Source organism: Siphateles boraxobius, unplaced genomic scaffold (assembly GCF_051911475.1).
Source record: "Siphateles boraxobius isolate OS27281-9 unplaced genomic scaffold, OSU_SipBor_1 9, whole genome shotgun sequence".
NCBI classification, from domain to species: domain Eukaryota; kingdom Metazoa; phylum Chordata; class Actinopteri; order Cypriniformes; family Leuciscidae; genus Siphateles; species Siphateles boraxobius.
The window spans coordinates 20,973,760-21,117,938 of NW_027509219.1; the positions used below are offsets into that span (position 1 = coordinate 20,973,760).

General features: G+C 40.0%; 8 protein-coding genes across 17 annotated transcripts in view; 1 reads left to right on the top strand and 7 right to left on the bottom strand.

Moving 5' to 3' along the window:
- Window positions 1–32,565: 32,565 nt before the first annotated feature.
- Window positions 32,566–50,932, bottom strand: LOC143732655 (acylamino-acid-releasing enzyme). 7 transcript variants are annotated; one of them, XR_013201151.1, is made up of 26 exons: window positions 50,859–50,932; window positions 50,172–50,343; window positions 49,704–50,011; window positions 49,119–49,185; window positions 47,512–47,924; window positions 43,088–43,220; window positions 42,856–42,982; window positions 42,592–42,667; window positions 42,188–42,263; window positions 41,312–41,451; window positions 41,049–41,183; window positions 40,801–40,892; window positions 40,555–40,592; window positions 40,341–40,462; window positions 38,252–38,312; window positions 38,064–38,158; window positions 37,790–37,859; window positions 37,587–37,672; window positions 37,354–37,492; window positions 37,174–37,257; window positions 35,873–35,953; window positions 35,692–35,780; window positions 35,363–35,506; window positions 33,982–34,084; window positions 33,413–33,519; window positions 32,566–32,933 (listed from the first exon to the last, which is right to left on the bottom strand). XR_013201151.1 is itself a non-coding variant. In XM_077223933.1 (26 exons), exons 1-26 carry the CDS (start codon window positions 50,886–50,888, stop codon window positions 32,831–32,833), a joined length of 3,141 nt encoding a protein of 1,046 aa, XP_077080048.1. In that variant the 5' UTR covers window positions 50,889–50,932; the 3' UTR covers window positions 32,566–32,830. The 7 variants fall into 7 exon arrangements, 4 of the variants coding, with proteins under 4 accessions (XP_077080048.1, XP_077080050.1, XP_077080049.1 ...); XR_013201153.1 differs by having other exon boundaries at window positions 50,748–50,905; XM_077223933.1 differs by having other exon boundaries at window positions 35,363–35,556.
- A 190-nt stretch (window positions 50,933–51,122) lies between these two features.
- On the bottom strand, window positions 51,123–65,539 carry ifrd2 (interferon-related developmental regulator 2). 2 transcript variants are annotated; one of them, XM_077224083.1, is made up of 13 exons: window positions 65,116–65,509; window positions 63,677–63,736; window positions 59,189–59,302; window positions 59,017–59,098; window positions 58,811–58,935; window positions 57,802–57,959; window positions 57,650–57,703; window positions 57,379–57,557; window positions 54,631–54,739; window positions 54,421–54,555; window positions 54,112–54,240; window positions 52,227–52,319; window positions 51,123–52,075 (listed from the first exon to the last, which is right to left on the bottom strand). In XM_077224083.1, the coding sequence occupies exons 1-13, from the start codon at window positions 65,162–65,164 to the stop codon at window positions 51,995–51,997; spliced, it is 1,368 nt and encodes a 455-aa protein (XP_077080198.1). In that variant the 5' UTR covers window positions 65,165–65,509; the 3' UTR covers window positions 51,123–51,994. The 2 variants fall into 2 exon arrangements, with proteins under 2 accessions (XP_077080198.1, XP_077080199.1); XM_077224084.1 differs by lacking the exon at window positions 63,677–63,736 and having other exon boundaries at window positions 65,116–65,539.
- Window positions 65,540–66,656: 1,117 nt separating this feature from the next.
- Window positions 66,657–72,702, bottom strand: amt (aminomethyltransferase). Its single transcript, XM_077222783.1, has 9 exons — window positions 72,457–72,702; window positions 71,168–71,335; window positions 70,886–70,966; window positions 69,349–69,480; window positions 68,960–69,038; window positions 68,651–68,796; window positions 67,944–68,124; window positions 67,718–67,873; window positions 66,657–66,965 (listed from the first exon to the last, which is right to left on the bottom strand). The coding sequence occupies exons 1-9, from the start codon at window positions 72,565–72,567 to the stop codon at window positions 66,787–66,789; spliced, it is 1,233 nt and encodes a 410-aa protein (XP_077078898.1). The 5' UTR covers window positions 72,568–72,702; the 3' UTR covers window positions 66,657–66,786.
- A 343-nt stretch (window positions 72,703–73,045) lies between these two features.
- On the top strand, window positions 73,046–77,783 carry LOC143732974 (uncharacterized). 2 transcript variants are annotated; one of them, XM_077224463.1, is made up of 4 exons: window positions 73,046–73,356; window positions 75,157–75,297; window positions 75,383–75,463; window positions 77,110–77,783. In XM_077224463.1, the coding sequence occupies exons 1-4, from the start codon at window positions 73,233–73,235 to the stop codon at window positions 77,259–77,261; spliced, it is 498 nt and encodes a 165-aa protein (XP_077080578.1). In that variant the 5' UTR covers window positions 73,046–73,232; the 3' UTR covers window positions 77,262–77,783. The 2 variants fall into 2 exon arrangements, with proteins under 2 accessions (XP_077080578.1, XP_077080577.1); XM_077224462.1 differs by having other exon boundaries at window positions 73,056–73,356; window positions 75,383–75,586.
- On the bottom strand, window positions 77,108–85,916 carry hyal3 (hyaluronidase 3). The gene is made up of 4 exons (XM_077224460.1): window positions 85,036–85,916; window positions 80,569–81,503; window positions 79,388–79,477; window positions 77,108–79,192 (listed from the first exon to the last, which is right to left on the bottom strand). The coding sequence occupies exons 1-4, from the start codon at window positions 85,076–85,078 to the stop codon at window positions 78,932–78,934; spliced, it is 1,329 nt and encodes a 442-aa protein (XP_077080575.1). The 5' UTR covers window positions 85,079–85,916; the 3' UTR covers window positions 77,108–78,931.
- Window positions 82,348–86,022, bottom strand: naa80 (N-alpha-acetyltransferase 80, NatH catalytic subunit). Its single transcript, XM_077224461.1, has 2 exons — window positions 85,924–86,022; window positions 82,348–83,382 (listed from the first exon to the last, which is right to left on the bottom strand). Coding segments are annotated over exons 1-2 (753 nt in total). The 5' UTR covers window positions 85,926–86,022; the 3' UTR covers window positions 82,348–82,631.
- Window positions 86,023–105,381: 19,359 nt separating this feature from the next.
- Window positions 105,382–128,473, bottom strand: prkar2aa (protein kinase, cAMP-dependent, regulatory, type II, alpha A). Its single transcript, XM_077223955.1, has 10 exons — window positions 126,935–128,473; window positions 112,237–112,272; window positions 111,063–111,199; window positions 110,072–110,178; window positions 108,470–108,623; window positions 108,175–108,276; window positions 107,915–107,989; window positions 107,064–107,129; window positions 106,609–106,747; window positions 105,382–106,507 (listed from the first exon to the last, which is right to left on the bottom strand). Exons 1-10 carry the CDS (start codon window positions 127,188–127,190, stop codon window positions 106,383–106,385), a joined length of 1,197 nt encoding a protein of 398 aa, XP_077080070.1. The 5' UTR covers window positions 127,191–128,473; the 3' UTR covers window positions 105,382–106,382.
- Window positions 128,474–130,321: 1,848 nt separating this feature from the next.
- Window positions 130,322–144,179, bottom strand: part of mgll (monoglyceride lipase) — a 17,227-nt gene continuing 3,369 nt past the window's right edge. For both annotated transcript variants that reach the window (XM_077223962.1, XM_077223961.1), the window contains 6 exons: window positions 138,086–138,192; window positions 137,090–137,226; window positions 134,098–134,208; window positions 133,344–133,433; window positions 132,687–132,902; window positions 130,322–132,201 (listed from right to left, as the gene is read on the bottom strand). In XM_077223962.1, coding sequence (XP_077080077.1) covers window positions 132,085–132,201; window positions 132,687–132,902; window positions 133,344–133,433; window positions 134,098–134,208; window positions 137,090–137,226; window positions 138,086–138,192 — 778 coding nt within the window. In that variant the 3' untranslated portion in view covers window positions 130,322–132,084. The remainder of the gene's footprint in view (window positions 132,202–132,686; window positions 132,903–133,343; window positions 133,434–134,097; window positions 134,209–137,089; window positions 137,227–138,085; window positions 138,193–144,179) is intronic.

Consider the following 144,179-nt stretch of genomic DNA (forward strand, 5'->3'; position numbering starts at 1 on the left):
CAGTCTATCTACAGTAGCAAAAAGAGTGCGTGTGTTGTTTATATTGCTGTTTATAATATTCGAGAAGAAAGTCTGTCTAGCTTTGCCTAGTTCCTTATTGAAAGCATGGATGCTGTCTGTGTAGATGTTATAATGGACTACAAGTTTTGTCTTCCGCCACATGCGCTCTGCTTTTCTCCATTGTCTTTTCATATTTTGTACTGCTGTTCAGTTTCTCCAAGGTGTTTTTTGTCTGCCATTCTTCTTCCTGACTTTCACAGGTGCAATATCATCAATAGGAGGATCTTTGTTGACATCTTTGTACGCATGCGCGAGTGGTTGTGTGGCAACAAAACAAACAGCATGGCGGGCTGTAAAGACGAACAAAGATTCGCATCTCCCGTGGGTGCGAATGGCGAAATAATCACTGCTCACTGCGACTGCAAACCCGGGTAAGTCTTCATTGATCAGTGTTCCTATTTATTTATTTATTGAAAATGTAGTGACTGTTGTACCAATTCAATTGTGTTCAGTGTGAGACTTTCAATGGCGTGTCATTTCTCCTTCTTTCAAATCCAGTCTTGGAGAAACATACAGTCATGTAGCAGCTTTAATGTTTAAAGTAGAAGCAGCTGTCTGGATAGGCATTAAGGATGGAAGTTGATCCTCCGTTCGCATCGCTCCGTTCGATCCTCTTGATCCTCCGTTCGCATCGCTGAACAGCCTTTTCTTTTACTTTTAAGTTTTGCGATCCAGAATAGCCCATTTTGATGTCAGGAACATAGTCTGGGTGCTGTGGATCGCGGTTTGGGACACCTGAATCAGAACGCGAAAACATATGACTCGGTTGATTTGACTCAGTTTTTTTTTTTTTTTCAATCTTCTATAAATACATAGTCACTAAGACTTACCATGAACAAAATGAGCCTCACAAACTCGATCAGAAGCTGCAGGAATCCAGGCTTTCTTCGGAGCGTCCAGGTTCAATCGCCTAATTGCACGCAACCATTTCTTTCGCTTTTCGCGATCCTTTTCGGAGTGAATTCGGAAAAACTTTTTATTAGGCCCCCAACGAGCCGTACAATCGACCACACAGCAAGAGTGAACCATCCTCTTCTCTAAATCCTCCTCCAAACGTACAAAACAATCAAATTACAGGTATCTAGCGGTGTTTCCTGCCACACGATCCCCATGATGCAACGCGACAAACATAAACAATGACTTCACAAAAGATCCGCCTATTACACTCTTAACTTTTGAGTTAAAAGAATCAAGGAGAAAATCAACAGAGTCAGCAGATATGCTTTCTGTTGAAGATATAGCCTTCATAAATAGTACACTAGTGTTCTCATTTAAGCATCTCTTCTTGACAGACACAGATCTAGCTTCAATGGTAGGAGAGATCTATATATCAAAGAAAATACAGAAATGATCAGACAGTGCTACAAACTGAATAACAATCGATGAAATTTTTAGACCCTTACTGATAGGTAAATCTAGAGTGTGTCCACGATTATGTGTGGGTAGTTTTTAAAACAAAAAGTTTTTAAAACAGTTTTGATTTCTTTTGCCATATTGGTTTCTGCATTATCTATGTGAATGTTAAAATCTCCAGCAATGACAAAACAGAGGAAATTGTTGATAACAATTCTGTAAATTACTCAGCAAAGGCTGGAGATTATTTTGGAGGCCTGTGAACAATGATAAGTAAAATGCGTGGAGCACATTTTAACACAATACTCAGATATTCGAAAGACGGGTAATTCCCAAATGATATTTGCTTACATTGATAGACATTTTTAAAAAGAGCAGCTAAACCCCCACCTCTTCTAACAGCTCTGCAGACACTCATAAAAGTAAAGTTAGGAGGGGATGTTTCATTGAGGACTGTTGCACTGCAGCTGTCTTCTAGCCAAGTTTCATTTAGCAACATAAAATCCAGGTTGTAAGTGGTAATTAAGTCTTGACTAGAAGTGATTTATTTTTAAGTGAGCGGATGTTTAAGAGTGCTAAATTAACAGTCTTACTTTTTGTCCCCACAGCAATCTTAGTTTGTCGTGTAATAGGCACCAGATTAGATGGGTTTGCTGTGCGGCTTTTGAAGGCCTTAGACTTTCTATCATGTAATCGAACAGCAATAGAGACAGATACAGGCACACTGGGTTCCCGCTTGTTCTGTAAACATTTGAGAAAGTTATTGTTATCATAGCGAGGACCCGACACATATCACTGAGAGCTGGTATCAGTTGTTTTTGGATCACCTCGAGCCGCTGGAGGAGGGTGTGGGCCCTGGCGCTGTGGCAGAGGCCGAAGAGCTCTCACAGGGGGAGGGGGAGGGCGAGCTGGGCCCGTAGGCTTTGGACTAGTATGGAGGAGTGATCCAGCTCTCAGATTTCATCAAAAATATCTTAATTCGTGTTCCGAAGATGAATGAAGGTCTTACGGGGTTGGAACAACATGAGGGTGAGTAAATACTGACAGAATTTTCATTTTTGGGTGAACTAACCCCCTTTAACGTTACCGGATTCGCGTCCTCAGGAGTTGGGAGTCATTCTCGCGTAGGCTACTTGGAATTGAGAAACGCATGCATAATGTCGGCGCTTGGCTTCTTGTGACAAACAGCCGCATACCGAGAAGCAAGAACAAGATCTGCTGTATATGTAACCAGCGCGAAAATGACTTCGCTTCTTTCCAGCATATACACCGCGCCTATCTAGTATTGGTTGGTGGTGGAATCGCAAGCCGGATCAGGGTTTACTGTACCGAATCGTACTGTATTGTGCCATACCCTACCGCTCGGGGGAAACGAGCCATAAGACATTTGTTTGGGAGTCAACAACATGCTACACTTCCATCTACTCGCCAACATGGATTTAGAAGTGCTGTAAACAGCGACCTCGCTCCAACCAATGAAAATCGAAGCTAATAGACAGCATTCATGCTAAACATCCTACCTTTACGAATAAAACATGCTTGACCCATATGAAAATATCTTCTCTTTTCACTAGACATTTCTATCAGAATGTAAAAAAACAGATGTCATATTCACCTTATAATTATGGATGTGGAGATTACTGCATTTAATATGTGTGAAAATATAGAGAGAATAGAAGTGAGGTGAGAGAGAGAGAGAGAGAGAGAGAGAGAGAGAGAGAGAGAGAGAGAGAGAGAGAGAGAGAGAGAGAGAGAGAGAGAGAGAGAGAAGCAGGTGAAGTAAGGTCTTTGAGGTGAAAAGGGTCTGGCCTCTCTCAGGACCTCCCAAACACATCCCACAGGCCTGTCAGAAGCCTGGGGCTAGAGTAGAAGATGCCCCTGGGAGAGAGTCTGACCCTGGGCTGCCCTCTGGGCCTCAGCAGGAGGGAAAACAGGGCGCTTTTGTGTATATTGTCTCCACCCACTGTGTGCCCTCCAAACCTTTGCTTTATCACTCTCAAAACTTCCTTTATTCCCTTCCTTTATTCATTATACTCCCTCATGAGCATTTAGTTTAATCTTGCCTATACTACATTCATTTCTGCTCAGTCTGCAAATTCTGTTGGTTTAAAAAAAGGGGAAAGGAAGGAGGAAGTTCTCTTGCCTTCAGACTAACTCTACTTTCTCTAAACTAAACTCTACTTTCTATTCATAATCATTATGATTATGTCAATCTCAAACTCTAGGGTCCATCCATCAATAGATTAAACTCTTTTACAGAAACACCATGGTAATGTTTGCTATGTCATAGCCAAGTTTGCTATGAAAGAACTTCACGCAACCATCAGTAAACAACAGACCGTCCACCCGGAAGCTGCGTTTATTGTTGCGGGTGATTTTAATCATTCAAACTTGAAGTCAGTGCTACCGAAATTTCACCAGCATGTTTCCTGTCACACCAGAGGAAACAAAACTTTAGACCATGTTTACACAAGCATGGCTGGAGCTTACGTCGCGACACCCCTCCCCCACCTGGGACAGTCAGACCACCTTTCTTTGTTCCTCACGCCCAAGTATGCACCTCTCATCAATCGCGTGAAGCCATCAGTGAAGACCATCAAGGTGTGGCCTGCGGGGGCAGATTTCTCACTCCAGGAAAGGTTTCTACACACTGACTGGAGTATGTTTGCCTCTCAAGCCACCAGTGACTCTCACACGGACATTGACTGCTACACCTCCTCTGTACTGGATTATATTAATACCATCATTGACAGTGTTACAACCCAGAAGCAGATCACCACATACCCAAATCAGAAGCCATGGATGAACAGGGAAGTGCGAATCCTATTGAAGACACGCAACACTGCCTTCAGATCAGGAGATGCACAAGCCTATAGCACTTCCAGAGCAAATCTGAAAAGGGGCATCAAAGAGGCCAAGCACTGCTACAAGCTTAAGATAGAGGGACACTTTTCCAACGCTGACCCTCGACGCTTGTGGCAGGGCATTCAGGCCTTCAGTGACTACAAACCCACTCACTCCACCTCCGCACCCACTGATGTCAACTTCCTGAATGAGCTAAATGACTTTTATGCTCGCTTTGAAAGAGACAACAGTGAAACTGCCACCAAGCTCAAATCCCCAGCAGACCACCCGCCAATCACACTCTCCTCCACAGATGTCTGCAAGGCATTGAGCAGGATCAGCGGGCACAAGGCTGCTGGACCAGACAACATCCCTGGACGCGTACTCAGGGCATGTGCGGAGCAGCTCGCTGGGGTTTTTACAGACATTTTCAACATGTCTCTTGCCCAAGCAGCAGTACCAACATGCTTTAAATGCACTTCCATTGTGCCAGTGCCAAAACACTCCAGCCCGAAGTGCCTTAACGACTACCGCCCTGTAGCACTCACACCCATCGTAATGAAGTGCTTTGAGCGGCTGGTCCTGGCACACCTAAAACTAAGCTAATAGCCAAACTTGGAGACCTGGGCATCAACACCTCCATGTGCAACTGGATTTTGGACTTTTTGACCAACAGACCCCAGAATGTTCGATCTGGCTCCACCTGCTCCACGTCCATTACACTCAACACTGGTGTACCACAGGGCTGTGTGCTAAGCCCGTTTCTCTACTCCCTCTTCACCTCCGACTGCAAGTCTGTGTACGGATCTAATTCCATCGTCAAGTTTGTGGACGACACTACGGTGATTGGTCTCATCAGCAACAACGATGAGACTGCCTATAGGGAGGAGATCAAGCACCTGGCCACATGGTGCACTGAAAATAACCAGCTCCTCAACACCACCAAAACGAAGGAGCTCATCGTGGACTTCAGAAAAGAGTCAAGAGGCACACATGACACCATCCACATCAATGGAATGGCTGTTGAGCGTGTCTCCAGTTTCAAGTTCTTGAGAATCCACATCTCGGCGGACATGTCCTGGACAACCAACACCTCCTGCCTGGTCAGGAAGGCTCACCAGCGCCTTTTCTTCCTGAGGACACTGAGGAAGAATCAGCTTTCCTCGACTATCCTGGTGAACTTCTATCGCTGTGCAATAGAAAGCATCCTGACCAACTGTGCTACAGTGTGGTATGGGAGCTGTTCTGTTGCAGAGCGCAAGGCACTGCAGCGGGTGGTGAAAACCGCCCAGCGCATCACTGGGACTCAACTACCTGCCATCGAGCACATCCAGAGGAAACGCTGTCTGCAACGAGCTCGCAGCATCCTTAAGGACTCCTCTCACCCAGCCCACAGACTGTTTTCTCTACTGCCCTCCGGCAGGCGTTTCAGGTGCCTCTGGACCAGGACCAGCAGACTAAAGAACAGCTTTTTCCCCAGAGCTGTCTCTTTACTGAACTCTAACCCTCACTGATCCCACTCCCCTCATATACTTATAATCTCTCCTCTCCCTCCTCACACCTAACTCCATTTTGTTATTGGTTATTTGTTATTTGCAATGCTATAATGTTAATTTGCACTGCTGACTATTATCATAGTAACAACTGTTTACATATGCATCTTGCACTACTCACCTGACTAGAATATCAATTTGCACTGCCGACTGTTTATTTACAGTATCAATTGTTTACATATACATTGCAATACCGTACTTTAACTGTAATATGCAATTACTTCCCATTGCACTTTTACTCGGATAGCTTCTGTCCAACTTAATTTGCACTACTTTAAATCCATTGTTATAATGCTCATTTAGCCTTACTTATTACATATATCTATGTGAAAATCCTGTTTATAGTAATAACCATCTGTTTATTATACTCACATTCTGTATATTATCACATTCTATATATATCACATTAGTATACTAAGCTCACATTCTGTTTATAGTAATAGCCATCTGTATATATATTCATAGTACACATTCACCTGTAAACTCTGTTTATAGTAATAATCATCTGTATATTATGTTCATTGTACATATCTGTAAAAATTCTGTTTATAGTAATAGCCATCTGTATAGTATATTCAGTACATATCTAGCTATATTTATTCAGTACATATCCATGTACTGCACTTACGGAACCATTGTATATCCTGCACTTGCTGCTATTGCACTTCTGGTTAGACCCAAACTGCATTTCGTTGCCTTGTACCTGTACTTGTGTAATGACAATAAAGTTGAATCTAATCTAATCTAATCTAATCTAATCTAATCTAATCTAATCTAATCTAATGTCAGTGCAAGTGCAGTGCAGTTAAAATAGATTTTTAGTAACTGAAATAAAGCTGAAATAATATAAAATATAAATATTAGAAAAAAATATAAACTAAAAAATTGAAATGTTACCTTGGCACCAAACAAAAATAAACAAGTTTAATTACTAAAATATTAAGATACAAAAAAAATTAAATAAAATAAGTAAAGAAATATTTTAAAAAGTGGCACATAGAATTTAAACAAATTAAAATGAAAACTGAGAAATATAAAAAATAATTGTTGTATCATGTAAACAACAGTAGGCCTAAATAAATGTGATAACCATTCAGTACCATGGTATTAGCTGATGTTGTCCCAACTACACCATATGTCAGTGGGTTAAGTCACAAAACCAGTTGAAAACAACTGCAAAATACCGCCACAGTACTTTCTGTCCTTATTGTTCTCAAATATTTTTTTCTATTTGCTCATCTCTCTCTCTCTCTCGTGATTCTTCATATAAACAAACAAATTAGACAAGACTATATAAAATGATTGTGCCAGAGAAATCCATTCAGCAAAATATGAAACAGTTTTGGAAAACAGAAACTTATTGTTTCTTATTTGACACATACGAGGTCAGGAGAAGGATATTGTGTATGTCCTCAATTTAGAGCTGTGCAGTATCATGTTCTCACAGACATAAAGCGCACTTGTTATCTAACAGAACCAAACAAAATCAGAGCCAGACTGCACCCATGAGTGTATTTGGAGGATAAGAACGGGTAATTATATGCAATTTAAGACCTTCATTATATTATAATAAAATAATCCATGTATAATTGCACACTGAGAGAGCGAGAAAATGGGCTTCCTTAAAATTCTATGTGGCGTGAAATGTCTGTCAACACCCACACACACTTTCGAACAACACATTCCACAACACTGTATCAAATTATGGTGCAATAACATACTTATAATGAAATTGAACCCCCTTCACAGTCACATCAACCGTTCAGCACATTTTTTGCTCAATTCCAAAACTGAGCTGCCTAAGGAAGCAACATTTCAAGGAATCATAGTTGCACCCCTGACAAATTTTATCCCAATTCTAAAACAGCACCACATGTATCTTTTGATGGGGCTATAAGTAAACAATTTCATGTATTAATCACCTTTTTTATTGCCAATATGTAAAAAGCTTGCAATAAACTTAAAAAAAATGAGACCTTCCCAAACTTCCTAGGTTGTCTATGAAAGCCTATAGACTGATTTTCATGTGAAGGACTCTGGCCATTTTTGCCAGGAAAATCAAAAGGATGTGATGTTTACGCTCACTCCTGAAAACATCTCTTCCGTTCAATGATATCAAATGAATGCTTACAATGTTCAGGATAATGCCGAAAGAGTCATTCTGTACTACATTGTCAATGTGTTTATAATCAAACTATCATAACAATGTAATTTTAATTATCTCATCTGTCAACATGATCCCGGTGAATTACAGAGCTGGTCCAAAAATATCCAGATCACTACGATCAGATGCTTTCTGGACTGCTGTTTTCTCACCACTGTCATTTTTGTTGTGTTTATTTTGTTATTGAGAGGAAAGCAAGCAGAACATATTTACATATTCATCTAAATATCGCTCTCAGCAGCTTTGATTGCATCAGGATATTCATTAAAAGTATATTGTTGCAAAGGTATTTACAACTCCTAAGTGAAGAACGAAAAATAACTTCACCATGAGTATGGCTATAGAAAACGTGAAGCTGGCATCACACTGTATCGATTTCTGGGTAACTGTTTTGTTTAAATGCCATATTAGGAGGATCATGCTGCATTTCTGCTATTGAGTTTATGCCAGTGTTTTGATTTTTTTTCGTAATTGTGAAAATGTCCCCTTAAGTGCAACCAGCGCAAGCACGAGTAATGAGTTGAATTATAAATATGCTTCATTTGTTAAAAAAGTGTAAAATGAGTTCTGTGTAATTAAAAAAAAATTATTGTACCTAATATGTGTGCTACGTATTTGTATGCTTATTACAATGTATTGTTGTTAGCTTAGCTACCTGCTAACATTAATGTTGCGTCAAGTAAACGGCAGTAGCAACAGATTTTTTTTCTGCATTGTGACACATCCAAGTGAAACAGATTATTAAAAAAGTAAATATGTGGGGCGAGGACGTTGATGCATCGGTTGCTGATTGGATGTTAAGATGTGAGTGTTGGTCTCAAAAGTGAAGGCAGATGAAGGTGAGGGGCGGAGTTTAAGCAGATTAAATTATTATAGAAGTCCTGCAAACATCACCACCAGAGAAAAGTCTGTAGTTTTCACCAGAATGTCCAGTTACGACTTTTTAATTTTTTTTTTTTTAAAAGAAATGCTATTTGTGTGGTAAGTGTGGTTATTGCCTTTGTAAAGTGTTTTAAATTGGTTAATTCAGAGCTTTCATGAAGGTTAACGCTGCCTCAGAAGACAGCAGTTTATGTGAGAAGTAGGCAGCGCACTGGGTTTTGAAACAGAGCTTTTTGTACTTGCAGGAGCCATTGTGGTGAAGTGTGGAGTTATGTCGGTTTGGTTTGGCTTGGCAGCTCGCTTTCACCACAGTCAATCAGTCAGACAAACACTCACACTGGGACATGCTGAACACATGGTGGGCACATGCGGTTGAAAGAATTGCATTTCAGCTCACTTCATCTTGATGATGGAGAAACAAAGAGAATGAAAGAGTGAGCGGAAGAGGGCATAGGGACAGATGACATTGTTAAACGAAAGGTTTCATTTCCATGTAATTATTACTCGTCCTGTGTGACTGCGCTGGAGCCCTGCTGAGTCTGAACTGTGAATTATAGAGTGAGTTTGTGTATGCAAGTGTTGTAATTCAGTCTGGCATGAGTTTATCTCTGTGGTTTCCTTACATGGGGTGCCCCATTAGTCTGACCCCTCCAATCACAATCTTGCCCAGTATAATTATTGGGGTCTGGTGGTGGGGTTAACAGCACGCCATTGTCACGGTCGCAGGAGGACTGATGTTATCATGACATCATACAAAGAACAGAAATGAATTCTGGGAGAGGCACCTGCAATGACAATGCGGCGCATTCCACAGCCATCCTGTCTCCAATCTCATTCACACACATCACTCACTCGACAAAAACCAACCTAAAAAAATGAAAAAAGTCGAAAGTTTCATAGAAACACATTGGGGAACATTCCATCATACCTTACCCCTCTACCACTTCACATCGATCACACACACATATACAGAGTTTCAGTGATAAAGCCCCACTCTAATTTTTTTCATCTCCTTTGAAAAGCATTTCTATGATACTCAATAAAGCACATAAATGCTGACTACATCAGCAATCAACCAACAAATAAAGAAAATTACAAACATAAGCAATTTAAAATGTAATTTTTGCTGTACAACACTACCATTAAATATTACTGTTAGGGCTGCAAGTGTCACGGAATCAACAGAACCATCACTTCCACCCACTGCACCTGATCACTACAATCCGCCCACCTGATCACAGTCACCTGCAGCGGGTTTATTCTGCAGTGTAAGCTTCATTTTGAGATGCAACCACAACTCTACCCAACCGATCGAGCATGCATCGCGTTTGTGATATCTCTCCTTTCTGGACGCGCTCTTCAGTGGGCTGATTCACTATGGCAAGCCGATGTTCCTGTTACAAGATCGCTGTCAGCATTTCTCATTCACTTCAAGGAAGTTTTTGGTCAAACCACTTCAACGCTGTCTGTCCATGATCAACTGTTTCACCTAAAACAAGGTAATCCATCAGTGAGTGCATACTCCCTACATTTTCGTACACTTGCAGTAGCGAGTGGATGGAATGAATCAGCTCTACTCACAGCCTATCGTCAAGGTCTAGATCCAGAGATTCTTCAAATTATGATCATTCATGACGACAACATGGGGTTAGAGAACTTCATACAGAAATCTATCCGTGTCTCTCAACGATTTTCTGCTTGCTCTCTAATGAGACCCGCTGTGCATCCTCCGCCTCTGACTCCATCTGCCGCTCTTCCAACACCAGAACCAATGCAGGTAGACTCTTTTCATCTGACACCGGCGGAGCGTCAAAGAAGATGGACTCATCACCTCTGTTTGTACTGTGGGGGAGAAGGACATATCATTTCCAACTGTCCAGTTCGACCACCACGCCCAGCGGTGAGTACCATCCAACTTTTCCCCAATATTGCATCTCTGACCCGTACCAATGTATATCGGATTACTTCTCGTTCTACTGTTCCAGCCCAAGCCCTCATTGATTCCGGCTCAGCGAGCAATTTCATCTCCCACAAACTACTACAAAGACTCAATGCCAAGAGGAAACGCTGCCCCCAGAACCTAGAAATTCACACCATCCTAGGTAAGCCGCTGGGTCGTGGTCGAATCTGTCACTTCTCCCCCACCATGACACTGCGCATAGGCTGCCTGCATTCGGAGAAGATCACTTTCCTGGTGTTGGAAGGATCCACCGCGGACATCATCCTGGGACGCCCATGGTTACTCCAGCACCAACCCCAGATTAACTGGACTACGGGTGAGATTCTCCAGTGGGGGCAGACATGTCATCAAGGATGTCTGACTTCGGTGATCCAAGCTCCTTGTCCCCTCTCTCCATCCAATCCTGAGTCGTCATTCATCGCCTTGTATTCCACCACCATTGAGAGTCCAGAGCCCAATAAGAAGATGGAGATTCCTCCTGAGTATTGGGCGTCCCAGGATGTGTTCAGCAAGCGGTTGGTAACGCAATTACCACCACATCGGTCATGGGACTGCGCCATCGACCTGCTACCTGGGGCTACTCTCCCTAAGGGTCGAGTATATCCACTGTCCATCCCGGAACAGAAGGCCATGGAAGAGTACATCAAGGAGGCCCTCTGTCAGGAGTTCATCCGTCCGTCAACGTCCCCTGCCGCTTCCAGTCTCTTTTTTGTGGCAAAGAAGGACGGAGGCTTGCGGCCTTATATTGATTACCGGACCCTCAATTTACAGACCATCAAGTACAGTTATCCCCTTCCTCTGGTCCCTTCTGCCTTGGAACAGCTTCGTGGTGCCTGTGTCTTCTCCAAACTGGATCTTCGAAGTGCCTACAACCTCATTCGTATCCGCAAGGGCGATGAGTGGAAGACTTTGTAACACCTTCTGGGCACTACGAATATCAGGTTATGCCATATGGTTTTTTCAATGCTCCTTCAGTCTTCCAGAGTTACATGAACGAGATATTCCGGGACTTCCTTCATCGCTTTGTCATTGTCTACATCGACGATATCCTGATATTCTCCCAGAATCTAGATGACCACCATCGACACGTGGAACAAGTCCTACAGCGCCTCCGAAAACAACATCTCTACCTGAAGTTAGAGAAATGTGAGTTCCATACGTCCACAGTCCAATTCCTGCGTTACATCATAAACCAACGAGGCATCCAGATGGACCAGAGGAAGGTGGAAGCCATCCGGAGCTGCCGTCAACCCATCACCATCAAAGAACTACAGAGATTCCTTGGATTCGCAAACTTCTACCGTAGATTCATAAATAACTACAGTCTTCTCAGCTCCCCCTTGACTTCACTCCTCAAAACCCGGCCAAAGTCTCTGTCCTGGAACCCAGCAGCCACCACCGCATTTCTCACCATCAAGAAAGCCTTCGCTACCGCTCCCATTCTCATCCATCCCAATCCTGACCTCCCATTCACTGTGGAAGTGGATACCTCGTCCACCGGGGTGGGAGCGATTTTGTCTCTGCGGCAGGGGAACCCTCCTCGACTCCATCCATGTGCCTTCTACTCCAAAAAGCTGCCCCCAGCGGAGCAGAACTATGACATCGGCAACAGGGAACTCCTCGCCATCAAGCTAGCGTTAGAAGAATGGAAACATTGGCTGGAGGGAGCTAACCACAAGTTTGAAGTGATCACTGACCATAGAAACCTCCAGTATCTCCAAGAAGCTTGTCGTCTCAATCCCCGTCAAGCAAGATGGTCCCTCTTCTTTACCAGATTCAACTTCACTGTTATCTACCGACCTGGACATAAGAATTTCAAAGCCGATGCTCTCTCCCGTCTTCACCAATCTGACCTGGAATCCTCAACTCTTGAGACCATCCTCCCTCCAGCCATGATCGTCAGCCCCATTCTCTGGTCGCTAGACGAAGAAATCCGCCAAGCAACCCTTACCGAACCTGCTCTGCCGGGAGGTCCAGAGGGGCGTGTCTACGTTCCATCCGCCTGTCGCCTACCCCCTACCCCTTCTGGACTCAGTTCACACATCTCCGGGCTCTGGACACCCAGGTAGCCAGCGAACCCTCTCGCTCCTCAGTCAACGCTACTGGTGGCCTACTATGACCCAAGACGTCTCCCGATACCTCAAGGGCCGCTCAGTCTTTGCCATCACCAACACTCCCCGTAGACTGCCAGCAGGCAAACTGGTTCCTCTACCCATCCCTCAATGTCCCTGGTCCCACTTAGGAGTTTATTTCATGACCGATCTTCCACCCTCTGATTCAAATACCTGCATCTTCGTCATAGTCGATCGATTTTCCAAGGCCTGCAAGTTAATCCCTCTTAAGGGTTTACCCACAGCCTTTGAAGCAGCCGAAACTCTATTTCATAATGTGTTCCGTCATTTTGGCATTCCAGAAGACGTCGTGTCCGACCGAGGCCCTCAGTTTATCTCCCGCGTTTGGCAAGCTTTCTTCAAGCTCCTTGGAGTCTCCATCAGTTTATCCTCCAGTTACCATCCTCAGACCAACGGCCAGACTGAACGTAAGATCCAAGAGATCGGGAGGTACTTGAGGTTATACTGCCACCAGAACCAGAACAGCTGGAACCGGTTCCTTCCCTGGGCGGAGTACGCCCAGAACTCTCTGCGACAGTCTACCACTGGACTTACTCCATTCCAGTGCATCTTAGGATACCAACCAACCCTTCTTCCTTGGTCCGGCGAACCATCGGAGGTTCCAGCTGTTAACCACTGGTTCGAGCAGAGCGAGAGGGTATGGGACTCCGCTCATATCCATCTACAGCAGGCAGTGCGAAGACACACCGCTCAGGCCAACGTCCGAAGATCAGAAACGCCACAGTATCAACCTGGTCAGAAAGTATGGTTATCTACCCGTGACATCCGTCTTCGCCTGCCATGCCGTAAGCTGAGTCCCCGCTACATAGGTCCTTTAACCATCCAGAGGCAGCTCAACAATGTCACCTACCGGTCCCCGCACAGTACCGTATCTCACCATCCTTTCACGTTTCACTCCTAAAGCTTTATTCTGAACCCTTGTCTCCTCTCCTCACAGAACCCGGTGAAGCTGACGTACCTCCTCCTCCCGAAGTCGCCGAGGAAGAACTCATCTACAGAGTACAAACCATCATCAACTCGTGGCGACGAGGCAATCGACTTGAGTATCTGGTAGATTGGGAGGGGTACGGTCCAGAGGAACGTTCCTGGGTAGCCCGAGATGACATACTCGACCCCTCCCTTTTGACCCAATTCCACCAAAATCATCCGCATCGTCCTGCACCCAGAGGTTGTGGTCGTCCCCGTCGTCGCAGTCTCCGGTCGTCAGGAGCCGACCGTGGAGGAGGGGGTACTGTCACGGAGTCAACATAACCATCACTTCCACCCACTGCACCTGATCACTACAATCTGCCCACCCGATCAGTCACCTGAATTCTAATCATCTGCACATGCACATCATGATTACACGCCCTTTATCAACCACAGCTCCCTTCACTTCGGTGTCTGATCTCGTCTCTACCAGACCCGACAACCTACCAGTGTGACCGGTATCTTGAAGTCCTGTTGTTCCTCAGTTCCTGTTCATCGTCCTGGTATTCGTCTTTGTCCTGAGTCTCATGGTCTTCATCATCGTCTTCCTCAGTCATCTAAAGACATTAACCAAGTTCAAAGAAGCGTTCACCGACCTTCACCTTCCTGTCATCGATCTTCATCACTGCTTTCTCTGCACTATTAATAAAGTCTGTTCCTCACCTTCATCCATTGTCTTCCTCGTTATGAATGTGACACCAAGTAGATTAAAAAATTATTATTATATTCATCATTATGATTGTGATTAATCTCATAATTTTTCAGTGTTAAAGTCTTAACACGTTTACATTCAGAGATAAATAGTAAATTACACAAAAAGTGTAATAAAATATTGTGGCGAGCAGGACGAGGCCGAGGGACGTGGGAAGTAAAAATTTGATAAATGTAACAAAATTGAAAGAAGTAAAACATTTCATGACATGCCTCTCACTTGAAGTCAACACAAAATGTTATTTGCAACCCATTTTACTTCTGTAATGTGATGTAAATCAGAGTAAAACAGCATACTTAAACAGCATATTTAAACAATGTAATGCAGGGCTTGATTGTCTCCATGGGGAATTGATTGGATCATGAAAAGTGGTCTATTTATGACTGGTATTTGATGGGGTGGTGAAAAATAAGAGGGCTTAATTTCATCAGCTAAAAAGTCATTTCAGAGGTGGGGAAAGTTATTACATTTTGATGAAAGAATAATGATGCAATAATGAATCCTTCATAATAAGGATAATAATGGAGCGCGTATTAAGAAAGTAAATAGGGTCAGTTTAAATTTCAGGTTGATTTAAAACACACAAAAACAACACTTCTTTCACGTGAGGACTGTCGTCTGTATTTCTTCACACATGGCAAACATATGAGTGACCCCAAGCATCCCTTTCTCCTCTCCTTTTCAACCTTTCTCCATCTTTTTTGTCTCTAAATGAACTAGCTCTCACTCCCTGGAGCTTCAATGTTTCCACTGCAGGTTTCCGTCTCAAACAATGTGTGCTCAATAGCCAGTCAGGTTGACCCTGTGACCTGCTCCCTGTAAGCCCAAACCACCAATCACAGCTTTCTTGTTACATCTCTGTGAAGCTGTCATCGTATTCCCTGTTCTCCCTGTTGTCCCGATGATGACACCTTTAACTGAGGTGTGGTGACCTCTGCAGACCTTCAGCTTCCAGTGAGAGGCCTCCCTCCTTAAACACACACAAGTATACACAAGAAATACCATTTTTGCTCTGCATTTGAAGTACTTCAAGAAAACCTTCCAAATTTAAAATTAGATCTATGAATAAGAGCAAAAATGTTCATGCATGAAATTGCAAAAAAATAAAAATACACAAAAACATCAACAACAATAACACATGCATGAGCTAAAGCAGCGGTTTTCAAACCAAAATGTGCAGAGCGGAGGGTCCCCACGGGGAAAAGTATGCTAAAGTACGCTCGACTACACAGCAATTCACAATAAGACTGATTTACACATTACCGTTCAAAAGTTTGAGGTCAGTACGATTTTTTAAAGAAATTAATACTTTTATCAAGCAATTGGGATCCATTAAATTGATCAAGGGTGACACCTTGATCATAGGAAGAATACCGCTTGGGGTAGGTCACTTAGAACCTCCGCGTCCCGTCCAGGGACCAGACATGGAGTTTCCAGAGGTCTGGACATGGGTGCTATAGGGTGCCCAGTCTCTGAGAGAGCAGGTCCTCTCTCAGAGGAATGGACAAGGCAGGGGCTGTCGCGAGGAGCACTAGTTTTGGAAACCAGGTCCAGTTGGGCCAAAACGGCGCAACGAGCAAGACCTGCTCCTCGTCTTCCCTGACTTTGCAAAAGGTCTGTGCAAGAAGGCTGACTGGGGGAAATGCATACTTGGGGAGGTCCCGGGGCCAGGAGTGTGCCAGTGCATCCAAGCCAAGGGTCCCCTCGGTCAGGGAGTAAAACAGCTGGCAGTGCGACATGTCTGGGGTGGCAAACAGATCTACCTGTCTGACCTGACCAGATCTGACCTGAAGAGCCTCCAAATCAGCTGGACCACCTGGGGGTGGAGTCGCCATTCTCCCGGTAGCACCTGCTGCCATGAGCGCTCGTCGGCAGCACGGTTGAGCAGGCCAGGAACATAAATGGCACGAAGTGACCTCAGATGCTTCTGACTCCAAAGGAGGAGATGGCGGGCGAGTTGTGACATGCGGCGGGCGCGTAGATTGATGCGGTTGATGTACGCAACGGTCGCAGTGCTGTCCATCCTTGCCTAGTAGCAGCATTTTGAAGTGGCTCAGCGCAAGATGTACTGTTAACAACTCGAGGCAGTTGATGTGCCAATGGAGTTGAGGCCCTGTCCACAGGCCTGAAGCTGCATGTCAGTTGTAAGTGGCCCCCAGCTGGTAGCAGAGGCATCCGTGGTGACCACAGAGTGCATGGACACTTGTTCTAGGGGAACACCTGCCCGCAGGAACGAAGGGTCCGATCATAAGCTGAGAGTCTGGCGACAGTGCGGGGTAATTTGGACCCGGCACGAGCCGCTCTGCCATGCCCATCTCGGGACTCAATCGTGGAGACCAGTGTTGGAGCGGCCTCATATGAAGCAATCCGAGTAGCGTTACCGTGGCTGCTGATACCATATGCCCCAGGAGCCTATGAAAAAAAGGTGGTGCCACTTTTCTGCGTCTGAGCAAGCTCATGCAGTTCAACACTGACTGGACACGGGCCCCTCGGACGCAAAGCGAAGAAACGGTCTGTGTCGAGGGAGAGTCGAGACCTCCTGGTTTGGCAGCGGCCTGGATGGGCGGGGCCGACTTCCTACGGCTTACTCCACGCTGTGGCCTAGGTAAAGGCTACTGCTGAGGCTTAGGGGAGCAGAGGACGCCGCAGGAGGTCGGCCTCGGCGACGGGCGGACGGAGGGTCTGCAGCCGGCGGACAGGTGGGAGCGGCAGCGTTCAAGGGTCACTTGTAGAGTCTTTTCTTGCAGCACTCGTGAAGTCAAATAACCTCTCGGCTCCGAAGTGAAAGACAATGTGTGCGTGCGCCTGCTTCCTGTTTATACCCGCGCAGCGGGGTGGGGCGGGGCACGTGACGCGTTCATTGGCTCCTTCTGTAGACACTCGAAGATGATAGGGCTCCCTGAAGTGATCCCAATTACGTCGTCACGTTGATGTTACGTCAAACATGAGCGACTGATAGGGAACATGCAGTTGATGGCATACTTGCACATCAACTTCTACAGTGGACCCCAGTCTCCTAATGCATTACTTTACTCCTTACATCAAAAAGTAATATGATTATGTAACGCACGTTACTTGTAATGTGTTACTTTACTCCTTATATCAAAAAGTAATCTGATTACGTTATGCGTTACGCTATGTTACTGTAATGCCCCCAACATTGCTCATTTCAGATGAGATTGAAAACATCTGATTGCTAGGTTTTCTCAGAGGAGAGCTATGGTAGAAATGTGTCCATCTTGAACATTATCACAATTATCAGCTAATAAGGGTAAATAAACATACTCCGGTAGACTGGAGGGAACATGAGCGTTTTCTACATAATCTGAGTTGGGTTTCCACAGTTGTAGAGATCTTTGATGGAATCCCATCCTCATGTTATAAAGATATGCAAAGTTTAACTTCTATGAAGTTCAATTGCATTTTCAATATTTTGCGTTTATATTTTTTGTATATATTTTATAGTTTTCACATGATTTGATATCATTTTATACATTGGTTTGTTAAATACACACAGTATTGCTGTGTTATTACTGTATTATGTTTAATACAATATCTCCTCCGTTAAAACCATAAACGCATACTCTCCACTCAAGTGGGCATCTGGAAATCTATTTGAAAAATGTGTACAAAAAAAAATTCATTTCAAATCTTGTTTTTCGTGCCCTCAGAGCAAAAAAACCACAGGAAAAAAATTCTGACTGAGGTTATCATAATTCATGCATAAAAGGGTTAAAAAATAGAAAATTATTTTAATTTGTAATATTATTTCACTATATTGTTAAAAATTCTTACTGAACCCAAACTTTTGGATGGTAGTGTACATATTTGCACTGAAAAGAACAGCAATAATTGATTTTAAATACAATGAAACATTTAGTGTCTGGTTACACTGAATTGCAGGTGATTAGTGAATAGAATGCAGGCTTTTACAATGAAATACTACTCACAAAATGATTTAGTAAATTTGCCCCTCAGTTACCTGGAGAACAATTGTGTTAGTGATAGAAAGATGAGGTTTGTTTATTTCACCTGTTTCTTGGAAAGGTTTGACCTTCAGTTAAACACAATGAAACACAATGGGGGGAAAACTTCTGTAAAACATCAAAAGAGAAAGAACAACCCAGTACCAAACAGATTCGGCACTCTGTTTGTATTTCAAGGAAAATAACTTATTTGATAGGACTGAGGGAAAGAATGTGTTCATTATAAACAGAAAAAATAAATGGAAACTTTTATCAGCATTCAAAACACTTTCACATGTTTTCTGTAGCCGACTATTTTCAAATAAAGGCCAAATCTCATTCTCCTATAAGCAACTCTATTGAATGAACGGATATTGACACAATCTCTCTAATGCACAAAGCTGGTCTCAACTTTTGTGTGCCACACAGAGAGAGAAAGAGACAAAAAGACAACACAGAAAAAGACAAATGGATCAAACAGATAACAGGCAAAATCCAAACTATTAAATCCACAATAACCCAAAACCCCTCCACTGGATGTAAATATTAAAACACAAGCTATTACAAACAAGTGTTTAGCAGTCAGGAAGAATATGTGTGTGTGTGTGTGTGTGTGTGTGTGTGTGTGTGTGTGTGTGTGTGTGTGTGTGTGTGTGTGTGTGCGTGCGTGCGTGCGTGCGTGCGTGCGTGCGTGCGTGCGTGCGTGCGTGTGTGTGTGTGTGTCTTCATGCAAGAATGGGGGCCCCTAGAAAGCTCAGTGGACCCTGAAACACTCAGTGGCCCCAAAGCAATCATCATTGAGAAAAAAGACCTCCAACATTAGAAACTCATGAGCCCAGTAACCCTGAGGAAAGCCAAGGGCAGCCGGACCTCCATGAAGGAACTTGGCGTCTTCCTACAGCTCGCCAGAACAGAAACAGAGAGAGGGAGAGCAAGGATAAGTCAAGAAAAAACAGAATAGATCCAAAAATAATGGTGCGGGAAATAAGGAGATGAGAGATGGAGAGATGAAAGGAAAGACGGAAGGTGTGCTGAGTGATGCAGCGAGCCATGGGATGTGGTTTCAAGAGTCAGAATGAGTGAAGTAAGAGAAAGCAATATTAACAAAGAAGGAATGCCATCAACTAGAAACCAGTAATACAGTCCAGCTTTATCCATCTTCCTAACACCTTCCATCTGGCCAGATTTCAACTCTGTGTCGTAGTTTATCATGACAGTAAACACTGTCACAGAAAGTGTTCTTAAAGGAATAGTTCACCTAAAAATGAATCTTCTGTCATCATTTTCTCACCCTCATGTTCTTCCAAACCTGTATAATTTACTTTCTTCTATGGGGCACAGAAAATAGAAGCAACAATATCCAATTGGTAAGCAAATCATTCTTTTGAATGGGATCTTTTTGATGAATCAGCTAATAAAACGGGTCTTAATTGATTCAGACCGCAACCAGCTCAGTCTGGAAGAAAGTCAAACAGGTTTAGAGTGACAAAGTGGTGAGTAACTCGTGACATTATTCACATTTTCGTGTGTTAATAATAAAAGTAGAGCTCTATTTCTCTCTGAGACTTTGACTAGCACTAGAATTTGCTGTGTAGATCAGAGAGCACGCATGAGTTGTAAAGCAGCAGAGTTGTGGAGTGCTGCCAAGCGGCATGTCTGTGATGTGGTCATGCACTGCTTATCGAGAAAACCCTAATAAAAACAAGCACATAACTCATATTTCTGCAAAACGGGTGCTACGGTAACCTTCCTAATTAGCAGCATTCAAAGCTAATCTAGGGTAATGCTTTAAAACTAACATGCATAAAATGGAGAACCGTGCACATTCACCCATGAATTCCTCTCCCACATAAACACATTTCCAAATATGTTATCTTTTATTTTCCATTACCAGTCCAGCATTACCGTCAGTTGTTTCACCTCAAGGCTGTATATTTGAAAAGTTTATGTGAGAGCTTGAATTTCATAGAGATTTCGAGATTCTGTGACATTAAAAAAAGAAAAAACATCTTGGAAGAGAGCAAGATCTTGGTTTTCAGGGTCAGATAGGTGACAGAAAAATTCTAACATTTAAATCAGCCATATACACTTTCATAGCACTTTACCTGCAATGTCTATATCAAACTGGTTTTGCTGTATGTGTTTCTTTCAGAGCCACTGTCTGTTAGAAGCTCTGCAAAGTTGTTCCCTGTATATATGGCTGGTTTGTGCTCTGCATTTTGTGTCTGGGGAGGAGACGACAACTTGGATAACTCCAAAGTCAAGGGTCGTGACCCCCATCCCAAGTCAATGCATGAACTGCTGCCTGATTTTAAAGACTTTCTAGCCCTCGCATTCTCTGTGTGACAGTAGTGCATGAAACAAGTGTCTCTTTACACACACACACACACACACACACACACACACACACACAGACACACAATTAACCTGAACCACGCACTCACGTTTTCTGTGCTGACAGGAAGACAAACCAGAGATGCATGAATTATGAGGATGACATGGGTATGTATTGGAATGTGTGTGCATGTAAGTATGTGCAAAGGAATGATTGAGAAATGCTGTGATATCTGAAACTAATTTCACTACTAAAACATGCTCAAACTAACACTTTATCAGCACAAAATGATTGATGCAGAGTCTGTGTAAATCTTAAGATTCCTTAAAACTCAGGTTTAAAGATATAGTTCACCCAAAAGTGAACTTTCTGTCATCTACTCAACCTCAAGTCGTTCCAAAGCTGAATTTTTTTTAAAAACTATCACTAAAATATCAGTATGAATTCCGAAGCCTTTTCTCTAATGCCACAGCCCCTAGTGAATCTCTGCTATAGGTTAAAGACCACAAATAGATGCCTAAGAAATGTTTGCCCTCAGCTTTAATTCAAAAGGCAGAGAACACACACGCACAAAAGAGTTTCACTCCTTTTGAGCCCCACACCAAACAAACCGAATAGTGATGTGAGCGCAGAGGCATCTCTTTCAAAGCTGAATCCCATGGAGGTGTGCAGTGTGTGCGCTTGGGGCCGGCCATAATCTCAATGGCTTTTGGGGTCTGCTATGATGTGTATTCACAAGCAGGCAGCTTGTGTTTGTGCTAGCACATGTTTTAATGAGAACCCAGTGTGTGTCTATGTGTCCATGACCGTGCAATGTGGGATTTTGGTTTGAATGGAGCGATGAATGGTGGATTATGCTGAAAGAAGAAAAGTGAGAAAGAGAAAGAGGTAAAACAGCGGGTGAGAGTGACAGACAATATAGCCACCGGCCCATTTCCTGTTTTTAACCGATCAACCAAGCAGACAATTGCACAGCGAGAGACAGAGAGAGAGAGAGATCAGCTTGTCAGATGTCCCATCTCGCTTTCTCTAGCTGGGATGAGAATTTAGTTCCAGACGGTGTTTGTTAAGCTTCAGAAGCAGATCATTAAACCATTAACCATAAAACCATCTGGGGCAAAGCATCATGTCTCCATCCCCTAGTTCTGCCGCTCTCTTTTCAGGACGTCCCTTTTCTCACCCATCACCGTTTTCCTTCCCTCCGTCTTGCTCCTCAGGAGGCGGCTAATTGAGAACACATTGTTTTGTCTTTGCTGTGGTTGTTCATTCTGCCTACTGATTCATTAAAGCGAGGGGTCGCTTGACGGGGCGGGAAGTAAATTGACGGGTGTTATTGGGAAAACTGTTCTGGAATAGTGAAGGAAGGGATGTATCTTTTTATGATCAACCTTCTTTATGTTCTATTATGTTTTAATCCTCCCTCGCTTTCTCTTTCTCTCTGACATTCTCGTTTTGACGTTGTTTGGGTATCTGAACTGCTGAGAGAAAAGTGTTTTTGTGGGACAGCAGCGAGAAATGAGAAAGATGAGACCCTACTAAACAGGCACCAAGCCAAATCCAGAGCTTTGTATTTTCTTATAGTTTTATCATAGCTGACACCAGAATGTGATGCCTTAAAGGGGTCATAAACTTTTCATTAAATTTTTTTTTGGAGTGCCTTTATAATGTTAGTCATGTTTCTTGCATCTAAAGAAGTCGTAATTTACGTCATAACCATATTCCAACCTCTCTCCGAACCTTAGAATTAAACAGACTGATGCAATGTAAACACCCACTTTGAGAGAAAAAAAAATCAGGTTACACTTTATTTCGATAGTCCACATTAGACATTCTACTAACTATAAGTAACTCTGCAACTACATGTCAATAACTCTCATTAATTTGCAACTACGTGTCAACTCTCATTAGGTTAGGGTTAGCTTATGGCTTTGTAGAATAAGTTGACATGTACATGCAAAGTTACTTCTGTAGAATGTCTGATATTGTTCGCAGAGTTCACTTAAAAATGAAAATGTTGTTATCATTTACTCACCCTCAAGTTATTTCAAACCCGTATGAATTTCTTTCTTCTGCTGAACACAAAAGAAGATATTTTGAAGAATGTCGGTAACCAAACAGATTGAATAAGTGCACTCAATAACGTCCACAATTGCTTCGGACACCAAAATGGCTGTTCCCTCAAATAGTGCCCTATTTAAAGTCTCCATGAAAAGTTTTTTGGCTTTTAGTATGAATATGTTTGCCTTACTGTTATCTATAAGCTAGTGTGCTCCAAAACAATGACAAAATTTGCATTTAGAAGACCAAACCCAACGTTGAAAATGAAAATATGACGTCAACACGACTTTCTTTTCCAACCAAAATCCAAAGTCTGCAACCAAAATTATCCCCTGATGACGTTACTACTTTCTATAGGACCTTGACAGAAATTTAGTGGAGTAAAAAGTACAATATTTGTCTTTCAAATGTAGTAGAGTTAAAGTAAACAGTTTCCAGAAAAAATTATACACAAGTACAATACTCAAAAAGTGTACTTAAGTACAATACTCAAGTAAATGTTACTGTCCACCTCTGCACGTAGTTACAACGTTACTTATAGTTAGCAGATTGTCTAATTGAAAGTTCCTCTTTTTTCAAAGTGGGTGTTTATATAGAATTCTTAAATATACATCAGTCTGTTTAATTCTAAGGTGTCAGAGAGAAATAAAGGAATGGCAAGAAATAAAAACTATATGAGATATTATATGAAATTTAATATGATATGAAGATATGAACTCACAATTGCAAGGAAAAAAGTCAGGACTGTGAGATGAAAAGTTGCACATACATTTTAGATTTTTTATTCTGTGGTGGAAATAAAAAGAAGTAGAAGTAATGATTTCCATAAGTAGGGTATTTTTTTTACCCAATTGAATTGTGTTGCTCTTTTAAAGTGAACTTTAAATTAATTTTAAATGATGACAAATACAATCTAAATACAAAAATAGCAAAAATAAGCATAAAAAATGAAACACCCAATATTGTCTGATATCAATTTCTACAAATAAACGATATGGTAGCATATCATGCTTCCCTACAAGCAGAACACCATTTAACAATTACATACTTTACATGAAATCTTCCAATTTTCCAATTTCCAACTCAAACTCAAACTGCATGCATTATTTTTAGGCTAATACATGATATTCTCATGAGAGGAAGACCTGGGATTATAACGATTCTATTCAGATAGTAGCCTAACATTCCAGAACCCACTCCAAGATTCCGGTCTCCTGGGAAACAGAAGTCTAATGACACAACACCTCATCAGAGAAAGAGTGAGTGAGTGATGGGACCCTCACTGATCAGAGGAATGCAGCACTATAAGGAGAGAAGAGCTGATCCAATAGGAGTGATGGAGGAGTTGAGAGGGAAAAGTAATCTGTTGTTCAGTATAGAAAAACTGGTGGTTGAGAAAGGATGACGTGGATGCGAGAGAAAGGCTATAGTATGTACTGAATTCAGTGAAGGACCTCTTAACCGTTGATGAAGTGTTCACTTGGTGAGGTGTGCAGAATCAGGCTATAGAAACACAGCACATGTGCAGTCTGACACTGACCGATAGCATTGAGAGAAAAAACAACTTTGAAACCCTCTGAGAAACCTGTGACACAGTACTTTCTGAGCTCACTTCTGAATCGTCAAAAACATTCCAACACTGATATTTATACTCCCCCTGAAAAAACAACATAGCTGCTACTGAAAACTGTTCGAACAACCAATCATAAAACTCAGCCCAAAACTCCCAACTTCCTTTATCGCAAAGCTGTCCTGCAGAGAGAGAGCAGCAGCAGTTAAGTCTGGGTAATTTTACTGGGAAATATGTTTGCATGCATCATATTTTAAATAATGATAATATAAATTAAGTAAACATGCGAATCCATACGGTTTTCTTATATTGAGAAGTGTACAGTTTTTTCTCTCAGTTGCTGCAAAAAAAGTTAGCGTGTATATATAGGCTATACAGGTCCTTCTCAAAAAATTAGCATATTGTGATAAAGTTCATTATTTTCCATAATGTAATGATAAAAATTAAATTAAACTGTCATATATTTTAGATTCATTGCACACCAACTGAAATATTTCAGGTCTTTTATTGTTTTAATACTGATGATTTTGGCATACAGCTCATGAAAACCCAAAATTCCTATCTCAAAAAATTAGCATATTTCATCCGACCAATAAAAGAAGTGTTTTTAATACAAAAAAAGTCAACCTTCAAATAATTATGTTCAGTTATGCACTCAATACTTGGTCGGGAATCCTTTTGCAGAAATGACTGCTTCAATGCGGCGTGGCACTGAGGCAATCAGCCTGTGGCACTGCTGAGGTGTTATGGAGGCCCAGGATGCTTCGATAGCGGCCTTAAGCTCATCCAGAGTGTTGGGTCTTGCGTCTCTCAACTTTCTCTTCACAATATCCCACAGATTCTCTATGGCAGGCCAATTGAGCACAGTAATACCATGGGCAGTAAACCATTTACCAGTGGTTTTGGCACTGTGAACATGCTGATAAATCCTCATCTCCATAAAGCTTTTCAGCAGATGGAAGGATGAAGCGCTCCAAAATCTCCTGATAGCTAGCTGCATTGACCCTGCCCTTGATAAAACACAGTGGACCAACACCAGCAGCTGACATGGCACCCCAGACCATCACTGACTGTGGGTACTTGACACTGGACTTCAGGCATTTTGGCATTTCCTTCTCCCCAGTCTTCCTCCAGACTCTGGCACCTTGATTTCCGAAAGACATGCAAAATTTGCTTTCATCCGAAAAAAGTACTTTGGACCACTGAGCAACAGTCCAGGTCAGGCGCTTCTGCCGCTGTTTCTGGTTTAAAAGTAGCTTGACCTGGGGAATGCGGCACCTGTAGCCCATTTCCTGCACACACCTGTGCACGGTGGCTCTGGATGTTTCTACTCCAGACTCAGTCCACTGCTTCCGCAGGTCCCCAAGGTCTGGAATCGGTCCTTCTCCACAATCTTCCTCAGGGTCCGGTCACCTCTTCTCGTTGCGCAGCGTTTTTTGCCAAACTTTTTCCTTCCCACAGACTTCCCACTGAGGTGCCTTGCTACAGCACTCTGGGAACAGCCTATTTGTTCAGAAATTTGTTTCTGTGTCTTACCCTCTTGCTTGAGGGTGTCAATGATGGCCTTCTGGACAGCAGTCAGGTCGGCAGTCTAACCCATGATTGCGGTTTTGAGTAATGAAACAGGCTGGGAGTTTTTAAAAGCCTCAGGAATCTTTTGCAGGTGTTTAGAGTTAATTAGTTGATTCAGATGATTAGGTAAATAGCTCGTTTAGAGACCCTTTTCATGATATGCTAATTTTTTGAGATAGGAATTTTGGGTCTTCATGAGCTGTATGCCAAAATCATCAGTATTAAAACAATAAAAGACCTGAAATATTTCAGTTGGTGTGAAATGAATCTAAAATATATGAAACTTTAATTTTTATCATTACATTATGGAAAATAATGAACTTTATCACAATATGCAAATTTTTTGAGAAGGGCCTGTATATGGGACAACATACTGAATCTAATCTTGGTTTAGATGTTTTACAAATGCAATTCTTCAGGTACTAGTTTTTAACTTTCGGTAAATATATACCATACTCATCCGCAGTGAATATAACAAGAAGCTGGGATACATTAAGTACATAGAACATTACATATCTTGTATATTTATTGTTTAAATGTGTCTCAGGGCTGAAGTAAGTTTACAGTGATGTAAGAAGTGGGCTGACTTCACCCGTGTGAAACAGTAATTCTTCCCGAGAGCTTTATTAGGTTTTAAATTAGGATTATGGTATAACTTCTGCAGGTCTAGTGATCAGGAACATGTGGAAAATATTACAGCAGGTCCGTCTCTGTTTTTACTGAGGTCGGAATCAGGGAGATTACATTTGTACTCATTAGGACTGTTTATCAGCCTAAAACATTTAAAATTGAGCAAATGGTCTTCAACTTCAGCTGTCTTTAAATATATGCAAATCATGGTAGCCTACATTTGGAAACAATCTCTAAGAATCATGGGGGGTGGGGGGAATTCCCCCAAATTATGCTTTATTAGATTCAGGGAGTTTGCTAAATAAAGTCACTGTCTCAAATTGGTCTTTGTGGCAGACAAAATAATTATCCCCAAAACAACACAATATAATACAAATATGACAGGATTGGTGCCAGGGCAATGATTAGAAATCTGGGCTGGCAACCAAAATCTTTGGTTTGAACCCTAGAGTTGCTGAATTCCTCAATCTCCCTTGAGCATGCACTAAACACATAGAGAGACATATCGTACCTTCAGGCTGTGTAAATATTAAAAGAAACTGTCATGTAGAAGGAAAAACATCTAGTATTGGATAAGTGGATCCTCTGGGCATCCCACTACAATAAGCGCTTAAACGGCAGGGGCTCATGGTAAGAGTCTGAAGAAGACAAGGGCAGAAAAAAGTGATCTAATGACTCAATTAAAACTAACACCACCGAAGAACAGCTATTAATGTAATCATAATTACACAGTACACACACAATGGCGAGAGACAACTTATCTTTTTATTCCGTCTGAACTGTGCCCTGAATTACCCTGAGGATGTTTATAAATTTAAAAGATAATTATGAAAGTCAAGAAAGTCACAGTTTATCATAAAACAGAAGAGTGACATTTAGTTTTATGTGAAAATCGCTCAATGAACTACATCTCTCATCTCGCACTATGATGTACATAGTGCGAGATGAGAGATGTAGTTCATTGAGCGATTTTCACATAAAACTAAATGCTCGTACCAAGCTCGTATGTGTGCAGTCTGTTACAAAACACACAGTTATGACGGCATAACGTTACGACTGTAACGTTAGACTATAGAAAAAATGACAGACGTTAGCTTCATTCATTGAGAGAAAAGGTATGACGTCACATGCGCGCCTTTTGGGTTTGTAGTCTTTGTAATTACGGATTTTCACAGTCTTATACCTCAACAGTTTTACAAGTCAAGAAACTGTGACTTTCTTGACTTTAAAAACATATCTTTTAAATTGACAAACATCATATGTGTAATTCAGGGCACAATTCAAACGGGATCCAAATATTTGTTGTCTCTCGCCATTGACTATGGTGGTCATAGTGGTCATACCCATGGTGGTCCACCGGAAGGGGAGGGACTTAGGCTCTCTATTTTCACTTATATAAACTGCATACAGATACTGCATACTGTATCATGGCAGATGTCAACACTTTGGCAATATTGTAAATGCTGACAATAATTCCACTAAAGTTTGGTTGACTACTTGTTCTAAACACAAATGATTTTGATTAAATATGGAAATAATAATAATTGCATTTATTTTCTAGATTGGGTCCACTGTTAGAAACAGCTAATTTTACTTTGAAATTGGAATATCGCATGAAACATTTGCAAATATAGCAGTTTCCATGACGTGTTCCATTGGCACAAAATATCAGTAAAATGGAAGTTGCTGCAATCAGTCCATTGGTTATCCCAATTATCCAATCAGATTCACTAACAAGGGAGTTTTTTGTGCCGCAACGAGGATTTCATCCTGTACATGCGTTTCCATCATACTTTATATTCATAAAAAATACTTACGAATTTTAAGAATTTATGCGCATCTTGCCGTTTTCATCCAGCATTTTTTATGCAAAAAAATGTGAATTTACCCATGCAAAATTTGAAGAAGAAAAAAAGGTTGATGGAAACCGCTAATTAGACCAACAAAGAGATCATGAAGAAAAAAATTGCATACTACTGTACTTAATTACATAATGTCTGAATACTTTTATTTTTGTCTAATCCGTACTATATACTATGTTTTTAATAATAGGCAGGATTCAGTGCATATTGTGTAGTATGCTAGTATTCCATTCTGAAAATAGTCCAGTTGAGTGAGCATGCACAAAATCATATAACTTAACATCTGCAAATGCAAACAATTTTGTAAACTTTTGTGTAAGATTCCATAAGATTCTTTGCTCACTTGTGAATTTCAATTTGGTGAATTCCTGGATTTGTTATTGCTTGCAGAACTCACGCACCGTTTCAGCACCCCGTCTCACCCTAATGCCCAGTCATAACACTCAAACGCTGACAGGAAATGTCAGTTCTTTATAAGTGACCAAATATTCTCCAGCTCCATCACTCCCAAGAAACGACAGAGTTACATGGCAAACCGGCAGAAGCCAGGGAGGGAGCAAGCGATGCAATGAGAAGATGACATAGGAAGGCTGAGGAGAGCCTCTGTAATATGAATGTGTGGGCATGTGTGTTTATCTGAAGGATGGAGGGAGAAAAGCAAAGCACAAGAGAGCGTGTTAAACACATTTCATCAAGTAAAGCGGTGATGCTATAAGCTTAAGTTGTTTGGTGACAGTTTAGCCCTTTGTACCCAGTTTACTCTCTGACCGATCACCTCCCCTGCCAGGGGCAGTTAATGGACTCATCCATTACAGTGACAACTGAGCAGAGCACTGCGGACCGGCCCACGAATGGAAGCATGGGGGAGGAGAGGTGAGATGAATTAATATCTTTCAGCAGCATGCTAATTACCCCAAAAGTCTATTAGCCTCCGGACCCCTGAACATATAAACACAAACACACTCTTCACGTCCTATGAGTGTGTAGTAATGTTTTCAGGCTTGCACAAACTCACACAACATAGCACTCACATCCCTCACACTAAGCAGTATCACATTTCCTATCCAACACTAAATCACAAGCAGGTGGAAATGCTCTTGTTTAATCTCCTCTTCTCACTCTAATCCCACCCCGAGCCTTCTGTCTAAACACTGATAACCACACACAAGATGCATATTCTTTCCTTTATGGGTATGACTGGTCAGTTCTGTCTCGCACTCACCATTACTTTCTCTGGATTGTACTCTTTTATAGTATTTTTACCCTTTTGCTCAATTTTCCACATTATTAGTCTTTTATCAGAGCACGAAGAACTTCATGGGAGACAGTGGAGAATTTAGTTACACTGTAGTGCGATGGTTCTTTTTTAAATATATTGATAAGCCAAATTGTTGTTGTTTTTTTCCTTTGCAATATTCATTCAATATTCAATAGAAACTTTCTTGTTTTAAAAACTTTTAAACAGTTAAACAAACTATTAAAGGTGGGGTATGTGATTCTCTTTTTTGTCAATTGTAAACTTTTTCAAAATAACTTGAAATCCTATTCCTAACCCACTTACAGCCACTGAGTTAGAAGCACTGAAATGAAAATTAAGAAATTTAATCATCTGTGGAACGGGCAGGACTCAAAAAACTCCAGCCAAACATTTCCAAGACCACCTGGAATCATTGGACAGTAAGTTCGTCAATCAAACGGTCGTACCACACCCCCCTCCCCCCAGCGCGCGACCCCCTCCGTGCGCATACTCAATGCTTGTGAGGCAATGGCATCTCGTCAGTAAACCCGGTTCCATGATTAGTAGTAAATCGTCATTACAATCACTCGCGCATCTGAGCTTTCGCTCGTGCATGATTGCGCGTCCATGTTCTTCGAATGGGTGGAGTCAGAGCCAGCGTTGGAGGAAAGAAGGTAGGACCATATGAATTGTGTATTTTCAAAATCTGCCGGTCGTTTTCCAAATCACATACCCCACCTTTAAAAAGCAGTTTTAAAATAAATTATTAATAATAAAATAAAATATGAAAAAACTAAAAAGTTAGAAATGTTGCATTAGCAACTAACTGAAATAAAGAATTAAAGCTATACAGAAAAACTAATAAAAATTACAACAGTGCATTGATAAATGAAAATTTTAAACATAAAAAATATAATTCAAAATATGAATAAATACTATAAATAATAGTATATAAATAGAACTAAAACAACTGTTTTTAAATGACTTGTTTAAAATTTAAGATATTAGAAAAAAGTTAATCTCTTGGCACCAGAAAAACTTATCTACATATGATTAACAGAGACAGACAGCACATTGCAAAAATATACAGATGACAGCCAATAATCCATAAAAGAAAAATGTAAAAACTATGATAAAAAGCCAATTTTATTTTCTCTCTAATGGGTCGGCAACCTTATTTTTGGTATGGACAGTGACCACTAGTTTTGATTAACTTCAGGCCTGGGGTAAGATGAGCCAATAAGTGGGGTAAGTTGTGCCAGTTTGATTTTTATCCTTTTTATTTTTAACTGGCGAAAATAAAATAGAACAGCCAATATTACCATACCCATTTATCAGCTTGAAAAATGGGGATCTAAGATCACAGAAAACAACTTGTAACAACCAAAAGCAACTGAGGCAACATGAACCAAAGTATAACAAAGTCGGATTTAAGGATTTAATTTATGCTATAGTATTTTGACAACTTAGATCGATTCGGTGCAGAATCACTGATTCGGACTACATCATATTTATGGTTGTTGATTCAACGTACCCCAGGCCTACTGGACCTGACCCAACTCCCAGGACTCTCGGGAAAAAATGCTTGAGCCATCAAATAAAGCTACTTTTTGTGTTTTCATTAAGTTATTACACAGAGCTTATTAAAGTACCAACAAAGAAGTGGCTCTTTTTTAGCCCTGTCTCCCTCTACTCAGTGAGTGTGACCTTAAAACTACTCAGATTTTTCTTCTTACTTCCTCTAATCTGCTTTTCACCCCCTGGCAATGATTTTCTGCTTGTTTGTGTTTATTCTCAAACTCTGCCCTGCTCTTTAATCTTCCTTTCAAAGTCTTCGAGCAGCTAGGCAGACTGAGACCGAGAGAAAAGACCTGATGATAATTGACCTGCCAAGACCCAGACACCTACACCAAACCCGATCAAAGGATGAATAATAATACAGACCTTTCTTTCTCTTTCTCTCTTACACACACACACTGGCAGTGGTCTCAGATGACCTTTTGTGTTCTACTTCTGTCTCTCTGTGGGTCATTAGTAAAGCAATCTTAACAAGTTATAAAGCAATCTGGCCCCTGAGACTGCCAGCATATTGAAAATCGTCATGCTACAATTGGCCTTTTAAAATACTGTAACATAAACCTGGCTGGTGCTCAACATACCACAAACGGCAAACCAAAATACTCAATAATAATAATTTAAAAAGCATTAAAAACATAGTTCACGACAGAAACACAAGAGCTGAATGAATCTGTCAAGGGGGATTTAAGGATTAAATGTTCAAAGGACAAGAATGTTGCTAAAACTATTAAACAAAGAAATCTTTGAAGGAAAGATCTTTCTTCAGCAGCTGTAAATGAAATGGACACAAGAGTCTTAGATATGTGAGCTGTTACGGCAGCCACTAAAGCTATCATGCACACCTGGATGAAGTGCATGTACATTGTCCAAAATAAATGATACACATTTCTCTCTTGTATCATGTTTATAAACATGGAATGTTTGAATCTCTGCAGATACATTTCTGAAAATAGATTTTTGTTCTTCTGTTGTACTTACTGTCTGAAATGTACTATTTTCAATAGTCCAACTAATTTAAATCTACAATCACCATGTCTATGTATTTAAAGTCAAACAGATTTTATCTAAAAATATTGCCATGTTACTCTCAATTACAAACAGAATGAAGAGCAAACATGTCACAAAGGAGTGTGGATGTTTAGAAATTTATTCTAAAAAGAATAGTTGAGTATCTCAGTACATGAGCTCAGATTTCTTAACTTATAGACTCCATGCTTTGGCATTTGACCCCTTATTTTAGCAGTGCTGATTTAACAGACAAGTCTGCCCCCTAATGGACAGTGACCTCTATTGCATGTAAATTTAGCTTCAGTGCAGCATTCATAGACGTTTACAGTTTTGGCAAGAATGTCACAATAATGTGCAGACAGAAATAAAAAAAATTCTGAGAAATGTCAGTTTAAATGTTCTTTAAACCACAGAGTGATGTTGAGGAAGCAGTCAGACTGAGTGTTGACTTTAGACAGCGAGTGACCTTCATCAGGGTACCACAACAATCTGAGAAACAGACAAAGAGAAGAGAGTGTGTGATAAAGAAAGAGCAGGCTGAAGGGTCAGTTAGATTTAAAAAAAAAAAAAAAAATAATACTTTTATTACGTTTATTGATTACAAAGTAAATGGGTCTATTCATCAAAAAAATCCTGAAAAAAGTATCAACGTTGATAATAAAAAATAAAAATTCTTGAACACCAAATCAGCATAGAATGTTTCTGAAGGATCGTGTGACACTGAAGACTGGAGTAATGATACAGAAAATTTAGCTTTGCCATAACAGGAATAAATTACATTTGATAATCCAATAAAATATGTTAATGGCCAAAACCAATCATCTCAAAATGGCTAAATACTGTCTGTTTAAATCAGCCTGGTCTATCACTATTAGTGACAAATAATATGAGTATTCAGTATGTTTGTATATATTAAATTATGGTGTGTGTGTGTGTGTGTGTGTGTGTGTGTGTGTGTGTGTGTGTACCTGACAGGTGTATTCCTGCTCTTGAGTGCTCTGTAGAGCTCCAGACCCTGGTGAGGCGATACTCTCCTGTCTCTCCCACCCAGCATTAACAAAACAGGAGCTCGGATCTAAACACACATATACAGACCACATTAAGGTTTAATATTCACATATTAAGCTTATTATGCTACACAAAAAATTCTCTATCATAAATTAATCACCTTTCCTGTCTGTGTGTGAGTGTGCATAGTTTGATGACAAATTTGTACTCGGAAATGTGCTAAATCTTAGAAATAATCCAAAAACCTCCTTTTAGGGTTATCCTCATTTGTAAAAAATGCTATACAAATAAAAATAAACTGTAGAAATGCAGAAAGTTTTAGGGTTCAGTATTCATAACTAGCTGTACATAAAATCAATAAAAGTCTGTGCAAAATCCCTATTTAGATAGTTTAGAAATGACTGTGTGTGTGTGTGTGTGTGTGTGTGTGTGTGTGTGTGTGTGTGTGTGTGTGTGTGTGTGTGTGTGTGTGTGTGTGTGTGTGTGTGTGTGTGTGTGTGTGTGTGTGTGTGTGTGTGTGTGTGTGTACCTGTGCAGCGTGTATTATAGGCGACTTCTCCAGCATGGAAGTGAGGGACTGTGATGTGGGCAACTGGTCAAAAGCATACTGAAGCCCAACAGAGGAATATCTCCTGTAGGGGCAGTACAAGCACACAGCACCATTACAGTTACCCTTCGGCCACTGTAAAAACTGAAATGCAGTATATTGATCATTATCCAACAGATTTAATATTATAACTTCAGAATACTAAGGCAATAATACATTACTGCATTATACACAGAGGTTCCTTCTAGTGCTGGAATAAATTAGGCTTAACTGTTTTTTCCTGGATCTTAAGAGAAACTGGTTCTATGCTTTTAAAGACTTTGACTTTATTTTAATGGAATTTTGCAGTTTATCATAAAATATTTATCCGTGTACATCATTTAAAAAAAATCAATCAGCCTTATCAAGGGCGTAAGAAATACGATGATGATGCAAGAGTCGTTGCATTTTTATGTTTTTGTTAGCCTATCCATTTTAACTCACTAGAGGCAATGCTGCTGCATTTTTTTTTTCAAACCATTGCAGAAATGTATAAGCTAAATAGAGAGAAGATCTTGGTTACGTCGAAACCATAACCAAGCTTTTCACACAGAACACATTTTTCGGCTCTGCTTTTCTATTGATTTCCATGTAAACATGCGCTAGACGGACATCTTTGACAGTTGCATTCATATATTGCACAAGCGAGCTGCATGTTTAAAAAGCCATATAAAGTTAAAAGAAGTTAATCTTTCAAAAAACATGTCTCGAGACTTTGTGGGGATTTTTTCTATTCCACTGCATCTCATGTTTTTTAAAGGAAAAAAGCACTAGGTGTGATCAGTGCTTTGGCTCTTTGCTTTAAACTATGCATATATGTAAACAGAGGCCAGCTAGTAAGAGCTGTGCAAGTAAACCTCACTCCCCTCGCCTCAAGTCACTGACGCTAGAGACTGCGTTCTTTAACGCTAGAGACTTAACGCTAGAGACTGCGGGCTTGTTAGAATGCCCGCCTCTCATGCCAGTTTGAATCCCGCTCGGAAAGGGTCGAGTAGAACCGTAGGGGTTACATATACATGATGCTATTTTAATCATAATTGTTAAAGCAATTAAAAAAATTACATTTGATTTATAAACGTTAATTTAAACGTTACGCACCTTTTTTTACAGTCATGTTATTTTTTTGCTTTGAATAAACAATATAATGTGGAGAGTTAATATTTAGCTCATTACACCCCTTTTTGTGGCCAGAGGAGACAAGCCAAAAGTGAAAATATGCCTTTTCAATTTCAATATTAGTAATATTTAAGGATAAAATTCGAATTTAGTTTTTTTAGCCATTTTCACAGCCCTAGTAATAATGATTGTAAACATGATACATTACCAGTCTATGATATCACTGGTCCCAAGCAGCGTGGCAGCATTGATGACGGGGTTTCGCGCTGCACATGCTCTGTAAAAATCTGGATACTGACCGACCAGGTGGCAGGCCAGGAATCCACCATGGGAGCCACCCATCACTGCCACTCTATCAGGATCGAGAGTATTCTCATTATGCAAAGCGCACAACACTGCCCTCTGGACACAAAGAATGACAAACAAGCTAATGCTATATATATATATATATATATATATATATATATATATATATATATATTTTTTTTTTTTTTTTTTTTTTTTTTTAACAGGCACGTTATTTGTGCATATACATACCTGAACATCTTTGACGTCCTGACTGCCAACATTTCCAAGCAGAGACTCTATGCCATCTTGACCGAAACCAGTGGAGCCCCTGTAGTTCACTTTAACACACAAAATGTTAAAAAATAAAAATTAGCAATTAAAAAAGTATTTTATGTAGTGACAGGAACAAGAATGACATATGAACACTCACCCATAAGAACAGCAAAGCCCAGTTTGGTTAAAGCAGCAGCTGTGGCATTCCAGTCAGCAGTGAAATGAGAATGAGGACCACCTGCACAGAGAAATACTTCACTAGATTCGTGTTTCCACCGCAGGAACTTTCCCCAGGAACTAGGGACTTTGGGGTGGTATTCCGTGTGTTTACACCGCAGGAACCAGGGTCTAAATGAAGTTCCGGGTAAAAATTTCCCCCTCCGAAAGTCCTTTCTCGTAAGGGTAGTACTTTTTCAAAGTTCAGGAACTTTCAGGGGTGGGACTCGGGAGCTGAACATGCTGATTGGTTGAGTTCACGCAGCATTTTATTTTAACCATCATCTGTTGCGGTGCATGTAGTAACAGTTGTTTGCTATTGTTTGCTATATATATAGTTGTTTTGCTATTGCTATAAAAAATACGACTGATTGACCGACGATAGGGTTTAGGCTTTATTAAGCTTAAATTCAGAGGCAGAAATCCAGCGGGAACTGTAAAGTAGCACGCAGTCCTTCGTCACTGGACTATTTGCCTAATCTTCATGGTACTTTTAGATAGTGGTGGAAACACAGATATCAACAGGTTCCTGGGACAAATTGTTCCGGGTCATTTCGGTATAAGCGCGGCTTAGGTATGTTTACATGCAGTAATTTTCATCAATCTGAATTAGTCCAATCCAATTACAGATTCTGAAAGTTATGTTTTTATGAACCCTAAACTTTGCAGTTCAATTTACATTTTCTTTTACATATTCCAAACAAAGCATTAGCACAAACTTTACTATAAAAGGGCTCTCATAAACAAATGCATCACAGCACTGCACATGTGTGCAAGGTATTTTTGAATCTGATAACTGTATTCAAGCATTAACTAGGCCTGTTGCGAATATTAAAATACCATTTGATTGCGGTTATTTGGTTTAACATGATTATTTCAGACAACCGTGATTATTGCGAGTAAAGTACTGTGTAAGAGTCTTAAGGCACATTAGTATTTTCACCAAAAAAAAATGTTTTTTAGCCAGTCATTTATATCTTTTACTGTAGTGTGTCAGTAGGAAATATCAGTTTGCATATCCAATATTTCTTTTTTCATCAATTGTAATAATCCAGTGAGATTTTTGTATGCACAAGGAGTCTGACAACAGCCGGTATGATCTGATCTTACCATCACCTATTACATCAAGAACCAGAAAAAACTGAGACAGACTAAATCCAGAAGAACTGTGGCAACATCTCTTAAAAATGTGAAGAAACGATCATTTGAATAAAAATTACATGAAAAAAGTACCAGCCTTACCGTGTATATTTACCACTAGAGGAGTTTTCCTTCTCTCTTGAGGACTGTAAGGCTTCAGCAAAATTGCTCCGAAATTCAGTCCAGCTATATAGAAGCAGAGAGGAGGAATGAGAAAAATCACAAGAAGTAGGCTATTGCTAGTGGCGGCTGTATATCTGATGATAGATCCATGTTACTCACAGAACTGATGGTTCTCCTCTTGAGAAGGGGGTGTGATCAACATGGGCTGCCAATAAAATTCCTCATACACATCTGCTCCACCCAGATTACAAAGTTGCAAATCCTCAGCCTGATCAACTGTTGAGAGGAAGCCAACTCTCTACAGAAAACAAACAAAGCTGTGTCATGCAGTATCTTCAGTGAAAGATGACTATTTTAGTAAAGTGTGTTCACGTGTGTGTGTGAGGTTGTACCAGGCAGGGTGGCTGATTTGGAGACGAGCAGCTCATCACCATCAGGTCTTTTTGTATTGTCAACAGCTGCACACTCCCGAAATCCTCTACCAAACACAAAAATCCAGAATAAATCAAAGTCACAATTGCAATGACACTGAGAGTAAAGAGAACAAACAGCCTGAAGTCAAAGCAGTCATGACATCACACCATATTCCCACTACCTAGTCTTAGCACATCCAGTCCGCAGACTTGTGTGACTCTTCCTGTGGTTCTGTTGACTGAGAAAACTGCCTAAAAGAACAGATGGTGCAAAAATCACAAAATCTAGGATTTAGAAATTCAGAATCCACATAGTGGAGACATGGGACACACACATGTTTCTATGCAAGCTATTTAACAGTGTGCCAACATTTTTTTTCCACTTTTTTATTATTTTGGTAAACCACCTGTATTTTTTTTGTCCTCAGCTACATGTACATGTATGTATTTGTTAACCTTATTGTTTTCACAGGCACTGCTGAAGAAGATTCTCTCACTGTCTGCAGACCAGCATTGAGACGGCAATGACTCGTATATACCAGCAAACTGACCTGTGAAGAAAGAAAACATTGTGAAAAGTGCTAGACAACTTAAACTGACTTGACCTCACTCTTCAATGTGTGCATGTGTTTTTATCCAAATACCCTTTTCTGCTCTCCTGACCACATCTACCAAAACCGAAGTGCTTTTGTTCTTCATATCATACTAAACGGGACAAACAAAGAGAGAGAAAATAGTTTAACAAATATAATATGTATAATATAATATTAAATGTACACACACACACACACTACGGTTCAAAAGCTTGGGGATGGTAAGATTTTTGAAACGTCTCTTATGATCACCAATTTTGTATTTATTTTATCAAAGAAATTATAGAGTAATAAAAAACTAATATAGGTAAGAATGTGAAATACTTTTACAATTTAAAGTAATAGTTTTCTATTGTAAAATATGAAAAATGTATTCCTGTGATGGCAAAGCTGAATTTTCAGCAGTCATTAGTCTTCAGTGTTACATGATCTTTCAGAAATGAATCTAATATCCTGATTTGGTGCTCAAGTAACATTTCTTATTATTATCAATGTTGAAAACATTCTGCTGTTTTTTTGGAAATCATGATGCACTTTTTTTTTCAGGATTCTCTAATAAGAAGAAAGTATATAGAGCAGCATTTACTGGCCCTTTTAATCAATTTAATGCATTCTTGCTGTGTAAAGCTCTTAAAGGAGAACTCCGGGCAATTTTTAAGTTAATCTTGATTATTATATCTTTGTGAGTACTGTCTATAGAAAAAAAAAACGAACCGGATTGGTGCTTGCAACTCGGAGCTGTTCCCGCAAATGCCCAGAGCTCCCACTCAGCTAAAACGGCAGTTATGGGGGCATATACATACAGAGTGTCTTTGTGCCTCTTAACAGACACAAAATGCAATTAAAATGTCTGTCCAACATGAACAGGGCCCTTACATATGAACAAGATGCGTTTAGCAACTTAGCCATTGTTTAAATTCACCTAGTGTTTTAGACGGCTAGCTGTAGTCTCGCGCTGAAGTCCCGTGGGAACTCCGTCACGCAATGACGTAAATTCTTTCATCCCGCGGGGATCATCGGTTCTCAAATATCGGGTCCGAAAGAAGCAGTTTTCGGTTCAGTGTACTGGTGATTCGAAACTGCAACAATTCTTGAGAATCGCTGCAGCAAAACGACGCTGATCGCGTGCGAGAGAAAAATAGCAGCAGTGTGCAGGTGGGAGGAGCGTAGTGTGTGAAGAGCATGGTGAAGAGTGATGATCGGAGTTGCTTACAAGTGAAGAAGAAATGGTTTGCGTTTGTGCCGTTCCGAATTATGGCAAAAGAATGTGAAAATACAAAAACTTATTTTCATCGTCTTCCTTTCCATGACCTCAAGATTCTACAGTTGTGGCTAGTTGTACTTCAACGTGATGCGCAAACTCCCATACAAGTACTGGGCGCTAAAGATTACCGCATTTGCAGTGAAAACTTTGATAAGGAGAACTACACAGACAAAACACAGCAGGGCCGGTTGAAGAAAAAAAGAGATTCCATGGACGAAGACGTGTGCAACCACTGTGGAGGTAATATAAACTTTATTTATCCTTCCATTTGGGCGCTGTGTTGTGTGTGTGTAGTCATCCTTGTACTGCACAAACGCGAACCATTTCTTCTTCACCTACACACTGCTATTTACCTTTGGCTACAACGGAGTTCCCACGGGACTTGAGCGCGAGACTACAGCTAGCCGTCTAAAACACTATTTAGGTGAATTTAAACAATGGCTAAGTTGCTAAACGCATCTTGTTCATATGTAAGGGCCCTGTTCATGTTGGACAGACATTTTAATTGCATTTTGTGTCTGTTAAAAGGCACAAAGACACTCTTTATGTATATGCCCCCATAACTGCCATTTTAGCTGAGTGGGAGCTCTTGGCATTTGCGGGAACAGCTCCGTGTTGCAAGCACCAATCCGGTTCGGTTTTTTTCTATAGACCGTACTCACAAAGGTATAACGATCAAGATTAACTTAAAAATTGCCCGGAGTTCTCCTTTAATTTCTTTAAAAAAAAAAAAATCTTACTGGCCCCTAACTTTTGACCAGTTGAGTATATAATATAATTAATATTAAACAAAATACTCCAGTTTGGCATTTCATCTAAACATTCCTAAGTGAAATATTATTACATTATATGTTAATCAATTATTTGCATTCTTACCAACATCATACTCAGGCACTGATGATGTGGTCCAAAGACCTGGCCCTGTAAGTAGACGATCCAACACGAGTCAGGACTCATCCGAGGGCTCGACACAGACATGCTGTCAGATGACAGGCACTCTGACCAGGTCAAAGGTCAAATTGAACAAAAAGAGGTTATAAAAGTGAATACATACAATCACTCCTATATAAAAAAAATAATAAAATCTCACCACAGTTCCCTTTCATATTCAAGTAGAAGAGAGCTGATCTGGAAAAAAAAGGAAATCAGCAGAATATTATATTTTAAAACATTAAAACAGTATTTTAAAATCTTGGCACAGAGTAAGTCAGCCAACTGAGATAAGCATCTTATTAAATAGTAGCACTTGAGGATGGATATATAACTGAATCAATATTTCTAAGGAAAAGTACTAGCTGTTAAAGGGATTGAAGCTTTCCCTAACTCCGCCTCTCACCTACGATTGGAGCAGAACTTCAGGCCCAGTCTGAATGGCTCATTCCATTGGCCCACAAACACCACACCCCTTCCATTGGGCCCCCACAGCGCCTTGAGAGATGGGGAGGAGTATTTATTAATTCAGTTATTATTTAAAGCACTTGAATGTAAGATTACTGATATAACATCTAACATTTAAAGCCAATATGGCATAACATAACGATTATCAATTGGGTAAATAAGAATAGTGATATATATCCGTCTCACCTGTCCTGGTGATATATTAGGAGGGATGCCAGCATACACAATGACTGCAGCTTTAAAGAGATCAGCTACACACACGACTGGACAGCTTTTACCCACCAGCCCCTCACCCCAGTCTTCAATATACACGTTCTTATCCTGAGAAATGTCACAAGCCTTTTACAACCTCAAATGCATTTCTTCTAACATCTAGTTACAACAGGTAATGCACAAAGCTACATGTGGGATAAGCTAAGTTGAGATGATTTGATAGACAGACATCTCACCTGTTCCTCAAGCAACACTAGCCCTCCATCCTCACTGGCTAATGCAAATGATGATTGAGCTGACGCCTCCACCCTCTTCTTCTCAGCCACGTACAGCAACTTCTTTTCACATGGTGACCAGGCCAAACATGCAAACGGAGCTAATGATGCACACAGAAAGAGTACACACAATCAGACCAATATCCTCACACACTGATAAGGGCTAAAAGTAGATAAAAGACAGAGTAGATAAAAATCAATAGGGAGCCAACAGTTACTAAAATGAATCATTCATATCCAAATTACAGAACCACTCAATATACATGTCTATTTTTAAAAGAATCATGAGAAATATTGTGACATATAAGGTCTTTGAACTATTAAAACATCCTGCAAGTTTCATAGCTTAAAACATCCTCCTCATAATAAATAAAGTATTTATTTAATCAAGCTTCAAAAACAGCTTGTTCTAATATTGGGTTACCTGTGACGTCATACTGGCAAATACATTTGCATTTGACTTCTTCCAGGGCAAGACATCAACGAATAGTTTATACATCACTCTACCATAGGCCAGATTCCATTCAGTCACAAAACAGAAGAAGTTAAAAAAGAAGTTTCTTGTTTTAGCAGTTGTAGACTGATATAACTCACAAACCTGAAGTGTACCTCATATAAAGGTTCTTGGATCATCCCAAAAGAGACATGACTGAAAATGGCTTATGGTCCAGTGAGTGAGTCAGTTTTTAGCATTAAAGACTAATTTTAGACATAGGCCTGATTCACTACAAAGAACGAGCTCAAGAGTCATTTGATCACAATTAGCAATATTCCGCACTCGGGCCAGTGATTCGAGACTCTTGGTGTGTAACACGGACAGCAAAAAGTATTTCTTACCATCTTCATACACTTTTCCATGCTTATTCAGAGCTATGAGGTCCAAGCTTTTCTCCAGACCATTTTGGCCCCAAACCTACCAAGAAAAACAAAGCGAATTAATATATTTTCCTCACATTCAAATTTCGCTTTCACAGACCCAATGGCCACCAAAGCGCTTTACATGTTGCCTCACATTCACCCATTCATTCACACACCGACGGCGGTGTCAGCCATGCAAGGCGCCATCCAGCTGGTCGGGAGCAGGTGGGGTTAGGTGTCTTGCTCATGGACACCTCGACACTTGGTCAGGTGGAACCGGGGATTGAACCACCAACCTTTCGGTTTGTAGACAACCTACATTAACCACTGAGCCACTGCCGCCCAACAAATTTAAATTATATTTCTAAGATATCTGCCATTACCTCCAGGTACTGATGTTCTGCTTCCTCTCGGATGACAGCTTGAAGAGTACCAGAAGGAGACTGGCAGCTGAGCAACCTGAGTGAGAGATGAATTTTGATGACGGGCATGTTGTCCACTTGTAGTCAAAACTATCTTTCTTTTTACCTCTTGAGGATACATGAATATCTGCATATATCTATATATATATATATATATATATATATATATATATATATATATATATATATATATATACATACATACATACATATTACATAACTTACTCTTTCTCTATGTGTGAGCTTGTTCCAGATGGCAGAACGTGCTCTATTGTGTCGTGTTTACACAGTAGAGTCCATCTTTGAGAGAAATGCAGTTTCACCCCTCTCTCCAAATCACACTGACTCCATCCTACAGAGAAAGAGTGTTGAAATGCAAGCACCATGAAGTGTTCATATCACTAAACTATGCAAATACACCATAAAACTACACAAAAGAACTCTCCACTAAACTCACGGGCCAGTACAGTAATGCACCGCTTGTCAGTGGCAGTGTCCACCGGCTCTTCGGTGACCACACAGGCCGAAATGGGCACAGGAAACCTGATACAGTGTCTGAACACATCTCTGATCATGCTCTCCATTGCAACCTGAAACCAAAAACATTAACTACCAGTTAACAACAAACCGAAAACAACCTGAATAAACAAACCTGATGAGCAGCCAAACCTGAACCAGCCTAAATTGTGGGGAACAGACTGTCAATAGCCCATTTTTATTTTATTTTTTTACTTTAGCGCCCATATACATTTAAGTACTGAATATGTCAAATAGTAGTGCACAGCAGTATTCAAAACTCAAAATGTGTTACATGTAACGCAACTAATTTTTAATCAGCTACTGGTCCCACATTTAGGCAATATTTCTAGCTCCATGAAATAACTTTTTTTTTATCTGACTGGCCTTTATAACGCGATGATAACGATACGCTTCCGGTAAGCTAATTAAAAGGTTTATTCTGTCAATAATAAAGCAACATGTTCATAAAATATACGTTAATAAATAGTTAAAAAGTAGCACCGTATCCGTTCGCACCTTACAGCAGATCTGAAATCTGAACGAAATCTGGCTAAAACAACAACAGACACTCCTCCGCAACGCATGTCAACAACAATGATCCGCGCCGGTCGAGTGAAACTGGACTGTCGTGAGAGAAGAGTGAGATCAGGGGAAATCGCTGGAGGGTGGAAGAGAGCCGATGTTTCAACAGCGGTCAAAATTCTCGGCGGACGCATCCATTCTGCGGCTATAAGGGGTGGTTCGGTTTATTTATCACACTTTTGACAGCAACAATATTTAAGAACTGCTTGTGTTTAAGAATAATAATATAACCCATAGTATTTCGAGCAAAGTATTGCGTTTTGCGGCATGTAAAATCACGCACACTCTGCCTTTTTGTGGTATTGTCCTTTCTTTTTAGCTGCATAAACGGCAACGTTGCTATTTATCTTTAAACTAAAGTTATGTTATGACTTCGTGGGTCCAGATGAATAGGAATTTCAGATATACAAATAAATTAATGTAGAATCAAATCAGAAACCGGAGAAAAATGCCACAACAAAAATGCTCCCGCTCATTTCTTTGCCATAGGGCTTTATATTAGATGTAATGGTCTAACAAAATCATTATTTAGAAAAAAAAAGTGTACTGACTTTTTTTAATTTTATTTTTTAATTAACCCTTCAACTGCATTTATTAAATTTGAAACTAGCCAAGTAATGTATAGGTATACGAATTTAGGGTATAATATTAAGATTGGTTAAAAGCTGTTTGAAATTTGGATTTTGTTAGACCACTACCTCTATTATGAAGCCTAAATTTTTGCTTTAATGCATACTTTATATGGCCAAGAAACTGTCATGAAATGACTTGGCTGACTCAATATGTGAAGAGTTCAAGGGTCCATAAAAACAATTGGTATGGTAAAAAACGGTTCAAATTTGTGAGTGTGTCTGTTTAGCAGAATAGCTGGAAGCTTTTTTTTTTATAAAATAATAATATTAATAATAACTAATAGACCTTTGCACTCAGTGCTTTTCCATTGGATGAATATACACATATTGTCATTACTATTATTATTCAGAAGATAAATCTGCAAAGGAGTCAAATACAATATCAATGCCTGAACTTTCTTTCAAAAGCTCAGGATTTGTCTGGTTCAAGTGCCATATTCCAATGAACTTGTGTGGAAATAGATTATTATTTTTTGAACATGGGCATTGCCAAAAGCGTTTTTTTTTTTTTTTTACCTAACCATTGTTCTCCCCAACCTATAGTACTTTGAGGAGGGTTTCATCTTTTTTTTTTTTTTGCTAGACGAATTATCAGAAATCCACTCATTTCTGATAACCTCTGAAAGACCTTCCTTATTGAGAGGTGTCTCATCTTCAGTAGAAATAAGACTGTACAGTAAAGATAAGACAGTAAACTAATGACCAAAGATAGATGCACTGGACAGGCCCATTAATCCACTCCTCTGTAAGAACTCAATGAACGTCAGCCCTTTTCAAATTCCCAGGCCCCTTTATGGAGATGTTCCCTTGTACTGTATATTTCTGAGCATGTACAGGTCTTACTGGTCCAGTGACTGTTCCTCCAACAGCTGAAATTCCATTTGTGCGGTCAATGCACGTTGATGGATGATGGTGATTTATATTGATATCTGGAGTAGACAAAGAATGTCGTCTTTGAATGTGAGTTTTGATGTTTTTTTTGTTTAAAATCGTGTTGCAAAAGCAGCACATTGTTCGCTTCGGCCTAGACTTAAGTATTTTTTTGTTACTGGTGGAGATGCATTCAGTTGGGTTGGCAGACACAATATCTTGAATGTCTGAGGGCATTACAATTGTAGGATGTAAAACAGCAGTCTTCGAGCCTGTCAAGGAACTTGGTGTAGATGGAGTGCTGGAAAAATGTTCTGTTTCTGAAGCACTGTGATCGACTACGCATGGCGCAGAAATAATGGAAGATCCAGAGGTGCTTGCGACTGGTAGAGAAGTCAAAGCTCGGGGTAAACCTGGAGTGGTTAAACATTTAGGGATAGGATCACATGTGGCAGATACTGTTGAGATGCTGTGGGATGATGGAAAGTTAGTTGGTTTTAAAGCACATGTTTCTAAACATTCTCTGGAGGGTTCTGTAGATGGAACGAGTACTTTAGTTGATGCACACTTCTGCACATGGTTAATAAATACGTTTTTTCGAATTATACTTTGACGGCAGTAGCAGCAGTGATAGTGTCCACTATCTACACATCCAAGGTTGCATTTATATATTTTATATCCTGTAAAAAAAAAAGAGAAATATATAACAAAATACTTTTATGAATGCATAATTTTACATTTTTTTATGATGTTTTTATAACATTTCACAGCATTACTCTAAAACATACCTCCATGCTTGACAACAGACCTCTCGTGGGTCTGTACATGTGCCACCATTGCAGGATACTCTCCAGTCTTTTTACAAAACAGGCATTTGAACTCATTTTCAGCAACCGAAATAGGTCCAGGAGAACTTCCCTCATTCAGAATGGTAACATGAAACTAGAAGTAAATAAAATATTTACTGGAACTCCTTAAAAGTCCACATTACTTATAATTGTCACAACCAAAAAGACGAATATTTAACTTTTAATTTACAAAACGTGTGTGAAGATAGGGTTTCAATACTAATGAACTTAAGTCACGTCTGACTCTGGACACAAACCGGAAAAAAGGAAATTGCAGACTGTATACAGTTATACCATTTCAAACACACTTAAATTGAAGGGAGACATAGTTGACATTTAAAACATCAGTTAATTTCCCAACCTATATTTGTGCTGCAGTTCACACACATAACGTTAGTTAAAAATTAAAATTCCACATGCCATATCACTGTATGAACAACAACTAAGACAAAGGCTAATATTTAATTCAATAACTTACTTTCTCATCTCGACATTGAACCATCTTGACGACATAGAATTCGCGCGTCTATCGTTGGAACGGCCGTGGGAATGCTGTTGTTGCTAGTAGGCGTTTCTTCTTCGTCTTCTTCATGGCCGTTCACTCCTTAGAAGTATTACCGCCACCTACTGTATACCAGTCATGGGTGATACAGTAGGCGTTTCTTGTCTGGCGTTGTCTTGGAGGACGCAGAGCAGACAGACCTGCATGCATGTTAGCTTTAACGTTTAACCCACCCTCTTGAGGCAATGGAAACGAACCGCGAAATGATTTTGCAATAGTTGCCCCAAATTCGTTTAGAAGTTGTCCCATAACAAAAATGTTGTTCATAAAAATATACGCACGCACGCACGTGGGAGCATTTTTCTTTTGTGTTGTGGTGATTCGTTGTTAGCTTGTGTTTGTAAATTTTTTGTGTTGTGCACAACTGGACCACTGTGGGATAGTTCACCCAGAAATGAAAATCTGTCATCACTTTTGTCATTGAAAACTTGTATGACTTTCATTTGGAAAACAAAAAAGGAGAAATTTAGAAATAAAATGAGGGAGAATAATGTCCCTCTACTCTAAAGCAGGGATTCCCCAACTTTTTTGTTCAGAAGAACCCATTTGAACTAAAATAATGGCTTACCCCTCAGAGATTTTACATTAATATTTAAATAATTTAACAATACATAAGCCTATGCATATTCACAGTTCTCTGATGTCAGTAAACGGTCACATGACATGCAGTTGAACAAATCAAATATTTACTCTAAGTAAGTGTTTTATTTTGGTTTTATTTTCAAGTTATATATTTGAATTATCCATTAAGTATTAGCTTTTCATCACAAATGCCCAAGGAATTCATAAGCCCCAGTTTGGGAAGCTCTGAAGAGTAAAAAAAAAAAAATTCAGAATAACCTTGCAAAGGATGAATTTCTCCTCTCACCTTCTGTTGTTTTCGCAGAGGGAGTCTCTGTTGTTTTGGGGGTTTCACCTGAGGAGAGGCAGGTTTCTCCTGGTTTAAAACTTGATCTGGGTGCTTCCTTCTTAAATGCACCTGCAGATTCTTCCTGTGCAGCATTAAACCGCAGAAAGGACACAGATCTTGTGTGTCGGATTTGGATCTTTGTGGGATGGAGCTTTCCACAGGTGTATGCCCAGTGAACATCTCATTTACCAAAGTCTTTATGGCGAGATCAGCCTCTATAGGATGAGGATTGGCAGCAGAATTTGACACAGTGGTTTCTGTGACATTGTGATCCACTACAGAGAGATTTAGCACTGAAGGATCTCCTTCATCCACTGGGAATTTAGATGGCTCATCTGTTCTCACCTGCTCCTCCATAATCCTTCTTTCACCTGAGATTAAAGAGAGTAAAAATATTAAGGTTTCATAGTTCGGTTTTTTGGCCAGGCAGTCTGACAAAGAATCAGATTTAAAGTCACCATCCAATCAAAGTGGACAATTCTTGGGGATTTTTTTATGAAAGATTGCAGTATTCATTATTATAAATGATTTATCCGTGCACATTTTTTTACTTATCTATTTGTGCCTTCATAATCTTTACGATCTTAATCAAAATAACTTCTGTTTACTGGTGCCAAGGCGGGACAACCTGTCACTCACATGTCATCACAGCAATAGCAAACCACAACAATCAAACAATCCAATCAATTCCCAGCCTACATTTTTTCACTGTTTGATAAGTCATTTCACTTGGATATATCACAATAGTAAAAAAAAAAGACTAAAGCAACTTGCTTTTCATTCCAAGTTGTTTTCATTCCACACTACCAGTTGTTTAGAAGCAAACACACTCACACAGAAACCTGCTGAATGATGAAAGCAATGTTCTAAATTCATCTTAAAATAACAACTGTTTAATGGTCTGAAGCGGGAAAAACATTAATTTCGGTGCCCACAATACATTTGCCAATTTTCTGCAAAATTCTCTGACTCTGACTTCTCAAACTCTGTAGACTGGCTCTAACTTTCAGCAACTAGCATTGACGCATTCAAACTGCATAAATGGGCAAAAGTGTTGTGTCGTGTATTCCAGCCTAAAAGCTCCTAGCGCCTAAAATTGCGCCTAAAATTGATCCTAAAAGCTCAAAAATATTTCTAATGACCTGCTCGCCAGCACTATTCATGTTCCTGTTGGGCAAGTGGTAAAAAGGAAGGTTACATACAGTAGGCTATTATTCAGTATGAACTACTATCATTCCACATTGTATCACATACTGCAGTGTTCGCTGAATAGTTTTTAAAAATGTATGTTAAACAGCATCCAAGGATAAATGTTTCAATCCTATATTGTTGTCATATGCCCTCATCATTTTGTTTAATTCAGCAAGTGGAGCCTTGCCTTAATTATTTAGCATTTTTAATGCTTTGTGTCTTTATTTTGGCACTATGATCAAAGAACAAGTCGATAAAAAAATGTTTAACTCTCTGCCTGACATCACTTTGTTCCTTTGTCACACTGGAAATAGAAGGTCAAGACGAGCACACTGCATTCTGCAGAATGTTTTCTGTTTGATGAGACTCATCACCTGTGGACCCTTGATCTGCCATCTCTGAATCAGTGGGCCCCGGGCTCGATGTCTCCTCACTTACAGCCTGCAAATGCACAGGACGAAAAGTGTTTTGTATGTTTATAGAAATTTCCACAGCTTCATACATTTTGACACAACAAAGCCCCATTATGGGATTTAAAGGAATGATTTTTCTGCTATCTATTTATGATGATTCATCTAAATTAATATTTTAATTAAGTCAATTACTTTTTTTTCCATTTTTAGGGGCCTGAAAACGCAAACTTTTGGAAAGTTAATCAGATCCTTAAGGAATCATTCTATCTAACATTCTGATTTGGTGCGAACGAAACATAAATGTGCAAAAAAGTTGTGTTGCTTAATATTTTTGTGGAAACCATGATACATTTTTTCAAGGATTTTTGATGAATAGACATCATTTAATCTTTTGTAAAAATGTGTCACTTTTTGTCAATTGCCTCCCTTTGCTGAAAAAAGTATTACTTTCTTTAAATAAAAAATAAAAAAAACTTTACTGACCCCAAACTTTAACGATAGTATATAAAGATGCATGAAAAAATAACAAAAGTAAAAGACACTTACCATTTTAGGGCACAAGTATTGTTCAAAGTTGGCTTTTGTTCGTCTGATTTTCTGAACATCCTCAGAGGTCCGGCTATTGTGTCCATCATCCACAGTGCTACCAGACTCAGATGCAGTCAGATGAAGATCTGGTGCAGGTGAATGCTTCTCTGATTTAAACTCCACAACTGTTATCTTGGTTTTTTTGTTGTCACACATTGCCAGGTGTTTTAGAAAACCATCTTTCCTCATAAAAGTGGATGTGCAGCTGACACAGTGAAAGTGTGGACCAGTTCGGCACTTTAAATGACATTTGAGAATGAAGAATTCTGGAAGAGAATAACAAAGGAAAGGGGTCCTCTATTATAGACACATTATAGTAAGACAAAGAATAATAATTTATTCTTGTGACTTCACTACCCGAGACATTTTCAGGTAATCAATATTCAATGTGCATGTAATTTCTCACACATATTATTTAGTACTAGCCTTTGTGTCGTATTGCTCTTCTTCTGTGACCCTGTAAATGTTTCAAACATTTGCTTTTTATGGTGGGTTTGAACATCTCAGGCACACAGAAAGGGCAGTGGTAGAAGGAACAACAGTCTTCACATCTCTCCAGAGTTGGCTGCTCCTCTCTTCGCAAAATAGTTTTGTGTAGCTATGAAATAAAAATGTAGGAACAAAACATCACCTTAATGTGTCTCCTGATAATTGGCTTCGTAGCCTTCATGAAAACTTTATTTAAAAAAGATAAATAATCCATGGCAAAATTATGTTTGCTTGAACCAAATCTATTTGAATCTGCATTTTTATAAATAAATAAAAAGAAAGGGAATTTCAATTTCTAAATCTAACAATGTAATTTAACGCTAAATTAATGTCCCCATGTGGACAGGCCCCAAAAATAATACGTTTAAAGGTATCTTGGTGTCTGTATTAGGCGGGACAATGTATCTATTACAAAAACTCTCTGAAAATAGCAGCTGATCCTTTGACGGACTTCTCCAGCCAGGGGCCGATTAGCAGGTCTGCAGTTGGACGCTTCATCAAACTGTTACTCACCTGTAGCGTTTTAAACTCTGTATTTTGGTACGTTTGCTTATTCGTTCATGACACAATGTGAGGTGATAGACCTGACCATATTGTTAAGTATGCGGAAACTTTATAATTTACCTCTGTATGTTGACTTGTATGGCTGAACATTTTAGTCAAAAGAGCCCGATTTGTTTGGTCTAAAATCTCGCGAGATTCACATGAGCGGAGACGTCGAGACGCTTTTCAAAATAAAGAGCTACAAAATAAGAGTGCCGAACCATCGCACCACAAACGATTTAAAACCATCACACTCAAATCATTCCTAATATATATATAATTGAACTATCAAGCACATTTTAATGATATACATATGTAATGGAGACCCAGGAAAGTGAGATGCAATTTTACTGTATTGTGGTTTAATGAAAGCCATAATGTCTTACTACTACAAATACATTTATCTGTCTAAAAGACTTCAACTCTGAAGGATATTTACATAATATATCTTCAAAAGTCTGGCTATTGCCTACAGTACTTTCAAAAAAAAAAAAAAAAAGGCCATGGCAAGGTAGCTTGAAGGTTGCTTTAAAAATAAATTCTACCAAATGTTAGAAGCATAATCTAAATAGGCAAAAAATAAGCTTAGGGATAAGAATATTAATTTAATGTATCACTTGGACACAATAAAAATCACACTATTTCAGCAGATGAGTATGACGTAAAACAGATGATTTAGTGGCAGTGAGAAAGGTTTAACAAAACGGTCTACACTAACTCAGTAAACCTGCAGTCCAAGATGTATTTTCAATTGTTTGCATCATGAGATCATAGGTGTAACAGCATAGTCAGTTTATAAAATGCATATAGAAAATAATTCATTTTTCTTGGCCTCCCTCTTTGTTGTAGAACTGTAAAAAGTTTGTGAAAAGTGTTTATGATAAAAATATTTTTTTTTTTCCCAAAAACTCTTGAGGTGGTAAAACAGGTTTCAACAAAAAAGCTTAATACAGCCTTACAAAAGGCTGTTACAAAGATACAATATTTCATGTTTTGTTTAATTGCAGGATTCCTAGCTATCACACACTGTGATGTTAAATAAAAACAACACCGCATACACACACCCGGCCTTTCGCACTCGCACACAGGCAGACATACAGTCAGTCGCGCGCACATTTAGCCAAGTCTCTGGCTTGGCAGTATGTCAAACTATAATTTCAAGTGAGCCGAGGGGATTTTAAGGATGTAGTGTTTCTCTCTCTTTGTCGCCTTCATCCTCACATCACATCGGCACGTTTGTCCCTCACTTTGTTCCTCAATTTAGTCCGAGCTTTGAACGCAGCAGAGTTAAACAGATGCTGTGGAAAGACAAGCCAAAAGTTTATCATTGTCTTGACAGACGATTCACAAAATTAACTTCATCTGAATGCAAAGAAAGACTTTTTATGATGTTAAGCGTCACAGTATGTGGGATTTATTACATTAATAAATGAAAAGACGAGAGATTACCCTCTCTGTGCGGGATATCCTGCTGGCTTTAACAGATGCATCCAGGATGAGAGGAGGTCCAAGTCCAAAAATATCCCTCAGCAAAGGATTAAACTATACAAGCATAAACAAAAAATTCTTTATAATAAACAATTTATAGCAGTGGTCCTCTACCACAGGCCCTGGGGCAAACTACGGAAGCTCAGCAAACTTCAAAGGGGACCTCAAGATGACTTAAATTATTTAAAATCAAGACAAAACAAGCATTAAAATAATATAAATATATAAATATATATAAGTGATGCGCGGATCACAGTTATATTCACAGGCGTTGCGGATAATCCGGGGGTCGAGTAATAAAAATAACTTTCTGATTAAATTCGGGTGGGTCGGGGGTGGATATGATAAATCATTATTGAAGAAAATGTAACTACATTCTCTAAATGTCTAAAATGTAAAAAAAAAATCCCCAGGCAGACTTTAAGCAGAAATGGAGCTGGTCCGAGAGCGAAGTAAAAAAGAAGAATTAAAAACAAAACAAAAGGAAGGAAAGAAAGAAAGAAAAGTATCGTGTGGGAGCGTTTTAGCGAAGTGGTTAACGAGAATGAATCGAGTGCTGTGAAGTGTTTGTTTGTGTGTGTGTGTGTGTGTGTGTGTGTGTGTGTGTGTGTGTGTGTGTGTGTGTGTGTGTGTCTGTGTGTGTGTGTGTGTGTGTGTGTCTGTGTGTGTGTGTCTGTGTGTCTGTGTGTGTGTGTGTGTGTGTGTGTGTGTGTGTGTGTGTGTGTGTGTGTGTGTGTGTGTGTGTGTGTGTGTGTGTGTGTGTCTGTGTGTCTGTGTGTGTGTGTCTGTGTGTGTGTGTCTGTGTCTGTGTGTGTGTGTCTGTGTGTGTGTGTGTGTGTGTGCTCGCCAGTTCGGGAAGTCACAGTGACAGACACAGTGACATTCTAGTTTAAGTTTCAAGGGAGTAAAGCCTGTTTATGCCATTAAGAAAATGAAATTCTGTCAAATAAATTTTGTTTTAAAGAAATGTTCATTTAAAAGCAGCGCGCATTCATCAGTGTATTATGTGACCATTAGAGATGCACCCATCAACCGAGTTGCCGAGTCCACTGTTGAAGGTGATGATCATCCATTTATCATCACGCGTAACAACACATAAGAATAATTGTAATTTGACCATCGGGTGCGGATACTTAAATCAGAGAAAATTATTGGTGCGGGTGGGTGATTTGTTTTTGGCTGAGGAATCGGGTGACGTTGGAGCTCATCCGTGCATCTCTAATATATACATCTCTAATAAATATATATAACTAATATATATATACACACATACACAATGTATATATCTCAGTGTTGGGCAAGTTACTCTAAAAAACGAATTAATAATGAATTAGATTACTGTACTAATTATTCCCTCTAAAAAGTATTGCATTACTCAATCCTAATTACTTTCTAAATCCCTGGACGGACGGACGGATGGATGGATTTTACATTTTGGAAGTTAAAATTTTAAATATGCTAAAAATCCTTGACCAGTGAAACACAAACATTCTGGAATTCTTAAACATGCAAATTTACTTCTTATTTTAACAGAATATTTTGAATTATGATGTACCAGAGTAAAACTATTAACCTATATGCAGGGGCCTTCAAATATTATTCTAGACAATGGGGAGGCATTTGGAGTCAAAAACTGTTGAGAACTGCTGCTAGAGAGCACTATAAAACATGTTTAAAAAAAAAAAGGTTTGTTTTTTGTGTGTATAGATTAAAAGATCAAACTTGGATTTTAAGAAACCATTTAAGATCACTTAAATAAATATTAATTTGAATAAAATCTCGATTTTTCTCCAGTACTACATAGTGTTAGGTATGCCAACAGTGAGTTGCAATTGGTCCTCCTCACTTGTAGGTGGTGTCTGACTCCAGACTCGAGCACCTCCTTAAAGGCATCATAAATCCTGCGGCGCATCCAGCCATCAATGTAGATGGCCTCAATCCCAAACTGGATCTTCTCCTCTGTGAAATCTTCATTCTGAAAATAAAAGGGAATGATTGGTCTGGTCTAAGTACAATGTAAACCATAATCATCTATGACAGTCCTGGATCAACCTGGATAATTAGCACAGTATGCAATGTAGCTATAAAATATCTGAATGTAATTAACTGACGTTATTTAAAAATAAAAAAGCCTCAGTTGCAGTTCTCCTTTCACCTCAATGTAGTGCAGCACCTCTCTGAAGATTGAGCGCTGTTTCCTTCGGTCGTTTTTTGCGCGATGTTTGTTTCCATCAGTCGCTAGGCTCTTTAGACTGTCACACAATGCATCGCAGTCCTCATACTCGAACTCCTGAGGCACAACACACATTATGTACGCTGCCATCATCCTGACACTCAAACCTATTCAACACTACACAATACACACCTGATCGATGTCACGGCCCAGTTCATACAGCAGAGCGATGGTCTCTCCCACAGCTATCCTGAAGTTCACCTCACTGCTTTCTAAACACGCATGCAGACGTGGCAAGTGGCTGAAATACAGACAAAGAGAAAGATTATATTACAGACAAATTGGACAATCTGTACTCTTATTTGGGTGAATAAAAAGCCACGTGACAACACCCAGATAAAGCATTACATAAAAAAAATTGGATATATAAGCCCATCTAGATTAGCCCAATGTCTGCATCCGATAGAACGGGTGAAGGTCTCTGCGCGTTACTGTCTTTCCACGTGGCAAAGTAATTTAATTCCCTTTTAAGCTTTTATCTGACTCCATTTTATATCTGACTCCATTTTATCACAACCTCAAATTTAGGTTAGATTGCCAATTGTTTATTGGTCAATTATATAATACCGGTAGTTTAGCAATACATTTGATTGTTCTGTTTAACTATTTACTTTATATTTCATTCGTTCATTAGCACTATATGTCGCTCAGAGAGTCTCGCGTCGGCCGTATTTATATGCGGATCTCACAATCACAAACCCGCCAGTCACGCTTGCTATTGTTAAAAAGTACCCATGTAGCCCCCTACAGTCGCCCATATAACAACTTAGTTAAAGCCAGAACAATAACCAGAGGTTATAACTAGTACATAAAGATAATGCTACTTTAACGCTTTGTATAACCTTGATAGTAATTTTAACTAGTCTTTAACCCTATTTGCGACTGGATGCGACTGCATCAGTTCAAAGATAATAAATACAAAACATCAAATGCTCTGGAATAAAGAGAGAAGATGCGAACCTGACATTATAAAATGCATGATGCGGAGTGGCAGCATACACTCCACATCAAGGGTTAATTTGAGATACAAATCGCCCTGAGCCCATGTATAATACTGTATGATAATTATTCGCATTAAACCAAATAGGTTTTTGGGTGAATTTTGGTGATCTCAGCATGAGAGAGAGAAGGAGTGGGGGAAGAGGGAAAGATATGTATTCTGTGGTGAGACTTCACAAGAGAGAGTTCAAATGTTTATTTCCTTTGTTTTCTCAGAGAGTTGCCCTCTCTTCCAATTTTTCCAGTCTTACAGATACAGTATTATAATGTGTTTAATATTACTTTAGCTTAGATTTTAGACCTAGCTTTGGATTGTAGCTTTGTAACAACAAAACACTATCCCGTCTCACAATTACAATTATCCTTTCAGCCAGAACAACAGAGGGAGTGTAGAGTAACACATACTGTTTGTCGCTCTTAGGATCAAAAGTGTAGAGATAGATTTAGGTTTACAAACATAGTATCCTCTGTTCTCTGCTTATAACTGGTGGTGAAAAGATGACAAACATAGATACACTACGTGTTCTGTTGCACACTGGCCGCTCAAGCTAAGTTGAAGCAGCATGCGCCCATTGTGCTTTCAAACTGGCGGCGTTTGTCACATTGCGATCGATCAGCTTGGTCATCTGCATTTAGAGAATCCGACTCAGGCTCAAACTGATATGGTAAAACTGACGACATTAACCATCTTTATAATTGCTTTGGAAGCTGAAGCTTGCATTATGGTAAGGGGCCTAACAGTTCCGACACACGTTCGAGGTGTTCGGGCAATCACAATGCATTGGGTCAGCTGGCCAATCAGAGCACACTACGCTTTTCGGAAGGAGGGGCTTTGTAGAAATGAATGCGTTAAGAAAGAGGTAGGCTTACTCTCACATGACGTTGCAGTTATTCACAATCAAAAAAGTTTTTTTATTTGCATTGCCTTGCTGGTTAAAAACTTTATTCACACACCACGTTCTGACATGCGCTTTTTTTGAGCGTGTACAACCGAAGCGCACTCACACTAAAAGCCTGTCAAACAGCATGCGAGTACTAAACTAAGTTATATTTTGCATCTTATTGCGCTTAAACTGTCAAATACACACAAGATTTACATAAACAGTCATTATGTCTTTAGTGAACAAATAGTTGGGATGCATGTCCATATATTAGAGCATCTTATATTAGCATCTTAAGTATTAAGTGTGTATCTTAAAGTGACAGCAGCCTAAAGGACCCGATATACTTCAAGCGAAATCGAAGAACGGACTATTGTGACGTCATTTCGAACAAAATCAGGCCAAAACGAACTTCGTTTGGAGTTTATTTTGGTAGTTCAAAACAGCTTGCCAAAGCAAACTTGGCTTATACCATCATTGGTCTGTGGCAATTACATAATAGGTAGGTGTGCCCAGAGGCTTCGCCTTCTTTCACGTGGAAATAGTGTTGCACGATGCACCGGTACTAGAAAGGTATTGCGATACCCTTCTATTAAATTCGGTACGATTTTAAATTTTATTAGTACAGGTACTTTTAGAGTGACAGCACTCTAAATAATAAGAGCAGGATTTCTTTAATTTGCGTCGATGTGTGACAGCCGGAGTCAGGATGTGTGTGTAGTGCTCTGCTTCCACCGTTTTTATTCACTAAACAACGGAAGCAGAACAGTAAAATATATACGCACAGCAAAACATGCATGCATGAGAAAATAAAGCGTGGGAAGTGCTCACACTGCCGGCTCAGACCTGAAGCGCGCACACACGCCTTTCACACAGCATGCGATCGCGACTTCAGTTCTCTTTCCTGGATTATTTGGATTGAATAATCAAAATTCTAGGTAAAAAAACATACGTTCTGGCACGTATTCACGTAAACACAGTCGGGTAATGTCAAACTCACTGGTTGAGAATGGTGTCGATGCGTGAAGCAGGGCAGAGGGTGCAGAGCAGAGCCCAAGCCTGTAGGGCGGCGCTGTGGAGCGCAGGGGTCCCAGCTTTGACAGAGGGCAGAGTGCCATCCCCCAGGGGATATGCAGCCACAAACACGCTCTCCAAATGTCCAAGAGATTTTATCAGGTCCTGGAAAACACAGGTGGAAAAAGACAGATGATACTTCTACAAACATGCAGATCTACAAATATAAATATGCTTTTAACAAGATCTGACCGTACCTCTGGATCGTCTGAGGCAGAGACATAGCAGCAAATACCTAGAGCTCGAGCGCACTGACAAAAGATAGATATATAGTTAAACAATCACATTTTAAAAGTCTATGTAATAGACCTAATAAGAGTTTGTGGCCATATTTTGAGGAATCACTCACAGTCTGTCGCGCTGAAAGGCTGGCACAGCTGTCAATCAGGATGGAGCTGAGGATGGGGCAGAGCATCTTGAAGCCCTCCTCACCTTCGACTCCACCCCCGAGCTGCGCACAGAAGAGAGCGCCCACTGTTGCAGCAGCCGCCTGCTCCTCTCCTCCACCTAGAGGAAATGAGACTTTACTCAGTCAACCCAGTTCATTTTCCAAGTGGGAGAAACAACAGATACATGTCCATGTGCAGCTTGGGATTTCTCCCCACATAAATAATCACACACTGCAAGCATCAGGACAACAAAAGCTTCTACAGCAGAGATGTTTAAACCAGGGACTGCGGACCAAATTTGGCCAGTGATGGCCTTTGATTTGGCCCGCTATACGGTGTGTGTGTGTGTGTGTGGGTGGGTGACATATCTTAATTGATTTCTAATTATTTTTGTTTTGTTGTCACTTATTGCATTGAAATATAAGTTATTATACAAGTTATATAATAAACAATAATAATAAAAAATGTATATAAAAATGTAATAAGGCATTCTTTTGGCACACTGTCCTCAATCGATTTTGATTTTTGGCCCTTTGTTTTAAAATTACAGTTAGCTTTTGGACGAAGAGAGGTTATAACTTTCTTATATCTTTAGAGTGTAAGAGCAAGCAGAACGGTTTATCTTTCTTGTTTTATTAGATCAAAACACATGTTTTGTTGTTTTTTGCCTTTCTTAATTTCTTAATTACTAATTTTAATTATATAAATAGTTTACCTTTTGTGAATGAGTACAAGCAGCACTGTCAACAGGATAAATATCTAAAAATAATGTAAAATAAAATGATGTTTTCTATCTTTACAGTGCTTGTACTTAAATTCTTAAAGTCAAGTTTTACTTATTCACAAAAGATAAACAAGTATGTATGTAAAACAATAAATAAAAATGAATAATTAAAAACAATGAAACATGAGTTTTGATCTAATAAAAGCAAACCAAAAAAAAGAAAGAAATTCAGTCCTAATTCCAACCTTTCCTCAAGCTCCTCTCCAGACAGTCACTAATGGTGAAACGTCTCTCTAACAGGAATTCGTACAGGACTCTGGAGGAAAACGCCAAGCGCAGACTTTCTAATCCAGCTAGACGTGTCTTAGCACTGAAAAACATAAAACAGATTGAAACAGCTGCAGAGCTTATATGCTTTTCAGTAACTGTGTGAACTTGTATTTTAGCATACCTTTTGTCCATCAGATTGTCGATGCATTGCTTCAGTTTGTCTTCTGTTTCTTCCTGAGCAGTTTGTTCATCTACTGCCTCACCTGCACAGAGAGTCAGTGTGTGGATGTGCTAGGGGCAATACATTTTTGCAACATATTTGTGCATTTTTGCAGCTGTAATTGTGCATGTACCTGTGCCCTCTTCTACAACAGATGCGCTCTCACTGGCGCTGCTGCAGTGACTGAGAACATCAGACGCTAAATCATCATCACTCACACCAGACTCGCCTCTCACCCCATTCCTCCCTGAAACAGAGAGAGAGACAAGAATAAGAGATAAACATTGAACATTAGTTTAGTGGATTAAATAAATAAAAGAGGGAACACAGAAGGGAATGATCATAGGTTAGGGAAATAGATGGGTCAGAGTGATCATGTATGTTTCAACTGTCCACAAAGTTCATGTACCTAAACCAATCCTATGTACAATGATTCACTTCAGTGCTCAGATAAAACAAACACGCATGTAGGATTGCAAAACCAATCCGTGGCCTTTGTTTTAATAATCTAGTGTACCATTGACTTTAAATTAAACTTTTGACAAAGTGTGAACAGTCTGACTATATAGGAAACCAATAGAAAAGCCCACCTTTTTTACTCGCATACACTCCTCAGCAACCCTAAGCCACATCCAAGAAACAGAGCTCTAATTGAGGCCAAAGTTCAATGTGACGTCTCTCAAACACACATATACGTCACACACAATGGCCTAATTATTGTTTCCTGAGATACCAGCAACAGAACTTTAGTACATAACAAGTGGCAATGTCATGATTAAAAATGACCTAAAATGGAGTGAAGAAAACCATGCATCAATAACCCAGTCCTTGGAGACTCCATCCTCTTTAAATCAATCACTGTCTCTTCACTGATCCACTCTGGATCAAGAATCTACTGAATCAGAGTAATCTCTGAAAGGTAGGTCCATATACAGTAGTTCATACTTTTGAAAAGATTAAATATTGAAACTATTATTTATCTGCCTTTTATACTACTTTACTAGATATTGTCTAAAATGATAGTTAGATTGATTTAATCATGATTTATCTGGATTAGTCTGATTTCCTTAGGAGAATTTTAATGAAGATATTCGTCATTTGTAAGTTGGTCTGCTTAATGTACATATTAATACTGTTGAAAAGTTTGGGGTCGGTAAGATTTTCCTTATGTTTTTTCTTAATGAAGACTCTCTTATACTTGCAGTCTGACCACATTAAAAATAAATCTCTCATCAAATATCAATGTGACAGCTGAATAGACTTTGAAATGGTATTGCATACTAACTGCTGTACTAATACATGCATCAGCATAACAATACATGCATCAGCATAACAAGACATCAGATCAGCAGGAATGAGATGGGAAGCAGCAGTGCATTCAGGATGGATGGATTCCATGTGGAGGAGTTTTCCAGAATGGTTAGGAATTGGTGGAAAACATATCTGAGACAATCCACAACAGTTTCAGACTATGCAAATCAAAATGTGTATAGAAACAGTTAGTCCAAATATTCTGACTTGAGTTCCAGAATTTTCCAGAAGCTTCATCACGTAGTGGAGCTGTGTAGCCCAGGGGGCCCTTTGGTATTTAAATTCTACTACTGAAAAAGTGCAAATGACTACTTTTGGAAATCATCCCAGTTTCTTTATGATTGGAAGAACAGTCGAATCTCATGAAAGATTAGCTTATTGCAGAAGAAGCTAATTGGTGAGAAAATAGCTTCTGAAAATGATTTCCAGTAAAATGGGAGATATAAGGAACACATTTTTGGCTTGGTACTAGGGATGCTAACCGATGACCGTTTGACCGATGGTTGACCGTATCAACGTTAACCGATGAAAGTTGTCGGTAGTCGTTTAAAAAGTGATCTCTAAATTAGGCTATTATAGACAGTGGACTAATCGCTACTACAGTTAGCCATCTCATTCCAATATATTTTTGTGTGAAGTGAACAAATCCCTCACCCTCAGTTTTTCATAACTCGCCTGTTTGTACTTTAATAAACCAATAAAAACATTTGGCGCGAGGTCACAGCGTTTGGGTTCGCGCGCTCACAAGCGTTGCGAAAAGTAAAGGCTACAGGCTAAAACACTGGAGGTTAGAGCCAGGGCAGACCACAGGATGAAGCGTGCAAAGAAAAGTAGTGTGTGGGACCATTTCATCAAAAAGAATGACACCGATGTAAGTTGCAGCTTGTGTGATACAGTGCTTGAATACAGTAGGCCTTCATCATCTATGATGTATTAGCTGAAAACGCGACTTGTTCTGTAGCCTACATTATTAGACCTGCCTTGCCCGGTGCGTCTTTTACGCATTCTGAAGGTGCCTGTTTTATCCATTGGTTTTATCGTGTTGCAGTCTATTAGGCTACATTCCGCATAAGATGGGCTTAGATTTGGAAATACATTACATCTACATTTCAGTGGTTACAGATAAGGTGATGATGATCATCATCTTTCTTTTATTGTTAGTACTAACGTTACCTCAAACTAAAGCGGCGTCTCTTCGGAGCTGTCATTTTCTTAAATTGAGCCGTGGCAATGTTTCAAATGAGCTTCTAACGCTAGACTAACGCCTTTATTTACAACGCGATCACCTTGTACCCAAACCATTTCGAAAGGAGCCATTTGTCCTCCGATTACAAGCTCCTCGGCACCGCGTGCTTTGCGGGATTAATGTTTCGCGCTGTAGGGGATTTAAAAAAAGTGACGTGAGTGGAAGGGCGGCCCCGGGGCAGTGTGTGTGTGTGTGTGAGCGGGAGGCAGAGAGAGATGCGACAGAGTTGCGAAATTGCAGGCGCGGCTCGAAATGGCTGTTATTTCAAATAGCGTAGCATATTTCAAACTAATCGGTTAACCGGTTTCAACTGGCTAATGAGGCTCGGTGGTCGGTCAAGAAAATGTTTAGTTTTCGCCATCCCTACTTGGTACCAATAAAAAAGTAGTTGACCTTTACTGATGTGGCTGTACAATAGACCAAAAAAATTTTGGGACTCTGATCACACTGATCTATAGGTCAGCTTTCACAAGTACCCCTTTTCCACCAAAAAAGAACTGGTTCGGAACTGGGGCTGGCTTAAAGTTAGTTCGGAGTTGGTTCAACTTGCGAACCTTCTCAGAACCTGTTTGTTTTTCCACTGACTAGAGCGCCCAGCGAACGACTTCTTTACGTCACTGTGTACGTTGCCATACGTCTTAGCTAGAAATGCTTGCGCCAACTTCAAGCATAACAATTACAATGGCGGACTACATCGTGTTTCTGCAAATGTTTCTCCTGGCTTTGCGATCCAATATTGGGGTCAGAAAAGATGTTTAGAACACATCTAAACCCGCCCCCAGCCCCCGACGTAAGCATGACGTGGTAAAAGAACTGTTCTAGTTCAGCAAAGAGTTGGTGACGCTTTGGAACCAATTTTCCTGGCCGAGAACCGGTTCTTTGGCTGTCGAAACAAAGAACTGGTTCCGAACTGGCTCTCAAATACCCCTTTTCCACCAAAGCATTTTGAGAGCCGGTTCAGAGCCGGTGACTACTCGCGAACCAGTTCTTTGTGTTTTGACAACCAAAGAACTGGTTCTCGGCCAGGAAAACCGAGATGGTTCTCACTGCGGAACATGAAATCCACGGGGAGGAGTCGGATCCAGATCCAACTCCTCCCACCTTACATACACCTAAACCTAGCCAACTCCACCCCCTGATCCCTAAACACACCCCTAATCCCTAAACCCAACCCTAATCCTACCCATCTCCACCCCTTGGATCTTGATCCGACTCCTCCCCGTGGATCTCATGTACTGCATTGAGGTGCTACTGGGAAAACTGGTTCCAAAAGCGGCACCAACTCTTTGCTGGACTAGAACCAGAGGACCGTTCTTTTACCACGTCATGCTTACGTCGGGGGCTGGGGGCGGGTTTAGATGTGTTCTAAACATCTTTTCTGACCGCAAAGTCAGGAGAAACATTCGCAGAAACACGATGTAGTCCGCCATTGTAATTGTTATGCTTGAAGTTGGCGCAAGTGTTTCTATTTTTTTATTGAAAACATTATGTAAGCAAAGAAGAAAACAGTCACAATATAGAACAAATAAACGTAAAGAAAAAAAATACACAAGACAGGGGTACATAACTAATCAGAAAAGATTACATTTCAAAGGAAAAGATTAAAAGACTTAAATATTTCAATTGTTTTAAAGCCTTCTTGGTACACGAGTTAGAGATAATCCCAAAGTAATGTTGTACTTGCATGTTGTAGTTGTTTCTATCTAAGACGTATGGCGACGTACACAGTGACGTAACGACGTCGGTCGCTGGGCTCTAGTCAGTGGAAAAACAAACAGGTTCTGAGGAGGTTCGCAAGTTGAACCAACTCCGAACCAACTTTGAACCAGCACCAGTTCCAAACCAGTTCTTTTTTGGTGGAAATAGGGTAAAATGCTTTGGTGGAAAAGGGGTAAAGGAAGCAAAAGTGATGCTTGTGGGGAATGTTGGTTCTCAAATCATGAAAGGCATTAGAGAAATGAGAAAAGATGTAAACAAATACAAATGAATGGACATTGACATGCTCCTCATTAAACATTAATGGGGTGAGAGGCATGAGATTACAACAAGATCAGGTCACGCTACCTGGACGTGACAGGGCAGTTTTTGACAACTGCAGCTGAAGCACTTCCTGTCGAAGTGAGCCTGCTCACAGTGAACAGGAGGAAGAGACCGATTAAACTACACCGAGATCTTAACTGATATCAGTTTGACATTTCAACTTTAACTGTAGGACAAAGTTAGCCAACACAGAAAAGTAACTATTGCAGTAGTCTCAAATGACTTCCCTAATCTTTCAAAATTACAGCCATGCTGAAAAACACCTAAAATGGTGTGCTGGTCTCCCAATCTGGTCATACTTAAATGGTTCGCTTTTTTGGTTCATTTTTCAGCTGATTAGGATGGGAATTCACTTTGTCCACCAGCTCTCTACAAACAAACAAACAATCTTAAAGCAGCTGTAAAAACTGCCTGAAACCAGCGAAGACCAGCAAACCATCGTAGATTAGTTTAAGCTGTTTTGTTTTCAGCCAGAACAATCACACAGAAATTTAATTAAGTGATTTGACAACCTTCAAACAAAACTCTTCAGCCCTCGTCGCAGTGAATTCTGTCACGCGAAATACCCGTTTTTGCCATGCCTGCATTTACCGGGTGACGAGATAAATGCAGGCGGTACACACGCACGAGTCGTGCTGACGCTGCACGTGACGCTGCTCTGCGCGTGAACTTAACAAAAAACTTGGACGGAAAAACTGTCGTTCGAGACGACCGGTTCAATGTTTAATCAAAAAATTATGTAATACACCTCGCGTGAGTGGTCCTGGAAGGCCCGGTTTTCGTGGCTCCGTAACACTTGCGCTAAATATACACGAGTCGGCATGAGCTTCACCTGTCGTGCTGCAGACTGAATAACCCTGACAGTCAATCACTCTGTTTCTATCCTTACTGCTGAGGAAAAGGGCAAACACAGTTTCGCAAACAATCATAGTTAAATATTTAGATTATTATTTAATTTAGTTGATTTAAAAATCAAGTTTTTAGAAGGCTGGTTCTTGAAATGAAGCTCAGCTGTAAATGGTGCTGAAATGGTTACAGCCACATCAGCAAGACTAAATAAAAGCTATGTGGAGAACATCATGCCTGAAAAATCTTTTAATGCATCATTTCAATATTTTGGCTTAAAATCGGAAAGGAAATAGAAAAAATAAAGTGTCCAGCTGGTAAATGTCACCCAAGCATGGCTTGTTGTACATATTACCCTATTTTAAAATGTTACATTATTTTCTTGTTTTAACATAAATTACAATTTAGTGAGGTTTATTCTTACAAGAAAAAAAAAACAATGGTGTAGGAACAATAATGCGAGAGATATTGAAAACGACTCTTTAAACAGTTTATGCAAGTATAATGATCTTGTTTTAAAGACATTTTTTAAGATAAAAAAATAGCTTAGTGATATTTTGCCGTGTGATTGTGTTAATACTGACTATGACAGCAAAAGGTGTTACAGATAAACTCACCCTTACTCGAACTGTTCCCACCGCGTTTCCCCTTTTTGCTTCGTGGCATGCTGACAGCCGCTTCGAAACACCAAATGACACAGATTATAGAGAACAACACACGGTACACAGTAATCTGTAAATAAAAAATCCCAGCCGAGATATCCTGTCCAGAGTATCAAAATACTGTGATCTGTGCAGTTTGGCCCCACGTTTCAGGCACCACAATGTAAGGTGCACCAAAATCAAAATAATACTTATAATTCTATCTTAGTTTTAGTATATATTATCTATGGTTGTCCCCGGGTAACCGATATCTAATACCAGGTTGTGATGGTAAATGTTTTTGGAAATGTTTGGGACGGAGTATCGTGCACGTTGCTGCTTCAGATTCCACCATCTTCCCATCGGTAACGCTCGCACACCCGGCACGCTCCTCCTCTACGGAGCACACAGCAGCTGGGCATTATGGGTAATGTAGTTTGCTGTAGGAATTCCGACTGACTGGATTCTCTGACAGAGGTAAAATTGAGAACTACATTTCCAACAATGATCAGCCATTTAGAAATGTTTGGATTGCAGTCTGCAGAAAAGTTACAGTTTTATAAACTTTTTCTGCTTGAAAACAATAAGGACGCTTATAAGAACTGTCAGTATACACTGACATTTATGGTTGTATGTCGCTAGTAAATCTCATAGAATGAGACGGTGGTACACGTCACCGCTGTACATCGGCCATTAAAATTCATTCACTCTTTCAAGTTAATTATTCACAATATCAATACCCACTTTTTTGTTTATTAATTTACTAACTAACCAACTAAAATTACTCATCGTAAAACGTTACATACTTTACACCCAGTTCCTTTATAATAGTCAAACTCATTGTCTGCAAATAACCCAAATCTAATATATTATAATTTATTTTTAATATACATATTTTTTAATCACATCCCACAGTACAAACAGTATTATCACTCTATTACTATATTACCAATCAGGTAAAGGTTTATACAATTATATAAAATAAAATTTTATTATTTAATCACATCCCAAAAAGAAACAAAAATGTAAATGTTCTTTCAGACAGAAAGGTTTCACAGTGATGTGGTCTGAAGTTAAAAGATTATGACATTAATTATTACTACAGCATAATAAACTATACCTGAGAAATTAGGCACTTTCCTAAAATTACAGCATCTCATTCAGACTAATATTGTTAATAATCTTATTGTCTATCATTGAACTATGACACTAAAGAAGTACACTGGCATAAAACGAACAAGATGTGTAGAAAACTTTTTAAATGAATCTGACAGTTTTCTTTTTCAACAATTTCACCTTCCCACACTCTCCGATTTTAGGTGCTCTATGTTAGACACACACACACTAACAGCAAGTGGTCCTATCCCACATTCATAAAGTCCATTTGATTTGAATTTCTAGTTAAGTGGCCATACCGTTGTGCAACTATTACCAAATGTTCTGGAATGCAATTTACTTAAAATAACACAAAAGTAAATTGTGTGTTTAAAGTTTGCATTATGGAATGCTCAATGTTGACGTGTGTCTCAGGCTTCACATAATCTCTAAAGTTGGTTTCCATTCCAGGGGTAATCCAGTGCTAAACACTTGCAGACAGATCTACGACAGACCCTCTCTTAAACGCAGGCGTGTTTATGATCAGTAGGTCTACGGGCCCATGTAGTACTTGGTGGGCACGAATGGCATCTTGGTGACCACTGCTGGCACTGCTTTTTTCCTCACTTCCACCTGGATTGATGTGCCCACTTTACTGAAGCCAGCTTCCACATAGCCCATGGCAACGTTTTGCTTGAGGCAGGGGGAGGGACATCCACTTGTGACCTCACCTAAAATAAAGTGGGCGGGAAATAACATCATATGGATTTGGAAGGACTTGATTAAATAATGATTTTGAACTATTCTTTTAAAGTGTCCCGTTATGCTATTTTAAAGGTTCCTAATTTTGTTTTGGAGGTCTGCAAGAGGTTTACATAAAACACTTTCATTTTCTCATAATATACATTGCAGCATCACCTCTTTTCTCACAGTGTCTGAAACGGTTCGATAAAGGATTCGGTCTCTTTAAACTTCTATCCATGAGCCTACTCTGCTTTGATTGGTATGATGGCCTAGACTGTTATGATTGCTTTACAGTTTACAGTGCATGTCGGAAAGAAAAAAAACATATCAGAATTCAGCGCTTCCTCAGTGCTTACATGGTGATACAAACTCACTAATAATGGTGTCATCTTTACTATATTAATTCAAGCCAGAGTCCTTATCCTTTGGAAGTGCATACAAAGTGAATTTGCTCTCACAGCACAGAAAAGAGCATCTTCTCAACATTTTGACAATATGAACCAAACTCTTCCAGGCCTCAGCTACAACTACAGTGCATGATGGCGGGTCAAAGTAGACGTTGTTTGCGGGCAGCTAATGAAGACCTGGCACTATGCAAATTTGTTACAAACCTTCATAGGTTTATGCAGAAAGTATGACTAAATTCTAAACTCGTTCAGAATCAGTTCTTTCTTTTTGGGAGACAATAGGCCTAACTATTGTGTAATAGTGGCACTTTAAACACAAATGCATTTGTTACCTATAACCCTCCCATCAGTTGACAGGATGGGTGTGTGTTGTCTGACAGGTGGTCCAGTGGAGATCAGACCAACTCTCTTTCTCTGAGTCTTTGCCTTTATTTGTGGAACAATAATGTCAGCACCAGGGAAATCTAGTGCCTGTCGACGGCGCTTACCTTAACACAAACCAATAGATTAACACCCAATACACTTTCATGAGAACTGAAAATAAAAGTCTTGACGCACCTATTGTCCAGACAAGACTTGCTTCCACAGGTGTGGTGGTCTCATCAATGTCATTGCCATAGAGACAAAGTCCCGCCTCCAGCCTGAGACTATCTCTGGCACCGAGACCAGCGAGTTTCATCTCACTATTGGCTAACAGCTTTTCAGTCAGCGAGACAACGTCTCCAAGTGGTACCGATATCTGAATAAATCATGTGTACAGACAAGAAATTAAACTTTACATTGCAACAAAAATTAAAAACAAACCAAGCCGCGCCGAAAAGTGTTTAAAACTAGCTACTTATTTATGTTAGATAATTTTTTATCAGATCTAATAGTTCCAAAATTGGAAAAACAAAATATGAGATTTGTGCCTCTAATTACTTATAATAGTCATGTTTTTGAAAAAAGTCTCTTATGCTCACCAAGATTGCATTTCTTTGATCAAAAATACATTTATAAAAAACAGTAATATTGTAAAATGTTATTACAATTTAAAATAACTGTTTCTATGATCCTTCAGAAAACACAATCCTCCAGAAAAGAGTAGAAAATTCTGATTTGGTAATCAAGTGACTTTTCTTATTATTATCAATGTGGAAAACAGTTGTGCTACTTAATATTTTTGTGGAAACAGTGATATATAAATCTTACTGACAACCAACTTCTGAATGGTAGTAAATAATATCAGGATAGTTGTCATACAATCAGATGGAGATCACACACACCTCAACTCCATCCTCCCCTGTATATCCGCAGCGTGTGACCCTGCAGCCCTGGATGCCAAACACCGGGGTCAAAACACTGCTCATAAAGGTCAGCTTCCTGAGGTCATCACCCACACCTTTCTGCAGAACCTGGGCCATTGATGGGCCTGCGTACACATGAATAAACATACAATCAATCGAATGCCTGAAAATGTACATAATACATTTAAAACACACACACACACACACACACACCAATGTATTCTAAAGGAATAAAGCAGAAATGTGGGCAGTATTACCATGCAATTATATCACAGACCCACAACTTACCCTGCAGAGCAATGAGACTTTCTTCCATGAACTCCAAATCTACATCATGACCTGCTGATTTAAACTCCTGCAGTCTGGCCTACAAACAAACATAAACTTTTGAGCAAAAAACACATGCACGCAAATAAACATAACTAATCATAAATAAACATTAAACTACATTAAAGAATCAGATTCATACACAATACTATTTAATAAAACTGGAAACAAAAAATGTTAAGGAATTTGGATGCCCACTTGTGGTGTTTAAGGTTAATATAATCTTTGCAATATCATTTTTGCAATATCTTCATTACATTTTCAGTCATTATTAAAAATATTTAAATGCCATGATCAACCAATCACAATCAAATGATGAGCATTTTTTATTTTCATGAACTTTTACTGGCCTGCATATGAGCAGAGTCTTTGTCTGCACAGCCAGCATTGGAGACTACATACAGGTACTCCTGATCTGTCTTGGTCACAATCAGATCATCCATGATTCCTCCTTTAGTGTTTGTGAAGAGGGAGAGAGTGCCCTAGGGAAAGAACATTTTTTTATTTGGATGACTAAGCAAATTGTTTTTAGTATTTAAAGCTGCCGTCTTTTCTTTCCTATTACGATGCATATCTAAATGAAACGGATTCTCAAACAAGAAAAAATGTAGGGCAGAACTAGGACAGACTTTGTCCGTTGGGAATTAATTGCATGGTTGTGGTTTGCTATTGATGCAATCTCATGTGAGTTACAGGTTGTCCCACCCCTGTACCAAAACAAGTCATCAAGAGAAGAGAAGGGTTTCTGCAAGTTTTATGGAGGTAAATTGAAGACTTTATAAGGACCTTTTTAAGACCAAGTAAAGAAAATTTAAGGAATATATTGAAGGGAATGCAATACGTCAATATGTTGATGTCAAGAGAGAACTTCCAACAGATATCCATTACTTTTCCATTTATTTTACAAAAAAAGTAGCTTGAATACCTCTGCTCTCAACTACTAGAATGCGGATATAACTTTTACTCTATCTTCTGATCACACTGCAAAAAAAAAGTGATGTTCTTCCACAGTGTTTTTGTCTTGTTTTCCAGTGCAATTGTCAAAAGTTTCTTAAATTAAGATGCAATTACTGGAGATACAAAAAGTCTTGTTTTCTGTGAAACTGATCAAAATGAAGTGAGCTTATGCTTAAAGCAAAAACAAATATCTGACAATGAAAAAAATTTACTTAATTCAAAGGAAAGTTTTAATAATTTTTTGGCAGATATGTGTTCTTTTTTTAAGCATAATGCACTTAATTTTGTTCTTCATTTCACATTTGCATCTTAAGTATATAAGATTGTGGCGAGCAGGACGAGGCCGGTGGCGTGATTGTTAATGAATGAATGCACCGGTCTCGCATCTCTCACGGAGGAGCGGAAGCATAAAGGAGGAGCGAGACTGTGAAGATGCGAAACCGGTGCGTCTCACAGGTGTCATTCATTATCACTCACGCCACCTGCCTCGCGCCGTTCTCTCACGTCCCTCGGCCTCGTCCTGCCCGCCACAAAGACGTTTTAGATATTTGTATTGGAAAACAGGACAAAAATACTGATGAAGATTTTCTTTCTTTTTTTTGCAATGCATGCAACATTTAATGCCATAACTTTTTCAATTTAAGACTTTCTGTTCTGATTTTAAATCTTTTTAAGGCCTTAATTTGTGTAAGGGCAAATTGAGACTTTTTAAGACCTTTTCGAGACCCACAGAAACCCCGGAAGTTGCTAGAAGGAGGGTAAGTTATTTTGATTAAAGATTTCAAGTTAATTTGAAAAAAATAATGATGTGCACGATAATTCATTTATAATATATACTGCAATAACATTTCATAAAAAAAAAAGAATTATCCATTTTGATTTCGTGGTGATTAAATTTGCAGTTATTACCACTCTGTGTGTGCATCATACCTGGTTGTCTTTTAGTTCAGCAATGTCTCCAACAATCAAAGACTCTATAAACTTCACTCTGTCTCTACCATAGACTTTAGTCTGAGGAGAAAGCAACAAATCGGACACATTCAGACGCACTTCACACTTCTACCTCATAATACGGAATATACAATATTGTCAGGAATGGCACTTTAAACTGATGGAATTTTCATGTCACACAATTTTTACTCTATTAAAACCAGCATTGGATTGGTCTACATACACATACAAAGGCAGTACTTTGAATGTCTACACACTGACCTGCAGCATGTGACTGACATCGAAGATGGAGCAGTGCTGGCGTGTGTGCATGTGTGAGTTAATGTGACTGTCTTTGTATTGCACAGGCATACTCCATCCTGCAAACTCCACCATCTTACCACCCTGAGCCCTGTGGAAATCATATAGTGGGGTCTTCTTGAGTGCTACCTAGATACAGAGAAAAATTAATGCAAATAAATAATGTGGGATAAAGACAGTTAATATGTATAATATTTATGGTTTTAAAAACGTTGATTTCCATGGAATCTTAGATGTTGTCCAGCATGGGTTTAATAAATAAATTCCGCAATGAATAAGATTGTGTGCGTGATACTAAATCAGCTTATGGTGTGGTACTGTGACCTTTGACCTCAAGGACTGACTCCTGCCTATTTGTCCAGCCACTCATAACACATTAGGCCACATTAGCTTACAGTTTACGAAACCAGTCCAAAGTCAACTAAGAAGTCTGAATGAGTGACTAGGAAACTATCTGATCTACAGAGAGAGAGTGTGAGAGTGTGTGTGTGTTTGAGACTTTATCTTTATTACTTTAGGTGTCACACAGAAGTTCAAGAAGTTCAAGAGAATTGAGTGTCCCGTCACCCTATTACCAGTTTAATTATTTTAATATTATTTATTGCAATTAGTACACATGTAGTTTTCATAAGATCACATTATTTGAGATACTAAAGGGAATATGAGGTTTAATTAATTTGTCACACCATGGGATCATTGGAAATTAACTAGCAAAGACAGAAAGAATAGCAGAGCATGACCTAATACAATTTCGTATTCATACAAGTTTTAACATTAAACAGTTCATGTGTCATACAAAAAACTCCAACTGCGCTACTCATAGTCTGCGTTTGATGACTTTAGGGTGTTCCGTACGAAATAAAATATTGGCAACTGAAGTGAACTTCTACAAAGAGAGCAGAGAGAGTGAGTGGGAGCAGTGAACACTCCGTAGGGACCCTATTTGAATAGCTGAGCATCAGTGTGTTTCAGTGATTCACAGACTGAAAGCCGCGAGGACCCTGAACGGATGAACGCTCTCGTGCTCTTAATTAGCACAGCAGCTCGAGCGGACACTAACAGCAGATGCGGGTCCCTCGTGCATGAACGACAAGGAATGCATTCAAAATCATTCCAAATAAGAATTACACTGAAATGCGCCATGCAAACTACCCCATTATACATATTTAGTCTTTTTTTCACGGTTTTGCAAAGACTTGGTTTATTTTAAGTAGTTAGCATGATTTTGATGATCCCAATACTGTGCATACCTCTGTGGAAGCTTGTCTGTCCTGCCGCCCCTTTCCCCCCAACCCGACAGTCCGCGTGGTTTCCCTTGAAAGTCGGTTACAGAGTCCGTTTGCTAAAGCCCGAGCAAGCATGTTGTGTTTGGTTTAGTTTCACACCAATTCTTCAAAAGCCCAGCGCAACAGGACCTCACTGTCAGCCCGTTTGAACTCGAATCTTACTCTCGTAATTCTGCTTTCACTGCAAAACAAGGAGCGTGCCGTATAATTTCAGAGAATCCTGGGAAATGTAGGCTGGTTAGAATTCCTGAAGCGCACGTGCGGTTGAGAAATTCCCACAGCCCAAAAGAATATGGCGTATAACATAAGAAATATAATGTTAGTGGCCCTTATAAACAAACAAATATGGCAACAACACAATTATTTTATCTGTGACGAGCGATGTGAATCATAACTCGTGCTGCTTGCTATAGCAAACTAATTCGCTAGTTTGTGAAACACAATCTATGTTGTAGTTTGTATTCTACCCAAATACTAATTGAAGAATCTAGTGGATATAAGAATTCTATTAAGGTGCATATTAAACTCTCTCTAACGCTAGCTGATGTCAAAGTTTTAAGGCCTGTACCACAAAATGCACACAGTCTGCATGTTACTGAATGATTATTTGGCCCCAAATCTATAAATAACCTCTCTTCTCGTCCATGAGACTGTAGCTATTTTGGGTCTGGGGATTTTGAGATGTGTTTAGGGGTAGAGGTGCCAGGCGGACGAGACGGGCACAGAACGTTTCAGACCGTATGAGAAGAAGACCGTCCAAATCACAGCGGCTTTCTCTACCTATTCTCGAATCTTTCGTGTTTGTCAACAACGCAACCACGAACAGGCGTCTACCAGCGTTTGATGAAGCCAGTCTGAGGGTAAGTTTCACGCACAGGCATCAGTTTACCATGTTAAAATGAATATTAAGAAATGTGTTACGCATCTGGGCCATAGAGACATCAAAAAGTTTACATGAATTCACCCGATCTCAGTTTTATCTATTCAGCCAATATTCATCTGAATGAGTCCTGATTAGAGTAATATGATTAGACGTTTGGTGAATGCAGTGCACTTGTGTTTACTGTCTTTATCTGAGGTGTAGGCTAGATTTTGAGTGGCATTGTGAACAGTATCAAACAAACAAATGTCCCAGTTTGTTCATATATAGGAGCATATCACTGCTGTTTCCAGGCTTTGAAAACTTACAAAACAAGTTACACTGGATTTTAGTCATGCATCAAAATTGGCTAAATGTATGAGATATAGCTGTTAAAAAGAACAGCACTATTGCATCACATCGGTACATCCAGCATATTTAACATCAATAAAGTTTCAGTAAACTATATGGCATTAGTTAATTTAGTGTTTATTTATAATGGGGTTGGAATATGTAGTCATTAACACATCTAAATGTCTTCTGCTCTTTATTTGTTAGGAAGAATAGTTCACCCAAACATTACAATACTGGCATAATTTATTCACTCTCATGTTGTTACAAGGCTGTATGTGTTCCGTTCTTCTGTTGAAGACAAAAGAAGAAATTTTGAAGAATGTTGGTAACCAGGCAGTTGACGGTATAGCCATAGACTTCCATAGTAGGAAAAAATACCATGTAAGTCAATGCCTACCATCAAATGTCTGGTTACCAATATTCTTCCAAAAAAAATCTTCTTTTGTGTTCATCAGAAGAAAGAAACTCATACAGTTTTCGAACAACTTGAGGTTGAGTAAATTATGACAACATTTTCATTTTTGGGTGAACTATCCCTTTAATGAAAACACAAAAGGAAAAAATCTGAAAACTTTTCTTTGCTCTGTCCCATGAAATTCTATTTACTGTTATCAGCTTACTGGAAGCACTTCAATTTCTCGCAGGAAGTTCACATAGGCCTATGACAAAGCCATGTAGACCATATGGTGCTTCTGTGTCTGTAGTCAGTCCCCATTAAATGTAATTGCTGGCAATATTTCATGGAGGAAAGAAAGTCATGAAGGTTTGGAATGGCATGAGGGAGGGTAAATGATGACAGAATATATATGTGTAATATATATATATATATATATATATATATATATATATATATATATATATATTAGGGCTGCACGATATTGAAGAAAAATGCGATATGCGATAACTCATTAAATAATGCGATATTCGATATGTGATACGATAATGCTTAAAGTGTGTAAAATAAACTTAAATTATCTTTAAAATATATTTAAAATTATATAACCTACATACGTGTTTCACATTCTTTTTGAGACAAGAAAACATCCCTACAGGTTCTGAAAGTGAACATCAGTGTTTTAATGTTGCATAAGAAGTGTTATTTTAACATTAGTGTAAACCACAGGGTTTAGTGTTTCAGGATATCCTACATTAGGTTTAGTTAATAACAGAAACTGAATAATCAAATGTAAAAATAAAACACTGCTTAGTTTTCACTGTATGAAGTAAATATATCATGATTCTTATTAAAGCTACATAAGTTATTTAGCCAAGAGCAGTGAGTGATTTTTCTCATGACCCCAGTTATTGCAAGCCGTTGCGATATGCATATCGCAATATATACATTTGCGATATTTCGATAATTTCGATATATTGTTCATATATATATATATATATATATTTATGTTTTTGAATATTTAAATCAGGTTTTCATTCTGTCTGTTTCTCAGTAGTGGGAGTGATCATGAAGTCGACTCCTTCTCCTCCTCCAGCATTTGTTCGTGTCAGCGAGCGAGACCTCACAGAGATTGAGCTTCATTCGGTCGATTCCATCAATGACCTGCACCGCACACACTCTGAACAGCACAGCAAAGGTATTTCATCGCGTAAGAGATTGTATATATGACTTTAAAATCTTTGTTGGTTTCTATACAACTCAAACCTACCTCTCACTGTCAGGTGTTCAGCCACCCCGTCCACCACCTCCTTCCTCCAACGGGAACCTCCAGATGCAAGATCGGGCAGTTGTCTATCAAACAGGTCAACCAGCCTGTATGAGCCGACTGAATGACATTTGCACTTCCACTAGACGACACTATTTCTTAGCATGTGCAGCCATCATTGCGTTCCTCCTCATTCTCATTCTTATCTTCAGTTTTTTAGGTGAGAATATCTGTTTGTTTAAGCTAATTAATGTGTTTTAAAGCTAAAATGAAAAAAATAGTTTTGGCTTCAATATAAGTTAAGCTCCATCGACAGCTTTTGTGGAATAATGTTGACTTATACAGAGCCCCTAAGGGGACACAATGCTGAAAAATTATATTTCAATGCTTTTGCGTTCTCTCACAAAAGTATTGTGTTCTCCCGAGAAACTTTGCATTTTTACGGACCCCCTAAAGGGCTTATTTTTACCGTGGAAGACTAACCCTTGACCTTGACACACAACGTAATGACGAATGCGGAGCCGCAGAGGCAGCCCCGGCGTCAAGGGGGGGCTTGGGGGGGCTTAGCCCCCCCCACGATGATCTCAAGCCCCCCTTGCGGTGATCTGAATGATGATTATGTGACTGAGCGTTCGTGCAGGGTTTTTCTAAACACTTATGAATAAGATAACTATAAACGAGAACCGTCTGAACTGTTCTCGACTTTACCCCTTTTGTACACTGCACACGTCTTCAGTGCATTACGGCTCCGACAAGATTTTATTCTGTCCTCCCCGCGGTGCCAACTAACACCAGGAGCATTTCAGAAGCAACGCGACTGGATGCGCGAGACCATGTGATTTGCCTGTGCGATGTGATTTTTCTTGATTTTGGGGTTTTTACCTTACAGTCTATGGTTTCTACCAAGGATATATTGGTGTGCAATACAATTGGGAGTCCTTACAGGGTGTTTATTTTAAAATTTACAGTGTGTATTTACTTTTATTTTGTATTACGGTACGGCTTAGACGCGCTGCCGTTGAAAATAGACTTAGCACCTATCTTTAGTGAAGCGGTGCGGAGAGCCGTCGCCCCCCCCCCAAGAATTGTAAAAGCCCCCCCAAGTCGTTTGTCCTGGCGCCGGGACTGCGCAGAGGATAGAGCAAAACAAAACACCAGTCACAAATTAGAAGTCTAAAATGACCATTTATAAATTAAATGAAGACTAAGAAATGTCGGAGGAGTTTGAGTTTGTTGCCCAGCCCTGTTTGTTTGAACCGCGAGAGGCGTCAAAGCTTACGCTACTCCTACTCCTACATCCTACACCATACATGCGTCATGAGTTTCTCGTTTGGCGCAAGTCGACTTGCGTAGTATGCATGCGCTCGTATGCCAGAAGCTAGTTATTTTATTTTAAATGGGGGGCCTTTATTAACCCCCCAGAGCTGGGTGGATTACTTTTATGATGTATGGATGCACTTTGATGGACTTCAAAACAGAACCAACCATTCACGGACATTATAAAGCTTGGAAGAGCCAGGACATTTTTTAATATAACTCCAATTGTATTAGTCTGAAAGAAGAATGTCATATACACCTAGGATCAACTTACCCTTTAAATTCTCAATTACTTTCTGTGGTAATCCTCATTCCACAGATGCTGTTGACAGAGCTTTTTGAACACACTGAACCCGAAACATTTAGGGGGCCTGTTAAACTGTTATATCACCAAATAATATCTGTCTTCTCTTACTAACCCTCCAGTTCTGCAGAGCAGTGCTCTCCACACACTTCTGGAGATGGTGAAACAGAAACAGGAAACGGCTGAGGAAATCTCCCAACTCTTACAACTGCTGCAGCAGAGCAGAGACCATAAGAACATATCACTCGACAGCAGAAACACTACTGCACTGTGACAACACTGAGAGAAGAGCACTTATTATGAGTCTGCTAATGATCCAGAATGTTACATCAATGTGTGTGACTTTCTGTCTTAAAGGCTTCTAATTTCTCTGGTGGAATCCATTAGTCAATTATCTTGCTCAAAAACATTCACTTACCCTGTTTGTGGAGTGTATACAGCCAATGTAGTGATTTAAGTGTTGTTGTTTTTTTACCAGTATTGTTTTGTACACGTGTTGGCAACTTGCTACATTAGTTTGACTACAGCAAATGATAATACAAAACCACACTAGGAAATCTGGAAAGAATATGTAAAATATATTTTAAGTAGTTGATATCACTGTAAACAAACACATTCAATTGTAACATAAATCATGCTTGATCAATGATGTTTTGAATGAGCAAGTACATTCACATGTGGTGAGCTTTTGTGAGTGCTTTTGAAAGCAAAATGACTGTAAATAATTATATAGACCATGATGTTATATTTATGAGAAAAAAATAATTTTAAAAGAATTAAAGAGTAAAAAGAAATCTACATGACATGGATTGTACATTTTGTTGAGTTTTTGAAGCACTTTAAAGTTTACATGAAATCAAAATTTACCCAATTTACTTTTAATTATGTCCCTGGTCTTTTTGTTTATGATTTATCTGTGCTTTTAAAATTACTTAATTTTTCTGCTTATGTCACTCAGGCCATAGGGTTAGAGTACAACAGCAGGTTCCAGAAGTAAAATCCCCATTTGTTTTCCCCATTAGGGAATGATAACTTATAAACCTTTAAAGACAGGCCTTCTGTGAGCTATGAGTTTGTTAAATTGATGCAGTGTAAAAAAAAAAAAGGTTCCGCTGCCTTAAATCTTTAAGTACAATCAACTTAAATGTATAAGTCATTTAAACTTAAATTACATTAAACTGGCTTAAATATGATTTGAATTTGTATAACTTGTAAATAAGTTAAAGTAATGTAAAAACATGTTGTCATGACTTACTGATCACATTTTCTTACAGTGTGGTATGTTTTTGTTGAAGCCGCCATTCTACATTATTTCTAATAATTTTAATAACATGTTTATTTTTAACAGCATGAGTTCTGGTGAAAAACTACATTGCTCATGATTCTGCGATTAAATCTCCACTAATCAGAGAATCGAAACAAGCAAATTAGGGCAAAAAAAAAAAACATTCTAGTGCCAACCCACTCACATAAAGTTTTGCAAATGATGTAACCAAGTCTCCATAGTCAAACTTCTTAAAGATTTTTTATTTTATTTCAATAATATCACTTGCAATGCTTTTAACAGTCTTGAAACTTTATTTTCAAATACTTGGTTTGCTTCAAATTATTAAGTGGTGCTTCATCTCGTAGCATGCTGGTTTGGTTAATAGTTTATAACTTTTGGACACTTTTTTTTAAAGTCCCTACAGTAAAAAAATGAATGGGGAAAATATACTTCCAGAACTGTTGCACTCAATTGAATAATGTTAATAAACAGCTAAATAGCTATTTAGGCACTGTTTGGCAAAGATTCAAATCTGACTCCATTCTGGTGTGTAACACCCACTTTTCACCATCCAACCAATTCCTGATGGTCCCACTCTACTTTTTTTTTCTTCATTGAATATCCTGTTTAACTCATAAATGTCACATTATATAAATGAAATGGGTTGCAAACAGTTCTTAGAAATTATTTTCGTCACATTGTTCTCCGCTCCATCCTTCATAACACGCACACTTGAACTTTGACCTCATGTCGCTGAGAGGAAGAGGTTCATGGGTACCATGTAGAGGGATCATGAAACCCGAGTGAGGGTCCAGACGAGCACAGCGTCCATGAGCGTTACACATTCTTTCGCTGCAGTTCCTCACACTGGCCTGCAGGGCGGTGACATACTCTCCTAATACTGAGCCTAGGTAATCACGCAAGAGGGCGCACTGCCGCTGGAGAAAGACAGAAACGTATTATATACCATAACAGCTCCGGCAAAGACTAATGATGAGGCATGTGCTAAGTCTAATATAGAATATTATAAATTTTCAGTTTGTATGCCTATATGACAGAACTTATTTCATTAGGTTATCACACAGTGTTAAATCCAGACCATAAACTTTCACACACAGGTTGACCATGCTGACCTTGGACTTGGTGAAACTCAGCTCGCCCCATAACACAACTCCAGCAGCACCTAAAGCAGCACTCTCACCTAGTGTGTGCTCCAAATCCGTCTGAAAAGATACACATATGATACAGTTTCAAACAATAATACAGTTTTTGAAGTTAGATCAGCCTAAATTAAGACACAAGCTTGAAACAAAAGTATGTGAATGCTTTAGAATAGGTCAGAGCAAGTGTTGTTTAAATGTGGTTTATGAAATAAAGCTGAAATGCAATAAAATATTAATAGAGTTAAATGAAAAACTTAAACCAAATGATAATTAGACATGTTTGCTTTGCAAATAACTGAAATATGTTGAGTTAAGTACTAAAATGATAAACTGAAATAAAGGAAACTAATAAAAAATGTTAATCGAATTAAGATTGAATAAAATGGAAATATTAGATGGAAAAACAGTACTAGTATTAATTAAAAAAACTGAAGTAAACTAAATTAAATAAAAATAAATTAAAACTATTTAGAAACATAAAATAATTAAATGACAACTACTAGAATCTAAACAAAAATTAAGTACACATTTAAATAAAATAAAAGCTAATTTTAAATATTAATAAAACTATCTTTAATAATTAATACTACAATAACAGTGGTCAGAACTAGGGATTCACAAATTTATAGTCTGTCTGTTTCTGAATTATGTTCATATTCTCATTGACCTATAAATGTCTTACATAAAAATGCTTTATATTTGGTATAAATAAATAAAAACACTAAACACTAAAAATAATCATTTTAAATGGATATTCATTTTGAAATTGGCTAAAAGTTAAGTTTAACAGTGTTAATAAAATATATTTTTTTAAAGATTACCTTTGATTGAATCTATCGCCCCCTTGAGTACAGAGGTTGGTTACAGTAACAAGAATGCATTGTTATGTGCTTACGATTCATTGGCCAAGGTTTCACATACTTGAGCTTGGATCTGGGCTAAAGGAGAACCATCCACTTGAAGATGAGGATGAAGTGAGTCACTATTACTGTACTAGGCAAAAGCTTGGAACTAAACCCCTCCTCTTTCTGTGTTTATTCTGGGTGGAGGTGAAGAGCCCACTAATGCATGATAAGACTGGAGCTCGGAGCTCTGACCTTCACAATGTGAAACACCATATGAAAATGGTAAGGGTGTACTTGTGTAGGTACCTGATTCAGGAACGTCAATGTGTGTGTGAACGCCACTCTGGCGTAGGGAAAAACTGGAAGTGCTTCAGTGCCAAGTGAATGCCGGGATGCCACTCGGAGGGCCTCAAGTACACGATGTCTCACCATTAGTTGAGCATGTGTGTGTCCTGCCAGCTTACGCCACAGATAAATGCTGGGATACAGGGCGGTGGAGTGTTGCCATAGAAACGCCAGTCTATCATTCAAAATCTCTGTGCCATTGTGACACTGCCCCGTGTAGCCGCTTTGTCCTTGGCCATGATTGTTATAGCAACCGGGAAACCCATAAAACCCCCATAATCCTTCTGGGCAGAGGTGAACACCAAGGCGCAGAGTCTTTTCCATAAACGCTCTTGCTGCTAATTCAAACTCAGCCTTCGCCTTGGATTTCACTTCCTCCTCTGACATATCTGGATGTTTCCACCTAACCAGCTTTTTGGAAAATTTCCGATATGCAATTCTGGTCCCGAAGTTCCACATCCATATGGGCTGCCACGCCTCCCAATCTAGCACAGCTAATCCGCTGAACATCTGTCTTAACACTTCAATGATCTGCGCCTCAGCCAATGAGAGATGAGCCTTGAGGAATCCTTGTTGAGGCAGGCCACCATTGACTTTTGACCCATGACGGTTGATGTAGGGGTAGAGGCCCAGACGGCGCTGATAAAATATGCTCATATTCTGACCCTGAAATCTCTGCTGTGAGTTATGTATAATGTTGTACTGGCGCAGCGGCAGGGAGACTCCGTACCGACGCTGACATCGAGCTGTAGGCATATTCCAGATCACTGAAAAGCCACGCTTCCCGATGGCAGACTCCGCCCCCTGAACCATATTCTGAGCAGGGTTGCTGGGAAACAAAATGGCTGACAGGGCTAAGGTGAGGATAGGATGAATAGAAGATCTCAAATGCATGCCTATGAAATACACACAATTAGTGTCATTCATTGTAAGTGACATACCCTGCAGCAGATAATCTAGAAATTAGTGTGGAACTATTCAAATGTGTACTTAGTTCAAGAAATAAACTCCGTCATTAAGAAAAAATACTCCATAATGCATTTATAATTGTTTGTACACCACTTGTATGAGCTCATGAGATATTACATGGAAGGTTTGTACTGTAAAGATCCACTAAAATTCTGGCTTCACTATTACAATCTGAGTGTGAAACATTACATTTTTAAATATATTTTTAAATATAAACACTGATCCCTCTTTGCTACAAACATACATATACAGTCTCAGGGTGCTATTTTTCTTTTTTCATTCTTTATTTTGCAATTCACAGGTTTAGTGCAATATATTTCTTATTACTGATATATTTAAAACTTACTACAAATGGTTTATTTTTGTATTATACTGTATCTTTAATATTTGTGTCATATGTAACATCATTTGTTTTGTTGTGTAATCCGGCACAAAGGCAAGCATTTCCTAATTTCGTTGTACATGTTTATAATGGCAATAAAGGTTATCTAAATCTAAAAAAATATTCAAATAGAACACATAGAAAAATAGTCATTTTATATTGCAATTATATTTCACAATATTACTGTTTTACTGTATTCTGGAGTGAGCAGCGAGCATGAAGACTTCATTCAAAAACATTTAAATATCCTCCTGACCCCAAACTTTTGAACAGTCGTGTGAATTTTAACATAAAATCCCAATGTTGATAAAAAGGAAATGCCCATAGAAACATTACGCATCAACAACCCAACCTCAAATGTGATCCTATTAAATGACAAGCACAAAATGTGAGGTTATAGAATGTTTATTTTTTTGAATAACCATTTGAAAGCAACAGAAAATCCCAGCAAATACATTTCCTTTAGAGGGTTGTGATAAGATTTACCATTCAATCATTTTTAAAATATAAAAACAAAATAAATAACAGTTAAAACAAAGTAAACTCTGATTAAGGCACATTAAGATTGTCACAGTATTTCCAGTCCATACAGAATCTAATCTTCCTTGAACCTGTAAACACTGTGTTTGTGTATCCCTGAATAATTACAGACTGAAGGAGTGCAGCCTGAGTTTCAGATGTCCTTGTGCATCCAGAAGATGGCCAACCCTCTGTTGTCTGTGTATGGCGTTTGCTCTAAAGTCTGACTTACTGGAGCCCAGGATGATGGAGGACAAGATGGAGGAGGTGGAGGAGCAGAAATAAGGGGAGGAGGACAGGAGAGTAGAGGAGGAGGTGGTGGTGGAGGAGGATGTGGTAAAATAGAAGGTGTAGATGGTGCAGGATTGTTAAACAACTTAACATCACTCTTCCTCTCTTCCTCCTCATTATCTGTGCTTCTACAGAACTTGTGCAACACCTCCATAGGCATGAAGGAGGCCAGCGTCCCGACACTTTGGACAGGTTTGGACAGCACAAACCCCAGATGGGCGTAGAAGTGTTGTTTATCATGGGTGGTTAGGCACAATCGGGTGCAGCCCCGTCCTTTGGCATACCGTTCAACAGCCTCCATCAGGATACGGCCGTACCCCTTCCCTCGCAGCATGCTGCACACCACCACAGACTCCACAAACAAACTACGGCTCCCCAGGACACGGGACAAGCGGGCGTGGCCTATTAGCTTCTCGTCTTGACTCCGCCTCTCTCCCTTCAGCAGCAGGAGACACACAGGATAGCTGTGGCTCGACTGGCGGAGCGAGTGAATTCGCGCCCCCATGCTGCGTTGCCATTGGGCATTGAGTAATTCAGAACACGCCTCCACTAAGTCCCAGCGCTCATGAAGAGGTTCGGTTCGAACTACTGCGCAGCTCACGTCGCCATCGCACCTGCACACACGCCAAGGACACGGGGTCAACACTGGGGTCAGAGTGTCGCTTTTCAACAGCTCAGGAGTTATTTCGCAGTTTAAAGCTTTCTTTATATAAAAAAAATGATTTTCCATTTCCTACTAACCCCCGTGTTGTTTCAAACCTATATTACTTTTTTCTTCTGTGGAAAGACTATATTTTGAATTCAAACATGTTGTTTTGGACCCAATTGACTTTCATTTAACAGAAAATGTCAGCATTCAGTTCAAAATATCTTCTTTTGTGTTCCACTGATGAAACTTCAATACAGGTTTGGAATCACGTGAGGGTGAGTAAATGACATAAATTTCCATTTAAAGGCATATTACACCAAAACATTAACTTATTTTTTCTACGTTAAGAGCCGTGCAGTGTGCAGAACAGAGGTGGAGTAGCATATCCACTTCATTTCTTTAAAATCACTTATTTTCTACAGTTATTTCTTTAATTTGTTGCAACATTAGTCAGTTGTTTTCAACGCTCAACCGTTTTCATCATCATTTCTCATAGCACATTTTCTCTGCTGAAGTTAAAATAGCAGAAGAAGCTGTGGTCTTGATGTGTGGCTGTTGGGTTTGTCTGAATGTGTGATTCCTGTTACACCAGACTTCATGCTAATGTTAACTAGTCTAGAAAAGAATACAACTTTAGACAGATATAATTTTATTTAGCCTTGACATTTGTGTTCAAGTTCAGTTTAGACACATTTTAAGAATGTCTCTGAGCTATGCGAATTTTCTGGTCAGAGTTCACCAAATTCAATAACGTCGGTACAAACTTCGCTTTTGCTTGCATTTCTATGTATGAATGGAAGTTAATGAATCACCCAAAATGATAGTGAGTAAATCATAGATTTTTCCTTTTAAAGGGAATATTCTGCCATCAATTATTCAGCTTGAAATTATTCCAAACGACGAATGAGCGACGACTCAGACATTTTTCAAAATATTTTTTTTCCACAGGAGAAAGAACAACATACAAATGAGTAAATTACAGAATTTTTATTTCTGGGTGAACTATCCCTTTATATCTAGTAACCATCTAATATGATGTTTTCAATGCACCTAAAGAGCAAGGTGGGCAGTGGTCATTATAATTCTGGTATATAGTCCTAATATAGCAGTTAATGACCCCAAATGAAGTGCAAAAAAATCCCCCAAAAAACGTATATTTTAGATAGATTAGTTCACAAAAGGAAGCACGGTTTGTTGACCAAGGGGACAAAGTTGCCGGCTGATAATCCCAAAAATATCGGCCAATATGATTTATTAGAACCACACGTATAAAAATAACATGAATTTATCATCTTCTCTTGCTTGCTTTCTAATCTAGTTTTCTAATAAGCCTGGCATTGCATATTACGAATATCGCTGGCTCTTTGACTAACTGCTTTTGTTCCTCTTTTGTAAGTGGCTTTGGATAAAAGCAACTGCTAAATGCATACACGTATATGTACAATGTAAATTAATGATAGTAATAGTTTCTTGAACCATCAATGGACTAACAAAAAGGATGCAAACTCAGATTCAGCATGTCAACATAAACCATAATCCATTTTCACTTCAAATAAAAAACACAAATCTACCAAAACGATAACACATAAAAGTTTGAGAATAAAATAACCAGCCTCACCTGCGGTGCACAGAACAGTTAATGTTTCAAAACTGTTTCTCATGCAACTGAGGGTTAAAATAAGGAAACAAGAGGCTTAAGCGATCCATTTCTCTGTAAGCTTCCTTTAACACTGGCCTGGAGTCAGTTTTGCTGGTATTAATTACTGTGGTTTTAGTGTGGAGAGACTGGTTCTAGATCAGTAATGAAAGGAAACAGCTTTCAACAGCTTTCTTAACTTTAACATGCCATGTGTGAAATGCTGATGGGAAGTGTGTGGGTTTTTGAAAGGGTTGTACTATAAATGTTCGCAGGCCAGGCCCTAATATGGTGAGAGTAAAGTTTAACCAAAACAATTGAACATGTTCATGCAATTACATATCCATTTTTGTCAGGTTTACTTTCAAATCAGTTGAGTTCTGGTTTTAAGCTGAACCATATGATCCATTTGTTTCATTCAGACTGATACTGATGCTCAGCTGGACAGAAACACATTTCCTCTCTCTCTCTCAAGTAGGGGTGTATTCAGGATAATTGGAGAAAAAAAAATTCGGTCATCTCATTGGCAAAAATAGGTGTCCCAAATTTACCTTTAATCTCCACCGTGGGAGGCAATGCGACTCTCTGACAAAAATTGAAGGGAGTTTGATTTAACATTTTTAAATGTGGCAGATCTTAAGTACCGTCGTATTACGTTCATAAAATTAATCGCTAAAAGCTCCTTCTTTAAAACAACATTAACAGCATGCCGCAACAGTCAAGAGAGCACAACACGAAAGACCCAAGTCAGAGAAGTGAACAGATAAACAAACACAGCAAGCGGTTACAATTCCCGTTCGACTCCTTGTGAGAGACACGTGCAATTTATTTTGGGTTTAGTTTATATGAGTTCTAATCTGTGATACATACATGCTGAAAACTTTGTCGCAGTCACATCAACTGTCTTCAATAGAGGCTGGCCGCAGACTACGGAGCGAGTGGAGCGCCACTCGAAAGCGGAAATACGTCACTTCCACTGCGCCGGAGGCGCAAATATACGTCACCCCCACTGCGCCCGAGCGCATATGACATTCTCTGATATATATATACGTTACCTGACCAGAGATCTGAACTAATCTTCACGCGAAATATATCGGAGCGGTCTAAGCTTTAACATTGTATTACTTTTTTAAATAAAATATTATAGTAACATTCATCCCTAATGAATTTAGGCAGGGCTTCCGGCTGCCAGTGGCAGCTACTTCCGGCTGCCATCTGCCAATTTTTTCGCTGAACCCCTACTGGCACCACCCTGAAGTTTAAAGGGTTAGTTCACCCAAAAATGAAAATTAAGTCATTAATTACTCACCCCCATGCTGTACCAACCCCGTAAGACCTTCGTTCATCTTCGGAACACAAATGAAGATATTTTTGATTAAATCTGAGAGGTGGATCACTGCTACATAGGCTGCCAGAGGGAATGAAACTTGACGGCCCAGAAAGTCATTAAAGAACATGTTTAAATATTCCATGTGCCTACAGTGGCTCAACTATAAGTTTATCAAGCGACGAGACTACTTTTTTTCCGAAAAAAACCCCATAAATAACGACTTTATTCGACTATTCCTTTTCTTCCTTGTGGGCCTGAGACGAGTTCAAGAGATTTCCACGACGCATGCGCGTGAACTGAACAAGAAGTATTAGAAGAAGAACGTCCTCTTCTCAGTTCTCGCGCATGCGTCGTGGAAATCTCTTGAACTCTCGTCTCAGGCCCACAAGGAAGAAAAGGAATAGTCGAATAAAGTCGTTATTTATGGGTTTTTTTTCGGAAAAAAAGTAGTCTCGTCGCTTATACAGCCTCTGTATCTGGATAACCGATCGGATTTCTGTTTCCTGCGTGAATTAGGTCTGTGGCACGACACCAGATTAAGAGTAAAGATGATTAAAATTAAACAATGTCCGAATTGCTTTCACTCAGTCACTTTACTTTCAATCTCCAGTAAGTAGATCAAATAATTTTTTGAACGAAGGAATACTTCCAGAGTTGATCATACAAAAATAACGAGGTTGATCATGTTAAAGTCACAATGATCATCTTGGTTTAAGCTTATAGTGTGCAATGACTATGTTGACAGAAATGGGAGATTGATAAAGATGCTGAAACAATAAAAAATTCAACATTTACAACCTAAAAAAAATCCGATTCCGATTATTCCTCTGGCAAAGCAGCGTGCAGCTCTTCACTGGGGTCCTTCATTTCAGAGTCACACTCAGGACCTTCGGGTCCAAATGGGCCGGAAAGGTGGGATTCATATTTATTAAAAGAAAATCATAAAAAAAAAATTTACTTGTTTTTTATAATATTTTTTCTTTTCTTTTTTGGTGTTTTGAGAATTTTATGATTTATAATTAATATTTATGCAATAAATATTACCCATTTCCCCCCAGTTTTCCCCCCATTGAATATAATAGAAAATTATTTAAAAAAATATATATATATATTTTTTTAAAGCTGTATTTCATTTTAGAGTCAAGCCTAGACCTCATGAAAGCAATTTTTGAAATGAGATGGATGCCATCTGGTGGACAAACTGAGCATTTTAAAAATGCAAAACACATAGGTAATCTGAATTTATTGGTTTGTTTATGTATAAAAGTGTGTTTGTGTGTGTGTGTGGATGTGGATGTGTCTGTTTTGCACTCTTGATGTTTTATAGATTCACCCCTTCACTGTTGTGTGCTTTTTTTCTGGATCGTGGCGGATTTGTAGATTGTACGCACAAAAAAACTCGGTATTTTCACATTTTTGCCAATTTGCCATTCATTTCCTATTCGGGTCCATTTGGACCCGAAGGTCCTGAGTGTGATAAATTTTTTTACAACCACTTAGATTATTCAAATCCTGTCCCCAATTTTTTTGGATGTTCATATACCAAGTACCAAAAAAGTCACCAAATTTCAGACCATTCCGATGAAGCTATGATTTAAAAAAAAAAAAAAAATTTGTAAATGCGTCGGGTCCATTTGGACCGAAGGACCCCAGAGGGTTAAGATCATAAATTACTGTTATTGTACAGTCGATCGCCTCGTTCAGAAAATGTTGCAAAATTAAAATGAAAAATGACACCCATAGTATATCATGTAGGCCTAAGTCTAAATAAACTGTTTTAAAGATTGACGTTTATTGTAAGGTTCAAATAAGTTTCATTTCTGGTCTAAACTGCGTCTGGCCATTATTGTCTGACAGTCACGTGGGGAGACTGGGTGGGGATTTAAATTACGCCCACCTGTGAACACAGACACGATGGCTGGATTGCGTTTACACTACACTGACATCCGATAACAATGCGTCCTCGACTAGGCCTACCTCCGAACCTGGACACGCTGATCGGATAACATTCCGATCAGATGTGCGTTTACACTTGTTTTTTCAATATGTATGTGGACAACATCCGGATACAGGTCGCATGTTAATGCCAAGTAGCCTTAACTCCTTGTTTGCGCTCAGTTGGACGAGGTGGTTATTAAATGAGCTTTAATGCTTTATAGCTCAGACCCGACCGATCACATAATGCTTGTTAATCCCGGCTACCTTATTTACAACATGATAGCCTCTTCCAAATAATGAAGAACCAAAATTACCTAAAAATTACGCAATAATATTGTAAAACACTTCAATGGTTTACAAAAGACTGTACGTTCAGTGACATACAATTACATCCAGAGCTGAAACTTAAAGGGATAGTTCACCCCGAAATGATAATTCTGTCATAATTTAGCCTACTCACCCTCATGTCGTTCCAAATCTGTATGCGTTTCTTTCTTCTGTTGAAGACAAAAAAGATATGTTGGTAACCAGCAGTTGAGGGCACCCACTGACTTCCATGGTAGCCTAGGTCTATTTTTCTTTTCCTAATAGAAGTCATAGCTCCGTCAACTGTCTAGTTGCCAACATTGTTTAAAATATCTCTTTGGTCTTCAACAAAAGAAAGAAACTCATACACGTTTGGAACAATTTGAGGGTAGCCTAATTAATGACAACATTTTTGTGTAAACTATCCCTTTAATGACTGTGTTGTCTTTTAAACACTTAAAAAAATTAAGATGTTATGTAACATTAACATTTGAACTGCTACCGTAAACGAATACACAAGGTTGTTTAAATTATAAATATGTAAGCTGTTAATAATTGGCCTATGCTGTCTATTTATCAACTGAATAATTTTAAAGAAATGGATTTTTAAATGCTGTTGTCGGGACTCGGGACCTTACTTGTCCTGTGGCCAATTTTCTGGCATTCCTTTGGACTGGCATTGAATCACTAGAGTCACGGTGACGACTGGAACATATTGAGTCATCAGCCATCCAAGTACCATATAGATTGAATTTATTATTTAACTTACCTCACAAAAAAAATTTGTTTTTATGTATGTCTCCTAGCATATATATATATATATATACATACATATATGTGTGTGTGTGTGTGTATGTGTGTGTGTGTGTGTGTGTGTGTGTGTGTGTGTGTGTGTGTGTGTGTGTGTGTGTGTGTGTGTGTGTGTGTGTGTGTGTGTGTGTGTGTGTGTGTGTGTGTGTCTTGTGAGTGAGAAGATTCTACACTTTATTGGCTTTTCATTAGTAACTACTGTAAGAATCATGGCAACAAACTAGTAATGACTCAAGTGTTACTACATAGTTCTATGGGAATTACTAATTATTTGGATCCGTATTCTAAAGTGAAGATCATGGTAACTAATTAGTAATGACTCAACTGTTACTATACTTCTAAAGAAATTTTCTAAAAGTATACTAAAGTTAACCAAAAATCTCAAACGCTTGAAATTACTTTTGTGTTTGGTTGCACAAATCATGACTATATCATATAGTTACACTTGAGTCATTACTAGTTAGTTCCCATGATCTTCACTTTAGAATACGGATCCAAATAATTAGTAATTCCCATAAAAGTATGAAGTATGACTTTCATCTGTGCACTATTACTTCCTAATTTGTTAATCAGAGTTTCTTTTTAGTTAATAGTAGTTACTAGATTGTTAATAAACTTTTTCAGTAGTTCTCTGAGAAGCATTAAAAAAATAGTAGTTATTGATTAGTTAATAGTGAACTACCACTTTCATATGTGCGCTATTACTTACTAGTTCGTTAATCAGAGTTTCTTGTTAGTTAATAATAGTTACTAGATTGTTAATATTGTGTTACTCATTGGTTCTTGTGTATTTATTCATTAACGAAGGAACCGTATTCTAAAGTGTTGTCGTCATTTTTTTCACATGGATTTTTAGTAACTTTATACCATTGAATAATGACTGAATACATAAGCTTAAGCAACAAAATATTGTTTTTTTTTGTTCAACCAAGTCCAACAGACCAGTGCAATTTTTGCTATTAAGTGTAGCAATAGCATATTTAGAAATATAGTACATTTCAGAAATTCAGGTAGCCTATTGGTCCACGCTACTGCTCTATGTTTTGCATTGAGGTGATACTTGAGGCCCGATGTGCTGCGGTTATATGCGAATTCCTTGTTGCATAACTTGCAGCAGGGGTTCAATCTTCAGCTGGCTGGCAGGAGCCGCCACTGGCATGTCACGTGACCTGTCAGTGGCTGGCTAGTTGTGTGACAGTCTGCCTTTGGCAAGTTTCAGAAACCATTGATTTTCACAGTTTTTGTGTTTTCCTTTCTAGATCATTTATTATTCATCTGTTGATATGATTATGTTCTTTAATATGATTGATGTTTTGGGGACTGTTATCCCAATATAACCAGTCAAATGGCCGTGATCAGACTGGCAGATTACAGACGCTTGCTGGAAGCTCGTCCAGTCAGTCGCGGCTGATACTGCGAGTATAACGCGTTGCCTGAAACTCTCGTTACAAGGAAATAAATTGTTTTCTTATTATGAATATAATGTCACGCATCTATTCTTGTGTATGCTTGCCGTTTTGGGGACTGTTATCCCAATGTAACCAGTCAAATGGCTGTGATCAGACTGGCAGCTTACAGACGCCTGCTGGACGCTGTATCCATCTATTCACAGAGTGTTCCCTAATGGTTAAACACTTTCATTAATTATATAATTATATTCAATAACTACAGGGTTGCCAACTCTCACGCATCTGGCGTGACACTCAAGCATTCAGCCTCAATCTCACGGTCTCACGCTCAACAAAGAAATCTCACACTAAATTAGACATTCTTCTGTGCTGTATTTTTTTTTTCACTCATGTGCACTAATTTCCGAATTACTATAAGCAAGTTCAGGCTACTGGTTGGACCACTGCATTTTCTCACGCAGAGAAAAATCGTGGACAAAGTGGACACTGACACCGACAGACTTGACAGAGAAGGTTACTTTTGATATGGAACAAATTCTCAGCTGTCAGATTCTGTCAATATTTCCAACGTTTTGGCGCTTTTAAATGTGACAGATCGCTGTAGCGCGTCAGTTCAAACAGCACGTGATACAGTAGCCTACAACTCTCCCCCCCATAATTAATATATATTAATAATGAATTGAACTAAATATTTAGATAAACTTGTTTGTAACATCACGTGTGTGCCGGGATCTGACTGTTTGAATCGCCTACCCACCCGACCCCACTAAACGGTGGGATCTTATGACGAAAGAAACATCCCAGTTATGCTCCCAAACTGAAAAACCAATGTAACCTACGGATCTCCGTTTTTGATCAAGAACAGGTAAAATAATATTTATTTGGAATAAAAATATGTTTAAAATTAACTTGGTTCTTGCAACTGTCACGGTGGGTAGTGGGAATAAATCCGTGGACTCAGGTGCAGAGTGAATAAGTATTTTAATAAAGACTAAACATAAAATAAACAAATCAACAAAAGAAAACCATGATCATACTAACTAAATCCAGAAACAAACAAGGCAGGGCAAGACAGGCACGGAACTAAACGCAACAACATATGTAACAAATACAACGAACGAGCACAGGACAGCAAACACAGGAAGACTAAATAGGGAGGCAAACAAAGGAGGGTAACGAGACAGACAGGTGGAGCAATTAAACCAATAATCAGATAACAAGGGGGAGGGATTAAACAATGACAAGAGCACATGGCTCAAAATAACAAAACACCCATGTGCATAACAAGACAGGACAGACATGTGACATAACCCCCTCCCTACGGAGCGGCTACCAGACGCTCCATCCGACCCGGGTGGTACAGGAGGGACAGGCCAGGGGGAAAACAGGAGAGACAGACCAGGGCAAAACACACAACACAAGAGTTCAGGAGGGAGGTGGAATGGTGGAGGATCAGGGGGAGGGATGGGGGGCCAGGTCCATGAAAGGGAACAGAAACAGGGGGTGATGGTTTAGCCGGGGGCCAGGGCGAAGCAGACAGTCCATCGGGCGGCCAGGGCGAAGCAGACAGTCCATCGGGCGGCCAGGGCGAAGCAGACAGTCCATCGGGCGGCCAGGGCGAAGCAGACAGTCCATCGGGCGGCCAGGGCGAAGCAGACAGTCCATCGGGCGGCCAGGGCGAAGCAGACAGTCCAACGGGCGGCCAGGGCGAAGCAGACAGTCCATCGGGCGGCCAGGGCGATGACGACCCCTCGGGCGGCCAGGGCGGAGACGACCCCTCGGGCGGCCAGGGTGGAGACGACCCCTCGGGCGGCCAGGGCGGAGACGACCCCTCGGGCGGCCAGGGCGGAGACGACCCCTCGGGCGGCCAGGGCGGAGACGACCCCTCGGGCGGCCAGGGCGGTGACGACCCCTCGGGCGGCCAGGGCGGTGACGACCCCTCGGGCGGCCAGGGCGGTGAAGACCCCTCGGGCGGCCAGGGCTCAGGAACAGACACCGGCTCAGGAACAGACACCGGCTCAGGAACAGACACCGGCTCAGGAACAGACACCGGCTCAGGAACAGACACCGGCTCCAGCTCTGGAACAGTAGACACCGGCTCTGGAACAGACGGCTCCGGCTCTGGAACAGCCACTGGCTCCGGCTCTGGAACAGACACTGGCACTGGCTCAGGAACAGACACTGGCACTGGCTCAGGAACAGACACCGGCTCAGGAACAGACACCGGCTCAGGAACAGACACCAAAACTGAAACAGCCACAAGAACAGACATAAACACAGAAACAAACACTGGTTCAGGAACAGATGCTAACTCCGGCTCAGGTACACCAGACACCGGCTCCGGCTCTGGAACAACAGACACTGGCTCCGGCTCTGGAACAGGCACTGGCTCTGGCTCTAGTTCTGGAACAGCAGACACTGGTTCCGGCTCTGGAACAGCAGACACTGGCTCCGGCTCTGGAACAGCAGACACTGGCTCCGGCTCTGGAACAGCAGACACTGGCTCCGGCTCTGGAACAGCAGACACTGCCTCCGGCTCTGGAACAGGCACTGGCTCTGGCTCTGGTTCTGGAACAGCAGACACTGGTTCCGGCTCTGGAACAGCAGACACTGGCTCCGGCTCTGGAACAGCAGACACTGGCTCCGGCTCTGGAACAGCAGACACTGGCTCCGGCTCTGGAACAGCAGACACTGGCTCCGGCTCTGGAACAGCAGACACGGGCTCTGGCTCAGGAACAGCAGACACGGGCATGTCCAGGATCCGAGCCAGACGCTCCAGATAGTCCAGATCCAAGAAGGCAGACGGCACTGGCTCTGCCTCCGGCTCTGGAACGGGTACTGGCTCTGCCTCCGGCTCTGGAACCGGCAAAGGCTCTGCCTCCGGCTCTGGAACAGGCACTGGCTCTGCCTCCGGCTCTGGAACAGGCACTGGCTCTGCCTCCGGCTCTGGAACAGGCACTGGCTCTGGCTCTGGCTCTGGAACAGCAGACACTGGCTCCGGCTCTGGAACAGCAGATACGAGCTCCGTCTCAGGAACAGCAGACTCGGGCTCTGGCTCAGGAACAGCAGACACGGGCTCTGGCTCAGGAACAGCAGACACGGGCATTTCCAGGATCCGAGCCAGACGCTCCAGATAGTCCAGGTCCAGGAAGGCAGACGGAACGTGAACAGTCTCTGACTGGACAGACGGAACGTGAACAGTCTCTGACTGGGCAGACGTGACGTGAACAGTCTCTGACTGGGCAGACGTGACGTGAACACTCTCTGACTGGGCAGACGTGACCTGAACAGTATCTGACTGGGCAGACGGGACGTGTCTCCTCCTTCTCCGGAACACCGGACTCGGGACCACCAGACTCGGGACCACCGGACTCGGGACCACCGGAACAGGGACCACTGATGAAGTTCGTCTATCACCTCCTCCCCTACGGCCTCCGCGGGTTCCCGAGAACCTGGCCAACCGAGTTCCCTCAAATCGCTGAGAGTCAGCAGGGGTCTTAACATGACTGCCAGTCACAGTCCTGGTCTCACCTCCTCCCAACTGATCACCGGCTGTCCTGATCTCCTCATTCCTCTGCGCGCACGTAGCAAAGTATTTGAAGAGGGAGATCCCATTCTCCCTCTCCGCAGGACAAAGTTCACTCCGCTGAATCCACATGTGGCTCGTTCGTTCTGTCACGGTGGGTAGTGGGAATAAATCCGTGGACTCAGGTGCAGAGTGAATAAGTATTTTAATAAAGACTAAACATAAAATAAACAAATCAACAAAAGAAAACCATGATCATACTAACTAAATCCAGAAACAAACAAGGCAGGGCAAGACAGGCACGGAACTAAACGCAACAACATATGTAACAAATACAACGAACGAGCACAGGACAGCAAACACAGGAAGACTAAATAGGGAGGCAAACAAAGGAGGGTAACGAGACAGACAGGTGGAGAAATTAAACCAATAATCAGATAACAAGGGGGAGGGATTAAACAATGACAAGAGCACATGGCTCAAAATAACAAAACACCCATGTGCATAACAAGACAGGACAGACATGTGACAGTGTAGGGTCTGGACCAATCAGACACACACTAATTATTCATATTCACTATATTTAATGAATATAAAGGTCTATGAAACTCTCCCCCAAAACTAACCTCACAAATGAAGTTACTTTGTCAGCCGGGTGTCCGGTTACAGAACACTTTAAGACTGATAACAGACTTTACGACCTCAAAGGAATGTGGCCACATGCGCCACATGCTTAAGAGAGAGAGACCATCTTTAATTAAATAAACTTTGCGGTGTTACTCTGATCTATGAAGGAACATGCCTCACAGAAACTGTGATGATTTACTGTCTCGTGTACTATTAGGTATAACAACATGGTATGTTTGATTGGGGTGTATGTGGTTGTGTATGTATCATGCTTCCTAGCAAATTAATCCTCATTTAATGACACACACTTTGATGTACATCACCTTCTCTTAGAATGCAATGTGAATTTGTTATGTCTATTTGAGCTTGAATGAACAGTCTAAGCATGCTGGGGACAAAGACCATAAATCAACTAAGAGCCGCTTCCCCTCTCGGACATGTCACCTTACTCATAGGTCCATTCAAACCTTAGGGGTTGGTTCTTTTCTCAGGGTATATCAGAGGCTGGCAACAGTGACCGCCCTCTCTTAGTTTTTTCATCCAGCTGCAACACTGTTCTGGTGAGACTGGGGAGCCCCCTCCCCCTCCACGGGGGCCCCAAGGGCCCAGCAGGCCTCGATTCCAACCAGAGGTGGGCTCAGGCAGGAGAGAGAAGACTCTCTCACAAAGAACCAAGGACAATCTCAGGAGTTTTGGAACAAAGACTCCAACCAACAACGACTCCAATCACCCATCCTTTTGACTTCCTCACTTCCAATCATGCGTTCCTGGAGAAAGAGAACGCTCAACCAACTTCCACTTGACGCTGCCGGAACCATCAACGACTTCAATTTTCAACAACTTCAAGAATTGTTCACATTACAAATGCAAGTATTCAATTCAATGAAATGTGAAAATGAAATTCTGATGGTTCTTCTCATAGACCCTCTTCCGGTTTCCAATTTCATCCTATCACTAACCTATTTATGTATTCATGTGTGTATGTTGTTTAGTTTATTTATATTCATATAAATATCTACATTTAGTTAATAAAACTTGTACATAATATGTATTTGGTTCTGTTTTGTTTGCAATACAAGTCACTTTACGATCACGGTTTTTGCTACTGGCTCAAAGTACTGTACAGGCGAAGAAATAATTATTCTTCGGTGGCCATGGAAGATACCCTTTATTAGAATAAATTAATAATCAAAATAGTTCGTTGGAAGAACTGATTAATTGATTGTAATATTAATTCAGCCACATCAAGTTAATCCAATTAACTGACCCAAATATTTATAATTAATAATAACAAGATATTATTGATTATTAATATTTCCAAAAAGCTGAGTTCCTTACAACAGCAACATGAGGTGACATCTTACCACAATTACTGATTTTTATAGATTCATACTGTTACAGATAATCAATATCTTGACATTCATTATAATCTGAAACAATTGGAATGTAATGAAATTATTCTTAGATGCTGATTTTTTTAAACAATGATAAGTGAAATATCCACATTGTTGTTTGTCATAGACTGAGGAAATCATTGAGAAGGTGTACAGTGTTTTGGCATTGGAAAAAACTGATTTATCTAGCCCTTCGTATGCTATGGAAGTCATGACACCTGAGGTAAATCACGTTTTGTGAAGAACACAATAATAATTCAAGAGCTAATGATAGATATTTGAAATATAGTGTGTGAATTATGCAGTTACCAATTCTACATTTAATGCACAAATACTAATGTGTGATAAGATTTTAATGACTGTGTTTTTTCCTTGATTATAGATAACCATTCTGATTCTCAAAAAAACAGAGGGGTTACACAGATTCCAAGCGGAAATGGCCTTTGCAACTGCACACTGTGTGTGTGTTGAATAATAGTTTAAGTGTGACAAGCAATGGCCTATATAGATTCTTGTTTTTTATTTGTAAATAGTTTTTTTTCCTTGTTTTTATTTGTAAATAGTTTTTTTCTTGGGTTTTATTTGTAAATAGTCTTTGTAAATTTGAAAATAGTGATACAGTCTGTGCTAAGTGATTTTACCGTTAAAGTTGCCATTCTTTTATTGAATTATTAAAAAGCTTTCTTTTATCAAATTATTTAAAAGCATCTCTGTATTTTGTCCTGGTGTCAGAAAATGGTCAAAGCAATGACAAAGATTGATGTTATTGGGATTAATTCACGTTTTAATAGGCTACTCTGCATCTACATTATTACACAACTTTTTCACAAGGATTAAAATCGTCACAACTAAGGCAGTAGGCCTATCCGCAAATTAGATTTATTTCCTTAGAATGAGAGGCAGGCAACAGTAAGCAACCAGTCATGATCTGGGCCATTTGATTGTTTTAATTGGGATAAAATTCTCTAAAACACCAATCATAGACAAGAATAAAGGTATGACATTATATTCATAATAAGAAAACAATTTATTTCCTTGCAGCGAGTGTGTCAGGCAACGCGTTATACTCGCAGTATCAGCCGCGACTGACTGGACGAGCTTCCAGCAAGCGTCTGTAATCTGCCAGTCTGATCACGGCCATTTGACTGGTTATATTGGGATAACAGTCCCCAAAACGGCAATCATACACAAGAATAAAGGCATGACATTATATTCATAATAAGAAAACAATTTATTTCCTTGCAGCGAGAGTGTCAGGCAACGCGTTATACTCGCAGTATCAGCCGCGACTGACTGGACGAGCTTCCAGCAAGCGTCTGTAATCTGCCAGTCTGATCACGGCCATTTGACTGGTTATATTGGGATAACAGTCCCCAAAACATCAATCTATCAAACATCATACTAAAGAACATCATATCAACAGATGAATAATAAATGAGCTAGAAAGGAAAACACAAAAACTGTCAAAAATCAATGGTTTCTGAAACTTGCCAAAGGCAGACTGTCAGACAACTAGCCAGCCACTGACAGGTCACGTGACCTGCCACGCTCAGACTGGCAGCTGCCAGCCAGCCACTGACAGGTCAAGTGACATGCCAGGCTCAGACTGGCAGCTGCCAGCCAGCCACTGACAGGTCACGTGACATGCCAGTGGCGGCTCCCGCCAGCCAGCTGAAGATTGAACCCCCACTTTAACTTGCACACAACCATGCTCTTATCGACGCTTCCAACCACAGGGCCAACCAAAGCGGTCTCGTTCACTGTTGTTTGTTGTTGTCTGAATTCATGAACGCTAATTGGTGCTCCAGTATAATCGGTCCGCCGAAACTCATCCAGTGAGAAACGTTCCGCGGTGCGGAAAAATGTTTGTAATTAATTAATCGTAATTAACGCGTTAAAGTCCCAGCCCTAATAATAATATTGACTTCTGAAGCATTTTTGTTATGTTTACATTCTTTTTTGAGGGGCTTTTCTCAGCAAATACTGACACAGGCCGTTGTGTAAGTGCTATTTAAAACTATGCTCCCTACCCTGACGAGGTCTGTGGATTCCACGGAAAACCAAACAGCTGGACACACAGTGGTGGAGGACAAACCTTGTGACAGGGACCCTGCAGCTCTAGTACCGAATCATGCCGAGGAGCTGATTCGTCCTGCAAATGACTACATTTGTTGCAAAAGTGATAGAAACGCAGCAAGTTAAAAGTTGCCTTGTTGTTGGACATTTGATATAGGCCTACACAGCATAAATCTGGGAACACCCCCATCTGAATCTAAACAAATTAAGCAATTTCTCTTTACCTAAAGACATTTTAGGGTTCCTTCAACTTCCTTGTATATGTAGGCTATATAATGTTCTATAAAGTCTGCTAGATCCATTACTAAAAAAGTCATAACATTTTGTTGCAAAAAAGTTACAAATAAAACGACTCGGTTACTAACGTAACCTCGGTTACCTGAGAGGAGGGAACGAGTATTGCGTAAGTAGCTTACGCTATGGGAAAACTCCTTTTCTCGAGAATATTGAAGTCTTTATGTAAAACGCATTGCAGCTGCACAGCTGACAGCAATGAACGAAGGAAGCTCGGTCATTGGCTGTGCTGCGGCAACTTGCTCGAACCAATGACGGGGCGACTCTGAATGCGCGACCAATGAGCGCGCTTCGCGCCCGCGCGCGTCAGAGCCCGCCAAGATGGGCGTGGCCAAGAGCTATTTATTGGGCGCCCCGTCATGAGAGTTCTTTAGGTTAAAACGACTGAAGCGAACTAACCAAGCACAAGCACGGCAGCTTACGCAATACTCGTTCCCTCCTCTCAGGGAACCGAGGTTACGTTAGTAACCGAGTCGTTCCCTTTCGAGAGGTCTCTCCTATTGCGTAAGTAGCTTACGCTATGGGAACACCATGCAAAACGCCGTGCGTGCTGAACTTCGCCTTATGATAGCCAGAGGCAGGGCAGGTGCCTGAACTGAAAAGCAAAGTTATCATCCAACTAGCTGGCAGAGGCGAGCTTTATATGTGGGAAAAATACAGAGCGGCTAGAAGGCGCTCAGTGTGACACAAGCACATACATAATCTAGATACGAACTCGTAGTTCAACTAGTATCATGCTGATAGTACATTGGAATGCAATGTCGGGACCTGTAGGTTGTAGAACCTGATAAATGTGGACGGTGAGGCCCAGCCTGCCGCCGCACAAATATCCTCAATCGGTATCCCGCTCGACCATGCCCAGGAAGAAGCCACACTCCTGGTGGAGTGTGCTTTGACTCCCCAGGGGCATTGAAGTCCCTTAGCTTCATAAGCCAGCACTATAGCCTCAACTATCCAGTGAGAGATTCTCTGCTTTGAAACGGCGGAACCTTTCGTACGGCCGCCAAAGCATACAAACAGTTGTTCTGTCTGTCTGAATAGGGCAGAACGCTCCAAATACACTCTGAGAGCCCTAACGGGGCAGAGTAGATTAGCGTCGTGTTCGTCTGCTGGAGACGATAGCGCAGTTAGGGAGATAACCTGTGCTCTGAAGGGAGTGGTGAGCAATTTAGGAATATACCCATGTTTCGGTCTAAGGACGACCCTGCAGTCGTTAAGTGCGAATTCTAGGCAGGCAGCGCTTGTCGAAAGCGCGTGCAGGTCGCCCACTCTCTTGACCGAGGCGAGTGCCAGCAAGAGCGCAGTCTTGAGCGAGAGCTGTTTAAGGTGCACGGTTCGGAGTGGTTCGAACGGGGGCCCTTTAAGAGCGTCTAGGACAGTAGCTAGGTCCCAGATCGGCACTGAGGGGGGGCGTGAAGGGTTCATCCTCCTAGCGCCCCTTAGGAAACGAATAATTAGGTCGTTTCTTCCCAATGGACGTTCCATTACAGGGTTGTGTGACGCTGTGATGGCCGCCACATATACTTTGAGCGTGGAGGGGGTGCGGCCCGCCTCCAGAAGCCCTTGTAGAAAAGCGAGTACGTTCGTAATCTCGCATGTCTCAGGGTTCAGGCCCTTGGCATTACACCAGTCACTGAACACTTTCCATTTCTGGGCATATAAGCGTCTCGTGGAGGGCGCCCGCGCCTCAGCGATGGTTTTTAGCGCTCCGCTCGTGAGGTTCCTGGGAACCCGTTGAGGGGCCATGCATGAAGGGCCCACAGATCGGGGCGGGGATGGAATATCATCCCACTGGCCTGACTGAGGAGGTCTGGCCTCAGTGGAATCGGCCGTGGTGCAGATTGCATTTGCATCAGATCTGGAAACCATGTTTGGTTCTTCCAGAGTGGGGCTATCAGAAGCACTGTGTTTTTCTCCTCTCTGACCCGACTGATGACCTGTGGCAGCATCGTGATCGGGGGAAAGGCATATAAGGGGCGGCTCAGCCAGCTCTGGGCGAGCGCGTCCGTGCTCTTCGTGAAGAAAAGAGAGCAGTGCTTGTTCTCCTTGGAGGCGAAGAGGTCGATCTCTGCTTTGCCAAAGGTTTTCCATAACCATTGAATCATCAGCGGGTTGAGAGCCCATTCTCCTGGGAGAATCTTGTCTCTGGATAGCATGTCTGCCCCCTGGTTCAGGGCGCCTGGCACATGCGCTGCTCTCAGACCATAAAATTAGTCTCCTGGCCATTGAATGCATGGAGCTCGACCTGAGTCCAACCTGGCGATTTATGTACGACACTACCGTCATGTTGTCCGTTCGGACCAGGACGTGTTCGTTTTTTAGATGTGGAAGCAGGGCTCTGAGAGCCAAAGCGACCGCTTTCATCTCCAGACAGTTTATGTGTAGGCGCTTCTCTGGGTTTGACCAAAAGCCGGAGACAGGCCTGCCCTCGTAAAGGGCCCCCCAACCTATTTTGGAGGCATCTGTCGTTATCATCTTTCTCCTTGTGTTCACACCCAGACTCACGCCTGACTGGTACCAGTCGGCGGCTTTCCAGTGCGTCAGGGCTTTTATACAGCCGTGGTTCGCTCTGATTAAAAAGTGGCCCGAACGCCACGCGTGAGTAGGGACGCGGCTCTTGAGCCAGCGTTGGAGAGGGCGCATATGCAACAATCCTAGCTGGAGTATGGCCGATGCTGAGGCCATGAGACCGAGCATCCTCTGAAACCGCTTGACGGGGGCACGCGCGCCCGCCCTGAATGATGTTGCAAGGCGCCGGATGGTGAGCGCGCGCTCTGATGAGAGACGCGCTGTCATTTGCATCGAGTCTAGAACTATTCCCAGGAAAGAAATTCTCTGGCTGGGAGATAGTATGCTTTTTGCAAAATTGATTCTTAGACCCAGGCATTCTAAATGGCTGATAATCCAAGATCTGTGTGTTATTAACTGACTCTCTGATTGTGCTAGGACCAGCCAATCGTCGAGATAATTCAGTATTCGCACTCCCCTTCGTCTCAAGGGGGAAAGTGCTGCGTCCATACATTTCGTGAATGTACGGGGAGCCAGGGACAGGCCGAACGGAAGTACTGTGTACTGGACTGTCCCTCGAAAGCGAATCTCAGAAACGGCCTGTGATGAGGCGCTATTGGAATGTGAAAGTAAGCATCTTTCAGATCCACTGAGAGAAACCAATCTCCTGGGCGTACTTGCGCGAGGATATGCTTGGTTGTTAACATTCTGAACGAGCGAATCATTAGTGCTTTGTTCAGGTGTCTGAGATCTAGGATGGGGCGGAGACCACCAATCCTTTTTCGGGACGAGAAAATAGCGGCTGTAAAAACCTGCCTCGCTCATAGAGGGGGGAACAGTTTCCACAGCGCCCTTTTCTATTAGTTTGCGCACCTCGGTGCGTAGAACCTGTGAACACTCCTTTCTCACTTTCGTCTCGACCACAGTCGTAAAACGTGGTGGTCTGCGAGCGAACTGGAGCGAGTATCCGTGCTTTACTATATTCAATACCCATTTCGGCATATCTGGAATGTTTTCCCATGCCGCTGCGTGTACAGATATGGGCTGAATACAGGCTAGGGGCGGGCCGCTGTGACGTAGGGACCCGGCCAGCGAATCGCCTGAGCTCGTAGCTCTCAGAGGCGCGGGCGCGCGCTGAGCAGCTGAGTGAATGGGCGCGTGTGTGCTTACAACAGCGCGCGCTATGTCTGTAAAGTTCGCAGCCTGAGCTGGGGTTGTGTTTGACACTGTAAGGACAGTCTTTATAAGTGGGGGTGCATTAACAGTGGTAGGCACACGAGTCACTTTTATAATGTTTCCCGCTTTTACTGGGGATGAATTCATAACTGTGTGAACAGTGCTTGTGTGTAGTGGTGCGTACATGACCGTAGGCACGTGATCTACATTCATGGGGCGCGCAGCCTGAGCTGGGAATGAATTTGGCACTGTTTTGACAGTATCTGGGAATGCACACTTTGTGGACATGTGAACCCTTAGTGACACAGGCAGAAAAAGACTCTTTTTGTGTTTTCTGTGCGTCGCCGTAAAAACGGCGTTTGTTTGCAGGTGAGCGAGCTCTGTGACTGGCCCATTGACTGCTGTATGGACATTTCCAGCCGCCTGTAAGGGGACTGGGTAATGTTTGAGCTTTTGCAGAGAGAGTGGTCCGGCTTTTGCGAGACACGCACTCTCTCTTCTCATTCCTGTGGCTAGGACGGCTTTCGAGGCTCAGGGTTCAGCACAATCTTGGGCCGAGGACCCCGTCGCTCAGGAGGCGGCTTGCGGTTGTGGGAGCGCGAGCGGCGTCGAGCGTCAGCATGAGGCGCGGGCTGAGAGGCGGTGGGAGCTGTTCTAGCCCGCTGCGGCTGTGGCGGTCTCTGTCTGCTCTGCGATGAGCTGGAGCGCTTGGGCAGGAAATGGCGCATAGCTTGTGAAGCGTTCTGGGCCTCAGTGAAGCGTTCGGCGAAACCTTTAACCGCCGGTCCAAACAGCCCGCTGGTGGAGATAGGCGCGTCGAGAAACGGCGCCTTATCCGCGTCCTTCATCTCCGTCAGAGTCAGCCACAGATGGCGCTCGAGAACAGTCAAATTAGCCATGGCGCGGCCAATAGACTGGGCGGTGGCCTTCGTGGCTCGCAGAGCTATATCAGTTGCGCTGCGTAGGTCCTTAAAGGCTTCGGGTTCGGGGCCAGACTCGTCCATAGAGCGGAGAAGCTTAGCTTGGAACACTTGAAGTACCGCCATTGAGTGAAGCGCTGATGCAGCTTGGCCGGCGGTGGCGTAGGCGCGACCGGCGAGAGCAGAAGTAGTGCGGCAGGGCTTCGAGGGGTGGGAAGCTTTGGCTTTCCATCCGGTGGTGTAGGGCGGGCAGAGATGATTGGCCACGGCCTCCTCGAGGGGCGGCGTTCCCTCGTAGCCTCTTTCCTTCGCGCCGTCCACAGAGGAGAGCGACAAAGAAAAAGAAGGCTTCAGACGCGCAGAGTGGGGGGCTTTCCATGACTTGGTGAGTTCGTCATGAACCTCCGGGAAGAAGGGAGAAGGCCTTTGCCGAGGGGCCTGCTGGCGCCCCTGCAGAAACCACTCATCCAGTCGGCTTCGGGTTGGTTCTTCGGGAGAAGACCAATCGAGCCCGAGGTCCTCTACGGCCTTCGAGAGGACGCGGATAATCTCCGTATCCATGGTGGAGCCCCCGCTCGTGCTAGCTAGCGTCGACGGGGCGGGGTCGAGAGTGGAGCCCGGCCAGTCGTCCGATGCAGCGTCGATGGACAAGCTGTCATCCATTCCCCCATCGTCCTCGGACGCGCCGAAAGTCACAAGGGCCACCGCTGTGCTAGAGGGGTGTGGGTCTGGCTGGGTGAACTGAACCGGCGGTGGGGAAGGTAAGAGCGGCGGTGAAGCACGCGGAGACTGGCTCGGCGTGACGTCACTGAGCTCCGGTTCAGGAAGCCTCTGTGAGCGGCGCTTTTTCTTAGTGCGCGGCTCAAACAGAGGGGTGGGGGCGATGGGCTCGCTCACGGCGAAAACGGCGAGGCGAGCCCGCAGTGCGGAGAGACCCAGGTCATCACATTCCGGGCATCCGCCCTTGGTAAAAGCAGCTTCTGCGTGGTCCCGGCCCAGGCAGCGAGCGCAGATGATGTGACGATCCCCGTCCGGGAGAAGGTCTCTGCACGACGCGCAGGAAGGCATTTGAAACAACGCCTCAGAAAATTGCTCTTTTACAAGTGTCGCGGGGCGAACAGATGTAAAGATACTTGCGTGTGTGGCACGCCGGATGGCTCAGTAGGATGGCGTTTGAAGGCGGCTGAAGGTGCCGACGTCCTCGTATCAATCCCGCTGGTATGCTTTTCGACGGCGGTGAAGGCTTCAATAATCCGGAGGATCCAGCGAAGAAGGTGTTCGCTGAAGGAGATTAAATCTAAAGAACTCTCATGACGGGGCGCCCAATAAATAGCTCTTGGCCACGCCCATCTTGGCGGGCTCTGACGCGCGCTCATTGGTCGCGCATTCAGAGTCGCCCCGTCATTGGTTCGAGCAAGTTGCCGCAGCACAGCCAATGACCGAGCTTCCTTCGTTCATTGCTGTCAGCTGTGCAGCTGCAATGCGTTTTACATAAAGACTTCAATATTCTCGAGAAAAGGAGTTTTCCCATAGCGTAAGCTACTTACGCAATAGGAGAGACCTCTCGAAAGGGAACTAAATTTTCTGGTGGAAGATAAATGCCATTTTTGATTAACAGGTGAGTATTTTCAACCAAAACATTTAAATAGGTGTAATTTCTTTACACCTTAAAAGTGTTACATAGCCCAGTGAATCATTCTCAGACTAACGCTGAACGCCAGCAAGTATCTCTTAAAGGGTGTTTTAATCTCACACAATAGGATGCAACCAGATTGTTTCTAGTCAAGTAACCTGTGAGAAACTAGATACAAAATGTCTCAGTTGCTCAATAGAACCCATTAGAAGGTTTAAAACAATAAAGCAACATTTTAATATTTTACTCTCAGATAATTGTAGGAAAACGTAAATGATAATAAATAAAGGAACATTTCCATCAGCTCATTTAATGTAGCCCATGTAAGGTATTGTGTTTCAGAACACCCTTCCCATCATTCCCAAATAATTGTAGACACCCTGATTTATCCAAAGTTTATTAAAAGTACAATCTGTAAATGCTTGCTGAAACTAGCCAACCCTCAAAGGTGATAAACTAACAATGGCCAGCTAACGCCCGAAAGAAAAAACACTCCATTCCAAAACACTTGTATGGTGTCTCCAATCAAAAGATTACAAACAAAACTGATTCCTGACAATTAAATGGCACTGTTCCTGTAATTACACACCACATCGTCCAACACACACAGGCTCACAACCAGTCGCAACATAAGAGTCTCAGCAGGTTACCAAAAATGTCTGCTTTATTTATTTTTCAGGACGACTCATTCAGAAAGACTAAAGGGAAAAAATTTGCACTAGATTCAGCCTCGCATCCTCCAATTAGGGGGCGGTGTAACAGCGAGTCAACCCTTCAACAAAAATATGTAATAATAATAATACATTAATCAATACAATGTGGAGTTTAAGGAGAACAAGTCACTGTGGATACCACCAGCAAAAAACTTTTATGCACCAACAGCAGGGAAGGAAACAAGTTTATCAAAGCTTTGCATTGTCATAAAATGCTCTAAAACGTTAAATTTTTGCACTTTTTTGCATTTTTTTATTGAAAGATATCAACTTTTTTCTTGTTTAAACAGATTCTTTTATCTGGTCTCTTTTTCTTTTTTCGTTGTTGTGACTGCAAGTGACCATGAGAAAGGATGGGTCCTTGGCTGGGAATTTTTGGTGAAAGTGAATGTGTGTGTGTGCGCATATGTCCTCTCCAGGCTGTGGTTAGTTCAGGGTCACAGCAGTTGAGCTGGTAATGCTTTTATTTCGTACTGAACAACTGACGCAATAACAGGCGTGTGTGTGTTTGTGAGGTATGATTTGAAAGTGTGAGCGTGTTTGATGGAGTATGGGTGCACATAAAAAGGAATGTGTGCTTACAAAATGTTTTGGGAGTGTATAAGCTATGTGTAATGTTGTATAGTGTGTGTGTGTGTGTGTGTGTATGTAAGGCACGGCCAGTCTGTCTCAGTCCCTCAGGTCCACGCTGGATCCAAACAGAGCCACCAGCTGCTCCTCATAATGGGCGATATTCCTCTTCATGATCTCCTTGCAGGGTCCCAGCAAGCGCTCGAAGGCTTGTACATCAATCACTGAAATACATAAACATCAGTCATGTGATGTTGTATGGGCACTTGGCACACATTTTACTTCAATACATAAATATAAGTCAGACGCCCACAGAGACACTTACCCAAGCATTTGATGTCCCCTATAGCATAGGCTGAGGCAGCACGTGGTTTATTAGTGACGAGAGCGAGTTCTCCGAAATACTGCCCTCTGCTGCAGCGAGCGATCTCGACCTCAGTGTTATCCTGTCTGTCTGCTTTTGTCTGGGAGACACAGAAACACACAGAAAGAACTATTTAAAAATGGAATGTTGGCATTACTGAGGGAAAATTAAAGAATGTTTTTACATTGCTACCAATCACCAAGTAGAACTGCAAAAATGATTGGTTAGCCAAACAAATAGTCCCACCCCAAACCTAAGCCATTGGTTAAGCAGAAGTCTCCAGCTAGTCAAGACTCAGCATGCTCAAATTTTAGGGGAATCAATTGAACAAACAAACATAACAATAAACATAACCTTAACATTAAAAAATGAAAAGTAATAACAATGAAAGAGAGGGGAAAAAAGAAAGAACTCACTTTACTCTTCATCATAATCTTCACGTCTCCAGACTCCACAATGTAAAAGCAATCAGCTTTGTCACCCTGGTAATAGAGAAGTCCACAATAAAAATAATGATACAATAGCAAAAGTCAGAGTCCTGATCTTCAGTTCTGCTCCATTATTATAGTGCTATAACCACACTTGCTGTGTCTGTGTGTGTGTGTGTGTGTGTGTGTGTGTGTGTGTGTGTGTGTGTGTGTGTGTGTGTGTGTGTGTGTGTGTGTGTGTGTGTGTGTGTGTGTGAGAGCTGGTTCTTTTAGACACGCTGTAGCAGCCCACTGACTTACACAAAATGAGTGTGACATGTATAAAGGTAAATGTACAAATATATGACCAAGTGGGATTTGCAAACAAATGATTATTTTTATTAAGATTATATGAGTTCTCATTAAATCAATTTACTTTTGTATATAACTTTTCAGCATACACACATTGTTTCATAGAAGCTTTACAGAAATTAACATGAACTTATAATTTATAGTTTATTATATAGTCCATTTAGCAGTTTAGAGCTGGGCGATAGTTTAAATATGGCGATGATATGAAAAATTATTCAGATGAGACTTGCTATGTAGTATAGATCGCTCTATGGGAGTTTACTGTATGGCGTTAAATTGGAGTGATTAAGTTACAGGTGTCCTGGCCACCGATGGAGGTTATCACAATAATGAACATTTGACCACCAGAATTTTGAATCTTTTGTATTACACTTAAAACCTAACAAACTTTTTTTAATGAACTGTTTTCCTTGAAAGTTTTTTAAATTAATGCTACTTATTATAAAGACTGTTGTTGTCCAATGATATTTATACACTTATAAGCTCACCTGCATAATGATCCTCTCTCCATCATGAAATGATTTTACACCCAGCACATCAACAATCTTCATCCTCTCTGGTAACTATGAAACATGGGGTAAGAATTCATCATTTCGTTACCGGTCTAAAAATGCAAAAATGTTCTTCTCTTCCTCCTAAAGTTTTTCTTCAATGTTTACTTCAGCTATGCAACCCTGATAGTCATTCACAGAGCCACTAAACAACACGCTTTTCAATAGAATAAATGTTTTGACAATCATTTTCTCACCTCCAGTGATTTGAGCAGTGGAACAGACTCTATAAAGATTTCATACATCCTTCTCTTCTTTGCATTATTCTTCACTACGAGTCTGCGGAAAGTCGCCCGATCCTGAAACAGACATTCTGTTCAGCTGAAAACTCTGTTGTATTAGGATCTGGATTTATGCTTCTGTCACACTTATTGTCATTTCATAAATGCTATGAAAGTGAAGCAGCAGTCATTCAGTGTTCTGACCACTAGGCGGTGCTGTTATAGAGCATTTTATCAACAAGGTATGGCATGCTCTCTCTCACACACTCACCAGTCCCCAGAGGGCTCCATCCTCTGTAGCAATGATGGTTGCAGCACGTGGAGTGTTGTACATGAGGGCCAGTTCTCCGAAACTGCCCTTATTATTATACTGACCCACACAGCAGCCCACACCATCCTTCTTTACCACAATATCATACACACCCCTACAAATACATAAAAACATACATTCAGTTAGTGAATGTGTGGTAATTGTATTGTTGCTACACTTCATTCTGATATTCTGACCTTAAGGTATTGACATTCAAAATGAAGAACATTACTATGGTTTGAGATAAACAATGAATAGGAATTAACATAAAGAGCTCTGTTCCTTTATCAAATCACAAATTGGACATTACATTTAGCTTTTCGTTTAAATATGTAATGCGCTGTGCATACAGTAGGCAATGCAAAGATTTTTATAAATGAACCGTAACAAAGTATCCAGTAGCAATAGATGTATTTGTAGGTTTTCTTTTTCATATTTGCTTATTATAAGAAAAAGATAACTTTTTACACAAAATGCAGGAAGTAAAATCTGACTGGGAAAACAACTGATAGATAAATCAAAGATTAAAATAAGTGTTTGATTTGTTACCCAAAATCAGGATATACGTAAAACGTTGCAGAAGAATACCATACACAAACTGGCAGCACACATAAACTTGTTTATTAAAGTTCCCCTATTATGCTATTTTAAAGGTTCCAGATTTTGTTTTGGAGGTCTCCTACAATGGGTTTACATGCATCTAAGGTCAATTTCAACTTTAATTCTCTCAAAATATACACTGCACATCACCTCATTTCTCAAAGGGCCTAAAAACAGTTTATTCGAAGATTCTGGGGGTTTTCACACTGGGCACGTTTGCTGCGGTCCGAGCGCGATTGTTCTCAGTGCTTCCCGTTGCTTCACAAACGTGCACGCCGCATGACAGAAAACAGAACACGGCTAATATATTGTGTTTTATATTAATTTGGTGCTATTATACACAGAAAGTGACACTTGGGTTTACTGTATGTGCGTTGCATGAAAGCGGCATTCTGCTGCTTTTAAACAGAATATTTAAAAGAGACAGCGGATTGACATTAATTTGCAGCCCAAATATTACCATGTTTGAATTTCAGCTCCAGAGGCTTTCTCAGCACTTAATACACAGTGATAAGAACAGTAACATTGGCGTCTGTCTTTCTGTATCAATTCCAGCACGAGCCCTCATCCCTTTGAATTGCATGCAAAGTGGTTTTGCAGTGCTGAAAACAGCGTTGTCTCAAAACGTCCACAACATGAACCAAACAAATGCAAATTTGTTTCAGTCTCAGCTACAACTACAGTATATGAGCGCGGGTCAAAGTAGACTTTCACGGGCAGCCAATGATGATCGCAGGCTGGCATAATGCAAATTTGTTACATGGATATGTAACCGGAAGTAAAACTGGAATTGTTGACGACTCGTTTCGGCAGGTCAGAATTAATTCTTTCTTTTAGGAGACAATAACTCAATTTATCATGCACTTTGATCTTTGAAACTTTGTAGACCTTTTAGATTCAAAAACAGCTATACTACACAATATATGAAAGGATATATTCAAAAAAACACTTTAAAATACACACCTCTCGATTACATAAAAGTTATCCCCATCATCTCCCTGATCAATGACGTGATCTTGTGGCTGCACAAGAACCTCAAACATGGCGTCCAGCACCTCTGAAAACTGCTCCTGTACCAGAGAGAGACAAAGTGTCTGATGAAGGAAATGTGTTTGTGTGCTTTGAATCATATAGTACAGATTAATGCAAAACTACTTATTTAAAAAAAAAATATATATATATAGGCAAGTTTCTTATGGTTCACACAACAGCTAGACAGAGTGCAACAGAATGGAACAAAGTGTGAGGGCCTAGACATGTTACAGCTATTTTTTATCTCGACATGCCATCTTAAAACCTCAACACTCATGGTGCACGATGCTGAACGAAGAGGGGGGGGGGGGGGGGGTGGGTGGGGGGGGGGCAAAAGAGTGATACTCAATAATATACCAAAAGATACCCACATGCAAGTGAACAGTCTAACATTTAAGTGCAGAATGAATGCAAGAAAAAATTATTTGACATTATAAAAGGCAAAACATATCAAGAACTTCATTTCTTAAAAACTATAATGGTAATTTTATTGAAATTTATGGTTGAAGATGATTTTCAAGACAACTTTTCATTACAAAAGTTTTTAAGAGGTGAATTTAAAGACGTAACTTTTTGAAGCAGGTTTTACCCTGTTGACCGTGACTTTTAGCATAAATACTATCTGCTAAATTGTGTCTTTCAATTCCCAGTTAAAAATATTATATTTATATAAAATTAAAACATAGTCAACATCACATTTGTTTATGTGTGCACCAAACATGAAATTTAAGAGTGCTAATCAGTTTATGTAACAGTATGTTAAATTATTTCCTCCAACAATGAACCGACAGTTGCTGATTGAGTAAGTCACGCGTGATGAGTCGCACATGCAAACCAAACCTGACTGACTGGCCTGCACACCCAACCTGGATGACGTCTGTATACAGTTTAATAGCCCTCATATCTGTGTGTGCGTGTGTACCTGATCTAGAGCCTTGAACAGCAGAATGTCCTTGCAGGCCTCCTGTAATCTACAACGCTGCTCGTCTGTTTTTGGATGAACAACTCTCGGCTCAGAGTCTTCCTCATCATCATCAGGGTTAAATGCCTCCGCACACACTATGAAAACAAATTACTATTTAATTACTTAGAAGCCTTCACCAAAGCCACATGCATGTGAATCAAAAAATTTCAAAAAGGGGTGAAATTTTCAATGCCAAAGACCCAAAATGTATCCAATTATTCTATGCAAGAAAGAAAAAAAACATGTTATAATAGAAACAGCTTGATGTTTCCAATTTTAAGTATTTGGCTATTCACAATAAAAAGCAGCTTTAAAGAAAGTTATGCTGCTACAAAAAAACTACACTACAGTTCAAAAGTTTTTCAAAAGACAGTAGGATTTATTTGAAAGAAATGAATACATTCATTGAGCAAGACAGTAAATATATAATATTAAAAAAAATGCTTTTTTATAAACATTTTAAAATATTTATTTCTAATAGAAAGTTATTTTAAGCTATAGTTAAAGTTATTTTGAATTGTAATAATATTTGACAATATAACTGTTTTTACTGTATTTATCAAATAAATGCAGCCTTGGTGATCATAATGTCTTTCAAAAACAAAAAAATCTCACTGACCCCAAACTTTTGAACAGTAATGTATCACAGAAACAACTTACATTTATTTGTTACAAACAAACAAATAAATAAACTAAATAATTTGTTTATTTTGTATGGCAAACTTCTTGTAAAACATTTTATTTTCTCTCAAATTTCCCATTTGCCACATAGAACCCTTTTTTGGGCTCTCCAGGGGACCAGTTTAAAACCTCTGCTCTAGAAGTGTTTAATTTACAGAGATGAGTGAATGGACAATGCTTAACTTCACACTTATGAAAAAAAAGTATTCTTCTCCATGCATTAAACGTGTCTTTACAGGTAGCATATCTAGATTCCTTCATGTGATGATGTGTAAAAGGGGATTTTTTTACTGGAACACAATTGAAAGGGGCAAAATGAGTGGGCATACAGGCCACAGACAGTAATTACAATAAAACAAACAGAAAGGAAAATGACGGAAAGGCAGAGCACTTATCTGACACACACACTTTAAACCACATGATTAGTGCAATGACGTCAAACAGAACTCACCCGACACTCTCCGGTTAAATCTGCTGGGGGGAGGAGCTGTGGAGAGAAAGACAGATAGAGTAAATGACTGTTCAAATTCCCCTATGCTCGCTGAGAGCTGCAGACTCTCAGACAATGTTAACAAACAAATTTAGTCTCCAAATTTCACATGTGCCCTTCAGTAACTGTGTGGGCGTGTTAAATATTCAGTAAGGTCAGTGAAAGGCCTGTCCTACAGGCTGTACCAGTTTCAGGAGATTGCAATTATGTGTGTACGATCACAGCTGAGTGCACTAGCACGACTCTCAGGAACCCTGCAAGTCTGCACACCCTCCTCCTCCTTTCTCATGGCACTGTTACAATCCATCACTCCATTAACTCCTTGGTGTAAAACTAGCAATGAGTTTTCTCTCACATACCTTTATTAGTGAACTACCATCTTAAGACGTTCTGCTCATAACATACAGCTCTATAACAAACAGATTTTCACAAACCTAGATGTAGGATCATGTTTAAAACACATTCTTACCGTAATTAACCTGCAACTCAATAATCAATGCATGCTCACGTTAAATGCCACCGAATTTTGGGCATTCACACGTAAGCATTCAGATTTATACCTCTTTGCAAATTACTTAACACTGTGTGTGAGCAATACCCAGATAAGGCAGCTTAATACACAGACTTGTTGTGAGAGCACTCAAAGAAATGAGAACGTGCATGAGCGCGTGAAGTATATTGAGATGGGGTGCTTCAACCTCACGTGTAGGGGATATCAAGTGGACAAAGTTGCCATGACTACAAAATACAAGGAAGACTATAACAACTATCCCCCCCAAAAACACACCCACTCACAGAGAGAGAGAGGGGGAGAGGGGAGAGAGAGAGAGAGAGAGAGAGAGAGAGAGAGAGAGAGACAGAGAGAGAGAATACAGAATGACAGTGGAAGGAAGAAAAGAGAAAGAATATGGGCGAGGGCAATCTTTAATGGATAATTTACTTTGAAATGAAAGTTTTGACATCATTTACTCATCCTCGTGTCAGTATTAGTTTGATTTTACACACACACACACCATAAATTCCTATAATTGATTATTGTTTAAATTACGATCAATTCATCTAATAATCTTTTAACCTCTTAAATCCGAAGCGGGGGCAGTACAAATGTATCATGTTACTTAACCAAACAGTCCTGAAATTTATAACGTTTACTGAAAATCTTTCCCACCAACATTGTTCTCACTTGCCACTTGTTCTCACTTCTCGCTTTTATTTGCAGTTGCATTTTAGCAGTATTGCTTCAGAGGAGATGGAATATAGCAGCACACAAGATACATTGAAGTCTAATACTATAGCATGAGTATCATAGTACTTATATCACCGTCCACTTTTCTTGTAGGAATTGTTTTATTTTTAAGTAAAGCCATTTTTATTCAGCAAGGATGCATTAAATTGATCAAAATTGATAGCAAAGAAAATTATAAATGATTTTTTTAAATAAATGCTGTTCTTTTGAACTCTCTATTCTTCAAAGAATCAGAAAAATGTAACACAATTTCCACAAAAATATGAAGGAGCACAACCGTTTTCAACATTAAAAATAATAAGAAATATTTCTTAAGCAGCAAATCAGAATATTAGAATGATTTCCGAAGGATCATGTGACACTGAAGAAAATGCAGCTTTCCATCACAGGAATAAATTATATTTTAAAATATAATATAAAAGAATAATGTTATTAAATTGTAATACTATTTCACAATAGTGTAGTTTTTGCTGTATTTTTGATCAAATAAATGCTGCCATAAGAGACTTCTTTCAAAAACATTTAAAAATCTTACCAACCCCAAACTTTTGAACAGTCTTATCTCCCACCATGTCATTCTAGATATCCTCATGCGCACACACAGTCTCTCTCATTGCTGGCAAATATTAGCCGAGGGAGGGGGAGAGGGGGAGAGAAAGAGAGAGAAAGAGAAAGAGAGAGAGACTAGTAATTTTAAAAGTAAACAGAATATGTGTGTGTGATCTCTGTGATGGAACAGTGAAAATCACTTATCATGTGAGAGTCAGCAACTAAACTACAAACAGTTTCACGCTTTCTTTCTCACGCAACATGCATAAACAACCATTCCAAACTATGATAAAACATCATCAAATCAATGAATTTTCAGTCACATGATCCTTCAGAAATCATTCTGATATGTTGATTAAGTGGTCGAGAAACATTTCTTAGAATAATATTATTATAATATATAATAGTTTAAAAAAAATCTCACTCACCCCAAAATTTTGAATGGTAGTATATGATAATATTAACTTGATATTATTAATTTGACAATAAAAATTATATCTTTTTGAGGAAATAAACCCTTTAAATCTGCCTATTCAGTCAGTGTTGTGTAGACGTCCGTTTTCTCCATATTAGGATTTTTCATTTCTTTTTTAGCCATAGAAAGTCAATGAGAGACGAATTTCAAATGGCAGGAAAATTGACCAATCATATTGTCCCTTTAAATAGGTGGGACTTGTTATCACAAGTTTATGGCGTGTTCTGCCCACTTTGAGGAACACAATCAGGGGGAAAAAGCTGATAAAATGGCTACGCTTTCCGCCATCGAAACCGCAAATTTTGTCAATTTAGCATTGCCAATTTATTATCCATGCCGTTTTCAATATTAACTTTTAAGGGAAAGCTGGAGTTAATCGGCAAAGGAAGACTACGCCAGGGCTTAACTTTGTGCAGAAAGCCAAAGCTTTTCAAAGCATTTCAACCACAGCAATTATAAGCGATGCCCCTGGATGACAGCATCAATCAAGATGCTAAATTTAAAGCTGCGTTCACACTACAAGCGACAAAGCAACACGATACCACTAATTATGCAAATGAAGAGCAACTTTCGGGAGCGACAATCAATAGGAGTGAAGTCAGTGGAGCGGACGTGATCCGTCACTCTTCATTGCCGAGTCTGACCGAGGCAAGTTGAATGAGAAGCTCATTTTAGCAATCAGAAACTGTCCTATAATTTATGTCTCCGTGTACACACAGCGGTACTCGTCATGCTGACTCCGAGACTGAATGGTTTCGTGAACCCAGATAGACTGGCATTTGCCTGTTTGCTGCAGTTAAATAGCTGCGATGGCAAAGAGCACTTGCTGTTTCTCGTTCATTCTCGTTCTATTGATTTCATGTATATTTAGACTTTTCCTTCCAAAATGTTTGTTTGTAGTGGCAAGAAAACGGATTTGTTGTCTACAACATGGAGTAACATCCGTGAATGTCACTTACAAACATTACTAATTAACCAGTAGTGGGAATGCCCACTAGCAACCTAATTGGTTACGTGACTGACTTTATTCTGGCCACCGCTTTAGTTGAGAAAAACAGTTATTTTGCAGAATAACTGGTCAGTCTGTAAATTTACTAACTTAGCGACCATGAACATTTGCTGTAATTCTGCATAAAAGTTGCATTTCTCCCAAATCATATGTTCGATGAGGTCTGTTACATCCATTTAATTGGATGCTGTGTCAGTATAATTTAAATGGTATAATAAATGATATATATTAATGCTCTGGTGTGAGCGCAGTCATGATGCATCGGCGTACATACATTTTAGCTGGTTTTGTGGCTAGTTGTCACCATATTCCACTGAAATGCACACACTGATTGCGTTTGGTGATAATTTTGGTGATAACTCTCACGCTCACACTGATGTTTGCTTGTGGCATTTCTTGTCAAAGGTAACATGCAGTATTCTACAAGAGGACACCGTAAGCTAGGCAAATTTTAGGGAGTTTACTTTTTTCCCGACGAGGCAAGGCGGTGAGAGGGCCAAGGTTTAAGAGCGGTTCGCTACTGCTATAATCTCAAATTAATCTGTCTATGGTCAACTTACCTGTGGTAAACAGGGTCTGTTTACACTTGGTCCCTTTATGCGTTTTAACTGATCAGATAGCTATCCATTTTGTTAAAACTCTTCCATTTACACTTGGCCACATAAATGTGTCTCCACAAAATGAATATAAAATCCGTTCTTCAATTCCTACTCTATATGCAATATAGTTCACGTCATCGAAAGAAACAGATATAAGTAGGGGTGAGGGAAAAAATAGATTCTTAGATATATCGCGATGCGGACATGGACGATTCCGAATCGATTGACAAATGTAAAAAATCAATTTTCTAAAAAAAAAATTTTCTTCTAAGAATGCAAAAGGCGGAACTCTGGAGCGAAGTTATATTTAGACTGTGCTCTCTGCCGATGTTCATTTACTTTTTTTGTAAAGGCTGTTTTTGATTATGTTATACAGCAATAATTTCAAGTAAGATGCACCGATTACAATTTAAGGCCGATTCCGATTTCCGATTTTTCATTGAGTCTGACCTGCCGATACCGATTTTCGCAGATTCCGATTTAACATTCAATATCCAACTAAAAAAAATGTGTTCATTTCAAAAAGAAAATTAATTTTCTTTTCTGACATAGCCTACTCCAGTTCTTGTTAAAACACACCAGACATGCAAATTCTGTGCATTTTGGGCACTTGTGAAATCATATTTATTTTGTCCATCAAAAGTGTGCTTTCACTTTAATTGAGCGTGAGCAGAGCACCAAAAATAGCAGAAACCCCCACTTCACTGCTTCCTGCTAGACGCTCACGCCATGCTCCTGCTCCCGGTGTGAATGCACTCATTGATTAACATGCACACAGAAAAAAAATACGCGCTGCTCACGCTAGCGGTGTGAAACGGCCGTAATTCACAAGGTTTTCTACATGTGTTTTCCGTGTGCACGTGTGATGCTGATGTTGCGCAATGTTAATCATGCATCAGAGTGCATTTGACCGGCATAAAATCGGCATATGTCAGACTGATCGGGCGATCGCTGGTCATGGCCGATCACGTGAAAATAGGCCAATCTTAGACTTAGACACTTTATTATGTGCCACATCACTTCCATTTGTTTTATTAATAAAATATATTGGAAGTAAATTTTTTATGGGTCATTATAAAAACTTTGCTTTAAAAGTACCAAGTAGTCACACACACACAAAAAAAGATGCATTGATAATCATTTTAGCATCGCAGCCCTCTGAATCGTAATCTAATCGAATCGGGAGGTGCCTAGAGATTCCCACCCCTAGATATAAGCTGCAATTTATCTATAATAAGCCAATTTCAAGATCAAAGACCGTAATAGAAGAGAAGCAGCATCAGCACTGGTAAGATAGTTTAGGGCCCTTTCACACCTACCTTGTTTGGTCCGGACTTTCTGACTTTTCAGTTTGGTCCGAATCAAAATTACAGGTGTGAAACCTACCCCTGACCACGGTCCGGACCAAAACAGATGAAATTTGGTCCGACGAAAAGAGGTAGTCTCGGTCCGGATCAAACTGAACAAAGGTTTGGTTTGTTTCTATTGTGACAGCATTTCTGTACGGTTCAGACTTTCCGACCTTTTACAGGAAGTTCCGGTGGTTCCCGCATAGCTGAAAAAACAGAAGGTGGCAGGAAAAATGAGCCGTGGTAGCACATGGGGAGAGGAGGAGACAAGGTTTTTAATGGTGCCAGAGCTCGCATGATTGCTTGCAGTCTTCTCCTTTCCTGCCGGCGACGATAAAATGTTCGCACGACGAGGACCTCATTTGCCGAATTTGAACTAGCCTTGTGTATAGTTGGTGTTGCAGGTAATTATGCATAAAAATAACAATACAGTTGCAACGATATGCGTCTGTTCATTCATGTTGTCAAAGTTACCTACCGAATTGACAACACACTGACGTCAAACGCACGTCCATTTACAAACCAATCAATGTCAAGATGCAGCCCACATAGATGATGACGACAGGACGCAAGTGTGTCACGTAAAGTTCTTTAGTGCGCTCGCATAATTGCAGTGTGAAACCAAACCAAAACTTTCTGATAGTATAAAATGCATCAAAACGTGAACTTTGGTTCGGACCTTGGTGCGGACTTTCAGGTGTGAAAACGCCCTTAGTCTCTCTACTTTGAATTAGCTTCAGGACGCGAACTTTGTTTCATTTGCGGCCGTTTGTGCGTCGCTTGCTGAAGAGATATTTACTCAGCTACTCATTTGCGGCAGGCCATATCTGTGGCGATGCGTGTTGAGGTAGAGCTGTCATATCTGGCTACCGAGAGCCGGTAGCTTATAACACGCTCGCATGCTTTTAGACCATTTTGGAAGGAGTCAAATTTACGTATGTGGCTTCAACAACCAGATGCATTTATACTTCTCAAGTATCCTTTGGAATACGTTTCAAACCACCTCCTGAATTGGCTTGAGTGATCGGATTTAAATCCATCTCGAATAGCTATCCAATCAGAGAAAACGCAGTGATCAGGTGTAAACAGGCCCAATTACACATGTTCGCAAAGGCAAAAGGGAGTCTACACTATGTAACACTTAGGGCTGGGTAAAAAATATCGATTTCTCGATTTTAATCGATTCTCATTTTTACGAACCGATATCGATTCTTAAATCCCAAGAATCGATTAGTCATCCTGTTTTCAGTTGATGAATGAATGGAACATTGTAGCGTGCATCACATCCAATAAACGCAATAATCTTTGTGCTTTGTTACTATTGATATGAAAAAAAGTCTCAGATTTCAAATTACGTCCATTTTCTTACGAAATTCAAAAACATAAATACCGTTTTGGCGCTGTGGCGTGAGATCGCTCTGGCGCAGCTCAAGAGAAGCAGCAACGCCGAGCACACATAATCTTCTCTTCCGCCTTAATATTACCAGTTACAGCGTGAAATAAACATGAATGAGCATCTGAAAGTGTGTTAAAAGATAGAGTATAACTTATCGAAATCCTTGTTGTCACATGGAATCGCTCAATCATTGTTTCAACCGAGGAAAGACGTCAATGAAACAGCTTGTAAACATTGTAATGTAACGTCACATTTACCTCAGAAAAACCATATCCAGTGACCATGAACTCGTTAGTCAGCTAGAAAAATTAACTCTAGAGAGGAGCATTTTGCTAAATATATGCACCATATTACATATGCATTTTATGTTATTTTATAATTATTTTATGTTTTTCAATATTTAATGCATGTTTGAATAAATCTGGCAAGTTTTTATGACAGCCACCATTTAAATATTTATATTTCATATAACTTTATTATTAGAAAAATAAATAAAAGTGTAATTGTTTGTATACAAATCAGTAAATCTTTACCTTTAATATTAGGCTATAGTAGGCTAATGAAACAATTTTAATGATACAACTGACTCCCATAGTTTACAGCATTGGTTAAGAGATTTGTTTTCCTTGAGAAAATTTGCCATGTATTGTACCTGATATCCAAAATAATCAATATTGAATCGAAATCGAATTGCAAGCTTGTGAATCGAAATCGAATCGAATTGTGAAATTTGTGTCAATACCCAGCCCTAGTAACACTACCATAACACAATAAAGAACCCCTCTCACACACGGAGAATGCTGCTCGACTGATTAATAAAATCCCAAACAGCTGTACAACTCGTAAACAAGAGGTAAATATTCTCTTCCCTTCCTGCTGTAAACAATCAATCTTGATGTCTGAATCCCCCCCCCCCCATATTTTCCTTTACTCTAAAAACTTTGTCTATCTTTCTCAGTGCTCCATTTCTCCCTTTACATCTCTGTAGCCCTTATAAGGTAGTGTGGATCTGTCTAGCACTGTGCCTGTGGCTTTAACTCCTTACTGACAGCCAGAAGATTACTTGCAGTGAGAGAGCATGAATGACAGGATCAACAGTAACAGATATTTACTAAAAAAAAACATTTTATTCACTTTCTATAAACTTTACAAATGCATAGCCTATGTGAGGATTCAGTGGCGCTAAAATATCTGCAAATTTGTGTTTGTGTGCATAACATGAACATTAGAGGCGAGGTCAGCTCTGCCTCTGATTAGACAAGGCCATCAGTCTGCTTAATCTGCACCCTGAATGGACAAGGTCCCTGTCTGTTCTTTTACCCCGTCTCTGATTGGCTGATACGGTATTATGTGGTGCTAACTGAAGGTCAAGGCATGTCCAATCAAAGCATACACCTCGCAATTGGAGTCCTCCCATTGGTTGCACTCCTCCTGTCCCAATGACCTCCTCTCCTTGAGCCACCACCACTAATCAGACTGACCTGCAAACATCTTACAAAGGCTGAGGAGTAATCTTGTGTATTTGTGTGTGCTGTTGTCAACTAACATGCAAAAAAGGGGATCAGAACAATGTTTCCCACTCTGTTGAGTGGTTAGGAGAGAGGAAATTAACGATTATATTTAATTGGAGACTAAAATAGTCTGGGCAACAATGTAGATAATGTGCAGGGCTTCCACATCCTCTCTAACCTTTGTCCTTACCCACAATGTCTTGAGAGGGAACTGCTCTCTTGCACTGTTGGACAGATAACTTATTTACTGCGAGTGCAGGACTCAAAAATGCAGAAATAATAACCTGAAGTCTATGACCAGCTGCTGAGATAACACTTCATAAGCTCTTACGACCACACTATAATGCAGCTTCTGAAATCAATGACCAGGCTGGGAAGAACAAACAGGGTCAGGTTAGTTAGTCACCCTCTTGCTGATAAGATAGGAGGAAGTACTAAAGTCCAGATTGTTATCGGAAACCTCAAACAGATAGACACACCCAGGCATACAAAACACACAAACAATACACACATAGACAGGAAAACAATAGAAAAGCATTTTCTCTGAATGACAGCCAGTAGTTGGTGTGTATTCTCAATATGTGACGGGACCTGTAGTAAAGCCAAAAACATGTAACATTTCCTTTCTTCTTTCTAAACTCTAAATACAGAAAAAGAATTAAAACTCAAAAAACGTCAAGTAGAAAAGCAATTACTACTGCAGTGAATTATTTTTTTTCTGCGCCTTAAGAAATATATAGTGCAATCTATTTCTTTCTGAAAAGGAAAAGACAATTATTCATGTTACTTTTATGGTATCCATTTTAACACTAATTATCCAGGCCCTTTATTACTAGCTAATTCGACAAACTGCAAAAACATGATTTTGGCTTAGTAAAGACCATGAAGACCTTCTCAGATACAGCACATCATGGTTGAGACAACACGCTAACTGCCTGAAAAAACTACAGTTCTTTTTTTCAAGGTTTAGTTTCTTATGTCAGCAATGTGAAAAAGGTTCACACTCAATATTGAGTTTGAGATGATCCAAAAACATTATTCCAGCTTGTGTCCTATTAAATTAACAACAGGCAACTTAGCAGTTAGGAGCAGCACAAACAGGTTCTTAGACACTCTGTTAGGGTATTTGCAGGTTGTTGTGCGACTAGAGACTCTGAGTCCTTAAAACAGCAGACTGCTCTGTTCCTCTCTGATTATCCTGCTTAAAACAAAGAGTACACTATCCTCCAGACAGTAGGGTGCTTTTTTGTAGTTGTTTTTTTTTTTCTTTTCAGAGATACTACTAGACATAAAGTGCCTTTAACAACATGAGGCAAATCAGAAATGCTTTTTTGTGCATTCAGGCAAGGGGTTTTGTAGAGAGACTATGTGGTTGAAGTGATGGTGGTGTTCTAATTTACTGCCAAAGTCTGGCGGAAGTTAACAAAACAGCTGAAACTGCTTACAAAACTTTTAACTAGCCTACTCTTTACCCAAAACCAATTGTGATCATGTATCTAAATTCTCACAGAAACCAACAATATAGGCCTAAATGATAAAGTATGCAAGTCTAAGAGCCATCAAATCCATCCAAACTTCTGCGCGATACATTGCCAGTTCTGCAGGGATGTGTAGATGTTTTCTTGACAGCATGATACAAAGTAAGAAAGATCAAGGTGGGATGGTCTTACCTATGCTTTAACTGTTCAAACATGCCCAGCATGCTCCGGATTCCTCAGCTCACTAAAGCTCTTCTGTGGAACAACACGTGTCTAACGCAGAAACCATCCCGCTATCATGATTGGATGTGCTGACGACTATCTCAGCTAATTAACTGATCTACCTGAACTGGATGAATACAAACTTGTACTTTGTCTGAAAATGCATTCATATTTTATCTGCCATCTTGGCACTGTCCATTTTCTCAGATGTTTTTGGCCTATGATGTACTAATAACTGTGAAAATAATCTACTCGGGTACCAGGATGTCCTTCAAAAAAAAAAAAGATTAGGGGTGTAACCCCAGCATCTATGATATATATGTGATAAATATGACGCATATATATCAAAAAATATATATTTTTTGAAAAAATATGATGCAATTGTGTAATAACCGCGCGACTCTCTGTCACACAGTAGAAGACTTACCGTATAGACAGGATGAGAAGCTCGCAGGCAATCATTTACTGTCTATGAGGCAATCGGGGGGACATGGAGGCACAAAGTCAAGGGAGAATCCCATAGATAGAGAGTCCATTAAAAAGTTATCATTAATAATCACAGACATCATTAAGGTAAGTCCATGTGACTCCAGTGGTTTAATCTCAAATTTATGAAGCGATGCGAGTGCTTTGCTTGTGCAAAAATCATTATTTACCAATTTATTTACAAATTATTAATCTCTGTCCAACTCAACGTCTGCTCTCACGTTAAGAACACGTGTGCGTTGTGACTCATGGTGCTCTAGTGAATGCGTGTTGCAGATTAATTTTCAAGGTATCATAACGAAATGAGAAATTCCAGAATTTTGGCAATACTAATAACAACTTTCTTGGTAACTACAACACTTGTACTCCAAAAGCCACTTAAGTTTTTCTTAATTTACCAACCTTTCAAATCTGACAGCTCATCAGCTTCCCACAGACTTGTGGGAAATGTAAATGGCTGCACACTTCAGAATCTTGTTGGACGCAGTGGGTCATTCTGTATTGTTTGCCTACTAAATGGGCATACATGCAAATTAAAAGTTGTCTCTAAAATGTCATCTACATACTTTAGTTCAACCAAATATGGTAAGTATTCTGCCATACTATAATTTGTCAATGATTTTTTCATTCAATATAGCAGTGAAGTATGCATATTAGGATGTGGAAAGAGAATGATGTACCTGCTCAAATTCAAACCACAGAAAGAGCACATAAACCTTCACACTCACTGCTCTGAGATCAGATTTAACACACCATTGGCATTGATTTCACAATTCCGTTTTGTAGAGGATGTGAAAACAATTACAGAATTAAATATTAAACAATCAGCGTAAACAAAACATAATCCACACAGACACAGGCAGGTACTGCATAACATACGGTTAGATGAAATATGATTAGGCCAAAGTGATTTAGGAATGTGTAACAATCCCTGTATCCATTTCCACACCTCCCAGCAAGCAATTTTGCGTTTAACCTTCAGAGACCGACGGCATCGTCGACGACGCCACACGGCACCTCCGATAAATATTTATTTTATTCGACGAGAGATTTATCGATTTTCTTACCGTTTTTTCCAGCAGAAAGCTAACGAGCTAGGCATCACGGGGGTGTCTTTGGTGTCTTTCTAGCCTTTACAGAAGGTTTTCTATCCAGCCTGGAACTTGTGCATCCTTTCAAAGTTTTTCAGCAATAAATCCAAACGCTTATATCCAAGTATGAGCCTCTTGATGTCCATAATTTATAAATATTCCGTCATTTTTGCCGCTAGCTCGAAGCTAACTGCCATTTTGGATATCACGTGATGTTTTCACGTGATGGTTGTTGACCAATTACAGGCTGATCCGTCGTAAACATTGGTGTGCGTCATTACGCAATTTTTGATGCCATGCAGGATGATCGATTTTCAGGAGAACAGAGCTTTTTGACAGATGAGAAACTAGATTACCAGGATAGACCCAGCTGAAGTGCCATTTATTTATTTACTATAAAAAGTATTATAGTAGTATAAATGTAGTATAAAAGTATAAAAAGAATATAATAAATAAAAGAATAAATAAAATAAATAAAATAGAAATGCAAAGCCACTGGCACCAGTGAATTTCATGAGGCCCAAAACGCCTGGACTTCTTTTGGAAAAATGTAAATAGTTTTGGTTCTGTACAAGTTATAATGTTTATTCCTGTGCTCCAGGACTCCAAAGACATGAACAAACTGTTTTCCAGAGGAAATTTGCTTAGCTTTTATTTATTTGTGTGTGATTTCAATAAATATTTGAGTGATTCAATTTCCGATTTATTTTTTCATTTGTGTTTGTGGTCCCATAACTTATTTTACATTCAGGTGACATCAATGCAACACAAATATGCTGAAAGTTCAATTTGTCCTGAAAAAAAAGAGGTGTGTCAATTGTCTGTGCACAAAAGGGTTGATGTTTTACAAGCTTTTTTAGCGAATAACACCAGACGGAAAATGTATTGTAAAAATACCCTTAGGTCTCTGAGGGTTAAAAGACATCTAGGCTAATAGCCAGGGTGGGATATTAGCATCCGCCACCAGCCAATGGCGGGTACTTTTTCAAAGTGGCGTGTGACTTTGCCTTGTATACCAGCCACAGTGGCGGGGTAGATTGTAAAACATATTTTTATTGGTTACTACTTAAAACATTCCTTGTAATGGATTGGACAGCTTTTGTCAAAGAATGCTGTTGCTAAGTAACAATAATGCACTTTTGTCGAGTTACTAATTTGATTGGTTTTCAGCGCTGTACGTCACGGACACAACGCTGAACGGACCGTGCTGAGCTGAGGAACATACGAAAGGAAAATAAAAAAAATGTGGCGACATATACCCGGTGTTAAGAGGCCCGCTGCGGAGTCAGCAGTAGCTATGAATATACAAACTGTTGAAGGCGAAGTAAATAAAAAGAGAAGGTACCTTTCGAACAAGTGGCGCATTGATGACGAAGGGAAAACGAGGGAATGGTTAGCCTACCTTCCCGCCGAACAGTTCATGCACTGTGACTGTACTTACTGTCGAACCTATGCGTCGTCCGAAAATGCAAACAATTAGTTCGTTAGAGGAACAACTAACCTTAAAATAGAGTCAATAAAAGAGCACGAGTCATCCAAGTCTCATATCAAGTGCACTGCCATACAGCTGGCGAAGACGGGACCCCAGGAGTAAAGTGTGGCAATAAAGGCTACCTGCTCTATGCAATCCGCGCAGTTGGACCGAATGAGAATTCTATTCAGAAACGTCCATGCGATCGTCAAAAAGGGCAGACCTTTTCGGGACTACGTTTGCTCTGGAGCTCGATTACGTGTCAGTTAAACTTTTCATCTCCAATCCTATTTGTATTTGTGAGAAGTGGTGCTGACCTTAGTTGAAAGATAGCCTACTTTAAGGCTTTATTATCGAGTTAACCCTCTGGGGTCGGCAAACGCGCTGGCACGTTTTGCTGGATTTGTTTTTAAATAGCAGCAAAATAAACTTAAATACTCTATTTATGGTCATACAGACTTAACTAATATTAAAAAATAAACTGTAAAATAACCATGCATAAAATTCTCTCAAAAATACAAACATGTACATACATGTTGCTCACATATTATGGTAGCCGTTTGTGCTGAATAGTGCTTTTTTTTTAAAAGGGCGTGCGCCCGTGAGCCAACTTGAAGATGAGGAGACGTCTGAAGATGACGATGACTCTGAAGACTAAAGTGACTTTTTTCACATAACTTTTTATTGATTTATTATGTATTGATTTTGTATTAATATTTAAAAAAAATTGTTGAAGCAATTCAAAGCTAGTGCACTTTCTTTTATAAATTTGAATTCCGGAAAAAGTGGCTGGTGGGTAAAAAAATGAATTTCCCACTCTGCTAATAGCCATCCAAACAGCCCAGATGTCTAGGCTAAAACCAGGCAACATTTGGGCTGTCATTGAAATTTTAATAGATGTCTAAACCATAGCCCAAGAATAGACTAGTCATCAATTAGATATCAAAGAAATGAAATGAGTGAAGAAATGAAACCAAACACCTTGTAATCACTGTTTACTTTGCTTACATGATGGAATATCATACACCTCGCAAGTTATTTTGGCAAAAAAACATGTAACCAAATTCAAGGTTATTTTGGCAAGAAGTGGGTTCATACCCGGACTATATCGGGTCTATAGTTACCTAGACAGTGAAATGACGGCTATTGCTTGCTGGGCTCTTCCTCACTGTTTTCAATGGTCCAGATTTTCTCTAAATTACTTATTTTCAAGAATGTTTTAATTCACAAATGATGACTTAAATGTCAGCCAGTGAAATCTGCCTGGTTTCGCAGCTGCTAGCTCTGCACTACATGAAAGGAAAGAGGGGCTGCTTTTATGTGCGCGAGCGCACCTCTCTCCATTATGAAAAATCCCTGTTAGCATTCTCAATGGCCATCCCGCATCCATTCATACAAGCAATTCATACAGCACGAATGGGCAAACAACGCTAGACCGATCACACACCACAGTCGTCTCTATTCAAGAACAGAAATGCATAAATAATAATGCAAATCTATTAAGCGTGCATACTATCCCTTCTTAATATTGCATGCATTCTGGGGATGCCTTGTGCAGGTGCCACTTGTCACTCTGTCAATCAAGCGCTTGGATGGGAGCTCGAGCGAGTGCCATGGAAACAGCCTAGATAAGGCTGTTCCTCACGTTACCCATCTCAAGGGACATCTGACACCATTGTTAGCCGTGCAAACACGGTATACACTAAAACATACTCTAGCAGCAATATCTTCATATTTTACAGGTGGCGTAATAATGATTTAATAAAGAGGCACTCACGCTCAAAGTCTGAGTCATCGTCATCGTCCTCGTCGTCGCCGTTCGACTCTGTCTGCATTGGTTCGCCATCAAACATCACTCCCTTCCCCCCGGTTTTGGCGGTGGCGACCCCGGCCCCGTCCTGGTTCCTGGTGTCCCGCAGACGGGTGAAATACTGCACGGCAAACTCCACCAGGTCCGGCGGCCTCTGTCGCAGCACCTCCACGGTGTAGCCTTGAAGCAGCTCCGTCAGACCGACTGGAATCTCAATACTCATGGCTAAACAGTAGTTGAAGGTTTGTGCAGATATTTGACACTGTTCTAAATGGCTCCTGAACTAACGTTATGGTACAAAAATATAAATCAAGTATTTCCCGTATCAGTGCAAGCAGCGGGTTGCTGCGCAAGAAGCTCGAGAGGGACTTAGTTAATTTTGGTAGCAAAGGTCAGCTGAAACAAGCACAACACATAAGATTCTTCGGAGGGTTTGTTTCCCAAGGTTGGAGTAAATCAGGCCGAGTAGTAGAAAATAAAGGCTGACAGCAGTTTCCTCCTGCTTTTGCTCAATAGATATTTTGGCTAGGAATACCGTAACGTTATTGTGCGTTGAACCAGTAACTATAAATTAAAATCGCTTCGCTATTATGTCGTATGGAACAAAATAAGCGATGAATAGGAGTCAAAAAGTGCGGTTAATTAGATTAGAAGCTGATTAAACCCAGGCTGGGAGTTAGCGATGTAGCTATCTGAGTTAGCAGACGAGGCCTTGCCTTTACACAACGCGTGATTAGTTTGTATAATTGACGTTTTGTTGTCTAATACATTAATAACGTATATGCACGAGAGAAGAAGCCAATCGCTTGAAAGAAAAAACTCAATATGTAAATTCAGAGAGCTGTTGAAATGTTGTATGACAGCTCTGTCTGTTATATCACCAGCGCACAGACCCCCGTCTCTCTTGTCCGTTATTTCTCCAAGAATCCACTGTTTTTGGTAACGTTAGTTCTAAACACGGCAGGTGTTTTAGAGGAGTGTGGGTAACTCGCTCTACCGGGGAGGTAGCTGTGTCGTCGCCGGGTACTCGGTAAAAAGTGAGGCCGCGCCGGAGTGAGTGTGCAGGCAGCCCGGCACTGACAGGGACACCCGGTAAACCGGACAAGAGGGAGATTGAACTGCCCTTCTAGTCTTCTGGAATCGGACAAGTGTCAGCTGTCACCAGAAAGCACGAAAAGGCGCCCACGGAGACGACGACACCGACACTCGCGCGCCTCCAAGTACGAAACTGCTATGAAAATCCTCGGTAAACTCCAACCGCTGAGAGCTGAGGATATTCTCGTCGCCTGTCGTTGTCAGAGCCGCGGTCCGGAATGGATATGTTTCTGGACGTCGAATAAAACTAATTTCGCCATTAATGAGCTGAAATATTCTCGTTTTTTCCAGTAAAAACTGACCGTTGGTGCCTCCTGACAACGCGCGGACACAGTCTCTCCTGTTCCACCGCGAGCCGCTGAGCCTCGGGGGCGCGGTCAGAGTTTGAGAGCGAGCGTCAAGGCCTGATGGACTTCGAAAATGGCCAATCGCAGAGCAGCATGAGACTGAAGCTCCACCCCTTTTGTAGCGTGTGTGCGAGATTTAGGAAGTGGATGAAGAGGCTGTAGTGGGGGGTTCAGGGCCAAATTCTGAACTCAAGCAAAGCAAAGCTGAGCGTTGAGAAATATACGGAAGCACTCTCTGTAACATAAGTGAATGAATAAGTACAACAGTATCGATAAAGCCCGCACGGTGGAACTGTTTAATTCACACGAATCTTCGGACTTGAGAATTGAGTCATGAATTCTATAAATGCGTTGTATATGCAACCATAAAACGTAAAATAGTATAATTTATAATCGAAAGTAAAAGCTTATTGTTTGATTTAGGCTACTTTGAAAACACAAAGCAAAGCTACAATCTAACTGTGTCGATCCCTAGAATGGCTCCATGGCAAAATAAATCATCTCAGACGAATAATTCACGAAAAACTTAAACGCCAAGAGAGAAGGAGTTCCCCGTCAGTATATATAGAGCAGTTGATCTATTCCTATTCTCGGGTCTCCTCCATTCAGGTCGCAGGTAAAGCCGTTACCATGGCCACACAGAATCCTCCAGTTATGTTCCTCGAGGAACCCCTGCGCCTCCTGCCGGGCAAAAAATAACTCATAATAGCTCACTAGTTCTTAACGGGGTTGATCATTCTGTCATTTACTGATTTTTTTCTTCACTCACTGTGGAACACAAAATGAACTGCGACAGTCTACAAGTAAATGGTGGTTATTATCATAACTTTTAAACTCATAAGCAGATTAAGGAAATATACGTAGTGTTGTGTTAGGGGATACAGTCCACTCCACAGAAAAGAGGGATGTAGTCATTCACAAAAATCTACTTCTAAATGTCTTCTCCATGTTTGTTTATTCAATATTCATCATGCTTCCAGGTACTTTCAGCTGTTTAACAGATGGCCATGTTTAAATAAAACATTTCTAAAAAACGGGAAAAAATCAGCAAATTCCACATGGGCTTTCCTGACAGTCTAAAAGCATGTAACGTCGGTCAGCGAGTTTGAAGTCAGCCCAGATGAAGAATAGGAAAGACAGTGCAAACGAACAGGTAGTTCCACGAGTATTTTATAGATGTTTCCTCTCAGTTAAGCACACTCTTCACATACATGTCAAAGAGCGAATGTTAACAGGGAAAAGAAAACACTACAAATCAAAGAAGTAAACACATTATAATAAAACAGTCAGGAGCGGTCATCTTCCTCTTTGCGCAAGCATTCTCACTCTGGGTGCGCGCTCACATAAGAACAGCATTCATACAATAACGTACGCCATATAAGTCGTATATTAACATTCATGACATGAACAGTACTTAACACTAGGTGGCCGTTACAAGCACACGCCTGTGGACAGATGTGCACCAAGGGGAACATGAAGTAGCCTATGTGACTTCAAATGACAGTTTTCTAGAACAAATCGGAGTGGTTACTGAAAAATACCTTTATAGTGCATTTTCACTGGAGACTATGTAAACAATTTTTTCCCCAGGCATAATTAGTTCTGGCCCTCAAATCTGAAAGACACAGCCACACATCTCTGTTGTATTGTATAAAAGAGGCTTTTAACAAGCTTGGGGATTTTTGGTGCCTTAGCTTGAGGGGCTTAACCATAACTCATGACCATATGACCCAAGTCATGGCACATCTTTGTAAATCTATGATAAATTAAATGCACACGTACAATCACTCCAATAAATCAGTCAATCAATCGACAAACAAATAAAAATAAATCTTTCTAAGACAATTGAACAAAGTAGAGTCCACAGTGCTGGGCTCATTTTGAAAAATAATAAATCCACATAAGCCATATATCATTTAGCATTTCAAATTTATTTACTTTATAGAATTTACAATTCAGACACTATTGACTGGCCATATTGATTATTATTTAAATCACATTATATCTTTCATTTCTGTGTTTAATATATTACAGCATTTAAGTAAGCATTCAGAACATTTTTTATATATTAAACGTGTCATTTACTAGAACAGTGCAAATGTAGGAGAGAATTTTAGATGGCATAGTAAAGGCAAGCAACTCAGATGGACAGTTCTTCAAATCCAAATGAATAATGCGTTATTGCCCAATGTAAAGATAATGTCCTTGAGAATATTAGCCGTGCTCCTAACACTTCCACCTTAGGAAACAGTCAAAGTCACAAAGGATTATCAGTGTTAAAGATTTAGTTCTTCTACAAACCCTCATAAGATGTGTTACATATCATGTACATGTGATGAGATCCGTTTCAAATTATTGAGAGACAATGTACTTTACGTGTGAAACAGACAGCCATATATAGCTTCTCTCTACATATTCTCCCTCCAAAACCCATACACAAAAATGCACACTATTTACAATCTTGTGCTGGGCATTTCAGTTCTGTTCATGTAAAGGATAGCAGTCATTTTCCTTCTGATCATATTCAGAGGGCTAAATGACAGTCTATAAAATTCAGCTAGAGACAGTTTTTGCGTGTAGCTTCCATTAAAAATGTGCCACATTCAGTGATAAAAAAACCTTCATTGATCCACATTCATTGATAAAATGGCTTTGAGGATAACAGGCAAATCTCTGTAACAAAACTCCCCTTTGTCGAAATCAAAACAGTCGTGTTAAATGTTAAGCTGGTGTGAACGACTGACCTTTTACAATTTCATGTTGTTTAGAGCTACTAACCCCATGAGTACCCTGAGGCTTACAATGAGGTCAAAAGCTATTGTGAACATACTATAATATCAACAGTAACATATTAATTTAGTAACGAAACACTTATAAAAACAAAGGAATGAGATATTACAATACCAGAGCCCATAAGGAAGAATCAGCTGCAAATAGGTTTCATATTCAGTAAATGCAGCTGCAGAACAGCCAGTTCTCCCTTTACTCAAAGGAATAGAACAGTCTGAGGTGTTTGAAACAGTCAAACCACCAAAAGAAACTCATAAAAGACAAAAAACTTTTCTAATTCTCCTTGTGTCTATATGTGTATTGTGTATATGTGGGAATCTGTGGGATATCCTGCATAGATGTGTCTGTTAGAGATTGTCTAATTGATCTCTTCGAGAGCAATTTTAAAATTGCCCAGCAGACATTTTGCTCTCTCAATGTCTCAAAGCATTACCATATTCTCATTCTTTAGGTTCAGTTTGTTTTTCTGCCAAGCCATAGGCAATGGTTGAGTTGCCTTGGTAACTGCGCTCAAAACAGGATGCAGTACTGCTGTTGTCCAGCGGGGGCAGCACTGCATCTCTAATGAGCAGTGGACATCACAAAGAGCAAATTGCAGCTGTTGTCTATATTACATTGGCAACATGCCCTGTAGTGCTGATACCTTTGAAGTTTGACGGAACATAAACTCCCACAGAACCCTTACTGGCCATACTAAAGTGTAATTGGAACTTAAGGTCAAAGGTCACTTACTATTTATTACCTATGACCTCTTACATCACATAGGTTATTTTGATGAGGGTAGTTTTGTTGGCATGTAGTGCAATCAGACATCCCTTAGTCAGTAGAGATAAAAGATTTGATAGAGGGCAGGGCTTAGGCAAGTGTGCATGCGGTGATTGACAGCTAAGACCCATGAGGGGTGGGGAGTCTCTCCAGGATCCAGGTGCTCACCTCCTTTAAGACAGACTCAACTGTGTCAGGTAAGTCATGATGCAGGGCATGGTAGGCTTCTTCATATACCTGTTCATCATAGAAACACACAGATTTTGTGAGTTACTATGCACTAGGCAAGGCTTATGTAGGAATTTTTAAACATAGAGGGGGAGGTATGTGGTTTTTATTAGAGTACAGAATGTGCATCTGGATCAGGTTATTCTGTGATATCCGAAACATCTACAGCCACAACAACAGCTCAGACCGTTTTCACAAGTCAAACCTCTAGTTCAAAGGGATTGCATCTATTACTCACCCTCATGTCATTCCAAACCTGTATGACTTTCTCTCTACTGTGGAACACAAACTAATATTTTGAAGGATAATGGCAAAATAACTGCTTTTTTCCATAAAATTAAAGTCAGTGACAAAACACAGAGACATTATTTTTGTGTGTTTTCCACAGAAGAAAGAAAGTCATGGAGGTTTGGATAGACGTGAGGGTGAGTAAATGATGACAATATGTTCATTTTTGAATTTATTTGGCCAATGTTTATGCACGTTTGATTCACCTTCAGTTTTTTATCAGTGCTCTTGACCTCGTTATACATCAGATGAGAGCCTCTGATGTCACAAAGTTTATCGGCGTCGCCATGGAGAATAAAGAAGGGCCACGTGATGTTGGGTAATTCTCTCTCAATGCGAGTAGCCGCATCCATCAGCTGCATTCCGAATGAGACACGCAGCCCTCCGTGATAATTTAGCTCATCTGTGTCATATGCCTCCACCTAAAGAGGAGATGATGTAGGTTTTCAAGCAGTAACTCATTGCTCAAAATTATACTCAATAAACAGGGAACAATAAACCATACAATAAACATATAAAAGTTCTTGAACAATTCAAATTAAATTTATTGTACTGTAAGATGTTTATGTTGTCTACTATGACTGAATAAATGGTACAAGCTGTTTCTGTCAATTTAACAGTATTCCAGGGCCAAGCTATGAAGAAAATTAAATTCATGTGTGTTTTCATCACTATGTACCATATGTTCCTCTCTCTGAAAGAGTAGGTTTACTGTGTAAATACTGTTTCAAAAGCTAACATAACATAACAACATTGCCAGATTGTCAACTTAACCCTATTTAAACACTAACTGTCAGTGTGAAATTTACACACATACACATTTCCCTACTTCTACGGAAGACCTTTCGCATACATTTCTGTACCTGTTTGGGATCCCGTGAGACCCATCTTGACTCGATCGAGCCGAGAGAGAGTTTTGGAGTCAAACGGCTAAGAATTTTTGCCAGGAAAACCTGCAAAGAATCCAAGAACACACAGATGATTTACTTCAGAGACCTGAACATTTAAAAGCAGCAGTAAGATTTCTGTTGCATCAGACACTGAATGACCAAATTTACTAAATATTTAATATTTAAAATTCTTCATAGAGACATTCTCAGATTTACAAATGAAACGGCTAGTAAAAATGACAATGTTCACATCGTAATGAATAAACTTGCCCAAAAAGGTATACGGACACCTAATATACTCATAAAATGCATCTGTTCCATAAGTCACATTTTATATTATTTTAAAAAAGCAAAATATTTCACAAAAATGTGTGTATTTTATATGTTAAAACAATAGTTACTCTTCAAAATTAAGACTATACATTCTGTTACATGCAATTAAAACATGTTTTGTTCATAGTTGAAATGTGATGGCAACTGATTTCATACATGCACTAAAAAACAGAGATTTATTGAATAGATAAAAGCACTGAGCTTTACTGCATACAGTTATTTGACAGCTGACATTTGAAAGCTTTTGTTATTTGATTGCATTTAACCGTCTGACTGCAGGGGGCAGCAGATCTAAAAAACAGCCTCACGTTTCAGTTGTGATAGATATTAAATGCAAACAATTGGGAAGAAAGAAGAATTTGCCATCACTTTAGTGTGTTCAGTGACTTTTTACCTTGAAGGGTGTAGCAGATTCAGCGTTCATTTGAACCATGGGGGCAATGAGAACCACACCTGCAAAATCCTGCGGCCTCTCACATGCGGTCAGTATGGAAATGGCCCCTCCCTGTAGTAAAACAAACAGACCCAGTCATGTTATTGAAAACAGCAAACTACACTAATTTAGTTGTAGATTACTTAGTACTTCTAAATAGAAAAAAATATATTCATTCATTTATTCAATACATTTAACAGCACTTGCAAAATAATATATATATATATAATTTTAGGTGTCTTGTATACATGAAAATATATAGTTGCCTATATAAAAGTTTGAAAACCCCTGCATTAAAATTCTGTCTGTAATACACAATGATAAATATGACAATTTTACTTCCACACATGGGTAAATCTGAGTGAGAAGCCCCTAATTTGTAATTTTCTGATGCTCTGCTCCTCTGCCTCTATTATGAACCTATCTATGAATATTCATGAGTAGAGGCCAGGATTCAAAAGAGGTAGAGAGATTAAAGAGCAGTTCCCACCACATTTCTAAGAGACTCCAATAATGGTCTGTTTTAAGTAACGCACACACACACAGACATTTTCAGTCTAGACATACACACACACACTCAGTTTAGATAAACAAAACTACATGCACACTAGCACTTAAGCTTCATCAAGAAAATAGGTGGTCTGCTTTGATTTGATTATATGTGGTCATTGTTTTTTAATTAGAATTGATGCATCACTGGGAGTAACACACAGCGATCTGTACATGCCTTTTCTTTACACACACACACACACACACACACACACACACACACACACACACACACACACACACACACACACACACACACACACACACACACACACACACACACACACACACAACACAACAACACAACAACACAACAACACAACATCCCTTACACTAACCCTAAAAATGATTTTGTCCCCATAAGGTAGGGTTTACCAGGACACACACAAACACACACACACACACACACACTATTATATGACACTGATCGTTTTCCTCTGTACACGTGATAGGAAAGCAAATGTTTATTCAGCCAGTAGCTTTAGTTCCTCAGGTCACAGAAAGCGAAAAGTTCAAAGACACACAATCCCACGACTGGATGTAGCAAGATTGTAAATTTCGTTATAGGAAGCATTGTGCAAAAAATAATTTCATTTTCTTATTAGAGACTTAAGGCTGTGATTATATAAGGACCAAACAGCCTGTTGTTACATAAGATAATAGATTAGCGAGAGAAAGAGGGGAAGAATTAAATAAAAGTCAAGGAAAGTGAGGGAGATGGAGAGCAGCAAAAACATAATTCATTATCTAGATTTAGAAATTGCTCTGAAGGAACAGGAGAGAGGTGCATTATGGGCATTAGCAGTAGATGAAGGATTTCCTCCTTTACCAGAATGCCCATCACTACAACACAACTTTGTGATGTTCAAAAAAAAAATACAGCGTATAGATACATCCAGACACATTTCTAGTCTATATGGCTCATGAAGCTTCTTGAGCATGCAGCTGGTCTGTTTTATTAGGAACTGTTGGGTAAAAACAAAAGTAAAGAGCTTTCAGATGGATTCTTGTTCATTTTCAGTCATCCATAGTTTGGGTTTAACAGACACTGAACATGGGAACTGGAACAAAGCAAAAACAAACGGTTCTTCCTGTGGCCTCCACCCAATGAGTCACAGACAGTCTGAAATAGTTTACTTTGACTTTATCAACAGTTTTAACTGGCTTTGAATAGTTATTAAACAGAGTGTTAAATGTTTGTATAGAAAAAAAATATTTACATCTTTTTGAGCTTTTCGGAAAAAAAATTAATATAAACGTAGGAAACATGTAAATATGAATATGAGACCTTTGCACACTAGTGAGAAAGCAAACAAATGAGCTGAAAACTTGGCTGCTATAATCCAGTTGCATGAATGTGTGAATAAAATACAATGCAAATCAATATGTACAATAAAATACTAAAATGCCTAAAATCTGCTAGATAGTGAAATACAAGTTCAGTTTTCTTTCTCTTACCTTAAAGTATAATCACTCTTATTGTTATTTCTTCTTCTTGTTATAATTATTTATATACATAATTTATGCTTCCTTTATGTTATAGTTTTATTACTTATCTCTTTTATTTTGCATTGGTCTTGTACTTTTAAGTAAGCTCAGCCACAGCTTGTACAATGAAAATGTAGGATTGTTTGTCATACTAAAAAACAATCTGAGAGCTGGATCACTCCTCCATAGGCTTCTTAAGGGATTGAAACTTGTTCCCCGAAAAGTTTTTAAAGACATCGTTAAAATAGTCCAAGTGACTACAGTGGCTCAATCTTAAGTTTATCAAGCAACGAGAATACTTTTTGTGCGCAAAAAATAATAAAAATAACGACTTTATTTCAACCATTCATTTCCTTCTCTTTGGGCCTCTAGTCAGTTCACTAGTGTAATAGCGTAAGCTTCTGTTGTTGTACGTCACGCGCATCACACACATGACCATTGTCGGTCAATAGTGAGCCTACGTGTGACGTAGCATACTACGTTAACTGACTGGGGCCCACAGAGAAGGAAATGGATAGTTGAAATAAAGTCATTATTTTTGTTTGTTTTTGCGCACAAAAAGTATTCTCGTCGCTTGATAAACTTAAGATTGAGCCACTGTAGTCACTTGGACTATTTTAACGATGTCTTTAATAACTTTTCGGGGCTGGCAAGTTTCAATCCCTGAAGAAGCCTATGGAGGAGTATGGAGGAGTGAGCCAGCTCTCAGATTTAATCAAAAATATCTTAATTCATGTTCCGAAGATGAACGAAGGTCTTAGGGGGTTGGAACAACATCAGGGTGAGTAAATACTGACAGAATTTTAATTTTTGGGTGAACTATCCCTTTAAAAAAGCAGGAAGGAGCTAGAAAGAGACCGAACACATATGTTTTTTGTTTGCTTATGGAAAAAGATCATTTCAAAATGTATGTTACCATTGAGTGTCCAATGATGAAGACAGGCAGCTTGGGGTAGCGGCTCTTCATGATGTCAATGTGCTGAAGGGAGTCTCTGATGTAAATCTGGAAGTTTTTGATATCCATTCTCTCGCCTTCACTTTGCCCATGACCAACTGAGACAGAAAGAGAAAGAGGATAAAACTCCAAACATATTTTTCCCTAATTTTCCCCTGTCTTTGTATATCAGTTCTCCTTTTAAATAGGAGATAAAAGAGGACTGTCACTCACAAAATTATGCCAACAGCTCATGAAGAAGAGCTCAGAAATGTTTTTGACATGACATTTAATCAAATTAACATAAAATGAATAATGGAACAACAAAATTAATAGAATAGAAATTCGAAAAGCATGTGGTGTGTATATGTATATATATATATATATATATATATATATATATATATATATATATAATGAGAGGTGAAACAGCTTGTTAGAGGAGCTGAGAGACAGAAAGAGATCAGGAAACAGATAGAGAGAGACTGACTGTAATGATTTTTGTTTGTTGTATTTCAATAGAACCAATTACTCACACCGAGGCACCAGACAGTCAAATCACACACTCACAGAACCCCAACTGCTCATCACAAGGCGGCTTGCTGTCTCTCTGTGTGAATCATTAGTTACCATGGCACTGCCACAAAACCTCTTTAACATTCTGTACACATAGCACCTGCTATATTCTATATTCTCTTGTTTCATTTCATTTCTGTCATTTCTCAACTCCATCCCCCACTCTAAACCCAGGATGTCCATGACTCCATTCCCACAACATCTGTTATAAATGTCAAGAAAACAGGGTGGATGAATTACCAGGAATCAAATGTGGGCGTAAATACATTTTTCACCCCACACTCTCACAGCCTCATAAAGAGCACGCCCTCCTACACCACCCAAAACACTGCTGCGCCGTTGCTAACCAACAAATCTGTATGTTGGGGATTTCAGCCGTTTGATTAGGAGTCTGCCACTAACCGTGGTCGTGGGCGAACGCCAGAATGCCATGCTGGGTCAGACTGTGAGCAATGTCAGCATATCCCCCACAGTGCTCTCCTGCTCCATGGGCAACAAACACCAGCGCCCTGATGGAGGAAAAATGCAAATTATTGAATTGGGCTGGGAATCGTAAATAATGGAACACTTTCAGTTCAGATTCTTCCTAACAATTCCAGTTCCTTAATAATTTCTTTAACAATTCTTTTAGTACTTAAGAAATAAACATTTGAAATGCAATTTTATTGCAAGATGAGGAGATATCTTCAATAGATCAATAGATTTACAACAAATGTGTTTTACAAACAAATGAATATTTACACAGACTTGCACAGTTCTATGCGTTTGAACCCTTGAGTTATATTCATCGGGAATCAGACTACAGTGTTTTCTCTGAATGTTTCTGAATCACTAAAAAGAACCGATTGAGAATCATTCACTCTGTAATTGAGCAACAATGGTCCCGCTGTCTGTTTCAGGTTGTAGATTCAGTGGCACTATTGCAGTGGGGTTGTCATGAGAAATCAGTTTCCCTCAACTATCTGCTATTAATTGTATGCTACTAAGTACACACAAACGACATTGATATATATTTAATTGCTTACTATACAGGTGCTGGTCATATAATTAGAATATCATCAAAAAGTTAATTTATTTCAGTAATTCCATTCAAAAAGTGAAATTTGGATAATATATTCATTCATTACACACAGACATATATTTCAAGTGTTCATTCCTTTTAATTTTGATGATTATAACTGACAACTAATGAAAATCCCAAAATCAGTATCTCAGAAAATTAGAATATTGTGAAAAGGTTCAATATTGAAGACACCTGGTGCCACACTCTAATCAGCTAATTAACTCAAAACACCTGCAAAGGCCTTTAAATTGTCTCTCAGTCTAGTTCTGTAGGTTACACAGTCATGGGGAACACTGCTGACTTGACAGCTGTCCAATAGACGACCATTAACATCTTGCACAAGGAGGGCAAGACACAAAAGGTCATTTCTAAAGAGGCTGGCTGTTCACAGAGCTCTGTGTCCAAGCACATTAATAGAGAGGCGAAGGGAAGGAAAATATGTGGTAGAAAAAAAGTGTACAAGCAATAGGGATAACCGCACCCTGGAGAGGATTGTGAAACAAAACCCATTCAAAAATGTGGGGGAGATTCACAAAGAGTGGACTGCAGCTGGAGTCAGTGCTTCAATAACCACCACGCACAGACGTATGCAAGACATGGGTTTCAGCTATCGCATTCCTTGTGTCAAGCCACTCTTGAACAAGACACAGTGTCAGAAGCGTCTCGCCTGGGCTAAAGGCAAAAAGGACTGGACTGCTGCTGAGTGGTCCAAAGTTATGTTCTCTGATGAAAGTAAATTTTGCATTTCCTTTGGAAATCAAGGTGCCAGAGTCTGGAGGAAGAGAGGAGAGGCACAGAATCCACGTTGCTTGAAATCCAGTGTAAAGTTTCCAGAGTCAGTGATGGTTTGGGGTGCCATGTCATCTGCTGGTGTTGGTGCACTGTGTTTTCTGAGGTCTAAGGTCAACGCAGCCGTCTACCAGGAAGTTTCAGAGCACTTCATGCTTCCTGCTGCTGACCAACTTTATGGAGATGCAGATTTAATTTTCCTACAGGACTTGGCACCTGCACGCAGTGCCAAAGCTACCAGTACTTGGTTTAAGGACCATGGTATCCCTGCTCTTAATTGGCCAGCAAACTCACCTGACCTTAACCCTATAGAAAATCTATGGGGTACTGTGAAGAGGAAGATGCGATACGCCAGACCCAACAATGCAGAAGAGCTGAAGGCCACTATCAGAGCAACCTGAGCTCTCATAACACCTGAGCAGTGCCACAGACTGAAACTCACCGAGTGGTCTGGGGCGATTACTGATATGCTCACACAAAAATCGCTGCAAAAGATGATTTCCAACAGGTGTTTTACCATTCGTTGTAAAACTGTGGATCTATTTTTCCAAATGCCTTACAACCGGACATTCTTCCGTTGAGAGCTTGAATAATAGACACTCCAGCCCAGTTGGTGGCGATACAATACCGTGACTGGAAGACTACAGAAAGAATACAAACAACCCCATTTCCGTTTCCGTCGGCGGAGTTATACCGTACCTCACAGAACATCCAATACAAGTCAATGGAGTTGGACAAAAACTACGATAAAACCTGTTGGAAAGCATCTTTTGCAGTGATTTTTGAGCATATCAGTGAACACCCCAGACCACTCGGTGAGTTTCACGCCTTTGTAAACTAAAGTTTAATGCGTTTTATGAATGATTGTTCCAGTGAACCTATAAAACGATTGTGTAGGTAGGGTTAGCTAACACAGAAACCTAAAATTCTCGGGACAGCAGCATTTGTCCAAATTTCAATCTTAACCGTTCTATTTCATCAGAAACGATCTTAAAACAGGGCTTTAAATGTAAAATACCGAACTTACCCTTTAAGTAATATTCTAATTTTCGGGGATACTGAATTTGGGATTTTCATTAGTTGTCAGTTTTAATCATCACAATTAAATGAAATAAACATTTGAAATATATCAGTCTGTGTGTAATGAATGAATATAATATCCAAATTTCACTTTTTGAATGGAATTACTGAAATAAATCAACTTTTTGATTATATTCTAATTATATGACCAGCACCTGTATATTGTATATGACCAGCACCTGTATATTGTATAATAAAAAAATGCAATTTCTTTCACTTGATAAACTGTTAATAAATAATAGTTATAATAATAAACAGATAATTTAACCATTACATTGAACTTGAAATATTTAACTGATATTGAAGTAAGTGCATTATTGGCCATTATAATGTAGTTCAAGCAACATATCACAACAATTAAAATCCGACACTAAAGAGAGTACCCATTAAACCTCCATAAAGTTCATTAAGCCAATTAGATCGCTTGGGTCCTAATGGAGACCTGATTTCGATGGAGGACCCGTTTTCTCACGATTGTTAAGTAGTCTGCATCCGCATTGGTGGAAAATGTACGTGCAAGAACCGTTAACGGAAGCGAAAGTCATTACTGATATTATTCAGAACTGTTTCTCAGTTCCCAAAGTGAAATACACACACATCCTAAGTCTCACACCAGAATAATAAAATACACTCATTAGTATCGCACACCCAAAAACCTTGACAAAATAAGACAGAAAGAGATGAAGGAGGGAGATGGGGAATCTAGATTTATTAGGCCTACACTATAGCAGATTTGTTATGACCTCAAAGCAGCCTCTAATCGGTAACAAAAAGAGTCTTTGTAAATGTATAATTGGCTCACAAGGTCTCAGAGGACTGAGAGTGCATAGGTTTACTTCTATTTGCAGATTCTACTAATCTTTCAATTAATTTCCCTATCATACACAGAAATGTATTCACTAAAAATAAAGCCACTCAATCTAAGAGCTGCTGGTGTGAGATAAAATGGAAACGTTTGTGTGTGTTTGTAGTCATGATCATCTTCAAGATTAAAAAATTTTAGTCTTTGAACCCTGGGGATGGAGTATGCGAGGCAGACAGAGAGACTACTGTGTGTATTTGCTATGTGTGTGTGCACGTCTTTGGAATTCCAAAACGGATCTACAAAGCAACAAACATTAGAAGCAGAACAGAGATAAATAGATAATGAAATTCTGTGCCTGTACAGTTTTGGCTACGTTTGTGAGGGCCGAATTTGTTTGTCTTCTGGCATTGCACTGGCAGCTGTATAAATATCCATATTTGGTAAAGGAATTCTTCTCCAAATGCCATTAGACACTAGAGAATGAAACACGCTGACTGGCATGACCCAATTTATCAGACTGTGTAAGAGTGTGTTTCTCTTCACTTTGCATGGGTTCAATGCCCAGATTATCTATTTAGTGATCTGTCAATCATTACAGGGGTCATACAATGAGCTACTGTGGTCTTTTCAACTTTCACCCACTTCCTGTTTCTCTGGTTGCATCTGGCGGCATCAGCACTGGACATGAACATGTACTGTAAGCGACTGTAAAGGGACAGTGTGAGATGATGTCTGGACTGTGAGCAAGGAATGCTAAGGCAAACGCTGAATTAGATGTAAACAGTTTGTTACTTCAGCTGCTCACATCTATCATTACAATTCTTTTAAGTGGAAGTTCAACTTCCAACAGACAACCTTACTAGGTTTATGTTTACTTTCAAAGGTTAGTTTGGTGTAGATGTCACCTGGGTAGATGTCACCTGGGTGCTAGGTCCACAACAAATTTGAGAGGGAAAAAAAGGGTTTTATAAAATGTACTTTAGGCCTGTCAATGCATGTTCATTTAAAATATTCATTGGCGGCCGTAACTATGTTTCACCCGTTTCAAGAGAAACGGACCCTGCCCTCCAAGGGGGCTTTGTTTTGCTCTATCCTCTGCGCTTCAGCATTGGTCAATACGTCATGTGTCGGATCAGAATTCATTCTTCGGCTGGAAATCGACTTGCATACGGAAGCCAGTGGCAACATCCGAAATCGCATACTTCCCTATTATACAGTAGGCTATATAAGGCGAAAAACAGTATGTAACAAAAAAAGTATGTCCAAATTCACAGTAGGTTACTCATAAAAGAGTAGGCAAACGCGGATGACCTTCTGGCAAGATTCTGAAGTATGCCTATGATGGACACTCAAATATCCAATGAGGCCACTGGTGAGGATTTATGAATGGCAGTGGAGCGACTGACGCTGGTTGGTCACATGATAATGACAACATGGCAAATATAGTACGTCCAGATGGCCAGATTACATTCATACTAGCCTACACACATTCATACTATAGAACATACTTTTTTAGCAGTCATGAAGTAATTAATAATTCAAAGTACCTACTCAAGAGAGTAGCCTATACGATTTTGGACGCAGCCTTTGATTCGAGTTTATAAAATTATAAATATGGATATTTGTCTTACAAAAACCCATCGCTTCGCTTCAGAAGGCCTTTATTAACCCCATGGAGCCGTATGGATTACTTTTATGATGGATGCGCTTTTTTTGTGCTTCAAATCTTACTCTCATTATAAAGCTTGGGAGAGCTGGGATATTTTTTAATGTAACTCCAATTGTGTATGGCAACACATATTGGATCAGTTTATTGCTGAATGATGCAAAGCATCCAGTATTTTCCATGCTGTAGAGCCCTAAGCTGAGATGTTTCTTAACAGCTAGTAAACATACACACATAACCTTCAAGCGATCAAACATGCTGAATATTTCACCATAAACAGAATGACAGAGAGCAGCACTAAAGGGGATCCTGATAGCGTTCCTTCAGATGTTTGATAAAAATATGTCTGATGGCTGCAGACGTAATTTGCTCTGAATCTATCACATTCAGTCACATGGGAAATGCTACATCTTCCACATTCCAAAACAAAAAATGAGGGGTTTTATATCATTTAACTGAGGATCACATGGTTTGTGGTTCACCAGTTCACTCTTATTATATATGCACATGAACATGTACAGATACACACACTCTCTCGTCATATACACTCAAACGCATTAGAGATCAAATTAGTCTGAGAGAGGGAAAGAGGTAGTAACTATGGTAACGGCATGCTCCGCTGGGCTACACTAAGGCCACTTCAGGGTGAATAGCTGATGGCAAAACAACAGCTCTGTAACAGAGAGTTTAACCTGTTTGACATAAGCATGACACACACAAACATAAAACTGCTTGTTTGAATGTTTGCAGTAAGATATGGAAGAATCTGACAAAACCACATTCTCAAAATGATGACCTATTTTACAATTACTCAAAAGAACCACAGCTGATTATGACACTAGTAGAAAAGTGTACTGGAGCAGATTTGTACTGTGAGAGAGAGAAAGAGAGTGTGTGTGTGTGTGTGTGTGTGTGTGTGTGTGTGTGTGTGTGTGTGTGTGTGTGTGTGTGTGTGTGTGTGTGTGTGTGTGTGTGTGTGTCATAAAGAGGCCATGAGCAGGGGGTTTCGACTGAAATTCTACATGGAAACCAAGACATTTTCTTCACCATTCACCGCATAGATACTGAGTGAGCCCCTCTCTCGTTCACTTTA

What these genes read in the sequence shown, in the direction of transcription:
- LOC143732655 (XM_077223933.1), bottom strand. Translation starts at nt 50,888, where the DNA reads ATGTTCAGCCATACAAGTCAACATACAGAG. An exon ending in GGGCTTTGCTGTTCTTATGG is followed by an intron (nt 35,781 to 35,872) that starts GTGAGTGTTCAT and finishes TGTGTGTTAAAG; the next exon opens with TGAACTACAGGGGCTCCACT. An exon ending in ACCAGTGATATCATAGACTG is followed by an intron (nt 34,085 to 35,362) that starts GTAATGTATCAT and finishes CTGCCCCTACAG; the next exon opens with GAGATATTCCTCTGTTGGGC.
- ifrd2 (XM_077224083.1), bottom strand. Translation starts at nt 65,164, where the DNA reads ATGCCACGAAGCAAAAAGGGGAAACGCGGTGGGAACAGTTCGAGTAAG. An exon ending in ATCGACACCATTCTCAACCA is followed by an intron (nt 54,740 to 57,378) that starts GTGAGTTTGACA and finishes TCTGTATTTCAG; the next exon opens with CCACTTGCCACGTCTGCATG. An exon ending in GAGTCAGACACCACCTACAA is followed by an intron (nt 52,320 to 54,111) that starts GTGAGGAGGACC and finishes ATGCTTGTATAG; the next exon opens with TTTAATCCTTTGCTGAGGGA.
- amt (XM_077222783.1), bottom strand. Translation starts at nt 72,567, where the DNA reads ATGCTTGCTCGGGCTTTAGCAAACGGACTCTGTAACCGACTTTCAAGG. An exon ending in AAGACTCTGCTCATATGCAG is followed by an intron (nt 69,039 to 69,348) that starts GCCAGTAAAAGT and finishes GTTTGTTTGTAG; the next exon opens with GCCAGACTGCAGGAGTTTAA. An exon ending in CAGGGGAGGATGGAGTTGAG is followed by an intron (nt 68,125 to 68,650) that starts GTGTGTGTGATC and finishes TGATTTATTCAG; the next exon opens with ATATCGGTACCACTTGGAGA.
- LOC143732974 (XM_077224462.1), top strand. Translation starts at nt 73,233, where the DNA reads ATGAGAAGAAGACCGTCCAAATCACAGCGGCTTTCTCTACCTATTCTC. An exon ending in TGAAGCCAGTCTGAGGGTAA is followed by an intron (nt 73,357 to 75,156) that starts GTTTCACGCACA and finishes GTTTCTCAGTAG; the next exon opens with TGGGAGTGATCATGAAGTCG. An exon ending in TCTTATCTTCAGTTTTTTAG is followed by an intron (nt 75,587 to 77,109) that starts GTGAGAATATCT and finishes CTAACCCTCCAG; the next exon opens with TTCTGCAGAGCAGTGCTCTC.
- hyal3 (XM_077224460.1), bottom strand. Translation starts at nt 85,078, where the DNA reads ATGAGAAACAGTTTTGAAACATTAACTGTTCTGTGCACCGCAG. An exon ending in AACTGTTCTGTGCACCGCAG is followed by an intron (nt 81,504 to 85,035) that starts GTGAGGCTGGTT and finishes TGTATTTCATAG; the next exon opens with GCATGCATTTGAGATCTTCT. An exon ending in TGAGTTTCACCAAGTCCAAG is followed by an intron (nt 79,193 to 79,387) that starts GTCAGCATGGTC and finishes GTCTTTCTCCAG; the next exon opens with CGGCAGTGCGCCCTCTTGCG.
- prkar2aa (XM_077223955.1), bottom strand. Translation starts at nt 127,190, where the DNA reads ATGAGTATTGAGATTCCAGTCGGTCTGACGGAGCTGCTTCAAGGCTAC. An exon ending in CACTGCTCAAATCACTGGAG is followed by an intron (nt 107,990 to 108,174) that starts GTGAGAAAATGA and finishes CATGTTTCATAG; the next exon opens with TTACCAGAGAGGATGAAGAT. An exon ending in GAGAGAGGATCATTATGCAG is followed by an intron (nt 107,130 to 107,914) that starts GTGAGCTTATAA and finishes CTCTATTACCAG; the next exon opens with GGTGACAAAGCTGATTGCTT.